Here is a 144,179-nt window from a genome sequence, read left to right on the forward strand (position 1 = left end):
AAACGTTCTTTTTTAGGCACACAAAGCTTTCTAAACTACGACATTATATTAGTCTACGCTGCTACGCGCTACGCCGTAGCACTGTATTATGTGCGTAGAAGAATATAAGGACGACTTCAATGTTTTTGAAAGCGTCATTTTTCGGCTGGTAGTTTATTTTTTAAAATATTTGTATATGTATATTTAACAGTGAGCTAATTACTAAAATGGTAAAAAAAAACATTCTGTCCTTAGTTTGTGTTATTCGTTAACATACAAAACTTTTCTTTGTAGATTGCACAAAAACAATATATCCAAAACTTTAATACTAAAACATTTATCAATATTAAATAAACACAAAAAACAAAATGATCAAGAGAAAAAGAAATCGTTCTGCAAAACTTTCCGACAATTTATATTAACTTTCTTTGTACAAACATTGTTTTTTAGGCACACAAAGCTTTCAAAACTACTACATTATATTACTCTACGCTGCTACGCGTTACGCCGTAGCGGTGTATTATGTGCGTAGAAGAATATAAGGACGACTTCAACGTTTTAGTTTTTTACAATTAATTTTGAAATAGCAATAATAGTTTCGTAGGATTTAATTTTTGCATGTATTTTAGATATAAAATGTGTATATAAATAATAGTGGTGAATTGTATATAAGACACTGAAGGGCTTCCTTATGGTGCTATATCTTAGCTTGCTATGGTATTATTAAATTATAGTCGCTAAAAAACAATTCCACTCCTGTCCAACGCTTATTATAAAATTTACTCTTCAAGGTATTATATAAACATCAATTATTGTAGAATTGGTAAGATAAAAAAAAAATATGAACGAGTTTAGAAGTAAAATCCAACCAATACAACCGCTATTAAATGCGCATTAATTCTTATAATAACATGCGTAATAGTGAAATAACATAAAACAAAACAATATTTTAAGTTCAAACAAGGTGTTAGGTTCAAAAATATAACTTTATCAGTACCAAAAAGTCATCTTAAGATTAATATGCTCATATTGAATAGTGGTGTTATATATGTTAACGTAAAATTGTAAAAACCGTTAGATTGTAATCTATCGGTTATCGGTTATCGGTATTCGGTAGATTGTACTACACTAACTTAGTTATCATTCAAACTTCTTTGGTCAATTACAGATTAATTTTACTTCCCAACAATTTCATATAATTACCGAATAATAATACGTTAAATTGCAAGCAGTATGTTGAGTTGACAATCTTTCGACAGTTTACAATCTCGCGAGATAGATTACAATCTAACGGTTTTTATAACGGCATTCGAATAAAAATTGTGATTTTAAAATTTAATTAATTAGATATCCAGTGATGAATTTATATATTAGTTTAAATAAGATTGGAGATTAATTAAGAAGATAAACCCACAGAAAAAAAAGAAAAAAAAACTAAACAAAAAAAAAATACAAAAACATAAAATACTAAACCAAAAACTCACTTGTAAATATTAGTATAATTTGCTCAGTTTTAAATAACAAGCATTGGAAATACAGTTGTTATTTTAAAATTTAATAAAAAAATATAGGTATCTATGTACCTATATTTTTGTTTTCTGCAAGTATTTGCAAGAAGCCTTAAGGCTATGAGCGAGTTTATTCTGTGGTGCTGTCATGTAGATAAGTATCGTAATAAGATTAAGGATTAATATAAAAGATAAACTCCCAGAAAATACAAAAAAAATATTAAAAAAACCAAAAAAAATAAAAAAAGCTCGCTTCGCTTAAATAAGGGAGTAGATTAAGTAAGTATTGAGGAGGACTCTTCGCAGTGCTTATGGATGGGGTTCACTGTGGGGGGCGAGGCTGGGGCTCTCTACCAAGTTTAATGAGAAATAAAGGCACAATTATTTTATTAAAATATATATTAAATACTACATTATTCAACGCTTTAACATTATATATATTTTTTTTTATTTTTATTTTTTTAATAAATATATATATATTTTAAAAAAGAATTTTCATGAAATTGGGTATTTGCTTTTCTTGATACACTTACTTTTATAATAATATATATCTTAATTTATTTCATCGTGTTTCTAATTCTCATTAAAATTGCTAATAGACATGTATATGAATAGATAGAATAACAGAGTAATGAATATATAGAATATACATATAAATACCATTCTTTGTAATTATAAAGGTTTTATTTATTATTCACTAGACTGCGAGTATAATATGTGTATGAATTAAGAAAAGTAGCTAAAAAGAAAAACTTGGGTAAATCTCACTGATCACTGTGTAATTGTATATATACATAAATAGATCAGTGTAGAAAAGGATTCATGATATGTTGGTTGGAATTCACTGTGGGGGGCGGAGGACGGGAAGGGGCCCCTCTTCACAACCAGTATAATACCCGTTATCATTTAAGTACCTAATGTGCAGTGTAAATAAAGTAAAGGGTTAACAGGGTTTAAAACTTTGTCATTCCTTAAAGTTAATTTAATTGTTGCTTTGCTTCTTTTTACGCTGAGTATGACTCATTTGTAGCGGTTGGCGAGGACCAAAAATTGTCTGCACTCTTGCGCTTACGCTTTAAAAGTCGTAACACAAAGTTAGTACAAGATCAATCGAATTTGTTTTAAGATTTAAATCGTAAACAATCATCTTGATACGACCAGTTTTAGTTAGTTAGTTTCCGACCAATTTGCTGGTTAAACATATATACACTTACGAAATTGGTTCGTGCTTAACGCCAGGAGAACAATTCAAAGCATTTAAACCAAACTATATAAAGATCTATTATCAATAGCAGCCTTAGGCCTTACGCGGGTTACGCGGTTAGATCAGTAACGAAGCATCTGGAATGGACTATCGGTTTACACCGGTTTCTGTCCAGCGCCTCTCTTATAACAGCGTACAGATTTGAGGTAGATGAGTTTTTCACTTGATCGGTCCATCTGCTTGGTGAACGGCCACGTGCCTTTCCTTTGCCTTTTGTGCTACCAACCACGATCAGTTTCTTCAAGTTCTCATCGCCCCTGCGCATTGTATGGCCGAAATAAGATTCGTCTCTCTATATTAACCTCTGTCTCTGTATGAAGTTGTCTAAAACGCAGTCTATCCGTCAGCCGTAGATAGTATGTTGGCACATGAAAAAATACTTGTAGATATTTGTAAATCGTAAAATGTCTCATAACTAAAATAAAAAATGGTATCTAGAAATAAAATATTAATAATAATAAAAGCCTTTATTCAGATAGAAAATTTTACATAATTTTAAACTCAAACTATTATCACTAGTGAGTCGGTGACACCGACAACCCATCTGTTTGCCCAACTTTGGCAAAAACCTCCTCCATTTCTTTCCACTCTGCTCTGTTCTGAGCTTTCCTGGTCCAAATTTTCCCAGTTACGGATTTTATTTCATCTTCCCACCTTCGAAACTGTCTACCTCGTTTTCTTTTCTTATTTCTTGGTTACCAATATATGATCTTTTTGTTCCACTTTTCTATACCTCTTATTATATAACCAGCCCATTTCCATTTCAATCTTCGTATCCTCGTTGTGACGTCTTCAATCGTTGTGTGGTTTCGTATGATTTTATTGTTGATTCTATCGGACTTCCTGATATTTAGCATGCTTTTTTCCATCGCCGTCTGGCATGTCTTCAGTTGCCTGGTTTGCATTTTAGTGAGTGACCGTAGAAATAAAATAGGATATTTTAAATGACGACTAGCCAATCTCTTAAGCCTAGAACTATTAATTAAAATACTAGTTTTATCCCACTTTCTACGGTTCATTACGAGTAGTTCTAGATAAAAATAAAATGTCAAAGCAGCAAAAGTTGTATAATCTGTGATCTCTATAATCTATTCTGTAGACAAAAACAATAGTCAATTTGTTCAATTTCACAGATTCTGTATATTTTTCAAACTTAAAGCCATTCCTATTTATAGTCTCGTTACCTGAGGCTGCCGTTGGACACCTTATTTATAAAAACTATATGAGTCTATTTGCACTAAAGTATTTTATATCTAAAGTACTCATCTCTTTAGCGGCCTTCACACGTGCAGTTCGGAATGGCATTTCTAGAACTGCGCACCAATCTGCAGATAAATCTGTGCAGACTAGACCGCGCGCTGATCTGTGCTTCTACTTTACGCTTAAATTGTAATAACAGTTTGAACTGCAGTTCAAACTGTCTATTTCGCTTTCCTGCAGATAAAACTGTACGTATAAATGCTTTTCGAGAGTTTAGATCGCAGTATGGAATGGCGCGTGGAATGTCGACCAATTTTAAAAGTTTTCTTTCAGTTTTAACCGGTACAGTAGAAATGGATACACGTCTAGTGATCGCGTTAGCTGGTTTCGTGGTTGGTTTTAATAATCTAAAAAGGAGACGTGTATGGGTTAAGAAATATAGACGAAAATTTGGACATTTACCCATGTTAAAAGAAATACGAGAAAACTATCCAGAAGATTTTAAAAATTACCTAAGGATGGACGGCGATAATTTTGATTGCTTATTGGAACTTATCCGTCACAGAATTACTTAGCAAGATACAGTTATGAGAAAATGCATAACACCAGAAGAACGTCTTTCCGCAACATTAAGATATCTGACAACTGAACGTTCATTTGAAGATTTAAATTACGGTTTGTATAAGCCGACTTATTTTTAACTTGCTATAAACATGGATGTTCCCGATATATCCTTATAAAACCTGTCACTGCTTCCACGCTCCAAACTGCCATTTTGAAATAATTTGACAATTATGGATGACTCCACACGAGGTACCCGCATAAAACTGTACAAACGTTCGAACACACCAATGCGCCGCATCGAACTGTCAAACCACCACGCGGTTGTCGCGTCTACACGGACGGATTGGACGGCAGATCGGAATGGCGCGGGCAGTTTCCTACGGTTCGAACTGAACGTGTGAAGGCCGCTTTTCTATCTAATTGTGTTTAACTACAATGTTTCGGTTGAATAATTTATTTTTTTATCAATACGGTGGAAATTGTCAGATTCGTTATTTGATTTTTCCTTTTGCCTTTATAACTTATTCTTGTCAGTTCACATACATCAAATAATAATATAATAATATGTTTAAATATTCAGTTATCGGAGCCCCATAAAATTATCAATGCACAATTGAATTAGAAAATTTTAATTGAATTGGTTTTATATTAATTTTCAATACATACATTGTCTGAAATTATTTAGTTTTATAAATATTAAACATACAATTGATAATTTGTGAGATTAAAGAAAAATATAGTCCGTAGAAGTTATGAGCTATCTTGTGTATAATATTGCAAAAAAACCAACTGTACCTCCTAAGAGTGACCAATACTCCCGGGGGGCTTATTCTATGGTTGAAGCTTACGTTAGGAAGCGGGACGCGAGCTTCCTAAACCTTCTCATGAGCTGTTTACATTGAGTTCATGAGAAGGTGGTATATATGTATGTGTAATATAAGGTCACTTGTAAATATCAGTAGAATTTGCTCAGACTCAAATAATAAGCATTCTAACTAAAATTGTGATTTTTTTAAATTTAATTATATTTTTTTTAAATTGATATCCAAGAATGATAAGAAAGAACGAAGAATTTATATATTGGTTTAAATAAGATTAGTGATTAATTTACAAGATAAACCCATAGAAAATACAATAAAAAATTCAAAATAAAAAAAAATATACAAAAACATAAAATACTAAACCAAAAAAAAAAAAAATACAAAAACAAAATACTAAACCAAAAAAAAAAAACTTCATAAACTATCATACCTAATTCCAGCTTTGCATACATGGTTGAACAGCTGTAAATATTGCATGAGCTTAACACAGTTGCGACGTGAAGGACAAAAAACAATAAATAAAACTTACATTTTTTGCGTATTTGCCAGGCAATGGAGAACTCATGATAGTTATTTTGGTTGGAATTCACAGTAAACGAACGATGAAAAGTTTGGCTCATTACTACCGTCCCTCATATATCAATATGTCAATTAATGAAATTTTAACTATAGTAGAAGTTCACGTGTAAATAATCATCATCCATTCAATATTAATAATATGTATATAATAGGATTTAGCATAGCTTAAAAATTCATCTAAAGCTAGAAAAAACTGTGATACGCAATTTTAATCCGTTATAGTACTCGTAAATTGTATTTTTTTTGCCCCTATTGAGTTTGACCTGATTTAAATATATGTAGTTCAATTAATTTATAATATTTTGACGCCCAGTGTACATACGTTTTTATTTTTTTTTGTCTACAAAAGTGTAATATACTAAGTGCTTTAACAATTGTAGAAGATTAAGTTAGTATTGAGGAGGACTCTTCGCAGTGCTTATGGATGGGGTTCACTGTGGGGGGCGAGGCTGGGGCTCTCTACCAAGTTTAATGAGAATTAAATCCACAGTTATTTTATTAAAATATATATCATATACTAAATTATTCAATGTTTTCAACATAATATATATATATATTTAAAAATAATTTTAATGAATTTAGGTATTTGCATTTCTATGTATAGTGTATCAACATTTATAATAATATATGTATATCTTAATTTTTTTCATCGTGTTTTTAATTCTCATTAAAATTGCTAATATATAGAAATAGGGTAATGAATAGATGGAATGTTACTACACACAAAATTAATTAGATATATTAAAATAATCGTAAATAGGATTTAAATGATCACTGTGTATATACATAAATAGATTAGTGTAGAGGAGGATTCATGATATGTTGGTTGGAATTCACTGTGGGGGGCGGAGAACGGGGCCCCTTCACAACCAGTATAATACCAGTTATCATTTAAGTACCTAATGTGCAGTGTAAATATAGTAAAGGGTTAACAGGGTTTAATACTTTGTCATTCCTTAAAGTTAATTTAATTGTTGCTTTGCTTTTTTTTACGCTGAGTATGACTCATTTGTAGCGGTTCGCGAGGACCAAAATTTTTCTGCACTCTTGCGCTTACGCTTTAAAAGTCGTACGACAAAGTTAGTACATGATCTTTTTTGGAATTTGTTGAAAGTAAAGTTTAGGCCACCATCGACTTAAATTAAAAACTACTGAACCGAGCTTGATTATTGATTTAAATCATAAATAATCATCTTAATACGAATTTTAGTTTCCGATAAATTTGCTGATTAAACATGTATACACTTACGAAATTGGTTCGTGCATACCGCCAGGAGAACATTTCAAAGAATGCAAATCCAAAGTCCTTTATACAGATCTGTTATTTATCAATGGCAGTGTTAGGCGTCTCGCGGTCCCTCTTTCATCGGCAGCTCATGTCTGAGCGTCGTGGTCAGCAACGAAGCATCTGGAGCATCTATCTGTTTTCACCGGTTTCTGTCCAGCGCCTCTCTTATGACACTGTACAGTTATGAGGACGATGAGTTTTCACTTGTTCGGTCCATCTGGTTGGTGAACGGCACGTGATCTTTTGCTTTATGTGTTACCAACCATGATCAGTTTCTCCAAGTTCTCATCACCTCTGCGCATTGTATGACCGAAATAAGATACGTCTCGCGGTACCTGAATCCTTTAAATCAGAGTGCGATGATTCAAAATGATTCAAACAATTACAATTAATTTATTCGATGAGATGTGTACTAACTTTTGGAGTACCTCTGTCTCTGATTGTAGTTGTCCAAAACGCAGTCTATCGTATATCGTCAGCCGTAGATCGTATGTTGGCACATATAAAAATGCTTGTAGATATTTGTAAAATGATTAGCGTAGTATCTAAAAATAAAATAGGATATTTTAAATAACAATTAGCCAATCTCTCAAGCTCTGTCTACAATTTTTAATTAAAATACAAATTTTAGCCCACTTTCTATGGTCCATTTGGAGTAGCTCTAGGTACCTAGTAATTCTGTAAAAATTACAGCAGTATTCTGTTAAATAGCACGAGAGGTAGCGCGGGTAGCGCCGGGCAGCGGGCCCCGACTCGCCCATAAATATTATGATAATATTTCCGGAGTAGTTGTCACCCAGGCCCGGCGGGAGACGCCAACCCTTTAAGATAATGTCCCTTTTTAAGAAAGGGGAGATTTCGACACTCCCCTGCTGCTAAGCCACTCGGTCACATATCTGCTTGATTGCGTGTCTGATGATGATGTAGCCTGTATATATATAAAAAAAATCCATTCTGTAGTCAAAAAGCGATAGTAATTTTTTTTGTTAAGTTCCATAGATTATCTATATTTTATTAATTAAAAAATTCTTTTTCATTTATATTCTCGTTACCTTTGGCTGCCGTTGGACATCTTATTCATAAAAACTGTATCAGTCTAATTGCACTTATGTGTTTTTAACTAAAGTACTCATCTCTTTCTATGTATTTATGTTTACGCTGCAATTAAAATGCAAATGAAAAGAGACAGATGCGATATTAAAGTACAACGTTTCAGTTGATCTATTTATTTTTTATCAATACGGTGGAAATTGTCGGATTGGCTAATTGATTTTTTTTGTCTGCATTTATTCTTATCAGTTCTCACACATCAAATAATTATATAATATGATGTGTATTTTAAAGCAATAAAAATATTTGAATAATTTTATACAATAATAAAAATTATTTTAATAAATTTAATAATACAATTATTTAGGGAAGTTTATGCTATTAAACACCAGTTATATTGATTGTGCTTATCCACTTACACCGTACCATATAAAAAAATAGTCAAGAACAGCAAATTAATCGGCAGATATAATTAAAGGTAAATAAAAATCAAGGTTGGCAGACAAAAAAGATATAAAAAAAGGGCAATTCAAGGAATATTTAAGATTTATGGTCAAATTTATTTAAATAGTTAATGTCCTTAAGTGATCGCCGTAATCGGTAACTTTACATCCTCGATAATTTAGCAAATGTAAATAATTTATTATAAGTATATTTTATGGTATTTACAATAAATAATATGGGAAATACGGGAGCTATAATAGAGGCTCTGGCATTTGGCTGTGATTCGCTATAATAAAATTATTATGTACCGCGGTACAACTATTCTTTAGGATAAGGCTTTGTATAAATGCGTGCCAGTACATTGTAACTTCCAATAGCGACTTGATTTCTTGCATTCTATTTACGTAGCGCTGTTACCGTTAACAAATATCGTGGTACAAAATTCAAGTTGGAATTTGGTGTTACTATTAGGAATTATACCGGCGTACTTCTACTTATATATATATATATATATACTTAGGAATGTTATTTATATAATTATTTTTTTAGCTTCTCAAGGTTTTTTTGGAACAACTACCGAATTTTAAACCCATGAAAAATAGGCACAAGGTCAAAATATTTAAAGAAATCACTTTTTTACCGCATTTAAAATTATATAAATTAATTATAAATTTATAATAATACATAACTTCCATCCGGTAAAAAAAGTGTTTCATTTAAATGTGCAAAAGTTATGTCGATAAAAGACAGTACTCTGAGGTCAAAATAATTCAAACTAATTGATTTCTTTATTTAGATCCAATTAACAGCTAGTACATTATTGATAACCTTTTTTCGATGAATGATGAAACGCACACGCATATACATTATAAGCAAATTAAATTTTTATAACTTTTATATTGTTGATTGAAAAGGGGAAAAGCTGCTTTGAATATACGCTTTAAGATCTAATAAAATTTCTATCATGACGAATTCACCCTTATTACGTCACTGTCAGACGTTCCACAGTTGTTCTTTAATTGACCGCCTCGCAACGTTTGATTGTATCGTTGCGAAACGTAACGACTGGCCGTGTCGCGTGATTGGGGGATGATTGACAAGTCACAATGCAGTAAAATTCAAAGTTTACCTTTTTTAAAAAATCCGCGTTAAATCTGCGTTCTCGCAATAACTTTGTGCCAAGATGTAAATACGATGTTCAATAACATACCACATTAATAAAAGAAATGGGTTAAAGTCAAATTTTTAAAATCTTATGTATTGTAATGTTATTTTAAATAACAATAATTAATGTTGTAAATGTAAATAAAAATTAAAATGGCCAAGCTTGAATTTTGTTTAGGTATCTTATAATAACTTGATTTAGAGCATCTAAAGTAAGTAAGTAAGTAAGTTAAAATAGATTTGTAAAAAGAATATAATACTTGATACTAGTTAAATGTAAGATTACCAGATGTGTTCACTACATTAAATAAAAAACAAAATAAAAATTACAAAAACATAATAAAAATACAAAAAAAATATTGGCTCATTACTACCGTCCCTCATATATCAATTAATGCAATTTTAACTATAGTAGAAGGTCACGTGTAAATAATCATCATGCATTCATGTACATAAGAGGATTATAATATATAATAAATATAATATATATAAAATATAATAAATACTAAAAAAAAAATACAAAAACATTATAAAAATTACAAAAACCACCACCAAAAATTTAATAAAAAATGAGCAAATTTAATAAGAAATTTCTATAAAAAAATCTGATTATTCCTTTTAAGTTCATATGTTTAAATATTAAGTTATCGGAGCCCCGTATAAAATATCAATGCAAAATTAAACTTGAATTAGGAAATTTTAATTGAATTGGTTTTATTTTAATTTTCGATACGTTAGGTGATAATTTTGTGATAATTTGTGAGATTAAAGAAAAATATAGTCCGTAGAGTTATGAGCTATCTTGTATATATATATTGCAAAAAAACAACAGTACCTCCTAAGAGTGACTAGTGACCAATACTCCTGGGGGGCTTATTCTATGGTTGAAGCTCATGTTAGGAAGCGGGACGGGAGCTTCCTAAACCTTCTCATGAGCTGTTTACATTGAGTTCATGAGAAGGTGGTATGTATATATAAGATCACTTGTAAATATCAGTAAAATTTGCTCAGTCTAAATAATAAGCATTGGAATTAAAATTGTGATTTTAAAATTTAATTAATTAAATATTTAGTGAAGAATTTATATACTAGTTTAAATAAGATTGGTGATTAATTTAGAAGATAAACTCACAGAAAAAAACAAAAAAAATATATAAAAATACTAAATAAAATAAAAAAATACAAAAACATAAAATACTAAACCAAAAAAAATTTAAAAAACTTCATAAACTATAGACTAAATATCAGACCTAATTCCAGCTTTGCATACATTTTTTAACAGCTGTAAATATTGCATGAGCTTAACACAGTTGCGACGTGAAGGACAAAAAAACAATAAATGAAATTTAAATTTTTTGCGTATTTGCCAGGCAATGGAGAACTCATGATACTTATGTATATAAAATAAACGAACGATGAAAAGTTTTGCTCATTACTACCGTCCCTCATATATCAATTAATGACATTTTAACTATAGTAGAAATTCACGTGTAAATTAACATCATACATTCAATCATAATAATTTGTACATAATAGGATTTAGCATAGCTTAAAAATTTATCTTAAGTTAAAAAAACTGTGATACGCAATTTTAATCCGTTATAGTAAACTGAGTTTGACCTGTTTTAAATATAATTCAATTAATTTATAATATTTTGACGCCCAGTGTACATACGTTTTTATTTTTTTTGTCTACAGAAGTGTAATATACTTACAGTGTTTTAACAATTTTACATAAAAAACATTCAAATTTTTCAAGCATTTTTAAGGTCAAAGATTAAGTTAGTATGAGATGAATAGATGATAATTGAATCCATAGAATGAGAATTAAATCCACAGTTATTTTATTAAAATATATATGATATACTAAATTATTTCAACATGATATATATTTAAAAATAATTTTAATGAATTTAGGTATTTGCATTTCTATGTATAGTGTATCAACATTTATAATAATATATGTATATCTTAATTTTTTTCATCGTGTTTTTAATTCTCATTAAAATTGCTAATATATAGAAATAGGGTAATGAATAGATGGAATGTTACTACACACAAAATTAATTAGATATATTAAAATAATCGTAAATAGGATTTAAATGATCACTGTGTATATACATAAATAGATTAGTGTAGAGGAGGATTCATGATATGTTGGTTGGAATTCACTGTGGGGGGCGGAGAACGGGGCCCCTTCACAACCAGTATAATACCAGTTATCATTTAAGTACCTAATGTGCAGTGTAAATAAAGTAAAGGGTTAAGAGGGTTTAAAACTTTGTCATTCCTTAAAGTTAATTTAATTGTTGCTTTGCTTTTTTTTACGCTGAGTATGACTCATTTGTAGCGGTTCGCGAGGACCAAAATTTTTCTGCACTCTTGCGCTTACGCTTTAAAAGTCGTACGACAAAGTTAGTACATGTTCTTTTTTGGAATTTGTTGGAAGTAAAGTTTAGGCCACCATCGACTTAAATTAAAAACTACTGAACCGAGCTTGATTATTGATTTAAATCATAAATAATCATCTTGATACGAATTTTAGTTTCCGACAAATTTGCTGATTAAACATGTATACACTTACGAAATTGGTTCGTGCATACTGCCAGGAGAACATTTCAAAGAATACAAATCCAAAGTCCTTTATACAGATCCATTATTTATCAATGGCAGTGTTAGGCAGCTCATGTCTGAGTGTCGTGGTCAGCAACGAAGCATCTGGAGTGGACTATCTGTTTTCACCGGTTTCTGTCCAGCGCCTCTCTTATGACACTGTACATTTATGAGGACGATGAGTTTTCACTTGTTCGGTCCATCTGGTTGGTGAACGGCACGTGATCTTTTGCTTTATGTGTTACCAACCACGATCAGTTTCTCCAAGTTTTCATCACCTCTGCGCATTGTATGACCGAAATAAGATACGTCTCGCGGTACCTGAATCCATAAAATCAGAGTGCGATGATTCAAAATGATTCAAACATTTACAATTAATTTATCCGATGAAATGTGTACTAACTTTTGGAGTACCACTGGCTCTGTATGTAGTTGTCCAAAACGCAGTCTATCGTATATCGTCAGCCGTAGATAGTATGTTGGCACACATAAAAATACTTGTAGATATTTGTAAAATGATTAGCGAAGTATCTAAAAATAAAATAGGATATTTTAAATAACAATTAGCCAATCTCTCAAGCTCTGTCTACAATTTTTAATTAAAATACAAATTTTAGCCCACTTTCTATGGTCCATTTGGAGTAGCTCTAGGTACCTAGTAATTCTGTAAAAATTACAGCAGTATTCTGTTAAATAGCACGAGAGGTAGCGCGGGTAGCGCCGGGCAGCGGGCCCCGACTCGCCCATATATATTATGATAATATTTCCGGAGTAGTTGTCACCCAGGCCCGGCGGGAGACGCCAACCCCTTAAGATAATGTCCCTTTTTAAGAAAGGGGAGATTTCGACACTCCCCTGCTGCTAAGCCACTCGGTCACATATCTGCTTGATTGCGTGTCTGATGATGATGTAGCCTGTATATATATAAAAAAAAATCCATTCTGTAGTCAAAAAGCGATAGTAATTTTTTTTGTTAAGTTCCATAGATTATCTATATTTTATTAATTAAAAAAATCTTTTTCATTTATATTCTCGTTACCTTTGGCTGCCGTTGGACATCTTATTCATAAAAACTGTATCAGTCTGATTGCACTTATGTGTTTTTAACTAAAGTACTCATCTCTTTCTATGTATTTATGTTTACGCTGCAATTAAAATGCAAATGAAAAGAGACAGATGTGTTATTAAAGTACAACGTTTCAGTTGATTGATTTATTTTTTATCAATACGGTGGAAATTGTCGGATTGGCAAATTGATTTTTTTGTCTGCATTTATATCTTATTCTTATCAGTTCTCATACATCAAATAATATGATGTATATTTTAAAGCAATAAAAATATTTGAATAATTTTATACAATAACAAAAATTCTTTAAATAAATTTAATAATACAATTATTTAGGACAGTTTATGCTATTAATTACCAGTTATATTGATTGTGCTTATCCACTAACACTGTACCATGTTAAAAAAATAGTCAAGAAAAGCATATTAATCGGCAGATATAATTTAAGGTCAATAAAAATCAAGGTTGGCAGACAAAAAAGATATAAAATAAAAGGGCAATTCAAGGCATATTTCAGATTTATGGTCAATTTTTTTTTTTGGTTTATGTCCTCAAGTGATCGCCGTCATCGGTAACTTTACGTTCTCGATAATTTAGGAAATGTAAATAATTTATTAAATCAAATTAACCGCTAGTACATTATTGATAACCTTTTTTCGATGAATGATGAATGATTTAGATGCTGTAAGTTACAATAGATTTGTAAAAAGAATATAATAATTAATACTAGTTAAATGTAAGATGATTACTAGTTGTGTTCACTACATTAAATAAAAAACAAAATAAAAATTACAAAAATATAATTAAAACTAAAAAAAATATAAAATTACATAAACATAATAAAAATTACAAAAACCATCACCAAAAATGTAAAAAAAAAATGAACAAATTTAATTAGAAATTTCTTTAAAAAAAAAACTGTTTATTCATTTTAAGAACATATGTTTAAATATTCAGTTATCGGAGCCCCATAAAAATATCAATGCAAAATTAAACTTGAATTAGGAAATTTTAATTGAATTGGTTTTATTTTAATTTTCAATACATACATTGTCTGAAATGATTTAGATTTATAAATATTAAACATACAATTGATATTAATGAATATTGAGTTTTGTACTAATGTTATCATTTTGGGTTTATATTGGTAAATAAAGTTTTATTTCAAAATAAGTATCTTTCAACCAATAAAACATAAGAAATAAAAATGCGCATAAATACTGTAAACGCTGAACTAATAATTTAGCAAACAGAAGATGATGTCAGGATTAACTTACGTAATAAACCTCCTGTGTTTGCACTCGTAGGCTATAGGTTGTGAATGTAGCTGTGATTAGCTATAGTACAATTATTATGTACCTCGGTACAACTATTCTTTAACATTAGGCTTTGTATAAATGCGTGCCAGTACATTGTAATTTCCAATAGCCACTTTAGTGGAATTTGGTGTTACTATTGGGAATTATACCGGTGTACTTATACTTATATATATACTTAGGAACGTTATTTATTTAATTATTTTTTTAGCTTCTCAAGGTTTTTTTGGAACAACTACCGAATTTTAAACCCATGTAAATAGGCACAAGGTCAAAATATTTAAAGAAAACACTTTTTTACCGGATTTAACTTATCTATTATTATAAATTTACAATTATTTTACATAATTTTAAATGTTTCCGAGGACACGTTGAGCCATTTCTGCCAAAAAACTTTCTTTCCAACTCCTGGGAAATAAATACAGATAATACAATTTTTTCTACAGCTGTGATACTTTTTTATATTCAACACCTTTTGTCTTCAGTCACCGTGACCACGCACGCTGTAAAGCACACGAAACGTCGGAAAAATTTAAAATTATGTAAAATAATTGTAAATTTATAATAATACATAACTTCCATCCGGTAAAAAAAAGTGTTTCCTTTAAATGTGTAAAAGTTTTGTCAATAAAAGACGATACTCTGAGGTCAAAATAATTTAAACTAACTGAATTTTTTTATGTAGATCCAATTAACAGCTAGTACATTATTGATAACCTTTTTTCGATGAATGATGAAACGCACACGCACATACATTATAAGGAAAAGGGGAAAAGCTGCTTTGAATATACGCTTTAAGATCTAATAAAATTTCTATCATGACGAATTCACCCTTATTACGTCACTGTCAGACGTTCCACAGTTGTTCTTTAATTGACCGCCTCGCAACGTTTGATTGTATCGATGCGAAACGTAACGACTGACCGTGTCGCGTAATTGGGGGATGATTGACAAGTCACAATCCAGTAAAATTCAAAGTTTCCCTTTTTTTAAAATTCGCGTTCAATCTGCGTTCTTGCAATAACTGTGTGCTAAGAAGTAAATACGAGGTTTGATAACATACCACATTAATAAAAGAAATGGGTTAAAGTCAAATTTTTAAAATGTTATGTACTGTAATGTTATTTTGAGAATAATAATAGTTAATGTTGTAAATGTAAATAAAAATTAAAATGGTCAGGCTTTAATTTTGTTTAGGTATCATATAATAATTTGATTTAGATGCTGTAAGTTACAATATATTTGTAAAAATAATATAATACTTAATACTAGTTAAATCTAAGATGATTACCAGATGTGTTCACTACATTAAATAAAAAATAAAAATTACAAAAATATAATTAAAACTAAAGAAACTATGAAATTATAAAAACTTAATAAAAATTACAAAAACCAACACCAAAAATGTAATAAAAAAATGAGCAAATTTAATAAGAAATTTCTTTAAAAAATTCTGATTTTTCATTTTAAGTATATATGTTTAAATATTTAGTTATCGGAACACCATAAAAATATCAATACACAATTAAACTTGAATTGGGAAATTTTATTTTAATTTTCATTAAATAGTCTGAAATGATTTAGTTTTATAAATATTACACATACAATTGATAATTTTGTGATAATTTGTGAGATTAAAGAAAAATATAGTCCGTAGAGTTATGAGCTATCTTGTATATTTATTGCAAAAAAACAACAGTACCTCCTAAGAGTGACCAATACTCCCGGGGGGCTTATTCTATGGTTGAAGCTCATGTTAGGTAGCGGGACGGGAGCTTCCTAAACCTTCTCATGAGCTGTTTACATTGAGTTCATGAGAAGGTGGTATGTATATATAAGATCACTCGTAAATATCAGTAAAATTTGCTCAGTCTTAAATAATAAGCATTGGAATTAAAATTGTGATTTTAAAATTTAATTAATTACATATCTAGTGAAGAATTTATATACTAGTTTAAATAAGATTGCTAATTAATTTAGAAGATAAACTCACAGAAAAAAAATACTAAACCAAAAAAAAAAAATACTAAAACATAAAATACTAAACCAAAAAAAAGTACAAAAACATAAAGTAATAAACCAAAAAAAAACTACCTAAACTACAGACCAAATATCTTACCTAATTCTAGCTTTGTATACATGGTTTAACAGCTGTAAATATTGCATGAGCTTAACACAGTTGCGACGTGAAGGACAAAAAAACAATAAACAAAACTTAAATTTTTTGCGTATTTGCAAGGAAATGGAGAACTCATGATAGTTATTTTGGTTGGAGTTCACAGTAAACGAACGATGAAAAGTTTGACTCATTACTACCGTCCCTCATATATCAATTAATGAAATTTTAACTATAGTAGAAATTCACGTGTAAATAATCATCACACATTCTTGTACATAATAGGATTATAATATATAATAAATATATATATAATAAATATATATATAATAAATACTAAAAAAAAAATTACAAAAACCACCACCAAAAATGTAATAAAAAAATGAGCAAATTTAATAAGAAATTTCTTTAAAAAAATCTGATTATTCCTTTTAAGTAGGTACATATGTTTAAATATTCAGTTATCAGAGCCCCATAAAAATATCAATGCAAAATTAAACTTGAATTAGGAAATTTTAATTGAATTGCTTTTATTTTAATTTTCAATACATACATTGTCTGAAATGATTTAGTTTTATAAATATTAAACATACAATTGATAATTTTGTGATAATTTGTGAGATTAAAGAAAAATATAGTCCGTAGAAGTTATGAGCTATCTTGTGTATAATATTGCAAAAAAACCAACTGTACCTCCTAAGAGTGACCAATACTCCAGGGGGGCTTATTCTATGGTTGAAGCTTACGTTAGGAAGCGGGACGCGAGCTTCCTAAACCTTCTCATGAGCTGTTTACATAGAGTTCATGAGAAGGTGGTATGTATATAAAGACACTTGTAAATATCAGTAGAATTTGCTCGGTCTTAAATAATAAGCATTGGAATTAAAATTGTGATTTTAAAATTCAATTAATTAGATATTTAGTGAAGAAATAATATACAAGTTTAAATAAGATTAGTGATTAATTTACAAGATAAACCCACAGAAAATACAAATAATAAAAACAAAAATAAATAATACAAAAACATAAAATACTAAACCAAAAAAAAAAGTACAAAAACATAAAGTAATAAACCAAAAAAAAACTACCTAAACTACAGACCAAATATCTTACCTAATTCTAGCTTTGTATACATGGTTTAACAGCTGTAAATATTGCATGAGTTTAACACAGTTGCGACGTGAAGGACAAAAAAACAATAAATAAAACTTAATTTTTTTGCGTATTTTGCGTATTGAGGAGGACTCTTCGTAGTGTTTATGGATGGGGTTCACTGTGGGGGGCGAGGCTGGGGCTCTCTACCAAATTTAATGGGAATTAAATCCACAGTTAATTTAATTAAAATATATATCATATACTAAATTATTCAACGTTTTCAACATGATATATACAATATATATTTAAAAATAATTTTCGTTTCTTGATACACATACATTTATATCAATATATATCTGCATTTTTTTCATCGTGTTTCTAATTCTCATTAAAATTGCTAATAGATAGAAATAGGGTAATAAATAGATAGAATGTACATACACATAACATAGTTGTGGAACCAGCTGCCCACTGAAGTATTTCCGAACCAATTCGACTTAGGGTCCTTCAAGAAAAGAGCGTACCAATTCTTAAAAGGCCGGCAACGCACTCGCGAGCCCTCTGGCATTGAGAGTGTCCATGGGCGGCGGTATCACTTAACATCAGGTGAGCCTCCTGCCCGTTTGCCCCCCGTTTTATAAAAAAAAACAGTTTGTAATTATAAAAAGGTTTTATTTATGCACAAGTCTATAATATGTGTATGGATTGAATAAGTAGCTAAAAAAAACTTAGGAATTAAATGATCACTGTGTATATACTACATACATAGATTAGTGGGGAGGATTCATGATATGTTGGTTGGAATTCACTTTGGGGGGTGGAGAACGGGCCCTGCACAACCTGTATAGTACCAGTTATCATTTAAGTAATGTGCAGTGAAAATAAAGTAAAGGGTTAACAGGGTTTAAGTATTTTAACTTAAGTACTCGTCTCTATCTAGCTACAACGTTTCGGTTGATTTATTTATTTTTTTTATCAATATGGTGGAAATTGTCAGATTGGCTATTTGGTTTTTTCTTTTTGCCTTTATAACTTATTCTTGTCACTTTTCATACATCAAATAATAATATGATACTATTTTAAAGCAATTATAGAAAAAAGTGTGTGTGTACAAAGTACACATGTCAGAAGTGAAACTTCAGTGGCAAACTAATCTTGAAGTTCATATTTATACAAATCTAAAAGTTTATATTTCCGATACTTAGAGGGACGGAAAAAGGAAGATATGTTAGGAATTTAATGAATTTAATTGTCATTAAAATATTAAGTGTCGAATAATAAATAATGTGACGGTAAAATTTTTTCCAACGCCGATTAAGAAGTTTGACTTCAAAAAGGAATATGGCGCGTAACCGAAAAACGTGACGCGTAACGAAAAAATGTTACACTAAATTTTTTTCCAACCCCGATAAAGAAGTTTCACTTCAATAATGTAAATTTCGTAGATCATAATTAAAAATATTTGAATAATTTTATACAAAAACAAATAATCTTTAAATAAATTTAATGATACAATTATTTAGAAAAGTTTTTGTCATTAAATACCAGTTGTATTGATTGTGCTTATCCACTGTACCATGTTAAAAAAATTGTTATGCTGTTCTTGACTATTTTTAAATAATTAACAGGCAGATATTTTAATTCAAGTCAATAAAAATCAAGGTTGGCAGAAAAGAAATTGTCTATATATTCTTAAGTATTCGTCATAATCGGTATTCTTCAGAATGATGAAATTAGGTAAATTGTTAAACTATTCTATTAAAAAAAAGATATTTCTTTGTTTCAACAGGCTCTGATTGGTATTTTATAATAAAAGTTATTGTAATTAATGTGTAATACTCTTATAATATGTTAACGAAATTAATAACTACATTCTCCTTTATTATTTTGTATAATTAATAAACCTATTGTGTTAGTTCTAAGTTATAAAAGGGAAAAAGGTCTTTAAAGTTCGTTAAAGTTTTGCGTTACCTACATCTAGTCTAGAATGTAATTTGGAGTTAGTGTCGTCATAATGACATTAAAAGAAGTTGAATCGCCATTTAAAATATCTCAAAGACCGAAGACTATTTTCAATTTTTGATGTTACTTAAATTATTGTCAGAAAATGTACGGACATTGTAGTCTGTGACAGGAATAATTAATGTTGTTGTGCTATCACTTAAATGTATGTTATATATTGTGATTTTCATAATCATGTATGTGTTTCTAGAATAAAAACCTGTAACCCTTTAAAGAAAACACTTTTTTACCGGATTGAATTATGTATTATTATAAATTTACAATTATTTTACATAATTTTATTTTTTTCCGACGTTTCGCGTGCTTTACAGCGTGCGTGGTCATACGATAACTTCAATCGTTAGTTAATAGTTCAATCCGAAAGTTATGTCAATAAAAGACAATACAACCTGTAATCCTGTCATTTTAACAGCACGGATAAAATACTTTTTACTCTTGTTTTAATCTGTTTTTATTGTTGTAAATAAATAAATGTTGTGTTGTAATAAATAGATGTCACCAAAAATTGTTTTATTTAATATATTTTATTGCACCCATTATTTTTAACAATTTTCTGTTTTTAAAAAAAATCTCCCATTAAAAATCTTCTGCAGAGTCCAAGAATTTTTAAAATGTTAGTTCAGCCATCTTTGAGTTTTGTGCTTAGCAATAGATGCCATGCCAATAAAATCTAAGTATTGGATAAAGAAAGGTATGCTGGATGTTTTAATTAAATATTTTTGCTCTTTGAATCCATACTAACATTAAATAAAATAAAATATGTTTATTATGGAACATAAGATACACGTATCACTTATTTCACGTCATTAAATTTGAATTTGTAGGCATCCCTACTCATCGACAAAGAAGACAGAGGGTGTAGGCCGAGAGAAAAAGCCGGCGCAAAAAACTGTCGGTACTCTTTTAAAATAGCAATGTACTATTATAAAGAGATATGAATTTTCGTATGTTGGTGTAAAGAATAAAACAGTACCGATTAAAGAAAAAAGCTAAACCCTACCTTTTCTATTGTTGCATTATTTTACAGACGCTAGAACATTCACAATAATATAACAAAATCTTAGTACTTAAAAATATACAGTAAAAGAAAAGCAATGTTAGCAAAAATATAAATGCTTTTTTGCCCCGTCTTACCTCCCTCGGATAACGGACCTCGGCCGCAGAGCAGGAGGAAAATAATAAACGGCTCAAATATAAGAGTCCTCTAACTTCGATTTTGTTCCCTTTGGAGTAGAGATTCTTGGGCCGTGAGTTTCAAGTGCACAGGCTAATTAAGTAGTACCGGTGACCCCAGAGCTGGTGCTTTCCTCGCTTATCGAATAAGTATCGCAATACAGTGAGGAAATGCTGCTGGCGTTAAAAGTATACTGCCACGAAATCAAACTTTTTAAATTTTAAATTATTTTTATTGTTACTATGTAGGTTAAGAAAATATTAGGTTTGAATAAACATTTACTATTACATTAATATAAAAACATAACATACATAAATCTGTGTGAAATTCAAATGATGTGTATACAAGTGTGTGCGTGGATGATCGTATGATCGGCTTCCGTCTGGACTGTACCCCAAACCACCACAACAACGAGTAGTAATTTATCAGTACCTACTACCTCAGTATAACTCAGTATCTATCGAGGTCTGAGGGCAAGCAGTATTTCCAGTATTTTGTATCTCCATAATTGAACACCTTGGATACCAATAAGCCCAATTTAAAATTTTGTTAAAAAGGGGACTGTATGAAGTGGATAATGAGTCAAAAACAGCTGACTAATTAAACACCAATCATCAAGACTACGCCTTGGTTAGTACGCCGATAAGCTATCATTTTGGTACCTAATTATAAAGTCGTAAAAATTTAATATATATATATATATTAAATTTCAATTTGAACGGTCGTGTCCCCTTACCATACCAAGATGGGGGGGGAGACATAACTGGTGGTGCCCGAACTGGAGAGACACCGACGGAAGGTCAGGAAGCTGTTCAATAGAGCAGTGAACACACGGTTACCCACCGACTGGGACAAGTACACGGTCGCGAGAAGGCGATACAAAAAAACTTTTACGTACTAGGAAGCTCGAGTGTTGGAGACACTTCTGCACCAGTATTGAAAACAACAACCAGGCAACCAGGGTGAAATCATGCCTCTCCAGAGAGCCCAATAACTCGATCGGTTGTCTTAAAAAACCTGACAACACATTTACAAAAACTGATTCAGGAACATGTGAACTACTACTGGCAACACACTTTCCGGGTTGCATAATAGCCAACGAACAGGCCTGGCAACCATACTCAGAGAGAGCCACCGACAGCTCAGACTGGGAAGTAGCTCACAAAATAATCACTAATGAAAAAGTAACGTGGGCAATCAACTCCTTCCTTCCATTCAAAGCGGCTGGTTTGGACGGCATCTTCCCAGGCCTCCTAAGATGGAGTGGGAACTTAATAGTAGACTATCTTGTCTCTGTCTTCCGAGCCTGTATAGCCCACCAATACATACCCTTGAAATGGAGAGAAGTAAAAATCATATTCATCCCAAAACCAGGTAAAGAGGACTATACCCAAGCGAAGTCCTTCAGGCCTATTAGAATTACTTCATTCCTCTTAAAAACGATGGAGAGGCTGGGAGACCTGGAGATACGCAGCCGGGTATCGCTATCCAAATTCCTACACCCTAATCAACATGCCTATAGCTCGGGCAAATCAACGGACTCATCACTCCACAACGTCGTGTCTCGCATTGGCAACTCCCTGAAGTTAAAGCAGTCAACCCTTGGTGCATTTATTGACATCGAAGGTGCTTTTGACAAAACAAACTTCACGAGTATAACCAGAGCACTAAGGTCATGTGGAGTACCATCAACCCTTATAGAATGGATAAACAACATGCTAAAACAACGAGCTATACAGTTCACGGTAAACTCCACAACACGAGGCATTGTCAGCAGAGGATGTCCGCAGGGAGGTGTTCTTTCGCCTCTACTGTGGAACCTTGTGGTTAATGAACTTATCACAGAACTCAACGCTGACAATCTCTACACTGTGGGTTATGCTGATGACATAGCTATCTTGATATCTGGGAACTTTGAAAGCACCTTATGTGACCTCATTGTAGTGTATGAGTGAAGCGCGTGTGTGCGTGCGCACACATTGAGATACCTAAATGTATGGTACATTATGGTGTAGTGTGCTGTGCGTCAGTCACCAATAAACCTTGATTCATATTACACGTTGTTCTTATTTATCTCAGTGGCGACGAGGATTGGTTTTCGTAAAAAGTTAATTGTTTCTAGACAAAATGCCGATCGGGAAATTGACGGAATTTAATGTAAGGACTGGAAATTGGACTTTGTATATCGAAAGAGCGGAGATGTTCTTCAAAGTAAATGAGGTGAAAACAGATTTGTGGCTACCCACTTTAATCGCGGCTATGGGAGATGAGTCTTATGAATTATTAAGTAATTTGACTAGTCCAGATTTACCAAGCTCAAAAACCTACACAGAAGTCGTAAGCGTGATTAAAAACCATTTACAACCGAAACCATCATTTATATCGCAAAGGTATCATTTTCGACAGAGGCGACAAAATGCGGGTGAGTCGATATCGAAATATCTCTCGGAGTTGACGAAAATGGCCAAATATTGCGAATTTAAAACTGCTTTAGAAGATAACCTAAGAGATCAGCTGATTTGTGGGTTGCGGAGTGAATTAATCAGACAAAGGTTATTCGCGGAAGAGAATCTGGTGTATGGTAAAGCAGTAACCATAGCCTGTGCAATGGAAGCAGCAGAAAAAGATGCAGCGGCGGTGGAACAAAAGACGACGGGTGGCGTGACCGACCCGAGTGGCGGCAGCGCGGCTAGTGCGCTGAACGCCGTGAACGCGCACTCCGCGCGGCGGAGCGGACCGGGCCACCGGGGGCGAGGGGGCGCACGCGCACCGGCAGCGTCGTCGGGGCCGGATCAGAAAGGACAGGGTGACTCAAGATACAATTGTGATGCGTGCGGAGCCGCGGGACACGGCAGCGATGAGTGTCGCTACCGACGCTTTATCTGCGGGAGATGTAAGCAGCGCGGGCATTTACGTCGTGTGTGCCCATTGAATAATGGGGGGCCACGAGGATCGCGAGGAGGAATACACAGCAACATGGTAGCCCATGTACGAACCATGGACGAAGCATCGTCGGAGGGGATGGTTTTTCCTGAGTGGTCGGGAGATGATGAACCTCCATCAACCTCAGACGAGGAGGACTGGCAAGTGGAGGAGCTACATCAGCTAAGTTTAAATAGTTATAAGCCGGTAAGTGTTGTAGTGATAATTGATAATAAGTCGTTATCAATGGAAATTGATACAGGGTCCTTGGTGTCTTGTATAAGTAAGGAGAAATACGACAAATACTTTTGGAACAGACCTATAGAAAAAACTAATTTTGTTTTTAAATTTATTGATGGTTCTTTAATTAAACCGTTAGGTGTAATAAAACCATTAGTTAGTGTGGGGGACAAAAGTAAAAATATGGAATTGTTTATAATCAATGGCGGTACGACTTCGATTTTGGGCCGTCAATGGTTATCAGAATTGGTAATTAAAGTTACCTATGTATAAACAAAATATTATAACAGCCGGTTTAGAGCAGAAAATTTCAAGGAATGGGAATAACTTGTCACAATTACTTTCCAGGCATAGCGAGTTGTTTTCGGAGGGATTGGGCTGGTTCACGGGAGGGGTAGCCAGGCTGCGGGTGCGCGAGGGGGCGGTGCTGGTGTTCTGCGGCGCGCGGCCGGTGCCCTACGCGCTGCGCGAGCGGCTCGACGACGAGCTGGAGGGCATGCTGCGCGCCGGCGTCATCGAGCCGGTGGAGAGCGCGGACTGGGCGACTCCCCTCGTTCTTGTGCGTAAGGCTGACAATGAACTCCGTATCTGTGCCGATTATAAAGTAACACTAAATCCGGTTCTGGAAGTTGATAGGTTCCCGTTGCCGCGCATCGATGATCTATTGGTGAGATTAAACGGTGCTAGGATTTTCTCAAAAATCGATTTATCGCAGACTTACAACCAGATTGAACTCAACGACCCTGATAACTTAACAGTCATCAACACACACAAGGGTTTATATAAGTACAAAAGATTAGTATACGGGTTATCCTCCAGCCCCGGTATTTTTCAACGGATAATGACAAATCTTTTCAACGATATTCCCAACACAGGGGTATTTTTAGATGATGTAATCATCGGAACGTCTAATACACAAGAACATTTAGCAATTCTAGAAAGAGTGTTACAACGCTTATTAAATAATGGAATGAGGCTTAAGAAAAGTAAATGTTCATTTATGATGAGTGAGGTAAAATATTTAGGATACTTAATATCGGCAGATGGAATAGGAGTCGATCCCGAGAAAATTACGGGAATAATAAATATTCCCCGTCCCAATAACGTAACGGATCTGAGGGCATTCTTAGGCACAATTAATTTTTATGCCAAGTTCATTAATAATTTGAGCGCTACACTCGCCCCACTGTACACCCTGTAAAAACAGGCACGGAGTGGCACTGGGATAGAGAGTGCGAAAAAGCGTTCAAAAACATTAAGAATATTTTAATTAGCGCAGACGTACTGGCCCACTATGATCCGCATAAACCATTGTTCTTAACTTGTGACGCAAGCGCTCGTGGTATAGGCGGCGTGCTCACGCAGTGGTGTGAGGGGGATAGCAGTAGTGGCGATTCAGGTAGGCGAGAACGGCCCGTAGTGTATGTATCCCGCGCACTCACCGCGGCGGAAAAACATTACTCACAAATAGAGCGAGTAGCTTTAGCTATTGTTTACTGTTTCGAAAAATTGCACCAGTATCTGTATGGAAGGTCCTTTACGCTACGCACCGACCATACGCCTTTAGTGACAATTTTCGGTCCCAAACAAGGTATTCCATCGATGACCGCTAGCCGGTTGCAGCGGTGGGCGATTAAGCTCTCCGCATATATAGGGTGTCTCAGTAAGAGTGCACTTTTTAAAATTGTAATATTTTTGTTTTCCTGCAAGTGGCAACTCTGAAATTTGACAGGTGCCACCTCTGTTTGTTCCGATTATTAAAAATGGAGCACTTTTTGAAAGAACAACTCGTTATAATTGTGAAAACTCATCACAAAAGTAACGCTGAAAACGCTCGCAAACTTACCAAATTTTCAGCCGAGAAAGTGCACCTAATGTGTCAACCAATCGAAGAATGGCCAAAAAATTTGAAGAAACTGGGTCAATTATGGATTATAAGAATCCTTTGCGTCAACGTACCGGTCGGTCCCATGAAAACATTGCTGCTGTAAACGAGAGTGTCGCCGAATACCCGAAAACATTAATTCGACGCAGCAAATTTTGACTAAAGACCTCCACCTTCATGCGTACAAGATTCAGTTAACTCAGGAGCTCAAACCAGCAGACCAAGGAAAGTACCGGCAATTTGCTCAATGAGTAATGGAGAAAAGGGAAGTCGATGCCAATTTTTCGAAAAAAGTCTTTTTCTCCGATGAACAGAACACATTAACTCACGAAATTTTGATGTCAACTAGCCACCAAGATCGTGCAATTTAACGCCGTGTAATTTTTTTTTTTGGGGTTTTGTGAAATCTCGAGTTATATGCGAATAAACCCGAAACCATTCCTGAGCTCCAATCGGAAATCCAACGCGTCATCGGTGAGATACAGCCACATCTCTGTGCAAAAATCATGGAAAATTTCATGAAAAGTGTAATGGCCTGTCATCAGAGCCGTGGAGGTCATTTGCTGGATATTTTATTCCATACTTAATCGGACCATGTCTTCTTTACAATACAATAAAAATATCAGAACTCTGTCATAAAATACTTGTTTTTATTTAAAAATGAAAAAGTGCACTCTTACTGAGACACCCTATACCTACACGATAGAATACATCCCATCAAAACAGAATGGAGCGGACGGGTTGTCACGTTGGCCCGCGGCGAGCACAGTAGACAAACAAACAAGGCAGGTACCGGAGCAAACTTTTTTGCATTTCGCACAAAACGCTGTTTTATTAGATTATAATGAAATTAAAAAACAAACGGGTCGGACCACTTGTTAGGCAGAATAATAAGGTATATACGTACGGAGTGGCCAACTGATTGTGAAATCAAGACATTACAACCTTATTATAATCGTAAGCAGGAATTATATGAGGAACTGGGGTGCATCTTATGGGGACATAGGGTGGTAATTCCGGAGTCTTGTAGGGAAAAGGTACTTACAGTGTTACATGAGGCTCATATGGGGATCGTAAAAACCAAAGCTTTTGCGAGAAGCTATGTGTGGTGGCCAGGGATGGACGAGGCCATAGAAGTTATGTGCCGGGGGTGCGGGGTATGCGCAGCGGAGGCGGATATGCCACCGCGACATGCGCCGTGTCCTTGGCCATGGCCGGATAAGCCTTGGTCACGTATACACATGGACTTTTTAGGACCGATAGCAGGGAAACTTTTCCTCGTCATAGTAGATGCCAGAAGTAAGTGGATTGAGGTTAGCCAAGTGCCAAGTACAGCAGCGGGTTATACGGTTAAAGTACTTAGTGACGTCTTCGCAAGATACGGTTTGCCTAAACAAATCGTCTCTGACAATGGGCCACCATATACAAGTCAGGAATTTGCACAATTTTTAAATAGTAACGGTATCGAGCACATTTTTTCAGCGCCATACCACCCGGCATCGAATGGGGCGGCAGAGAATGCAGTTCGTACTGTTAAAAGGGTAATTAAAAAGCCATAAGAGATAACAAAGACGTAACATTATCGTTAAATAGTTATTTACTATATTATAGGAACACGGAACATTGCACGACGGGCGAAACGCCAGCAGTGTTGATGGTAGGTCGTAGGCTGCGTACCAAGCTCGATGCACTCACACCGAGCCGGGAGGACGTGGTTAAAAAGGCACAAAGTCGCCAAAGGGACCAGGGGCCGAAGGGGACACGTCAGCTAGGCAAGGGGGAAGAGGTTTGGTTACGTCAAGGCGGGGGAAGAGAAAGATGGGTGCCGGGAACAGTAGAGGAAAGGATAGGTATTACGGATTATAGGATAGTAGATGCTTTAGGCAGGGTAACACATAAACACATCGATCAACTAAAGAGACGGATACGGAGTTCATTGATCGGCCCTTCTATTCCGACACAGCCAAGTGGGCACGATGAAGCGCCAACCGCGGAGCCTGGAGAACCCAGTCCAAGCAATAGGTCAAGGGGCGATTCATCGAGAACCCCCGAGACGCCAGTGACGCCGATGACGCCCGCGACAGTTTCCGTTTCTCCTAACAGCGGTGGGCAGGATGAATTCTTTGAGAGTAGGGAGCACCAGAGCCCGGGTACCTTTCAGGCTTCAACACCTACCCCTGAACCGGTTCAACCTCGTTGTTTTCGACAATGTCGATTAAACAATCCACCTAATTATAAGTTTTGATTTACTAGTAGTCATTTATAATTTACCTAAGTTTAGTAATAAGTATGGTGTTGGTTTATATAATTGTTAGACAATAAGATAGGCTTACCTGTAATAGATCTAAGTAAGTAATTAGTTAATGTAAGTTTATTTTTTTAGTAACAGTTGTGTCAAATAAGGGTGGAGATTATGTAGTGTATGAGTGAAGCGCGTGTGTGCGTGCGCACACATTGAGATACCTAAATGTACCATTGTAGTGTGCTGTGCGTCAGTCACCAATAAACCTTGATTCATATTACACGTTGTTCTTATTTATCTCACTCATGAGAAGAGCTTTCAAAGTGATTGAGAGATGGTGCAATGAGCACGAGTTATCTGTCAACCCATCAAAAACAGAACTAATACTTTTTACCAACCGAAGAGTTCTTGGACCATACAGACTTCCGAAACTCTTCAACACTGAACTCATACTCAAGAATGAAATCAAGTACCTAGGTGTGATTCTGGACAGTAAACTGCTCTGGAACAAACATCTAGAACACAAACTAAACAAAGCAACGATCGCCTTTTATCAATGCAAAAAGATGCTAGGCGTGAAATGGGGCTTATCGCCTAAGATAACATTATGGATATACACTGCCATAATTAAGCCAATGCTAGCCTACGGAGCCCTTGTTTGGTGGCCCATAACAGAACTTCAAACGGCAATTACCAAACTCGGACGCTTCCAGAGGCTTGCTTTGTCCGCTGCTAGCGGTTGCATGAAAACAACACCAACTGCAGCAATGGAGATGGCCCTGCAGATCTTACCCCTGGACCTACACATACAGCAGGAGGCAGCCCTGGCTGCTATCAGGCTTATGGTACTGGATCTTTGGGGAAAAAATCACTACAGTGCACACACAGCGATTCTCAACAGGGCAAAAGAGTATCAACCTCTTATTGCTGCGCCCTGTGATAGAATCACTAACCAATTAATATTTAACAGAAAATATCAAATACAACTGAGAGAAGAGGAACATGATCGGTCGACCGTGAATGAGCTACGTATATATACAGATGGATCCAAAACAGGGTCTGGCTCAGGCGCTGGCATATTCTCTCTTGATCTCAACATCAACATACACCTACCCTTGGGCGCACAGAGCACGATCTTTCAATGTGAATGTGTCGCCTTAACCGAAGCAGCCAGAGCCGTGCAACGGCTAGGGATTAATGACTTTTGCATTAAATTCGTATCCGACAGTGCATCCGTGCTGATGGCGCTCGGAAACAAAAAAACCAACAGCAAACTAATACTGGAGTGTCATGAAGCACTGGAGGTCATAACCCGAACCAATAGGGTTACCTTGCAGTGGATAAAGGGACACAGTGGATCTCTCGGCAATGATGCTGCAGACGAGCTTGCGAGAAGAGGCTCCGGAATGATGCCTGCTGGCCCGTATCCGCTCCTTCCTTTGCCCTTCTCGCTGGTGCGAACCTGGATTCGCCAGAGATCCGCTGAACTCCAGCAACAACGATGGTCGCATGGTGCGGCCTGAAGACAGTCCAAAGTGGCTCTGCCAGCAGTAAACCCGCAACTGACAAAGCGACTACTAAACCTAAATAGAACCAACCTTAAAATAATGATAGGGACAATAACGGGTCATTGCCTCCTAAATAAACATCTTTTTGTCCTAGGCGCGACAGACAGCCCCCTGTGCAGAGGCTGTTTCAGCGCAGAGGAAACAGTCACCCACGTAGTCCTGGAATGCGAGGCTGTGGCTAATCAACGTGAAAAAATCCTCGGAACGGTGAGGTCGCTCCGGGAAGCCTGTGAAGTGCCCAGGAGACTTCTGTGCTTCTGGATGGAGCTAGGCTGGCTAAATTAGCCAGGACTCGTACGCACAACGGACCAACCACGAGTCTAATTGCGGAGAAAGGAGTCCTACTACCCTAACCCTATATATTAAATTTTTATTTAAATTGGTTGTATATATATATATAGGGGAACACACATTCATACAGTCAAAATAAAACTTGAACGAAATAAAGTACAGTCTTGCTTTTGTATGTGTGCATGAGTCGAGGTACCAACTATACATCAACGACGTTTCGTGAAATTCGCATCGATGAGAGTGAAGTTACAGGCATAGACGTGTTTTCGCGCTCGGTAAGTAATTTTTTGATCTATGTTTTTATCTCTTGTTATCGTAGATAAAAAAGTTTTCGTGTAGAGTATTCTATCAGTAACTAGCAAAATATACTTAAGATACGTCTCCAATACTTAATTTATGACGTTTTCCTATTAATATTAAAATAAGTTATATTTTGTTGTTATTCAGTTAGTGGGGTACATTCGGACAGCACTAGATGGGGCACATTTGAACGAATTGTACAACTAAATTTGTACAAAAATTTGTCGACGCGAACTGTCTTTTTCATACAAATTAAGTTTTCGACTTTCTACATATTACACTACTGTTAAGGCATCTTGACTAAGGTTGATTTTGATGCTTGTGAACCAGATGCTGTGAATAATTTACCAATCCATCAAATAGTAGTTCCTTCGAAGTCAGTTTTGACACCAGAGGCATTTCGACCCTATTCGCATTCTGTAAGAAGTGATAAAACAAGCAAAATGACGATGACGGCCAGGAAAACCACGAATTTATACTGCCACACCCGAAAATAAGAAGTTGTAATCCACACCAAAGAGTAAAAAAATTAATTCTAAATTTAAGATACCTAACTAATTAAATTTTGTTTTACATAAGAAAAGTATTTTATTTTTGTTTAATAGAAGTTAAATCTTTATTTTTGTGTTTAATTTCATTGCTAATAAATGAATTTTGAACTACCCCACAGCGTAAGAAGGTACCCCCAACACTGTACGAAGGTGCCCCGTTGATGGGGCAGATTCGTACGTTTTCCAGATTTAGTTTAAATCATAATTATGGTTGAAACATCGGATGAAATCATTTGTCATTTTTTTATTTGAATCTCAGATAGTTAGACTATAAATTTAAGCTATCAGGTGATTGATTCATGGAAAAATAAAAAAAAATAAAAATAAAATGTGAAAACCGTACGAAGGGTCCCCACCTTCCCCTATATATAATAACATACATAACATATAATAAAAAAGAATTATTTTTAAGAAAACAATTATTTTTTAACAAACCAATTATTTTTTAAGACAACAAATATCCATATATATTATAATCATATAATTTTTAGTAAGTCTATTTTGTGATAAAATAACACGTTTAGGGAACAATAACTGTCCTAAAATATTAATAAACGTTTATATAGATTTAATGATATATACGTCATCCTACGTGGACCTGAATTCCCGTAACCTTTATTATTTAGATATTAATAAAAATAGGGCAGAAATTCTAGAACTCTAATTATCCCCAGTTGCTTTGAGCACAGGATGTTTATTATTACAGGATATGATTCACTTTTGCAGTGCAGCCTCCAAGCTTTAAAAACATTTTACCAGCCGTCAAAACATTTCAAGTAGCCGTACTATACCGACAAGCCACCCTGGGGGCGGAAGGGTGGCGAATGGCACCTGTTGATATAAACTTTGCCAGGAAATTCAGGGCAAGACGTACTTATATTTAAGCTTGGATTTTAGTATGGCTTCTTCCCTTCGTTCGTTGCATTTTCTTAGTTAATTTTAATAGTTTGATTGTAGAAATGTATATCTTTTTACACGACTTTTAAACAACTACTATTTCGATTTTGTTTGATACAACCCGATATAATGATCGTGTTAGCATAGTCTTGAAGATATCTTTATTGTTACGTACTGCAAGGAAACCTTCCAGCATTAGGGAGACTCGTTTATTGATAATTTTTACTTTAAGAATATAGTAAAAATAATTTTTATATACATCTTTCCTTAAGGTTCTCTTGTGCTAATGCTTATAAAATTAAAACAAAATATGGGATGAAAGGGAAGAGAATATCATAGGGAATCCACGAGATAAGTCCGTAAGTCTCTCATTCGTGCGTTTTTGTACATTCATTCATTGTTCTCATTTATCCATTTGTACTTGGTCTGTAGAAAAAGTAAATATTTTACAACCATTTTATATAATTTATGCTATATTTCGTTTGCACTTTGTTTTGAAATTGGAGGTAATTTGAAGTTTGGAATTTGTAATTTGCAATTTGAGGTATTTTGTTTTGTGATCCTATAGTAATGTTTGTCTGTATGGACTCATTGATTGTGAACATTGGTACGCTGTCCGCATCTGTTATCGAGAACATACAATGGTTGCAAAATTTATAATTTCTATCCTGTGTTTTGGTGTGTGGCGTTATTAGCACGGCTATTTGTAGATAAATTAATGTACAATGGCCTTAATTATTACGCTTTCCTGGACTTGATTTTAATTTATGCATAGAAAAAATATTCTGCGACAAAGTTACAAAGAAGACGTTGCCTGCAGGATGCGGCGTCTTCCTGTAAGGAAAAGAAATAATTAGAAAAAAGATAGCTAATTGAATAAAAAATATTGACTGCGTTCGAGTCCATTTTTTTCACAGCCCTATACTTCTACGTACAAGCATCCTTCCGTGTATTATTTGAAAACGTATTTCACACTTTTGTTTTGGTTGAACGCGCTGATTTCATGAATAGATTTATTGGAACGAAGTTCCTTATCGCGCGTTGTGAAAGGGGGCTAGACGGAAAAAATTCTTATGAAAAGTTGTGACGACACTTTTTTGCTATTTGCTATTGTTATCGTCCGATCACCGAAGTTAAACAACGTCGGGCGAGGTCAGTACTTGGATGGGTGACCGCGGCCTGAGAACACCTCGTGATGTTACCTTTTTTGTAGGGATAAGAAATGAAAATTTTTGGAATCACTTAACTATATTAGTCTTGTTGGAACGAATTTATCGAGCGTTGCGAAAGGGGGCTAGACGGAATAAATTAAGACCAAAAGTTGTAACGACACTTTTTGCTATAGTTGTTATATTTTACATTTTCGATTTAGCTATCGCCAACGTCCATACCACGTTGAATACACCGGTTCTCGTCCGATCACCGAAGTTAAGCAACGTCGGGCGAGGTCAGTACTTGGATGGGTGACCGCCTGGGAACACCTCGTGATGTTGGCTTTTATTTTTCGTCGTAAGATTGGTGTCGAGAAAATCTATCATACTGTTATGATACCAGTTAACATATAAATTAATCGAAAGGAATTTCGTTCCATCCGGGTGTCCCTTGACACCTCTAAAGTTTTTTTATTAATTATTTCGACTATGTGTTTGCGTGTTGTTCCTACGAGAACGTAAGTGTGTGCTCCTCTTTCACCATGCCTCCTGCGGATAGAGGACAAATCTTTGTTTTTAATTTATGTTATTATTAATAAGTACTTAAAATGTCACATGGGACATGGTGTAATGGTTGCAGCTCCTTACAAACATTTTGTAAAACAAAAAAAAAATGGCGATTAAAAAGAGTGGCGGAGAGTTTGTTGCCAGTTCTTCACTCCCGTTCTACGCCCTCGATTTGAGAACTGGCAGTAAATGTAAAATTAGAAGTATTAATATGTATTTCTTTACTGACAAGTCATAAGTGTACATTATGTTACCTATGTGATGAAATGATTTTTTACTTTTTAGTTTTACTAGAGAAACCTGCCATCACACACAGAGGGCTACTAAAAAAACCTATCTCCTCACGTCAGTTATTCATCAAGTCAAGTCAAGAATCATTTATTGCAATAAGACCACCTAAAATGGCACATTTGAAGGTCAAATAAAATATAAAGAAGATTCTAGTAGCCCCTTCCAAAAGGTAGTTTCGTGTGGAGAAGAATGGGCAAAAAACTCCACACTTACTCTTTTAAAATATGTTTACAATATTTTGTTTACATTAGTTAAATAATTATATGTGAAGATAATGTACTCTTAGAATAAGCAAAAAAGTTAGTATACATGTTCCTCACATAGTTACAAATACCGAAACCGTAGAATATTATGCATTAATAAAAATAATATAAAAAAACACAATAAAGCAGTGTGTGAGATAATTAAATAATTACATTTTGTAGTATTATAAATTAAAAAAAATTACAAAAATATGAATTGTATGTATTCATCGTACAAGAATATTTTCATAAACCTATACATATATATATTATTATTTATATACATATATATATATAACGTGCAATAAATTTATTTAAATTGGTTGTCTATGTTATTTTCGTAATTCCAATTCCTATCTATTAACAGATAAAACTGCCTCGGAGCTTTGTGGTTTATATTTTCGTCATTTTGGCAAAATCAATTTTTCTAAGATTAATTTTCACAGCTTAGAAGTTTGATCCACGGTTCTCGTGATACAGTAACATCTCTACCATACGGACTATGAAGTTATTAAATATAGAGAGCATTTTTATTGCTACGCACTTAAATATCATTGTATTTAAAGGCCGGCAACGTACTTGCGGCATGCAATGGCTTATAGCAGTGTGAGTGTCCATGGGCGGCGCTATCACTTAAGGTCAGGTAAGTCTCCTGCCCGTTTGCCTCCTATTACATAAAAAAATAGCCCTGCGTTCTCTACGTCTAGTCTCAAGTGAAATAAGCGTTTGGTCAAGTGCGTAATTCAAAACTAGGAGCTACAACCTTCTAGGTCTGGGCCTCAGATTTCTGTATCCGTTTTGTGACTGACGCAAGTTAAGTGCCTGACACACGCCGTCGACTTTTTTATACACACTACTGTCAATACGGTCTAAGCATGTCGAATTAATCACGATTTTTCCTACCATACTAGCGAGTGTTGAATGCTCATAGACCTAAATACCATTGGTGCTCCGCCGGGGTTTGAACCTAGAACTTCAGGGATGAGAGAGGCTGAACAACATCACTATTAACACATACAGACATCATAAGTAACTACACAATAAGTAACTAAAGGAACTCTATTATCTTTATTATAAATTCAAACACAGGGTATATAGAGAATACTAAAATATTAAGAACGTATCTAAAAAATGTATAAAGAGAAACAAGAAAGGTAAATTACTGTCTGGCTTGTACTACGACGCATTGAGGATGTGTGCGTTTATATCTCAAGATCGCATTACGCTATCAAATTTACAGGAAACTTGTTCGAACAATTTCACGTAGTTTCCAGCATTTGCAATGCCAGCGAGTTAAGGACGTCTTATTTCAATGAGCACTGTTTATTTCATATTCCTACAGATAACTGTATGAAACAAAAAAAAATTATACTAAAGATGTAATACATAATACGAAAAGGTTCAAAATTTACAAAACTTAGGAAATAATCAATATTTTACTTGAAACTGGCATAAAGTTAAAGCCATAACATTAAAAAAAAAAATCAATAGGGGCCTCATAGCCTAGCGGTCTTATTAAGTGGCAGCTAGGTGAGCGGTACCGGGTTCGATTCCCGGTTCGAGGGCAAGTTTTAATTTAATTAAATTTGTTCTCGGCCTTTGGGAGGGTTGTACGGTACCGGGCGAGTGCCTAAACCGTACATGGAGGACACGGTCGAATTTCTAAAGACAAGCACGAATTATAAAAAATCCTATACTTGACGCTGCCTAATGCACAAATCGTACCAGAGCCATAAAAAAAAATAATAATAATAATAATCAATAAATATTATAAAATACATTCAACTAAGTATCGCTATAGCAAATCTAAATGCGGTTATTGTAATTGCAATGTAACCACAAAATTTTGATTCAATATCTAACTGAACGTTTAAACTATTTCAAGTGAGGGAGATTATTACAGTACTAATAAAAAGCGGGGTTGGCGGTTAAGGTAAAAGTTTAGGATTTACAGTCAAAACCGTTTAGGACGACATCGTTTAGAACAACATACCGGTTATGTTGACCAAAATCAAAGGTCCCGACTGAACTCTATTGTATTAGGTACTTAATAACACGTCATCGGCTGTTACGACTATCGGTTTTAACGACCAAATATGAGTAGTCCCTTCGATGTCGTTATAATAGATTTTGACTGGATTTATTTAAGCCAAACCATAAAGAACATTGTCTAAAAAAATCGAGGTGAGCCTTTTAAAGATCTTCCTACTAGAGATTTTAAAAATCAATAGGATAAACAGATATACATTTAAATTTAGCATAAAGGTAAGTACTTAGAAGCAAAGTCGATTTTATGGCTTTGATGCCAGCTTTCCAACTAATTTTTTCTTCGCTAAACGAAGCATACTAATTATTGTTATATGCATATAGCAATATATCGTTGCATATCTGCCCTGCGATTCTGTAACTCACTTCACGAACTCACACAGCGGTTTTCGCATCGGCGGTCGCTCTCAAATCAGTCGTGAAGCAGTCATTTTATGATTTAGCAATCTGAAAAGGTGGGAGCTTGTAGTTTATTGCTTATCAGAATGCAGTCATTTTATGATTTGGCATTCTGATAGCGATACTTAGTTGAATGTATTTTATAATATTTATTGATTATTATTATTATTATTTTTTTTTATGGCTCTGGTACGATTTGTGCATTAGGCAGCGTCAAGTATAGGATTTTTTATAATTCGTGCTTGTCTTTAGAAATTCGACCGTGTCCTCCATGTACGGTTTAGGCACTCGCCCGGTACCGTACAACCCTCCCAAAGGCCGAGAACAAATTTAATTAAATTAAAACTTGCCCTCGAACCGGGAATCGAACCCGGTACCGCTCACCTAGCTGCCACTTAATAAGACCGCTAGGCTATGAGGCCCCTATTGATTTTTTTTTTTAATGTTATGGCTTTAACTTTATGCCAGTTTCAAGTAAAATATTGATTATTTCCTAAGTTTTGTAAATTTTGAACCTTTTCGTATTATGTATTACATCTTTAGTATATTTTTTTTTTGTTTCATACAGTTATCTGTAGGAATACGAAATAAACAGTGCTCATTGAAATAAGACGTCCTTAACTCGCTGGCATTGCAAATGCTGGAAACTACGTGAAATTGTTCGAACAAGTTTCCTGTAAATTTGATAGCGTAATGCGATCTTGAGATATAAACGCACACATCCTCAATGCGTCGTAGTACAAGCCAGACAGTAATTTACCTTTCTTGTTTCTCTTTATACATTTTTTAGATACGTTCTTAATATTTTAGTATTCTCTATATACCCTGTGTTTGAATTTATAATAAAGATAATAGAGTTCCTTTAGTTACTTATTGTGTAGTTACTTATGATGTCTGTATGTGTTAATAGTGATGTTGTTCAGCCTCTCTCATCCCTGAAGTTCTAGGTTCAAACCCCGGCGGAGCACCAATGGTATTTAGGTCTATGAGCATTCAACACTCGCTAGTATGGTAGGAAAAATCATACTAATTATTGTTATATGCATATAGCAATATATCGTTGCATATCTGCCCTGCGATTCTGTAACTCACTTCACGAACTCACACAGCGGTTTTCGCATCGGCGGTCGCTCTCAAATCAGTCGTGAAGCAGTCATTTTATGATTTGGCATTCTGATAAGCAATAAACTACAAGCTCCCACCTTTTCAGAATGCCAAATCATAAAATGACTGCTTCACGACTGATTTGAGAGCGACCGCCGACGCGAAAACCGCTGTGTGAGTTCGTGAAGTGAGTTACAGAATCGCAGGGCAGGTGCGAGAAATAATTGAATAGGGCATGTCCCTAATACGCCTGCAATAGTTTTTGTTAGTTAGACTTTGATGATGTAATTGTAATGTGTACATTAAGTTCACCGTTCGAGCAAATGTTAAACGCGCACATAGAAAGAAAGTCCATTGGTGCACAGCCGGGGAATGAACCTACGACAGGTATGAGAGTCGCACGCTGAAGCCACTAGGCCAACACTGCTCATATGTAAATGATACGAGTACTTTAATCAAAATATCAATACTTTACCTCATATAAGTTGTACGCACAACGGACCAACCACGAGTCTAATTGCGGAGAAAGGAGTCCTACTACCCTAACCCTCATATAAGTTATTTTACAAATGCATTGAAGCGGAAACGTACGATGAAAATATTGGAAATATTTTCCCTTAAATATCGGACAAAATTCATATTCAATAATGGAGTGTAAAATTTTATTAATAGACTGAGCTCACCCTCTCACAAGGTCCGGGCTGTTACCATGGCAACTCCAGGCTACGAGCGTATCTACCTCCCTCATTCTAGGAACCCTGAATGTAGTTCAGTGCACAACCGTAATCCTTCATTACAACATTGCTTACATGCCAGTCTCGCTTTTATTTTATACGCTTTAAGACTGGTTTCCTATGCGGGTATTCGAGTTACAAATTTCACGTATATCAGGACTGTCCAATATTGTATTTGATGAATACCTTTGTATAGCTTAATATTTGCACTGGAGTTTCGGGGTATGTCAATGACGTTATTAAAGTTTACCTGAACTGATAAATTCATTTTAGAGTGTTGGGAAAATTAAACATTTCATTAATGTTAGCTATCAATTTAATATTCCAAACAAAGGATTGTCTAAACACGAGTCTTTGTGTTTATAATATTAGTCTGAAACTACTCAAGGTAACATTTAATTCCATCTATTATATTGAAGATCTCAAGTCTCGCTCTTTATTTATAGATCCTTATAACAATAATGAAGACAAACGAATTTATCCAATGGTAAGTGCGTTCTCATTTTAGCAATTAATTTCTAGTAGTACAATTTACAAATAAAAGTAAAAAAAACGTTGTATAAACCTAATATATAAAATTCTCGTGTCGCTGTGTTTGTGGTTAAACTCCTCCGAAACGGCTCGACCGATTCTCATGAAATTTTGTGTGTATATTGGGTATGTCTGAGAATCGGACAACATCTATTTTTCATCCCCCTAAATGTTAAGGGTACCCTAAATATTTTTTTTTTATTTTTCTGTTTTTATTTTTTTATGATACTACATTTAAAAATACATACAACCCCTAACTTTCACCCCTCTAAAATCAACCCCTATTTTTTATTATAAATGATATACATGGCTAAACGACGTTTGCCAGGTCAGCTAGTATAATATAAAAGTTGACAAAAAGGTCAATTTAGTCGCCACATTCATAAATGTTCAGAAGTGTGATGCAAAAATGTGTCCAAACGTAGAACGAGCCAGTACCAATTTATTTATACATTTATCAAACAAGACGCAAGCAGTTTATTTGTTAATTAATTGACATATGCATTTAATATGACAAAACTTTAATTCTATGAAAACAAAGCTTTGTTATTACGGCTTGTTGGTGTGGAGCTTAAATACAAAGTTTGTTTGATGTACTCGGCTAAAACTCAACGAATCAAATAAACTAGATATGTGGTAGTTATGTAAACATATGGAACACGGAATGCGGTGAGCGAATACTAAATCAATATTGCGTGCTATACGATGTAATTTTTTTGTGAATGTTAATGAAAACTCCAGTGAGGGGATTTTCTTTTAATTAGAATTGATTTGGTTCGATGTTCACTGCTATAGCTTCGGCCGGCGTGGGTTTTGTGTACTTCAAGGTAATTTGCGACCTCTTTGATAATTTTGAATTCCTAAATCAGCTTTATTAGTGAACCCCGTACGAATATCATTCGCATCATATCATTTTGTATTGTGTAGCACTTGCGTAGCTGTGTGTTAATTAGGGTCGGAAATTATTTAGATACTATAATGTAAACTAAATTGATACATCTATCCAATATCTTTTACTAATCCTATCTCTTCATACTTGACCTCAAATTCATCCGTGATAATTTATTTATAGGTTAGTAGATCAATGCCAGACATGCGTCGCCCATTTTTTGATGTGCGATCAGCAGGTCTTTTCACGGCATATGGGCATTTTCTTTGTCTTGTGAAAAATCTATTGATGGTGGTGGTGGAATATTTTCGAATTTTACATATAATTCTATAAACTTGTACCCATTAGACGTCCGAATAAAGCGAGTTGGAATTTAAATACCGGCCCAATAATTCCATTAACACGTTCGTTGCATTACGAGATCTATTAGATCTCTTGCAGGACTTTTGTATTGTGCGTTGAACATAATCGTGTTTAAAGAAAAACGCTTTTTACCGGATAAAAGTTATGTATTATTATAAATTTACAACTATTTGACATAATTTTAAATTTATCCGACGTTTCGCGTGCTTTACAGCGTGCGTGGTCACGGTGACTGAAGACAAAAGATGTTGAATGTCAAAAAGTATCACAGCTGCAGAGAAAGTTGCGTTATCTGTATTTGTTTCCCCGGAGTTGGTATCGACTAAAAGATGGAGGGTTTTGGCAAAAATGGCTTACGGTGTCCTCTGTTTTCGCGGATTTTTCTTTTTGAGATTTTAATTTGGATATTATTGGACATATTCCCAGGTGTTTGACAATTTTAGGCCGTCTTCTCTATTGAAATTGGGGTGTTTTTTTGATTTCAATGGCTTCGCGTACCAATCTTGGGAAGAATCATTTCTCTTTCGCAAGTACTTACGGTTGGTCAAAGCGTATGTAGTGATTAGGCCTATCTAGTATGTGTTCACAGACTGCTGATTTTGTGTGTCGTCTATGTCTTATGTCTGCAATGTGTATATATATATATATGTATCCGGTAAAAAGCGTTTTTCTTTAAATGTGTAAGGGTTATGTTAATCAAAGACAATACTATAATCGTGTTTTTTCACTCCTTGCGGGGGGATCTAACATGACTAGGATGAGCAGGACAAATATACATATTTGATTCCTACTTAAAGCTGAATTAAAGGACATTAAAAAATAAATTAGAGATGGATTAGGTCCCTAACGCACAGTACTGTAATTGTTTTAATCCCTTGGGTTAGGAGATATGTCGGTACTCGTGAAATCGTACGCCTCGTAGACGCAAGAGAAGGAGGATGGGATTTTTAGTGTTGTCCTAGAATCGACATGGGAAGTCGATAAAAATGTTGGAAAATGTCCAAATTTGCCCCCCATTGGCTAATAATGACAGAGATTCTGATTATGAAATATTTGACGTACCTACAAAGAAAACGATAAACCTTTTTCGTTGGAGCACACGCAGTTAAACAGCACTGACGCTTCTAAAAAAACTAAACGAATTGTAACGATTTGCGCGTAATGTGCAAGCAATCAATGTGCTTACCATGTTTTAATGAAAAACACTTTGCATAATTAATAAAACTTTTAGAATCGATAACTGAGATATTATTTTATTCCCATCACTACTTACTACACATATTGAACTATCTTCTGTTGCGGTACGAGATACAATCGATATCTAATTTTTTTTTGGTATTTGTAGTTTTTTCAAATGTCGTAACTGCGTGCGAACCTAGCAAAATATAAAGCAATTAGCTATCTTTCACCCACAAAAACTTCAAAATATTTGTCATTGTTTTTTGGAAGATATAAATTATTTTCAAAAGTGTATTTTTAGGAGACTGATTAGGCCTCAAACGCACCAAAGGCTTGTTACGAGATCTTTTAGGTCTCCAAAGCACCAGCTGAAAGTTCTTTAAAAATGATGGCGCAGTGAACGTGTTAAACAACTTAATGTACTTATAATAAAAAAGCGGATGAAATATAGTTTTAGTTCGGAATATTAAGGATTTATAAAATATCATTCCCATCACAGGCTTTTGCTAGGATATTGCACAAAGAAATTTAATTATGGCTTGTATTAACAGGAGCTAAGTCATATTGCAAAGGGAAGGTATTTTTGATTAACTACAAGATTGTTCGCGTCAAAACTTAAGAATCTCTTATATATTACAGCGAAAAAAATATTTGTTTATGTATTAAATAACATAAATGGTACTGATTTTTAAAGAAATTATTGTAAAAATTGAAACGTCAAAGTTTGTGATCGTCTTTTGTCTGTCTTTAAAACGCGTGACTAAAAACTAATATATATAATGTATAATAATTACGATTAGTGTGCGACACAGAGCAGTGTTGGCCTAGTGGCTTCAGCGTGCGACACTCATACCTGAGGTCGTAGGTTCGATCCCCGGCTGTGCACCAATGGACTTTTTTTCTATGTGCGCATTTAACATTTGCTCGAACGGTGAAGGAAAACATCGTGAGGAAACTGACATGTCTTAGACCCAAAAAGTTGACGGCGTGTGTCAGGCACTGGAGGCTGATCACTTACTTGCCTATTAGATTTAAAAATGATCATGAAACAGATTCAGAAATCTGAGTCCAAGACCTAAAGAGGTTGTAGCACCACTGATTTTTTTTGCGACAGAAATTAACGTGGAAAATAAGGAACTGCGGTAAATATACTGTATATTATCTACTATATAGTTCAAATAGCATACAAATGCAAATGTCCTTATGTTGTAACCTAATGTCACCCGTCATGATTCAATTCATAGTGTAACAGACTCTATAATAAGTATCTATATTTTCCCCATTAATTACACTGCTACGTACACTCAGATCACTAGCAACCTAAAGCCGACCAGGAAAAACCTAAATTAAAAATCGAATTTCACTTCCAATTAGCCGACATGATAAGTCAATAATTATTCTTTTCGCTCGCGGGTGTACCGCGCAGAGTCCATTTAGATTATACCCCATGGTGGTCTCGTCAGCTTCAGCTAAAATCCAGTCAAGTAATTAAGTCATGGCTCATACACAGTATCGCATATTTGCATCGTGTATATTATTAATGCAAATCCTCAAAATAAGTGTAATATTTAGATATTTTTGTACGCTCGAATATAAAGAAATTGTCAAATGTAATAAAAACTATATATTCCTTTGTATTCTTAGAAGATAATATATAATTACTAGCTGACACGGCAAACGTCGTTTTGCCATGTATATTATCATTTATAATAAAAAGTAGGGGTTGATCGTAGAGGGGTAAAACTTAGGGGTTGTATGTATTTTCTAATGCTGTAACATAAAAAAATTAAAATTTATCTAAAAATTAAAAAAATAATAATTTAGGGGTGGACTACCCTTGACATTTAGGGGGATGAAAAATTGATGTTGTCCGATTCTCAGACATACCCAATATGCACACAAAATTTCATGAGAATCGGTCAAGCCGTTTCGGAGGAGTTTAACTACAAACACCGCGACACGAGAATTTTATATATTAGATAGATTGGCAACTAGGAGGTTATAATACTATAGAAAATAATAATTTTATTTCGGTATAATGTTATGTTTTAAATTAATTTGAGTAAGTAAAAAGTTATCAGTGAATCAAATACGGCACGCTAAGGAGATAACGGCTGGTATTTGACAAAGGAGACCGGAAAACGAATGATTTTTAATAAAACGGATTTGGAATCCTACTAAGTTTAATAAGTTCTTTACTGCGTCCCTGCTGTCTATGCGCCTTTTGATATCATATTTGACGTATTTCACGTTGGCGTTACATGCTCGGTGTAACCTAATACCAGCTTTAATGATTGACTTACTAATTAGTTAATGGCCGAGTGTCAATCACAGTAACAATGAACCTTAACAATGGCGATATAGTTCTTCTAATGTTAGTAGATGTCGCTTGAAAATATGCGGTACAAAATCTTGACAGTAAATTCAGAATCGCAACGGAAGTTATGGAGCTGGCTGGTAAATACAAAAAAAAAGAAATATCAGATAAAGGAGAATGTATGTTGTAGAAACTTTTTACAAAAGCACATGTATTCTGTGCAAGCGTTCCTACACGTAACAAACAGTTTTATCCTTATTAGAGTCGCATAATTTGAGTTCAAATATTGCATTCGCGAGAGCGAATTGAAACTCACTTTATAAAGGCACAAAGGGTGGGGTGGAATTACAGGAAAGGGTAGCTGATATCTCAATTATGAAATGAAATATCAAAAGCTGGTCCAGTTCAACGCGGCAACACCCCGACAAAGCTATGGAGCGAGCGATTTAGCATTTTTGAAGTTATAGCTGGAGAGCTAGTGAACCCTGGGAGTAACGGTCTCCCTGTAAGGTTAGAAATTTGTATACTTACGATTTATGACCTGCTAAGAGCAATAGCCATGACCTGGCAGGCGTCAGCCCTGCACGTCATCAGCCCCTTTATTTTTTGGACTGTTAAGTAAATTGAGTTTCAAAACTTGTTTCTGTAAATTTGAAAATTTAATAGGATATAGTTTATTTATTGTACATCTTAAAAAAAAATTGACAGGCGATTACAATAAGCAGAAGTATATGACAGATCAATTAGAAAACGTAAAGTTGATGAGGTAAAATAAACTTTATCCTGTATACTTAAAATTTTTATATGTTTTCAAGTAAACGTCTCAGAGTAAATATGTACAATGCCAGGCGGTTTTGAACAGCATAAGACCTTGACAGGCGTCAGGCGTTAAGGGCGTGCGAGTGAGAGGTGTTGCGTGAATGCCTATAGTGCGAGTGAGACCGTTTATCTAATACGAAGGGACGTATACCTGCTCTCGAGCAACAATGTACAGAGAAGAATTTCGTCAGTTGTGCCAATGATTTTTACTTGTGAAGATGCTTTGAGCTATAACATTCTTATGTTGAGTGATTTCGAATTTTTAAAAAATCAAACTAAAGTTTTTTTTTTTTTAAATTAAATATTATTATCAATTGTACAGTGATATTGTGTATTGTTGTACTTAATATTAACATTTCAGTAAATAGTGAACAAGATGGAATTGGAACACGTGGTTTGTGTGATTTGTAACGAAGACACTGACGAAAAAACTGTACGATTTACAGAGACTACGTTGAATAAAAGTAAATCAAAGTAGTGAGCTATGATTCATCGAATTTACCACCCTGCAAACGTGAACTACATCAACAATTATTGAGAACTGCCTACATTACAAATATATGGCGAAATTGTAATTTAAAAGAACCAACAATTCTTACACCTGAAAATAACGGTTGGAACTTAATTGATAGTCGTTACGAATTTAATTGGTTTGAGGGGAATACGGTTCCATCTTCTATATACGACATACTTTTACAAGGACCTGCTGATACTGCCACAGCACAATCGACTGAAACTGAGGAATGCATTTCAGGTAACATACAACTGTAATTGAGCTTGATATTTAATTCTTAACAACCTTATTGATTCATTAAAATATTTTTTTTACTATTTTCAGATGAGGAGAACATTGTTAAAGAATCAGATGATGATGAAAACAGTGATAGCGAAATTTCGGATGATGCTGAAGAAAATGAATGTTAAAAATAATGTAGATTGCATAAAACCCAATAAAATACATTGCATTTACTGTATGCGTTCATGTAACATTTCTTATTTGCACGCCCTTAGCAGCTGTCCCCTCGCCTGTCAAGGTCTTATGCTGTTCAAAACCGCCTGGCATTGTACATATTTACTCTGAGACGTTTACATGAAAACATATAAAAATTTTAAGTATCCAGGATAAAGTTTATTTTACCTCATCAACTTTACGTTTTCTAATTGATCTGTCATATACTTCTGCTTATTGTAATCGCCTGTCAATTTTTTTTAAAGATGTACAATAAATAAACTTTATCCTATTAAATTTTCAAATTTACAGAAACAAGTTTTGAAACTCAATTTACTTAACAGTCCAAAAAATAAAGGGGCTGATGACGTGCAGGGCTGACGCCTGCCAGGTCATGGCTATTGCTCTTAGCATGTCATAAATCGTAAGTATACAAATTTCTAACCTTACAGGGAGACCGTTACTCCCAGGGTTCACTACCTCTTGGACCACTACATACTGTGCTATTTTGTATTCTTGAATTATTAAATTATCATTATTAGGTCCTTGTTTACAGTTTTAGTTGTATGTTATGAAAGTAGCTTAAAGCCTTTATAGTAAAATATATAAACGTTGAAACATTTTTATATAAACAATAAAATAAGGGATTTTTGACGTTATTTAAATAACTAAACGTACCTATAGTGCTTTTCATGAAAGAAGTCCCGCGGTGATTTTTGGAACTAAATTTGACAGGTCGGCAATGTTGTCATTCGTCGATGTTATTAAGTTCGTTTGTTGTGGTAGATTTTTGTGAATTTTTAACTAGCTTAGTGCATTTTAAAGATTGATTACAGTGCCAAAAGTTGTAAAAAGTTCGGCTCGAGAAATGATATTAAAGGTGAAAGAGTTCTGTGAAGCGGAACATAAGAATCAAGGTGTTTTAATACCACTAAACAATGTTCGGAAGAGAGTTGCCGCCATAACAGGTACTTTTTAGAGTTGCCATTTAATAATTTTTTGCTGTATTGATGGGACTTTTATGATATAAATTCGTTTTTGCGACAAAGTTGAATAAATACATAACGTGATGAAACTAGGTAACTGAAATTAAAAAATATATTACATATTACATAAGCATTATAAACTTAAAGTTACTATTATTTTTAATTGTTCATTATTTAATTGCAGCTGTCAGTCAGAGAAAACTGTAACAAGAATTACAAACGAAAGTATAATAGCGGCGTGTTCTTCGAAAAAAATTGTAACCCAACAATTATGCAACAAAACTGAATAAAAAATTGTATTGCTTTTCTTTACCCTATTTTCTCATCCTGTAAGTAGTTGGTACACCGCTAATATGAGTAAATAAAAATATACTTTTTACATAATAGAAATATTGTTTCATCGTAGTATGCAGAAAATAATATTATATTTTGATAAATTACATCTGCTAAATGTAAATAAAATTGGTAATTTTTTTACTCATAAATGGCAACATTACGTTATGCGATAAAATAGAAAAGGACTATAGTAAGCGAAATAATGACACATCAAGTTCACAGACTATATCTTTATGGCAATAGTTTTAACTTTATGCCAGTTTCAAGTAAAAGGTAGGGAAATTACACGCGACAAAAAATAAACAAAGACATCAAAAGGAAATAAAGGGATAAGCTATCAAAATATGTACATAAACATATTAAATCCAATCATTATTACTGATTATGAAAGAAGATAATACATTATAATTCAATAAAGGATAAAGCAAAAGGCAGGATTTTAGTTGGAAAGAAGTATACATGAACGTTCCTTATAAAATGCGCTACCTTCTAGTGTATTTTTGTCAAAATCCATTGGTTAGTTTTTAGAAAATTACGTTTATTTACATATTTCAGCCAATTATCGTTACAAATATAAGAAATATACATGAAAACGTTCCTTATAAAATGCGCTATCTTTTGGTGTAATTTTAATTATTATTATTAAAATTTAAAAAAAATACGTTTATGTACATATTTCAGTCAGTTATCCTACAAATATAAGAAGTATACATGAAAACGTTCCTTATAAAATGCGCTATCTTTTGGTGTAATTTTAATTATTATTATATTATTATTAAAATTTTAAAAAATTATGTTTATGTACATATTTAAGTCAGTTATCGTTACAAATATAAGAAGTATACATTGAAACGTTCCTTATAAAATGCGCTATCTTTTGGTGTAATTTTAATTATTATTATATTATTATTAAAATTTAAAAAAAATACGTTTATGTACATATGTTGGAACATGTAGTTATTGATCGATTCAGAAAGGAGGTGCGGTGCGGTCATATTGGGAACAAGAAAAGAAAATATGGTCGATGTCACCAATATCTTCTCAACAATCACACTCAACAAATCGAAGCCTTGCTAAATGATGAGGTGTTCATACATGTCCTAAAGTTCACAGACTATTCGGCAATATGATTAGAGCTTGTTAAAATATAGCCAAATTGTAAAATTGCATTGCAACCCTGCGGCAATAGATTGCGTTATGCCGACGGACTTGTATCCATGTAAAAAAGACAATATCACTTTCGTTATTAGTGTAGTAAAATCGCTACATAATATATTATATAGCCAATCCTTCCAGTAACACTGTGTGTCTGTGACGGTTATGAAAAATAAGGTTTTTAAAGAAAATACCTCTAAAAGGTACCTTCCGCTCTTGACGCTCTGGAAAATGTGGCCGGAGATTAAAACTATTCCTACAAATCTATTGACAAATAAGATTTCATATCAGACATACATTTAACTAGATTCCGCCGTAGCTTTCATGTAATCGTTTATTTTAGCATAATATATTTTTTTGTAATATGTTTTTTTTCTGCAACCTCTTCAACAAAAGTTTTAAAATTCAGTCAATTTACATAAGTATATTGAATTATATGTTACCCGTTCTCAGAAATCACACTATCTATGGTGAAACTATACTAAATCCGTTCAATAGTGTTGGATTATATCGCGTTTATAGCCAGGCGCTAATGAGGGACTTATTTTCCAATTTGTAAGGATAATTTAAGGTAATAACTCCTATTTTTATCAATTCAAAGAATCTTATACATCGATCGGGCACCTACGCGCCAATTATAAGAGGATTTGAAAATACTTTTATGTCTTCGTCTGTAAAAATGATCTCCCGTCGACGTTAATTAATTCACGATTCTATTTTGTTTTCTAAACAAATATTTTTTTCAGTAATTTGATTACACAAAAACATTTTCTTGAACTAAAACCGTCGGCACAAAGGGTTATTAAAATGTTATACCTGGGTCCTATGGAAGAATTTTTGCGCTTCCTCAGACCTAACGGTATGATCCTCGATCAGCCTACCTGACTCAGGCCTCCGTAACTAAGGATCCATAGCGGTCGGAGTAACTTTGTAAGCGCGTTTCAGGGTCTAACATTATACAAGTGTAGCCGTAGATTCAGTAGATGTCGCTTAAGTTTTAACTACACCTATTTTTAGTGCAGGAAATGCATACCCACTGAGACCCCAAGGAGCTACCAACATTCGCTCTAGGCAGGATGCGCTATCCATATCCGCTTTTATTAAACGCCCTTCATAGACTTAGACAAAATATGTACATAAACATCTCTATGTTTGTATCTACAGATAAGTGTAAGTTTCACTAATGACGCCAGTATGGACAACACAATGAAAATTTGTTGTCGATAGATCACCATGTAATTTGAGAAATTTCAAAAACCGAATACGCTTTTATTAAAACCCTAGATCACAGAATTCCCAACAAATACTAATTCAATATTCCTCTTTGTAAACGGATTTCCAGGAAATCTGTCCTTTGTGTTTTATGCAGTTTCCGCTTCGTGGAAATTCACGTGAAACTCGCATCAATTTTGCTTTGTATGATTTTAATAAGTTCGACGAACGCCTAGATTAATTTACCAGTCGCCATCCCCAAACAATTACACTGGATGTCACCCACACTGTCCATTTAATAATTTGATTTTGACGTTACTAAAACAGATCAGACGGAAAATGAAAATTAAATAGTAAAAATAGATGAATTTTAAGTAATGTTCAGATTTCATCATTTGAACATCAACAAACTGCTGACATGGATCCGGTGTTTGCTAAATATTAGCAGCTGAATAGCAATTTTAATTATATTTTATTTAAATATTGATCAGCTGCTGACACGGCTCATATGTGTTCCAAATTATAATAGCTGAGGTTGCGCGATACACCAACAGCTCACTAGAAAAATATCATGTATGTGTGAATAGGTGTAATTAGTATTTAAGATAATGTTTTATAACAATAAATCAGATTTGAATATTACTCTGTCTTACGTCTCACCCTCTCATATATTTAGTCATCTAGTGCAGCTTGCTCATACATACATTACATATACTATTCAGATACTCCTGACATTGAACACATATAAATTTTAAACACACTTTTCACAGTCCACTAACTAGCAAGCTGTTCAAGTAATATAATAAAACAAGTTCGTATCAGAAATATATTTATCCCATAAAATTAGGGCGTCCGGAACGAAATTCGCTTATAAATCTAAAGTTTTTCATTTTTAACAGGAATTTCCCCTTCTTCTTCAGTCGACCCATGCGTTGGAGAGTACATATTGCTGGTAAGAATCTGTATAAGGCATTCATTTCGTCTCCCATACAGAATAGGAAGGAGGATTCGATGTAGGCTGAAAACAATTGCTATCTATACTAATATTATAAAGAGGAAAGGTTTGATTTTTTGTTTGTTTGAAATAAATAGGCTCCGAAACTACTGGACCGATTTCAAAAATTCTTTCACCGTTGTCAAGCTACACTATTCCTGAGTGGCATAGGCTATGATTCATTTTCAAAAAAATTTGGGATGCTAACTAAAACTTGAATAATCTAACCCAAGGTGTAAAAAAAATAAATAAAAAACTTCCTTTAATCGTGTGCGCTGCGAAAACTATTAATGACAGAATAAAATGACGTATTACAATTTTTCAGGACACATCACTATCTATAAAAAATGTCTCGACAGCATGTCTCTATCTTTTATAAGCGTCCTTTTATTATTATTATTTTATTACAAAAAACCACCGCTAGAAAAGGCTCTTTATTCGTACCTAGGTATTGATCCTTAATGGCATAACCACCAAAAAAGAATGGTGGATTGGTGTTCTCCTGCCTTTTCTCTTGAATATTTTACTACTATGTAATATAACAAAAATCTTAGCCACAGCAACGCTTGGCTAGTAGGTAGACTCGCTACTAGTCTACAATAATTTGTCTAAACCTTGCCATAGTCTTAATTTAACATGTCATTCATTTTCATATTATCCTTATATTATATTGTTAAATGGACTACCGAACGTCATAAAAGGCGTGCTATTGCGAGGGATATTTCATTACAGGCCGTCGGGTTGTGCAAAAAAATAGTTTCGGAAATCGTGTAAAATGTTCTGTAGGATAGATTTTTGTGCTAGCCGTAATAAAGATCATTTATCAAGTTTAAATGTTTGTGGTTGTAGTAACACTTAGCTACTGAGAGGTGAATATGACCGCTTGAGACAGCTTAATATAGGCTTAGAACAGATCGCTTAATTTCAATAAGAAAGTAAAGTAAAGTAAAAAATCATTTAATCATGTTGGTAACATAATGTACACTTATGACTCGTCAGTAAAGAAATACATATTAATGCTTCTAATTTTACATTTACTGCCAGTTCTCAAATCAAGGGCGTAGAACGGAAGAGAACTGTGGCAATAAACTCTCCGCCACTCTTTTTAATCGCCATATTTTTTTACACAACGTTTGTAAGGAGCTGCAACTATTACACCATGTTCCACATGAGATATCAAGTAATTAATAATAATAACATAAATTTAAAAATAAAAAACAAAGACTTGTCCTCTATCAGCAGGAGGCATGGTGAAATAGGAGCACGCAGTTACATTCTCGTTGAAAACCCGTTGAACCATGTAATTCAACAAGTGCTATGAGAAGAAACTAAAGAAAATTCTTGTTTCACAATGCCTCCGAAACGGCTCGATCGATTCTTATGAAACTTTTTATGCATATTCAGTAAGTCTGAGAATCGGCTACTATCTATCTTTGAAACCCCTAAATGTTAAGGCTGGTCCACCCCTAATTTTAATGTTTCATTTTGAAATACATTTTTTTGTTTTTATTTTCTTATAATATAGCATACAAAAATACATACAACCCTTAATTTTCATCCCTCTACGATCAACCTAATTTTTATTTGTTAATTAAAATCTTATGACTTGAATTCTGAGGTTTATATATAGACAATGCACAGAAAAGCCTAAAAAGTTTTCATTCCAAAAACCCGAACAGACTGGGGTAGCATAGCAAAATGTTCCATGTTGGTCTGTACTAAAAAGGTAGGCTAAGTAAAATGACATTAAGAAACGAAGTTCGCGGGGGCAGCTAGTCTGTGTATAGATAATTCTCGACAACAGTATTTCAACCAAACGTCTCAGCCATTACCTAACTCGATTCATTTCCTCTCTACCACTAACCATTTTAACAGTGATAGGTATTAGAAGTGTAATGCAATATGTACTGTATATGCCAAAAGAAAGTCAGTGGCGCTACAACCTCTTTTAGGTCTGGGCCTCAGATGTCTGAATCTGTTTCATGACCATTTTTAAATCTAATAGGCAAGTAGGTGATCAGCCTCCAGTGGACACGCCGTCGACTGTTTGGGTCTAAGACATGTCGGTTTCCTCACGATGTTTTCCTTCACCGTTCGATGCTGGTCCTGCTCCATAGGACAATCATAGAGCCTGGACAAAATCAAATTGGTTGCTGATTTTTTGCTTTAACATATTTTTGGTATTTTTTTTTAAATTTATAATGCTACAAATGTAATTATTTTATTGTATCTCACAAACTGTTTTGTTGTGTTTTTTTAATATTTTTATTACTCTTTAATGTTAATATTCTACGGTTTCGATATTTGTAAATATGTGAGGAACATGTATACTAACTTTTTTAGAATAGTAGTTTATTCTAAGAGTACATTGTCTTCACATATAATTATTTAACAAATGTAACAAAATATTGTAAACCTATTTTAAAAGAGTAAGCGTGGAGTTTCTTGCCCATTCTTCTCCACACGAAACTACCATTTGGAAGGGGCAACTAGAATCTTCTTTGCATTTTTTTTTGATGTTCAAAAGTGCCATTTTAGATGGTCTAATTCAGTGATGGGCAAAGTACGGCCCGCGGGCCAACTTAGGCCCACGAAAGTATTTAATCCGGCCCGCCGAGGGTCCATCGACATAGATAGTATACGGCGCGTTATAATTACGTTTTGACGATTCAGAAGAAAAAGTAGATTCTACTTGTAATGTTTTAATAATATCATGATTAAAAGCTTTAACACACAATGCATTTTCTATGATTCTGGCCCTCCTCTAGAATTTCTTAAACTTTGTGGCCCGCCATTAAAAAAGTTTGCACACCACTGGTCTAATTGAAATAAATGATTTGACTTTGACTTTGACTTTGAGCAAATGTTAAATGCGCACATAGAAAGAAAGTCCATTGGTGCACAGCCGGGGATCGAACCTACGACCTCAGGTATGAAAGACGCACTGAAGCCACTAGGCCGACACTGCTCTATATGCCAAGCCTATACTTAAATAACCAACAAACAACCATTTAATAATGTCGTAACAACAAAATAACCAGTCATTACACGTAGGGGTCAATAGCAGCTTATATTTGTTTTCGAAGCGTTTGATGTTACTATAGTTATCGATGTGTCAAATTAATATCCGATATTCTACCTTTGACGTTGACATGTTACAGGGAGCTGGGATGGAACGATGTGTCAACATGGTTTTGCCTTCAGGCACAGTATCGTGTAATAGCATGGGGGATATACAAATGGTATGAGGGTACTTAATATATACAATCAGCGAATAGAAAAACGTAATATATAATTTATGTTGAAAGTTTGTTGAATTAAACAATAAAATTGGAATAGTATGAAGCCTATATCACCAAGTTATTATTAATATTTAACATTTAATTTAATAAATATGACTTGTCTAAATTAATTAATCATCTAGGTTTGTAAATAGTGTCTTAATAACACGTTTTCTTAGTTTTTTTGAAATTTATTATATTATTTTTGCACTGTCCCTTAATTATAATACTAGCATACCATATATATCTCTTGTATCATACGGCTTTGAGATATAACATCATAACTATATGTTTGCACCACTGCATTTAGCCAAAAAAGAGTTGTGATGGAACTTTTATGTTTGTCCTTTTGTAGCTGCTGCCTAATAATCACCTTCATGATTCAGTGGTTTCACATTGCATTTTACCTGAGGTCCTGCGTTGCCGTAAAATTAGTTTAGGGTCGGTATAACTGCAAATAGGTCTACACTTGGCCATTGGGTAAATAATAATCATCTTATAAAATCACAAAGTGATGCCATTCACCTACAGATTAGACTACAGACTATTGATTTCTAAGAAACTTTGCGAAAGATTTTGACGTCTTGTTACTTACTCATTTTTCTTTTCAGACTTGAACCGCCTACGCTTTATTTCGACTTAATTACCACGTATTCTATTGTATTTATTTATAATCAGTGGCGCCACAACCTCTTTAGGTCTGGGCCTCAGATTTCTGAATCTGTTTCATGATCATTTTTCATTCGAATAGGCTAGTAGGTGATCAGCCTTCTGTGCCTGACACACGCCGTCGACTGTTGGGTCCAAGGCAGGCCGGTTTCCTCGCGATGTTTTCCTTCACCGTTCGAGCGAATGTTAAATGCGCACATAAACAGAAAGCCTATTAGTGCACAGCCGGGGATCGAACCTACGACCTCAGGGATGAGAGTCGCACGCTGAAGCCACAAGGCCAACACTGCTCATCCTATTGTATTATTATTATATATACGTATGTTAGCGGCAGTATTTTCCTAGTGGCTCGCAGCGACCCCTTAAACTGCGCGTCCGAACACGGCGTTGCACTAATCTAATTGTCTATATGCGCAATTAAAACTTGTCGGCGTATCTCAAAACCAAAAAATTTACAACATGTGTCAGGCTGATCACCTAATTAGCCAGCCAAATAGGGTTGTAACGCAACTGGGTTATTATTATAATGTTTTTAATTCTTTTGTAACTATTGTTCGTGATAAAGGTATAATTGTTTAAAGAACCTAATTACTGACTAACTGTTGAGACTAAAAAGTGACATTTATAGGTCTCCAACGCTTTAACTGAAGTAGATAAACATGTACGAGTTTTTAATTTACTCAGAGAAGCGTTATTTACGCGTGTCTTGCGCACACTGACTATTATTGTATGTGAGACGGATATATTTAGTTGCACTCTGGCTGAATTCACAAGAATTGCATTAATTATAATTACAAAAAAAGGTTTACATCTTGCCACAAAACTGGTTGCTAAAAAATTACTGTCATTTGTTATTTACATGTAAATAAAGGCTTCATTCATTTGTTTTTGTTACATGAAAATGTTTAGTCCTAAGTATAATTTTATCGGCATCGGTTAATAAGTACAGTACCACGATTTTTATAGCACCACGAAGCGCAAACTTCGCTTTGTTGTCGTCCTTTTAACCGACGAGCCTAGGCGTTAATTTAGAAAATAATTTCTAAATCAACGCCTAGGCTTGGTCAAATATAATGTAAAGTCATAATAATTACATTACTTATTTAGCATGAATTTTGTAAATAAGAAGGGTTAATTACAAAGAACTCTACTGATGTAAAATCACCAACTATCAAAATATAATTAAATATTATATTATTAAAGGACTATTCTTGTAAACTTAGTACAAAGAACTCCCCAGTAATGCAGCTTTGCCTTTGAAAAATTTAATCAGCGTTCCTTTGAAAGCGTTAAGAACAAGAATTATTTTTATAGAATTTATAATACATTAACGTCAGGTATATTTTGTCTACATCACTGAATCAAATTTAATTTTCTTTTACAGTTCCAAATCAATTTAATGTATTTTATCGCGAGTAATGCCTTTGTGTCTGCCAACACGATGTGGCTCGGACCACGACTGTAATCAAAACTTCGAGGTAAATAAATATTTGCGCTTAAATCCCTTAAATACATTTTTAATTTACCCTTCATAGCCTAGCGGTGTTATTAAGTGTCTAGGTGAGGGTATCGGGTTCGATTCCCGGTCTAAGCGCAAGTTTATTTTCATAAATTTATTGGTACCGCATTTCTAAGGCAAGCAGTGAGTACTTAAGAAAATAGACTGTGAGGTTTAGGTTGTATGTTCTAGGCCGAGGATGGAAATTGCAAGTGGTAATTCAACATTCCTTTTTTAGGTGCGAGCGACTACATGCCGGCGGCACTCTGCGCGGAAATGCAATCCCCTCAATAAAAATAAAACAAACGTACTGTATACGTAGTATAATAGCAGGTGAAATTGTTGGGCGATTATAAGATAGCTAGCTAACATATGGTGTTAGACAGTTTGGCAGTGTTAGAGATGCTTTTGAGACCTAGTATGTAGCTACACACTTTTTTCATTCACTGACTGACTCACTCACTCACTTACACATTTGCACCTACATTCCCTCATGCGCTCAGGCGTGTTGATAACAGTTGAAAGGTAAATTAAATGAATGATTATATATAAATATATTTTAAGGAATTTATATTTAAGTTTGTTATGGAAGAGCTGGGAACCCTGACACAGGTATTTCTTACTTAAAAGGGTTCCCAAATCTTACACTTTGTAATGCATATCTACTTAAAATGAATAAAGACTTTTTTATGTTAATTACATGATTTGATATATCTGATACTTACAAGAGCTATGCGAAGTACTACTTTTGTTCTCCCAAAACATCTTGCATTGTGCGACATCCATGAAACAGTGGTTTTTGAACATCAGGGCTGGTTCCCTCGCCATGATGCCGGCTACACCACACACGGGAGCATAGGTGTCTGGATATTTCTGGAACAGAAATCTTATTACTGAATTAATATTTATTATATTCAGATTATTAATCCATATTTTGTTATGGGGTCTTTTTGAAGTGAAACTTCTTTAGGCGCATGAGGGTAAATTTTTACGGATGAAACGCAATAATTATAATATTAGCGTCACGAAGATGTGCAGCGTTTTTGTCAAAGAAAAGGGAGAGACCGATTGAGAGAGAGGGAGAAGGGCGAATTACAATGCAACGTGTTTTAAGTATCGAAGAATTAAATATAAAAAAAAATATATTTTCGACACTTAATATTTTAATGACAATTAATTTCCCTGCCTCTATGTCTCGAAAATTTAAAGTTTTAGATTTGTATAAGGCTTAAAAATTTGTTGGCCAAAGAAGTTTCACTTCTGACATGTGTACTTTGTACGCAGCACTTTTTTATGTAATAGGCGGCACATGGGCAGGAGGCTCACCTGATGTAAAGTAATACCGCCGCCCATGGACCCTAACACTCCCAGAATTCTCGCACGTGCGTTGCTGGCCTTTTAAGAATAACAATTAGGTCTGAGTAACGTAATGGCTAGGAAACAAAAGAACTTATGTTGGAGCATGTATTATAATAGAGTTGTATGAATTGTCGCGTCTAAAAGGTGTATACGTAGGAGAATATCAAGTCTCATTTCTATATTTAGAATTTAATATGATAACTTCGGAATCTTTTGACGAAGAATATACTTTTTGAAGCTGAGGTAATTAAGAAATGGACGATTCAATCGTGATTTCTAAGAAGATTGAAGTTTTTTTTAGTATAGATTGTGACTTTTGAATTTGAAATTATTAACTTGAGTTATTGATATGTGAGTCATGATTCTGAGACAGGAAATACTTAATGTACGTGTTTTTGTTCAATAAATAATATCCAAAATAATAATCCCACCGAGAGTGTTCAGAGGAGATATTCAGTTGACCTGCAGCTGAGTTTTATCATCGGACATCGAGGCAGAAAGCCAAATTCCACCCGTATCACCTCGACGTCCGCCGTTCCACAACCGACCGTTCTTTAAGGCAGTTTCTGAACCAGCTACCCACTGAACCAATTCGACTTAGGGTCCTTCAAGAAAAGAACGTAATAATTCTTAAAATGCCGGCAACGCACTCGCGAGTTCTCTGGCATTGAAGTTGTCCATGGACGGCGGTATCACTTAACATTTGGTGATCCTTCTGCCCGTTTGCCCCTGTTCTATAGAAAACCGCCTTCGAGGTTAAGATGGTTTTAATACATCAATATTTAAATTATAATCATCCCTATTAAATTTTGAAGTGAAACTTCTTTATCGGGGTTGGAAAAAAATTTAGTGTAACATTTTTTCGTTACGCGTCACATTTTTCGGTTACGCGCCATGTTGCTTTTTGAAGTCAAACTTCTTTATCGGCGTTAGAATGAATTTTTTATCGACGTATGGGAGAAATTTTGTAGCAAAATAACGATAACAATGATAGTAATAATTCTATTACAATTAATGAAATTCTGTAATAATCTTAGTAGTAATAAGGTAAAATGAAATATTTGTATTTGTATTCATGTCTATGATAATAAAAGCCTTTTGTTAAACTTTATTTAACCAATTTCGTTAAGTTGCATATAGTAGATCATTTTTCGAAAAAAAAGGTCATAAAGAAGTTTCACTTCTTACGTGTGTACACCTAGTACACGCACACATTTTTTTTTATTTACCAAACGATGTGGTTGTGTGGTTTGTGGTATGGTTTTGCCTTATAATTCAAAACGTCGAGTTAAATACTTTTTCAGCGTTATAGACATTTATAATTATGTCTTATTGATTTACTTACAGTAGGACAAGTATGATAGCACGTAGAAAGTGTTGGGCGATGGTATGTATCATTTTTCTTCTCCTTCGGTATCATGATCAATGGTACGAAGATTTTTACTGGGCCTGCGTTCTTTATTAAACGTCTCCTTGTGTTAAGCGGATCCATTTCTTTCACAGGCAAATCAAATACATGGGTAGCAGCGAAGAAGCTATCTATACTTTCATTGACATTATCTGTACCTAACATACCACCATTGATGATAACTAAGTTCTTTATATTATTAATTTGGTTTTGTCTATTATCAATATCGTTAATTTGGCTTTCTCTATTATCAATATCATAAATTTGGTTTTCTATATGTGCTGAGTCACAAATGAATAGTTCTGTCTTTGTGTATTATATATTCGTGTTGCAGTTGTGTTTATGCATCTCGCATCTATTTGGAAATCTTTTTACTCTGTACCCTTCTCCTTCTTCCCGTATTGCGCAAATTTCTGTATTATTACATATTAAATTTACATCGCATTGGTGATTGTCGACAGTCAATTGTTTTATATGCAATTCGTTCAGCGTGTTATTTGGTAAGGCATTAGAACAATATTCCATATTTATTACTCCATATGCTGTAAAATATTAATATTATAATATAATAATCTAGATTTAAAGTTTACTGTTCATGTCCAATCCAACCAATCATTCTAGTAATACAATATAAGATGCATTATCGTATGTGTATTGTGTAAATATCGTAGATCGGAGATCTCTAGCCGGTGTTATGTTCTTATACAAATTGTAAAATGGTCAAATAAAAACAAACAATAAAATAAAGGGTGCGTGTACTTATGTACGCGCGTAAGAACTTCTTTGGCATTATTAAAAATAGTTTTTGATTGCATGCAAATAATTAATTACAATTAAATAATCAAAGACTGGAAAAGGAGTCATTATAGTCAATAAAGTTCAGTTTACATTTGAAAAATTAATTAAATAAATATTTATTATTATTCTCTTACTTTAAGTGTATCATAAATTCTATTATTATTCGAATGTTGTTTTTAAATTATGTCCAATGCCGTAGCATCTTCCGTGGGCAACTTCATTCTGTTAATTTTGTGTCACGAAGCGCGCGCATCGTAAAATTTCACTCTCATCAATTTTTCATAACGCGCCTAAAGAAGTATAACTTCAAAAATAATTGTTAAATGCCTATCTGATACCTAATCCGCTGTTGGTTATGTTAGCAATGTAGCTAGTATAAGCAAAAAAATACTAGTAAAATCTAAAACTAGATGTTGAATGTTTTTATTGTATTTTTATTATTTTAATTTTTTGTAACATTAAGTTTACCACAAATAATAAACTCTCCAAGTTTTTTGTTTTACACAGCCTTTGTTAGAAGCTGCAACCATTACACCATGTTCCACATGACATCTTAAGTAATAAATAATAAAAAAATCAATTAAAAACAAAGATAGCTTAGGTTTCCTTACAACGCTTACCGTTACAGCACGTCTCAATAGCGCACATAAAATAATATTTATTGGTTAAAAGCTAAGGTTTAAACGCACGAACTTATGGGATCTCAGACCTCCTTATAATCTATATAATAATTATATACCTATATATAATAATAAAAGGCCTTTATTTACAGACAGATATTACATTACAATTATATGTTTTTTCCTTTTTACACTTGACAATACAATACAATGTAAATAGGTTGTTACCGTCGCCTACCCGTCGCTTTCAAAGGATTCCGACGGGATTGTATAAACGCCAAATCAATAATGATGCTCATATATGGACAAAATCAATAAAAATGCTATTCCTTTTTTATTTACGAATATTTGAAGTTGTTTTAATAAAACTATGTTAAAAAAAATTAAGTAGTAACTACATACGATTTATATTAATTTTAATCGACAAAATATCTTTTTTCCTTTCGAAATGAAACCATAAACAGTTAAGATAAATTAAACAATAGACTAAAAAAAATTGTTTGAAACTGAGTGTCAACTGGTTTTAGTCGTTTATACATGAACTTATAACTAACATAAAATTAGGGGTATTGGGGTTGCGACGCTGGCTTAACAAAAAACTAACTTGACTTATTTAAGGGTTCGTAAATCTAAGTGACACTTATATTATTGGACATTATCGGGAACAAGTATACAATATTACAATTTATAAACCTACTAAACTAACGTATTACAATTTATTGGCAACAAGTGTAAGATTGCTAACGTTTGGTTTGCGCTTCTAATTATTAAAATAAATAAATCAGTGGCGCTACAACCTTTCTTTTTAGGTCTGGCCCTCAGATTTCTTTATTCCCCACGTTTTCCTTCACCGTTCGAGTGAATGTTAAATGCGCACATAGAAAGAAGTTCCATTGGTGTATAGGCGCGGACCGAACCCACGACCTCAGGGAAAAGAGTCGCACGCTGAAGCCTCTAGGCCAACACTGCTCTTCTAATTATTAACTAAAATATATATGTGTAACTTAATATTGGGTTACATAATTTCTGACACATTTCTTTATATAGAACAGGGGGCGGTAGGAGGCTCACCTGGTGTTAAGTGATATATGTATATATATATACAAGAGGATTCGCGAGTGCGTTGCCGACCTTCTAAGCCGACATTTCTTCTTAAGGATGTTAAGTTACATCTATAAATAAAATAAAATATATATATATATATATTTATCTGCTCCACTACGATCTGTGCCCGCAGTTACCCATGTTTTTTTCGTAGTGTTATAGTGATTGTTCGATAAATGGACAACACAAAAATAATTTGAATATTCATCTCAAAAGTTCTTGAAATCTGAACAAACAATCGCAGATAGTTTTTGCTTATTGATAGCGCTAAAGACGATTTTCGTGTGTCCAAAATCCGGATTTGTCAAATCACTTAGCGGTAAGTCTAGACTCTCGAGATGTTTATTCAAATAAAATCTAATATTTCACTGCATAACGGTTCAGAGATTTTCCTTGAGTATTTATTAGATTACCTGGAGCTTCGACAAGGGATCACAATTAATAATTGAAGTGCTTGAAGCGTTATAATGTACTAGTAGACTCGGCCAAGCGTTGTTGTGGATAAGATTTTTGTTATATTACATAGTAATAAACTATTCAAGAGAAACGGCAGGAGAACACCAATCCACCATGCTTTTTTGGTGGTTATGCCATTAAATTGTAGCTTATGTGAAACGTTGGTAATTATTTTGATAAGGATCAATACCTAGGTACGAATAAAGAGCCTTTTCTAGCGGTGGTATTTTAATTAAAAAAAATAATAAAAGGACGCTTATTGTGACGTAACTATAAAAGATAGAGACATACTGTCGCGACAATTTTTATAGATAGTGGTGTGTCCTAAAAAATTTTAATACATCATTAATAGTTTTCGCAGCGCACGCGATTGAAGGAAGTTTTTTTTGTTTATTTTTTTACACCTTGGGTTAGATTTTTCAAGTTTTAGTAAGCATCCCTAATTTTTGAAAATGAATGTATGTCACTCGGAAATAGTGTAGCTTGCCAACGGTAAAGAATTTTTGAAATCGGTACAGTAGTTTCGGAGCCTATTCATTTCAAACAAACAAAAAATCAAATCTTTCCTCTTTATAATATTAGTATAGATAATATTATGGCGTAATGTCTATCATTTTCTGAAATAGATTTAAAAACTCCTACACACGTGTACATCCTTTGATAACAAATAATATTTCTATAATAAAAGTCTAGAAGCCGTGGGTAGATTTAATACGGCGTAAGTAAGTATTTTATTAGATATTCAGGTTGCTTGTGGAACATATCTATTTCTGTTACATTCATTTTGAGGCAAGTGAACAGCGTTCCGATAAATCCGAAACTATTTTATTTATAAACGGACCAAGTATACGCCATGTTTAGTATTTAGCTGTAAAGGTTTTTAAGTAAATAATAAACAATAGTAACAGAATAAGCGAGTAAAATTATTAATTTATTTTAATATTAATTATGGTATAGACCTAGCTTCGAGCAGTGTTGGAATAGGGGCTTCAGCGTGCGACTCTTATCCCTGAGGTTGTAGGTTCGATCCCCGGCTGCGCGCCAATGGACTTTATGTCTATGCGAGCATTGAACATCAGTGAACGGTGAAGGAAATCATCGTGAGGAAAACGGCTTGCCTTAGACCCAAAAAAGTCGACGGCGTGCGTTAGGCCGTCGGCCTAAACAATAATAATTATGGCAAATTAGTAATATTATGTTGACTTAATTTTCTACAATACCAATAAATAGCTTAAACTAAGGTAATGATCATTAACAGTCTTAGTGTTCTATAATGATTAGACACTATGTTTGTGTGTCCGAGATACCGCACTTGCACTTTTATTCTCTACACAAGGTTTTTTAACACAAAAGGTTCAGTTCTCTTTACGCGTTCTATTCCTGTTGTATCAAGAAGTTTAATGCAGTATTCACATGGCTAGAGTCTGGCTAATGAAAGAAGATAATTGAATTATTTGAAAACTTACAACTCTATGTAGCCTGTTTAAGTGAGCAAAATATTAAATATATTTAATTAGGCCATTATATATACATAATATTTATATAAATCAAAATACAAATTATTCTGAAGACTTGTTGCTCCAAAGCTTCTTATCTCGATAACATTAGCCGTTAGAAGCTTTTGTTATTCGAAGAAATCTTCAATATTGTTTTTCTCGTTTATGATTTCTAAGAGCCGCTCTAATTAGTCTGAGTGTCTACGTTTATTTTACAAGATTTATATACTATGTATTATTATGTTTTATTGTATAAAAGATTTTTTAAATATATTATATATATAAACTCAAATGTGTTGCAAAAATATTTATTTTATGAAACAACATTTAAAGTTTGCTATTTCAGTTGAAAATCACTTCCATCCTATCTCTCTTATAATAATAATAATAATATAGCCTTTAGATTCCGAAACTCTGTCACTTTATATATCTAAACTTTAATATATTTTCACTCCAGTATATCTCGGAGTTCGGTTTGCCTCTTGGCAAAGGCCTCCTCTAATAATCAATTAAAAATTTACTAACAACAAACACTTCACTTTATTTATAATGGCGACTTCTGTGTAAATAACAATTCCGCCAATGTCGCGTTCTTAGTCTTCACACGGTGAGGATAGATTTGATAGATTGAATTTAATCTAAGCAGAGTTACCCAAAACAAAAATGACGTCACAATAAAGACAACACACATAATATGGAGGGGAGAATCTTATTTATAATTGTAATTTATTAACAGAAATAAATTTCCCTAAAATTTTGACGATCGGGCTGGATGGGAAGTAGGGAGTTAAGGTTACATGGACGAGGGAAATCTGGAGAAAGATGGTCAAATAACGAGTCATTAATTAAAGAGAAACAAACACTTCGTATTCAAATTAAAAATGACACATACATAGACAAACAAAACTAATGTCTTTTCCACAGACTTACAAACAAAACTAAATGAACATTTATAAAAAAAAAATAGATAATGAATAATCTAATTTAAGAAATATAATTATTTCTTTACATATACATCTAATAATTAGTGCGCAAAAGTTTACTGTCTACTTAAATATAAAAATAAAAATTTTGTTGTTAAAGTAGAGTAGTAGTGGCGCTACAACCTCTTTTAGGTCTGGGCCTCAGATTTATGAATCTGTTTCATGATCATTTTTCATTCGAACAGGCAGTAGGTGATCAGCCTCCAGTGCCTGACACACGCCGTCGACTTTTTGGGTCTAAGACATGTCGGTTTCCTCACGATGTTTTCCTTCACCGTTCGAGCGAATGTTAAATGCGCACATAGAATGAAAGTCCATTGGTGCACAGCCGGGGACCGACCCTACGACCTCAGGGATGAGAGTCGCACACTGAAGCCACTAGGCCAACACTGCTCTACTACTTTAACACTATAAAAAAAACATACGTGCAGATTTTTTGGTAAAATAATTACTTTTTTCACCATATTTGTAATATGCATAATATTTAAAAGTAATTCGCAAGATATGCTTTGACTAAGTTTTCTGAAGTATTTCCACGGAGACAAAGTTCTATGCTAAAGCTCTAGCTCCAGCTTAAAGTTTACAAAAGTTGGTAAGTCACCGAGCTAAATAATTCAGTCAATTCAGTTCGGTGTATAGGGAAGTATTCAAACCCTTCATATATGCGAACCCTTTGAAGATGAAAGATCCATCGCATGATCGCATGAGGGTAAATTTTTACGAAATCGTCACGAAGATTTGCAACGTTTTTGTCGAAGAAAAGGGAGAGATCGATTTAGACAAATGGAGAGAGAGTGAGAAGGGTAAATTTATAGAAATTCTATTTTTAAAATAAATATATCGTAAAGAGAATTTATGAAATATTAGTGTACGATTTACAACCGTACAGGTATTGCAATGTAAATGACACCATGCAATATGATTTGCTTGTGTGTTCATTTCCATTATATCTTATTATTTCACTTAAGTTAGTCGGCATTCAGACCTCGTACCGGGCGCGACTCTTATCTTAATCTCATCTCACCCCACTAGTTTAGTCCACTGCTCATAAAATAAATAATTATCCCTTTAAATATCTTAATAATTTATCCCAACCCCGAACATTGGTCCTTCGAGCCATTAGTAGTATTTTTGGCAGGATCAGGGCGCGTGTGCTTTAGCAATATTTTTGTGCTTAGTGTGTGTGTTATACTGATACCTGCGTATCAAAAGAATACAACTAGAACTACGATTTATGGATACACCTCTTTTATCCTAATCACATTGCCTTAGAAAGACAATATACCTCAACATTTGTACACCTCGTGACCTCGGTACCTTAGGAAGGCACTACATCTCTTCACCTCGTAACCTCGGTGCCCTAGGAAAGCACTAAATCTCTTCACCTCGTGACCTCGGTGCCTTAGGAAGGCACTACATCTCTTCACCTCGTGATCTCGGTGCCTTAGGAAGGCACTACATCTCTTTACCTCGTGACCTCGGTGCTTTAGAAAAGCACTACATCTCTTTACCTCGTGACTTCGGTGCCTTAGGAAGGCACACTACATCTCTTCACTTCGTGACCTCGGTGCCCTAGGAAGGCATACTACATCTCTTGACTTTTTGACCTCGGTGCCTTAGGAAGGCACACTACGTATCTTCGTTTCGTGACCTCGGTGCCTTAGGAAGGCACACTACATTTCGGATTTAGTACAACCTTGCAGGTATTGCGAGGATATCTTGAGCAACTTATCAGCTGAACAAGTAAGGTTATATTGTTATCTCTGATAATCATTAATTATGTCCTTACAACCTCCAACGTTTCAACCCCCTTCTACCTCAAACGCATCAACCTCTGATCTCATGAAAAAACAACTTACAAATTTTAAAGCTTTTCTGAGAACTGCCTCGAGTATAGAACTTGACCTTATCTCGGAAAAGTGGGAGTTAGAAGACATCCTAAAGACCTTGCAAGTCCGTTGGACTGCGATTGATAGCTTACATTGGGAGTTAGACAGTGAACTTTGTGGTTCCAACCGAGAATATGAAGATCAATTTACAAATTACGAAAAATATTACATTAAAGTCAAGAAGGATATCAATAAAAAGATGTGGTCGGTATCACACATCGAGAAAACAACCCCTAAAATGGAGTTACCAACCTTCGAGGGAAATTATAACCAATGGGTTTCCTTCAAAGATCTCTTTACGGAAACTATTCATAGTAACCCATTTCTTTCAAATGCGCAGAAATTACAATTTCTCAAAAGTAAGGTTAAGGGTGAACCTGAGAAGTTGATTCAACATCTCCAGGTAAGCTCAGATAATTATCTCATTAGCTGGAATATTCTCAGTCATCGCTATGATAATAAGCGCCTAATCTTTACATCTCACCTTAACAATCTCTTAAATATTCCTAATATTCAATACCAGTCGTATAATCATATCAAACGCATTCACGATGTTACAAACGAGAGTATAAATGCGATAGAAAATCTTGGAATTAATGTTTCTTCCTGGGATCCCTTCCTTGTATGTATATTGTCTCAGAAGTTAGACGCAGACACGTACAATGAATATATACAGTCTTTGAAATCGCCGAGAGAATTACCCGTATTACAAGATTTTTTGCAGTTTTTAGAAACTAAGTTTATGACCCTAGAAACTTCACGGAAGAAGCAAGAAAATCACACGCCAAAAGTATCATATCAAAACTTCAATCAATATAAACCTTCAAAAAACTTAAATAATCAATCATCACCTGCGAAAAATTTTAATCATAACTTTAGACAAAGTTATAATAATCCTAAGTATACTTATTCTACAAATCAGGTTATTTCGCAACCGACACATTCCAGTAATAAAGTTATTGAAAAACGCAAGCTGTGTCCGGTATGTAATTCAAGCGATCATCGTATACAGTTATGCCAGAAATTATTGAATATGCAGCCTATCGCACGAAGAAATGCTATTGCAAAATTGAACCTTTGTATCAACTGTTTACATTATCATGAAGGTAAAAAATGCCTTTCGCAATTAATGTGCAAAGAATGTAATAAAAATCATAATACAATATTACATGAATGTTTTACAAAAGATAATATGACACCGGACGTTTCACGATCAAGGTTACACGTGCCCCGGGTTGTGAAACATTTACCTCAACAACAAGAAATTAACACATTAGTTTCTCTTCCGAGTGACCCTGCCGAAATATTACTTGCCACTGTCATTATTAAAATACAGGCAGCGGATGGATCTTATAAAAATATGAGAGCTCTTTTAGATCAGGGCTCACAAATCTCAATTATCAGTGAAAATGCTGCTCAATTATTAAAAATACCTCGACAAAAATGTAATGGTTATATTTCTGGGATAGGAAATACAGAAAACAATTGCAAGGGCAAAATCTCTATCAAGTGTTTATCGACAGTCAATGATTATACCTTTAACACGGATGTATTTATTATGAAAAAACTTGTAAGGAATTTACCGAGCTATACCCTGCCAAAACCAAATTGGCCTGAGCTTAATCATATAATATTAGCTGATTCAGAATTTTATAAAAGTAGCCCTATTGATATATTATTCGGCGCTGATGTTTATTCTGATATTATCTTGAACGGTATTTGTAGATTTCAAGAAAGGTTTCCGATTGCGCAGCAAACGCAGTTGGGATGGATAATAACCGGTAATTATAAAACCTATCAGTGTAATATAATCCTTAATAACGATATCCAAAGGTTTTGGGAAGTGGAAGATATTCATGAACCCTTAAATATGTCACAGGAAGATCAAAATTGTATAGAGTTTTTTTCAGAATACAACCTCAAGACGTGACGACGGCAGTTACGTTGTGAAAACACCTTTTAAAGAAAATCTCGAGGAAAAATTGGGTGAATCGAAGTCAAAGTCTATCTCTCAATTTATTCAATTGGAAAATAAACTAATTAAAAAACCTTATTTAGCTCGTGATTATAAATTATTTATATCGGAGTATAGAGAGCTCGGACACATGATACCCGTTGTGTCACGCGCCGTCGTAGAGTCGAGTTGCTACTTATCGCACCATTGTGTACAACGAGCGGAATCATCAACTACGAAATTGCGAGTTGTTTTTAATGCCTCTTCGAAAACTTCGAGTGGATTTAGCCTCAATGATCTTATGTGTAGGGGGCCAAATCAACAACAAGACCTTCAGACACTAATCTTAAAATGGCGGCAATTTAAATATGGTTTTACAGCCGACATAGAGAAAATGTTTCGCAATATTTGGCTTCATTCAGAACATCAAAAATTCCAGAAGATTATTTGGAGAGATGATCAATCCCAACCCTTAGGTGAATTTCAGCTAGCCACTGTAACTTATGGAACTAAGGCCGCACCTTTCTTGGCCATGATGATCCTGAAAAGACTTGCAATCGATGAACGATCAAATTATCCTTCCAGTATCGCACCTGCTGTGTTAGAAAGCTCATTTTACATAGACGATCTGTTGCATGGGACTCACTCTGCACAAACAGCAATAGAGCTAAAGAACGATTTAATTAAACTACTTAAATCTGGAGGTTTCAATCTTAGAAAATGGCGTTCAAACTTACCTCTCCTTTTAGAAGACATAAACGATTCCGAAAAAGAATTCGACTTTAAGCACCAGGAGTCAACTAAAACTTTAGGCCTTCGTTGGAATCCCAATGCCGACGAATTTATCTTTTATCCTATTAATTATATCCCAAATATTACCCCTACTAAGCGACAATTATTGTCCGAAATCTCAAAACTTTATGACCCTTTGGGCTGGCTAGCACCAGTCACTACAAAACTTAAAATTGTATTTCAAGAAACTTGGAAGTCTGATCTAGGATGGGATCAGCCGATACCTCATAAATTAGCCTTAGAATGGACTAAAATAAAAGTCGACATATCCTATATATCGCAATTTAAAATACCTCGATGGTTACAAACACAGGAAAATGACATAGTGGAGCTTCATGGTTTTTGCGATGCTAGTACAAAAGCTTACGCATGTGTTGTTTATTGTAGAATACAAAGAAAAGATACAACACATGTCACCATTGTAGCGACAAAATCCAAAGTAGTTCCTATAAAAAAGACCTTATCCATACCCCGTTTGGAACTTTGCGGAGCTTTGTTGTTAGCTAAATTAATGAAAAATATTGTCGAATCCCTATCTAATTTCAGAGTGCATGTTTACGGTTGGGTTGATTCTATGGCAGTCCTAGGATGGATAAATGGCGAACCCGAAAAATGGAAACCCTTTGTTGCGAACCGTGTCAGAATGATTTGTGAAATAATCCCAAAAAATATGTGGAGATATATTAATTCCTCGGAAAACCCGGCTGATTGTGCTAGTCGTGGGTCGACAGCTCTTCACTTGACAAGTCTTTCGCTTTGGTGGCACGGGCCTGAATGGTTATCTCAATGTAATCTCAAAGAGTATTCTGAAAAGCCTACATATACTACAGATATAGATCTGAAAAAGAAAAACCTGGTTAATACAATTACCACCAATCCCAATTATATAATACAACAATTATTGGATAAATATAGCTCTTTTAGAAAACTTATAAGAATTTTAGCCTATATTATAAAATTTATCGACAAGATTATTTATAAAAAAACGTTTGAAAATAATTATCTTAGTTTTAAAGATTTGAGTAATGCGAGAGAAATGATAATTAGACATGTTCAGAAAGAATATTTTTTTCAGGAAATATCTGAACTTTCTGTCGCTAAGGTTTTAAATAAAAAGAGTCAAATACTAAATCATAACCCCGTTTTAGACTCAACTGGATTGATCCGAGTCGGTGGACGGCTAAAAAACTCAAACATCGATCCTGAAATGAAATATCCTATAATTATTCCATCACAATCGAAGTTAGCTGAGCTTATTATAGACGAAGCCCACGAACTTGTATTTCATGGTGGGGCAAAACTAACCGCAGGTTTTATACGACAAAAACACTGGATCCTTAGAGGAAATAGTGCTGTCAAAAAGAGATTACGATCATGTGTAAAATGTAAAAAAGTTGATCGTACATTACAACATCAACTTATGGGCGATTTACCCCCTTCTCGAGTTAAACCTAGCCGACCTATTCATAGTACGGGGATTGATTTTACGGGACATGTTTTAGTCAAGGCAAACAAAGGCCGTGGAATCAAAACAACAAAAGGATACGTAGCAGTCTTTATATGTATGGTCACAAAAGCTGTGCATTTAGAATTAGTATCAGATCTTACCGCGTCAGCTTTTATCTCTGCGTTGCAGCGAATGTCAGCTAGAAGAGGGGTTCCGCGACATATTTTTAGCGATCAAGGAACAAACTTCATAGGTGCCAACAATATACTACGACAAGAGTATACACAGATCTCAGAAATCCTATCAAGTCCTGAGTGTACCTCAGTTATATCAGAAATGAATATAGATTGGCATTTCAACGCCCCATCGTGGCCTTCAGCGGGTGGACTTTGGGAGGCTGCTGTAAAAAGCCTTAAACATCATCTTAAACGAGTGGTTGGCGAACAAAAACTCACCTTTGAAGAATATTCAACTCTTTTATCTCAGCTCGAGGCTTGTTTGAACTCTCGACCTCTTTGTCCTTTGACAGAAGACCCCGAGAACCTAGACGTTTTAACACCGGCCCATTTCCTAGCAAGCGGTCCTAACTTGACCATTTTTGAGACAGAAAATGATCTTAGAACTCGATGGCACTTAACTCAGAAAATCTATCATGATATTTGGGTCAAATGGAAGAATGAACATCTCTCACAATTATCTATTAGATCCAAGTGGAAACGACCTCAAAAAGATCTCAACTTGAACGATATAGTCATCATAAAAGATGAAAATCTTCCGCCCGGTAAATGGGCTTTAGGGCGTGTTGTAGAGCTACATCCCGGAAGTGACGGGCTGGTAAGAGTCGTCACTCTTAAAACCAAGAACGGTTTTATTAAACGCCCAGTCGTTAGGTTATCCCTTCCACCTACAAATAATAATAATCAATCTTTAAACCATGACAAGGTCGATGAAAAGAAGCCTAAAGCGAAGAATTTCAGCGGCATCTCTTTCTCTGCTATGGTTTTATCCTTATCATTATTTTTCATTTCAATACTAAGTTCGTGTCAAGCTCAGTATAGTTACACACCCCGTGAAAAGTGAAAGTGTTGTGAGTGAGTGTGAAGTTAGGGAAAAAAGGCATTCTTATCATAATAATACAAGTGTTTTCACTGTGTTGAGTGAGTAATTTAAATTCAAAAAGTCAATCCAGTGTAAGTGTAAATAAACAAGATCGACCTTCCTCGCCGATCTTTCGTGTGTTTTCCCTTCCGGAATTAAATATAAGTGAATCTTTGTAGCTAATATGATACATGTAATTCATTTTCTCACCCACAACTAATCATAACATATAGTGAACACTATATAAACATTTATATTAAAATTTGTGTATCACCTTGTTAGTCTTAAGTTCATCCTCCATTTTACTAACCCTCATCTTTTCCTCCCCCGGGAACATGTACGATTTACAATGGTCCAAGAGGTAGTGAACCCTGGGAGTAACGGTCTCCCTGTAAGGTTAGAAATTTGTATACTTACGATTTATGACATGCTAAGAGCAATAGCCATGACCTGGCAGGCGTCAGCCCTGCACGTCATCAGCCCCTTTATTTTTTGGACTGTTAAGTAAATTGAGTTTCAAAACTTGTTTCTGTAAATTTGAAAATTTAATAGGATAAAGTTTATTTATTGTACATCTTTAAAAAAAATTGACAGGCGATTACAATAAGCAGAAGTATATGACAGATCAATTAGAAAACGTAAAGTTGATGAGGTAAAATAAACTTTATCCTGGATACTTAAAATTTTTATATGTTTTCATGTAAACGTCTCAGAGTAAATATGTACAATGCCAGGCGGTTTTGAACAGCATAAGACCTTGACAGGCGAGGGGACAGCTGCTAAGGGCGTGCAAATAAGAAATGTTACATGAACGCATACAGTAAATGCAATGTATTTTATTGGGTTTTATGCAATCTACATTATTTTTAACATTCATTTTCTTCAGCATCATCCGAAATTTCGCTATCACTGTTTTCATCATCATCTGATTCTTTAACAATGTTCTCCTCATCTGAAAATAGTAAAAAAAATATTTTAATGAATCAATAAGGTTGTTAAGAATTAAATATCAAGCTCAATTACAGTTGTATGTTACCTGAAATGCATTCCTCAGTTTCAGTCGATTGTGCTGTGGCAGTATCAGCAGGTCCTTGTAAAAGTATGTCGTATATAGAAGATGGAACCGTATTCCCCTCAAACCAATTAAATTCGTAACGACTATCAATTAAGTTCCAACCGTTATTTTCAGGTGTAAGAATTGTTGGTTCTTTTAAATTACAATTTCGCCATATATTTGTAATGTAGGCAGTTCTCAATAATTGTTGATGTAGTTCACGTTTGCAGGGTGGTAAATTCGATGAATCATAGCTCACTACTTTGATTTACTTTTATTCAACGTAGTCTCTGTAAATCGTACAGTTTTTTCGTCAGTGTCTTCGTTACAAATCACACAAACCACGTGTTCCAATTCCATCTTGTTCACTATTTACTGAAATGTTAATATTAAGTACAACAATACACAATATCACTGTACAATTGATAATAATATTTAATTTAAAAAAAAAAAAACTTTAGTTTGATTTTTTAAAAATTCGAAATCACTCAACATAAGAATGTTATAGCTCAAAGCATCTTCACAAGTAAAAATCATTGGCACAACTGACGAAATTCTTCTCTGTACATTGTTGCTCGAGAGCAGGTATACGTCCCTTCGTATTAGATAAACGGTCTCACTCGCACTATAGGCATTCACGCAACACCTCTCACTCGCACGCCCTTAACGCCTGACGCCTGTCAAGGTCTTATGCTGTTCAAAACCGCCTGGCATTGTACATATTTACTCTGAGACGTTTACTTGAAAACATATAAAAATTTTAAGTATACAGGATAAAGTTTATTTTACCTCATCAACTTTACGTTTTCTAATTGATCTGTCATATACTTCTGCTTATTGTAATCGCCTGTCAATTTTTTTTTTAAGATGTACAATAAATAAACTATATCCTATTAAATTTTCAAATTTACAGAAACAAGTTTTGAAACTCAATTTACTTAACAGTCCAAAAAATAAAGGGGCTGATGACGTGCAGGGCTGACGCCTGCCAGGTCATGGCTATTGCTCTTAGCAGGTCATAAATCGTAAGTATACAAATTTCTAACCTTACAGGGAGACCGTTACTCCCAGGGTTCACTAGCTCTCCAGCTACAACCGTACAGGTATTGCAATGTAAATGACACCATGCAATATGATTTGCTTGTTTTTTTTATTTGATTTCATTTCCATTATATCTTATTATTTCACTTAAGTTAGTCGGCATTCAGACCTCGTACCGGGCGCGACTCTTAATCTCATCTCACCCCACTAGTTTAGTCCACCGCTCATAAAATAAATAATTATCCCTTTAAATATCTTAATAATTTATCCCAACCCCGAACAATTAGCATTTTACATTTTATGAAAAATAATTTATTGAATTCTCAAATGACGAATTGTAAATTAAAATGGCACGTGTTTTTATCAATGAAGAAATAAATTTATAAATTGTATTAATTTTCGACACTTAATGACAATTAAATTCCTTACATTAATCTTCCTTTTCCCTCCCTCTGAGTCTCGGAAATCTAAAGTTTTAGATTTGTATAAATATGAACAAGACAACAATTAGTATGCCAATGAAGTTTCACTTCTGACCTACCTATAGTGTACTTTTTTTTAATTTAATACAGATTAAAATTTGTACAACTAAGTATGAGTAACGTATGTGCGGTATAGCATTTTAATCTTCAAAGCGGTTCTAGTTAGCTAAGAGACATGAGTACGCCGTATGTTACAACGGAAACAGGAAGTTGTAGAGTTAATTTACCTAGTGCTACTAATTAGTCGTAGCTGGTTCATTGTATTTGTGATCCACCTCAATGGGATTAACGTTTCCATTATATTAAAATATGTCTGGAATACTGTTTTAATTAGATACGTATTTGTAATAATGATAAGTTAATAAAAACATTAACAAATATTTTTGAAGTTATACTTCTTTAGGCGCGTTATGAAAAATTTATGAGAGTGAAATTTTACGATGCGCGCGCACCGTGACACAAAATTCAGTATGGGCGCCGAGCGTGCGCGAGCGAGATGGGAATGAGACAATCTACAAGTAAAAAGAAATAGAATATGCGTGACGTAAGCAGCTATGCGAAGAATTTTGAATGACCATAATGACATTTGTAGTACCTTTTAAACAAATAAAGGAGTTTTAATTATTTTTTCAAAGAAATTTAGCAAAGCTTTTTCACAAAGACCTATTGTTACTTAGTTAAAAGGTTATGAAACATACCTAGTTATTAAATTGAATGAATAATATAATAAAATAATAAAAAATACTTATTTTTAATATTAATTAAATGATTAACGCTAAATATTTATTATTAATTATTTAATATTAAAAAAAAATAAAGAAAGCCAAAGAAGTATAATTGTCTCTGAGTAGAGAGAGAGAATCAAGCCGATCAGTAATACATAGGAGATTGGCAATTCGGCAAGCCCTTTGCTGAATTTGGTCAAAAGGAAGAAGCTGGTATTTGGGAGCACCAGCCCAGATATGTGAGCAGTATTCCATATGAGGTCGTACTTGAGCCTAATTAATCATCTAATATTTTATGATTTGAAAATGTATTTTACAATAAATGAAAACTATTTGAATATATTATAGAAATAAGATTTTATTTAGCGTATTTGATCACTTTTATGATTTTATAAGAATACAGTCGTCATAGTCGTAGAACAGTGACGGATCTGACAAATAGTAAACTTTACAGGGCAGCCATTTCAAAATAATATAATCATGTTAGTTTTTGTCATAACTATTTTAATTCATATTCTGTTATTATGAAAATTGGCACACAAGCTAACAAAAGGGTTTGTTTTGAAACAAAATAAAAATAATAACATTAAATTACACAATTTTCTATAAAAATCACATGTTTCTATAAATTCCTTCACTTTACCGACTGATTAATTCGAAATTTAAAACACATAGATTTTTTTTTAACGTAGCCGCTATATTCAGTCAATGTAGTATCCAAATATGATAAAAAGTGGATTTTGGATATTTTTCAAATCCGACATTGTTCTACGATCATGACGCAATGGTACCTCGACATACGAGTTCAATTCGTTCCGTAATGAAATTGAAATGTCATTAATCCGTTCCAGCACCCAAAACACCACCATTTGTTTTTAAGAGCTTTTGAATAAGAAAACAATTTCACGCTTTTAATCAATGGACATGTACTTCTTCGGAACCATGGTTATAAAAATACATGTAATAATGCTTTGTAAATTTACAAAAAAAAATGCTTCGAAAACGAGGGAAACAATTAAACAGATTGAGGTCTAGTCTAGTGGGAGAAACTCTTTGTGTAGTGTGCGATTCCCTGCATCTGAAATCTTGCTCTCATGTCAAAGCAAAATATCGTTCGATCGACCGCTCGTATCTCAAAACACTCGTATATTAGGGCACTCGTATATCTAGGTTTCACATTTCGAGTGCAAGTATGGTCAGCGACAGAACATATTATATTCCCTAATTGAACCCGAGACATTCAATATTAGGTTAAACCGAAAGAGTGATTACATCTGTATTAAACAATTAGCCATCAATATAAAAAAATGTTATTTATGAATGCGCTAATTACCTAAATGTTGGGGCGGCCGCAGAGCTGGCGGAAAATAATAAACGGCTCAAATATAAGAGTCTTTCTTTGATTTTGTTCCCTTTGGAAGTAATCTTGGGCCGTGGGGTTCAAGTGCACAGGCGCTAATTAAAGATTTAAGTTGGCGACTGGTAGACAGTACCGGTGACCTCAGAGCTGGTGCTTACCTCGCTCAACGAATAAGTATCGCAAAACAGGGATCAAACTTTTTAAATTTGTGTTAATTTTCATTATTACTATTAAAATATTTATTTTAAATTTTTATTATTACTATTAATATATTAAAATTGTGAATACTGTATATTTGATTGCTATGATTACTAATAAAGAAATATACTGTTGCATTGGTGTTAATTCGTTCGGGTTCCATGTGACATTTCTTTAAAGGAATAAGGTCGTAATATTATATCGTAGTATACATAATATGCCTGTACACTGTAAATTCGTATAATAAGGTGCTCAGTAAAAATCTAATATATAAAATTCTCGTGTCGCGGTGTTTGTGGTTAAACTCCTCCGAAACGGCTTACCCTATTCTCATGAAATTTTGTGTGCATATTGGGTAGGTCTGAGAATCGGACGCTATCAATTTTTCATCCCCCTTAATGTTAAGGGTAGTCAAACCCTAATTATTTTTTTTAATTTTCAGATTATTATTTTTTTTTTAAATTTTTAGATAAATTTTTATTTAAAAATTAAAAAAAAAATAATAATAATCTGATTAATTTTTATTTAAATTTTTATATAAATTTTTAATTTTTAATTTTTTTATGATACAGCATTAAAAAATACATACAACCCCAAATTTTCACCCCTCTACGATCAACCCCTATTTTTCATTATAAATGATAATATACATGGCAAAACAAATGTTTGCCGGGTCAGCTAGTATGAATATATTATCCTACCTTGGTCCTCGGTAACATTACATCCATAACGTAGTAAGCGGCACTCGTCTTCAAAGACCTTTAATCGGAAACCATCACCTTCCTCCCTAACCCCACAAACCCTTTCGCCTGTATATAAGCACTCGAGATTTCTGCAAAATAATATTTTCTCAGAATCATAGCTTGCAAGTGATGTGGATAGAAACAGAATAAAACGATACATGGAATTGAATTTTCTGCTTGAATGGCATTTACAATTTATGTTTGAATGCAATATTTAATTATAAAATGTTTACATCTCTGCGTAAAATTTAAATAATTTGTATTTATGTGTATGTATAAAATATAATGTATTTAAGTTTTACGCGAAATAATGTATTTCAATTCGAATATTATAGAACTGAACCCCATATATAATAAATGTAGTTTAATAGAAAAAATCTAAAAACAATTTACTCCAGGCTTTACTCTAAGCAATATTAATTTCTATTTACTTAATAATACATATTATATTTTTATTTATATAATTAAATGAAAAATACAATTCCTTTTAAATCTAGTTAAGATTTCATACTCCATAATTACTTTCAAAAATTTGGTCACGATAAATTTTCCCCATTGGATTTAAAACTCCCTCAATTTTAAGATAATTTCTTCTAGTCTGGCAACATTGCGCACAGACTTGACACTGGTTTTTGACGACTTGTCTGGAGAGGTTGTCAAATAAAAATCACATGATATTTAATTTAACGCCAACTGTCAATGTCAATGCTATTTGTCAATTTTTGTTGCAATTAATGTTGCTCAGCTACCGAGTCAGCTGTTAGTAGTCAGTGCCTCAGTGTTGCCTGATCAGAGGATTTCCTCCTAGATTTAGGGGGTTTTCAACCAAGTTAGGGGCAGTATAATTAGGGGGGGGGGGAATGAATATTTGGGGTTTTTTTTAGGGGAGATTTCAAAAAAACACGCTAGATACAGATTTTTTGCTATTGTTTATCACGTTCTTGACTTTGGAACTTAATTGAAGTACGAACACATCGTAAGAATAGGATCCGTGTGGCTAATCTTACTAATTGTAAATTCGTTTGGGCTGTCAAAGAACGATTTGATTTTAATTAAATACAAATTCAGAAATTATACGAAATTCAGTAATAACACTATACAAGAATTAATATTTTTTGTGTTTGAAGGCATCCTAAGATTCTAAGGGGATTTCTGGGGGGAAATCAAATTAGGGGTACGTCGCCGAGACCATCTGGGAACACTTTTATTAGTAGCGGAGGTTATGTTTTGGCCTTTGGGCAGGGGAAGGTGGTGTGTAAAAATTTAAGGAAATTATTTAACAATATTAAAAGACCTCAGCAGAAGACAGGAAATGTACATTACGACCTTGATTAATTAAATAACTGTGTGTTCAATTATATATATTATGCATAATATATTGTCCAAAATTTGATTTAAATTAAGTGATGTAAATATATGCAAATGTCTTCTAAAATAGATTCAATAAAACCAAAAACGGTCCGAGTCTTTGATTTAGACGATTACGAAAAGCTACTTAAAGGCATACAGATAGCATCATGCATGATAACGGAGTCACACCAAATTGGTAAGGGATAATCTTATAAGCACTTAATAGTCCATATGGTGAATGATTAACCTATTGAGTATTAATTATATATGGAGGGTGTATTGTTGATTATATATGTAACCATTGATTTTTATTTCATTTAAGTATACTTTCCCGAGAGACAGGGTATGATTCACAGTCAAGATTTATACTTAGTGTATAAGTCTGTCTAATCTGAGGGTCAAAGTTTGGTTTTGTATTCGTTTTTAGCGTAAGAAAGAAATATAACTAATAATATAACAATTGCGTAAATGATATTGGTCACAATTATGAGTCACCAGTGATAATATCAATTATTATTGATAAATGTTATGAAATTTTCAGTTGATGAACAGAGTGTTTTAAAGCGTCTCAATGCCTTAACTATTAATGGAGCTAGTGATGGGAACTAGTTGTGGTGTGGGGCCATTTGAGACAAGAGCCCAGCAGACTGCACATTATAAACATCACTGGCACACACATAACTTGAAAAGGAAGTTATTTGGAAAGTCTGCATTGTCACTCGGACAGTTTAATTCACGGCAAGGTAGAGTTACTGATTATCAAAACATAAATAAGTAGATACACATAATAATAATTTAAAAAAAAGTGTGTGCATACAAAGTACACATGTCATGATGTCAGAAGTAAAACTTCTTTGGCAAACTAATTTTTAAGTCTTGTTCATATTTATACAAATCTAAAACTTTAGATTTCCGAGACTTAGGGGAAAATAATAAGGAAAAAGGAAGATATTTTAGGAATTTAATGAATTTAACTGTCATGAAAATATTAAAAGTGTTGAATATTACTTCAAATTATAAATTTAATTTTTTTTCTTCGATAATAAAAACGTGGCATTTTAATTTACAATTCGTCATTTGAGATTTCAATAAATTATTTTGCATAAAATACTACAGTTTGATAGATACTTCATAAGAACATGTAATTCTATACTAATATTATATACCAAATAACACTGGACATTGTATTTAATAAGTTTATAAAATTTATTATAGATGACTCTAGTGTATCAGGCAGTGATTCCGAAACTGAAAGTACAAACTCAAAACCAGCTAGTGATCTGTTTGCAGCAGCAACAAGGCATTGTAAAGCATTTTTTACCAACAAAGCTGGTCAAGTTTACTGTGTATATCGATGTATATTGCATCATAAAAATGTTGGTCAACTTTACATTTAGTTTTTGCAAGCATTGGTCTACTTTAAATTGTCTTTAAAGCAAATATTCTTTTGGGATAGCAATTATTCAAGCCTGATCAACTGATGCTGTTTGAATGAGTCTGTGAAGTATAGACCAACATAATTTCAAAGTAAAACTATGTTGTGTCACACTCCGCATGGCTCTGCAATGAGACACTTCCAGCGCTCTCTGTGCCACCAGGATTACAACAGTATTGTATATACGAATTTTCTTGCTTCTGCTTAGAACCTTGGATACTAAGACCTGCCACAAGGTCTGAATCGGCACTGAATCGCATGGTATTTTGAATTCCGATGTCAATTTCGTCTTCTCTACTGTTGTCATCTTTTACGGTGCAACCCTAATACCAAAAGCAGTTCCTTTATATGTAATATTCATGTATCGTTTCCTGTGGAGATTCGGTTTTTTCTTGGTTGATCCTAGGTCCGACTTACTTCCAACACTCTAGCGATCTCCCGGTTTCTCCACCGTTATCTCTTAAAAGAGCTTGATCGTCAAGCAGACGATAACGAGAGCCCACCACCTTATGAACACCGCCTAGTTTTACTCCTCTTTCGTTATGACGTGTTCTAATACCAAGCTAAACAGCACCGGCGATAGTGCGTCCCCTTGGTAAAGTACTGGTGGTGACTGGTCATACTTGAATTCGTGTATGCGGTGATGTTGCTTATTTCGACTATGTGTTTGCGTCTTTTTCCACGAGAATGTAAGTGCGTTTCACCATTCCTCCTACTGATAGAGGACAAGTCTTTGTATTTTCTTTTTTAATTTATGTCAATATTATTAATAACTTGTCATGTGGAACATGGTGTAATGGTTGCAACTCCTTACAAACGTTGTGGAAAAAAAATGGCGATGAAAAAGAATGGCGGAGAGGTTATTGCCAGTTCTTCTCTTCCGTTCTACGCCCTTGATTTGAGAACTGGCAGTAAATGTAAAATTAGAAGCATTAATATGTATTTTTTTACTGACAAGTCATAAGTGTACATTATGTTACCTACATGATTAAATGATTTTTTACTTTACTTTAAAAGTCCAGAGCAATCAATTTGATAACACAATATTACACACTGGAATAATTAATTTTAGGAAGATTTGTCAACTGATGGCGAAGGCTATGCCTGGATAGAGCTGTGTCAACGTCTAACAATACCAGGATACCAGCGCTGGGCCGTATTGATGGTATCTGGTGGACATTTTGCTGGGGCTATCTTCTCTGCAGCTGTTCCAGTCGTCCATAAAACACACCATTCATATGTTACTAGACGTGGTCAGGGTCAAGCACAAAGTGCTAGAGATCAGCATGGGAATATGCCTAGATCTGCTGGAGCAAGTTTGAGGCGGTATAATCAAGCCCAGTTCTTGGAGGTATATTCTTTGTCTATTTTTTTTTTTATAGAACAGGGGGCAAACGGGCAGGAGGCTCACCTGATGTTAAGTGATACCGCCGCCCATGGACATTCTTAATGCCAGAGGGCTCGCGAGTGCGTTGCCGGCCTTTCAAGAATTGGTACGCTCTTCTTGAAGGACCCTAATTCGGAAATACTATAAATAAATAAAAATAAATAATTCTTATTTAAATTGTATGATAACATATCTTATTACCTACCTTATAATAATTTCTTTATCAGATGAAAGTTGATAATTGTAATATGATCCTAGCTTGTACATTTAGTTCTTTATACAGAACAAATGGATAAATTTGTTTTGTCTACTTGTATGAAGCTTTGATAAAACCTCACTCCCAAACAAATATATTGTGAAATTCATACATTTCGCATTTCAGCATGTACAAGAAATAATAGCGAGCTGGTCAGAAGACCTAATAGGTTGTTCTCTAGTCCTATACAGGGCTGTGGGCTCAACTAATCAAGCAGCATTATTTGGCAAGAACTCACCGCTTAAGCGAGAGGACTTAAGGGTTTGGGCTTTGCCCTTCCCAACTCGGAAACCAACATATAAAGAGGTCAAGAGAGTCCACGATACGGTTGCCAGTATTGAGGTGTATGGTAAGTTGTACTGTGTATAAATTGTTCTAAAGATGGCATGACACTGTTTAAATCTATTAATATAAAAAACAAAGTCGTGTTAGTTACACCACAACTCAAGATCGGCTGGACCGATGTTAGTTATCTCTTTTTTGGTGGATTCTTCTCCGCTCCGACAATAAATAAATTAATAAATTGCAAATATAATTACAAAATATGCAAATAGCATGTGGCAGCACCCGTACAAAACTACGCAACATTTTATGTCAAATTCGTGTCAGTTCAAGAAAATCCGATCTTGAGGTAAATGAGGAGATGCATAATCAGGCTTTGATCTTGATCGAAAATTACCTCATCAAAAAATGTTGTATATCAGAAAGTGCATTAACATAATCGCAATATTCGCGCTAGAGAGAAGAGGCCTAATGTGTAAAACTATTATTCTTCTTTCGCAATTGCAAAAACATTTCTGTATTTGCAAAAAAAGTTGTATTAATGTTATTACCTTAATGAAATCCTAAAATAAGTTTAACTAAAGTAACATCGATATTATTAGACTGTAAGGCGGAACGAAGTTATATGTTGTTGATTGATAATATCAAAGATAAAATACACAAGATATGAAGTTCTTTCCTAGTCTTAGTGCATCTTAATTGAAATATGTTAGCTAGTCTTGGGATCTAGGTTCTATTTATTAGACATAGAAAAGCTACAGAGAACCAAAAAAACAAAAATTTATTGATAAATTACCTTTAAAATAATAGTTAAGTAGAACTTCTACAACAATGTTATTTTAATGTGAATATAGGTATTGTTGTATTTATAAATAAAATACACTTTCCAAAACTTCAAAGACGACCGACTCGACAGTTACCAAAAAGCCGCAAAAAAGTCCAGGAAAGCCCATAGATAGGGCGAAATCGAGGGAACGAATTCCTCGGGAGCTTCCAACTCAGATGATGTCAAGTGAAGACGAAGGTCCGTGTTTCATTGATTCAGAAACTCCAGTAGGTATGAAATTTGCTTTTTTCATCGGTGATGGTGTGGTCTTGTTTTAATTGTTTTTTTTTTTAAATCACGTTAACAGATTATTGTTTCGTTAATTTATATTTAAAAAAAATATGCAGTATTTTTTTTTTGTTCATATTGCATGTATATATTTATGTGGCTTACGCATTTAATATAATTTAGGTTTATCCTTGATGAAAAAAATAATACTAAATGCCGAAAAATAATTGCTTTTTGTTAAAAAAAATTGCTTTTGGTAGCGACATCATAGATAATATAGTTTTCTTTGAGCTTCGTAGCAATTGTGTTTTTTTGTACTGTGTAATATAAAGTACCAATAAAAGTGGAACTAAGAAGGTTATCAATTCGACTATTACGAGATTAGATCAATGTCACATCGATTCATTTTTGTATAGGCTGGATAAAAGCGCTATCGGAACAAAGCTCGAAAGGTATTCTAACGAATTCTCGTAAGGACCTGCTTATTGACAACAATTCAATCAGTGCGCGCAGTTCCTGCAGCGAACAAGGCGTATTAGAAGAAAAGAAGACAAAGAAGAAGAAGAAAAAGAAACCAGAGGAGAAACAAGAGAAGCTGAAAAAAATTGAAGCTAAAATACCAGCGAATGTTAAAAAGGTTTGCACTAACTTACAAAATATATTCTTTACATTGCATACTTTTTCGAATATATATATAATACAAAGTTTGAAAGCGTTTAATTAATATTCGTAAAATTCAATCCATATATATCTTTTATTCATACAAAATTCCTTTAAATTTAGATTTACTCCAATCGAGGACGTAGAAAACATGACCATTTTTACAAAATATTTGTAAGAAACCATACACCATCATGCTCCTATTATATCTTAAAGTACTAATTAATTATGATGATAAAAAAATATATAAGAAAAGCAATTGTATCCCTATCAGCAATAGGCCTGGTATCTTGTACATAAATATTAGTGGGAATGACACGCAAATACATAGTTTTTTTCCGCTAAAAAAACACCCTTTGTCGCTACTCCTCTTTTCGAAAACACTCTTCTTAAAGCCACAGCCAGCATTGGAATACTTGGCGTTGACATATCGAACGACGTTCAGTTTCGCGGTCACTTGGAGGGAAAGGCTAAATTAGCCTCCAAAAAGCTTGGTGTGCTCAGCAAGGCGAGGCGGTACTTCACTCCGGGCCACCGCATGCAACTATATAAAGCGCAAATTCGGCCCCACATGGAGTACTGCTCTCACCTCTGGGCGGGGGCTCCCCAGTACCAGCTCCTTCCACTTGACCGTATACAACGCAGAGCGGTTCGAATCGTCGACGACCAATCCCTCACCGAGCGGCTTGATCCTTTGGCGTTGCGTAGAGATGTGGGGTCACTCTGCATCTTCTACCGCATTTACCATGGAGAGTGTTCAGAGGAGTTGTTCGGATTAATACCTGCAGCTGAATTTCATCATCGGACGTCGAGACAGAATACGAAATTCCACCCGTATCACCTCGACGTCCGCCGTTCCACAACTGAGCGTTTTTCAAGGCAGTTTTTGCCGCGCACCACCACTATGTGGAACCAGCTGCCCACTGAAGTATTTCCGAACCAATTCGACTTAGGGTCCTTCAAGAAAAGAGCGTACCAATTCTTAAAAGGCCGGCAACGCACTCGCGAGCCCTCTGGCATTGAGAGTGTCCATGGGCGGCGGTATCACTTAACATCAGGTGAGCCTCCTGCCCGTTTGCCCCCCGTTATATAAAAATAAAAAAAATAAAAAAATAGTATTAAGGTTAAAGCGGAAAATAGTTAATATATACTTGTATATACCCGGACTCAGGTCCAACCAGTAATAAGTAGTATGTTATTCTCATGTATGTATGATTGTTAGCCATTTTCCAATCCAATTCCAATTATTACCTGTATTTTGTCATATTGTCTGCCATCACTTAGAGGTGTCAAACAAAAAATATGGTTCTCTTTTTCTTTTCTTTTACTTAGTAAAACATGCACATCATTCTTAAACGAAAAAAACTTGATGGGGATTTAAAAAAAATTATTACATATTTTAATTTTAGATGTGGAAAGTAATATCTGGCAATGAACAGAATTCACTAGAGACAATAATTGAGACTTGGGAAGGTGATTTAGAAGAGGCTTGTAACACTCAAGATCCGACTGATGGCAACACAGCCCTTCATAAGGCTGCCATCGCTGCGAAACCGGTCTATTTTTGAGGCAAATTTTGTATTTTAATAAAAGGATATATTATTTTCTTTGTTATCAATTAACTGCTTTTCGTCGATGGACTACTGACGGGAAGAAATTTAATTTAATTATTTAAATGAAAGTAAAGAAAATAAAAGATTTTTTCTTATTTTTTTTACTGGCAACTTAATGAACACGTTTCTTTGTAAAATTTCCTTTTATAGACAAATTGATCACCTAGATCAACCTTCTGCAAATACATATATTGAAATTAATAATTGAAAAATGCATGAAAAATATACTTATGTATAGTACCTTTAGATTTTAATAGTAATATCTTTATAGATTATTTTGTATCAAAAATCTTTTAGTCAAATCTTGACAGCGGGTGGTGACCCGTGTATAAAGAACCATCAGCTTCAAACTCCATACGCGGCGACACCGCATCACGATACTCGAGTCGCATTCAGAATGCTCCAGGCTAATTATCCCGAGAAATATAATTATAATAAGGTATTTAATTATTTTTTTATTTTACGTTTAGGTATATAAAAATTGTTATATTTTCTTTGTTAATTAAATTTGTACTATTTTCATGGACAAGTATAAAAATGATGAATTGACTATTATTATTCCTGTGATTTTCAAGGGCGGCTCCAGGTACAAGATTTCTTTGATTTTTTTATTGTATATCTACTATTATGATAAAAAATCATACTTTGTGAGATTTCACCAATTATAGTTTGAAAAAATTCATAAATAATAAAGGAATAATGCTATTAGATAAAATTTTACTGATTGACCAAGTGTGAACGTCTGTTGCGGCTGTTGGTCTTTTCATCAGAGTCCAATCTTATCGAATTTTATAATTTGCTATTTTTTCTAGATAGCAGATGTGCTCTTATTCGTTATCTTATATATAAAATTCTCGTGTCGAAATGTTAGTTACCATACTCCTCCGAAACGGCTTGACCGATTTTTATCAAATTTTATACGCATATTCAGTTAGTCTGAGAATCGGCTACTATCTACTTTTCATACCCCTAAGTGATAAGGGTTGTCCACCCGTAACGAAATTTTTTTTAAAGAAAAAAAAAACAGTAAAGTTACGTATTATTATAAATTTACAATTATTTAACATAATTTTAAATTTATCCGACGTTTCGCGTGCTTTACAGCGTGCGTGGTCACCGTGACAAATTTAAAATTATGTGAAATAATTGTAAATTTATAATAATACATAACTTTAATCCAATAAAAAAACGTTTTTTCTTTAAATGTGTAAAGGTTATGTCAATCAAAGACGATTTTTTTTATAATGTGCCGCCATACAAAAATATATACAACCCTTAATTTTCACCCCTCTACGATCAATCCCTATTTTTATTATAGTTGATAGTTAATTTTATTGAACCTAAAAAAATGATTCCTATAAATAATACGTATTAAATACGTATAAAAACAACGTTTGCCGGGTCAGCTAGTGTAATATAAAAATATATCTTTCTTTATTTGCAGTCACAAATACCGGGTCCGTTATCACCTGAAATGTTAGAGATTGAGAAAGAGAAGAAGTTACAACAGAAACGCGCGAAAAGATTGAGGGAGAAAGAGAAACAAGTGGAGAAGAATAAGACTAATCACTTCTTACATTTAACGGACGCCCAGAAGGTATTTTGATAATTTGTTTAAATTATAAGTACAAAGCTATACATTTCTGCTTGCTTAGATTATCTGTATACAGTACGTTATGAAACTAAGAATACGAAGTACGAGAAATTAGAATTGTGTTTCACTGGAATTATTGAGTAAAATTTATATCATCTGTCAAATGTATACTACATTTCGGTCCTTCGATCCGGATTTGAACGAGTCGATCGATCCATATCTTGTGTCCTCAATGTCCTCTTATATATATATGTCGTAGCTGGATAGTTGAATTAATCACTTAATGATATGGCCAACTATTTCAAAGACCAGGCCAAAAATAGGGGAAAATAATTTGAAAACAAATTTATTTGGCATCTTGTATTTTTTTCGATTAAACGTGATTTTTAAGTATAATATTAATAATTTTCTTTTAGCGGTTTTCAATCTCTTAATAACTTATGTTTTTTCAATCGTAAACGGTATCAGTTATGATAAAACTATTACTGATGATTGCGCCATCTATGGTTAGCATTAGCTAACCTGGGACAAACACCGGCGACATCTGGTTTCGAAACTCAGCTTTGTATCGCGCAGCCCGGACATAAAACGACCAATATTTTAGCCTTGCCTTGTTTAAGATATCGCGGAATATGGTTTAAAGGAGTATTAAGAATATTCGCTGTAGAATGATAACCTCGTATGTCCAGAGAACCAAACATAAAAAGAAAAAAAAATCATTTCGTCAATGTTCCTTAAAATATTAATAAGTGATTTTGTCCATAGTTTTGGATGGTAAAAAGGACTTATTTATTAATAACATAAATAAGTCTTTACTTCATCATTATACCAGTTAAATGACATAGAATAAAAAAGAAATGTTTTTTTGGCATACAAGGTTATTATTCTACAGTGACGATATCTTGATCTTATATTATTATGTAAAATAATTAAATAAAAAGAATTTAATCCTAATTAATCATAATTATTTGTATATACCGTGAAAATACCTTAAGCAATTTTAGAGTATAACATATACAAAAAAAATATTTTTGGTCAAATGTATTAATGCGGTTTCTACTACTTTAGTATTGGTATTTTTTGTCTTATATATGATGATAGACTCAGGATTTTTAACAGGTCAAAGCTGAGGTGCCAAGATGTTTCCTCTGTGCCGTCTACCAAAAGTGCCGTTTGAGTATGACTCATACAAATTTTGTACAGTCAAGTGCCTTCAGAATCACAGAAATGAAAAGTGCTTGAAAATATATATTTTTTAGAGTTTTGTGTTTTATTTGTGGTTAGGCTAAAACGTTGCATGGAACTGTTGTAAGAAGTTAATAATCAAATAATAAAAATAGCTTGGATCATGTTAGTTTTTTTGTCATAACCTTTTTAATTCATATTCTGTAATTATGAAAATTGGCTTACAAAAAAAGGGTTTGTTTTGAAACAAAATAAAAATAATAACATTAAATTACAGTTTTCTAGAAAAATTACTTGCTTCTATGAGCGTCACTCGTCACTTTACCGACTGATTAATTTGAAATGTTTGAATGTAGATGAAGTATTTAGTCAATATTACTACATTTTTTTTAAAAGTGGATTTATGACATTGTTCTACGATCATGACGAATTGTTTGTGACGTAGAATGTAAAAAAATCGGAATTGTAATGTGACTTTTATTAATAAAATATGTGATTAAAAGTTTTAAAAAACGTAAATTTTCGGCGATATAATTTAAACGAAATCCCTACAGAAAAGAGTACCTACCTAAATTCTTAAGTTTAAAAGTGCGTTTTGGTCTTCCTAAAGCTATTGGTCATATCGACGTAGGAAAGCATATTTGCTGTAAGTAGACAAAATACCTAAAGTGACTTTTTACTGCCATTAGAATCAGAAAAAAAAACCGCATCGAATGTCCCGGGTCCTGTGTCTCTACGATGAAAAAAAAATTACATACGCGGTTGAAAACGCCCGTACTTATATTTTTTTTAGTAAGATTAAATGCTGTATGTAGACCAAAATCCAGTCATTTTAGACAATTTGTACTTACAGCAAAAGAACAACTGCATTTTTTTCTTTACAAATACTTACTTCTTCCCATTTAAAAACTTAACGCTACTTACAGCATTTCTGCGGCGTATGATTTTTACATTCGTTTACTTACAGCAAGCTTAGGGAACCTACAGTTTTAGTTTGTTTTTACCATTTACGACATTTTATTTCAACCAAACATTACATTACCAAATGACCCACTGCATTTCTAGATCTAATCATAATTATAAACTAATCTTACATCTTGAATTGCAATTGAAAGTACCCAAATACATAAATGCAGTAAGCATACAGCATATTTACCGCCTGTAAATTGATAATATTTCCGCGCGTACATTTTTCTTCCTTAGTTACAGCGTTTTAAAGGTTTGTGATTTAAAAAACTGTATGCTGTAACTAGCCAAACACGTACTTATAGTAACTTTGGATAAAAAGTTTACATTGCAAATAGTGACTGGCAGTTAAATAAATATATGTTTCAAAAATGGTAGCAATATCATGGATAGGTTCGACACTATAAATTTTTTTCCGAAATTAATTAAGTTTTTTGGCTCTGGTGAACAATTGCAATATGTCTACTTACAGCAAATATGCTTTCCTACGTCGATATATTGATACTTACTTACTTCGTACTAAATAAACGAAATAATATCGTATCGGGTACCCATCCAATTACTAGCCACATAATGTGTTACTTAACCTCGCTGATCTGTCGATGTACTGCACTAACCATTTAGTCCTTTTGATGAATGTTACTGATTTCACATTAATTACCACTATCCTGATGTTTTTAAATCGTAACCCGGGGCAATGGTGACGGTGTATAATTTAAAGGCATATTCTACACGAACAACATTATTTAAATTATAGTCATTATCTACTCATTATTGTTTATGCTACAATACGGAACATCACTTATTATACGTATACATATCTTAATATATATAAGTTACGTGTCACGTTGTTTGTCCGCTATGGACTCCTAAACTACCGAACCGATATCAATCAAATGTGCATACCGTGTGTAGTTTGATACAACTTAAAAGATAGGATAGCTTACATCTCAATTAATACCCGCAATATTATTTTATTGCAAAATATTTGTTTATTATTTGATAGTCACAATATGGCGCTGTGATGAAAGTACCAACGTTTTACATAAGCTACAATTTAATGGCATAACCACCAAAAAAGCATGGTGGTCCCCATGACTGGTGTTCTCCTACCGTTTCCCTTGAATAGTTTGCTACTATGTAATATAACAAAAACCTTAGCCACAGCAACGCTTCGCCGGTCTGCTAGTATATTATAAATAAATTCAATTTAAAACCAAGCGAAAATATAATGTATGTGTACCTACTATGGTGTGTTCTGAAGCATCCCTCTTGCCTCGTTTCAATACTGTACGAGCTGTATTCAAAACTTCATCAGCATCACCTTGATGGCTGGAAATCTTCCACAGTCCACTTTACAGGACACTTCTTTTGTGAACTAGCGAACTGTGGAATCGACTCCCGGTGGGCGTCTTCCCTGAGAGATACCTATGACCTTCAAAGTAAGAGTGTGCCTGAAAGGCCGGCAACGCACTCACAAATAATGGTTGTCCATAGGTAGCGTCGACTGTCTTATTTTTTGGGCGACCCCGTAGCCTTGTTTGCTCCTCTATTCTATAAAATAAATAAATAACAGACAAATATTTTCCTGTTTATAATGTTTATAAGTTATAACTAATTTTATAGTTAGTTTTTGAAATAAACAATTTAATTCTCCGTGCTTGGTAATTATTGTAATAGAAAATATAAATATGTACATATAGGCCTTTGATTTTTTAAACTTTAAATCTTTTTAAATGTATTCCTTCCTACAAAGAACTCAAACTAACGTGATTTATATCTTAAACATTCAAATTCCTTAGAACTGCGTAATCTTTATCTGTCCTTTTTTTACCGCACTCATTGTTTTTCCGATCACTAACAATACCAACAATAGAACGTGCTTTTCTATGCGCGTACGCTCTACAAAGCTACGAATTTACCACTAAAATAATCGCAAAACTTCTGAATTTATATTTTAGCCCGTATTGCGTTGTTATAGAGTTCAATAGGCCGCCAGGCGCCGGTAAGCGGTAAGTTGGGAAAGGCGCATTTCGGTGCGCTGCACATGGAGTCGGCAGTCGCGAGCCCATTGAGTGTGGTTCCGGTGGGGTCGATCACCACTGCGTCCTATACGCTATTTCAAACTTACTCGCGTGCTAATAGAACGCTTACGCGCGAACTAAATTTAAAAATATATAAAAACTTTTTCGAAATATGAGTGTGACATGACAAGTAAATTAGATGTCATTTATGGCGGCAATTTTTTTGTGTGAAGTGTTTTATTTATTTTATTTATTTTATTTATTTATTCTATACATCATCCTAAATAGAAAAAAGTTGGCGTGGTGGAAACACAAACTGGACACAGTTTATTGTGAATAAATTAATTGCAAAAATGAAGAATTTAAACTGCGAGGTTTTATATTTTTCGTGAGCGCATTTGGAGTTGGTATGTATTATTTAGATTTAAACATTAATTAACGTAAATTTAAATTAATTACAGAGAAATTGTCATATTTATGATCTTAAAATTAGGATCTTTTTACCAGCCATTATGTATACCATGAACTCATTATTTTCTGGTCAAAGATAAGTAATTATAAAATAAAATTCTGAAATTATTAATTTTAAATTCAACTAACGGAATTAAACATTTTTAATTAATTCCACACACAGTAGTATATCGAGCGTTAAGGTTCGCTTTAAAAGTGTTATGCTTATGCTTAAAAAATTCAAAAGTATGCATATTTGTGCCAATTTTATTTTCTAGAATATTTTCCTGTTTAATAACTTTTTCCGTTAAAATATTACGAATGTAGAATACACAATATGTTATAGTAAAATCGTAATTAAAATAAAGTTGTTTACTAGCTCCTATAATACAAATAATCATAAGATATATATATACATTTTCATAGATATTATTTAATGACAATATGCTGTTTCGTTACATTATGTCGAAGTTCACATCGGCTTTTGTTACGTTTCGGGCACATACTTGGCTTCTTAGACGGTAGGTACTATAATTATCCTTAATTTGACCAAATGATATTTTTTATATTTTTTTACTATAACGGAGCTACGGACTATTAAGCCGAAGTTCCGCCATACACATATGGTTCCGCTTAAACGAGCAAAAAATTTAACAAAAAACTGTGGACTGCCATTTGGCAAATACATCGAGTACCATTTTATGACTATACCGTTCCTTGTGTTTGAGGTACAGCCTCCCAATGGAATACAACTTTCAGTCTGTTTTGTTTATATGTATTTATGGTTACCCGCGATTTATACTAACCGAAAACAATTTTCATTTTCCTGGATTTTTTTTAATTACATCATCTGTTACATAACGAGTGCACTACATCGTTCACTGAGGAAATGAGTATATGGTTTTATTTAATACTAGCTGATCCGGCAAACGTCGTTTTGCCATGTTTATCATTTACAATAAAAAATATCGGTCGATCGTAGAGCGGTGAAAATTAGGGGTTGTATGTATTTTTAATTGCTGTATCATAAAAAAATAAAAAATATCGAAAAAAAATTAGGGTTGACTTAAGATTTAGGGGGATTAAAATTAGCTGTTGTCCGATTCTCAGTTATACCCAATATGCACACAAAATTTTGTGAGAATCGGTCAAGCCGTGTCGGAGGAGTTTAACCACAAACACCGCGACACTAGAATTTTATATATTAGATATATTTTAATAAGAAAATTATATGTAAGAAAATATAAAAGGAAAAAAGTCCCTAAGCACTATAGTAGACCGGAATATAAGAAAATAAAAAAACCCTTGAGGTGGAGTGATCGAATCGCGGCTGTGCACCAATGGACTCTTCTGTCTATGTGCGCATTGCTTGCACGGCGAAGGATAAATCGTGAGGAAACCGGCAAGCGTTAGACCAAAAATCGACGGTATGTGTCGGGCACAGACGGCTACATACTTATTATGAAATATAAATACAATTTACACAAAACAGATACAAAAATCTGAGGTCATAAGGGCCACTGTTTTGTGTATTCCATTATGAATGTTAGTAGGTATATAGATTGATATCAGTTAAATTTCTGCTCCCGTTAAAATTCTTTCCTAGCTTTTTCATTACAATTGCTGGAAACTTCAGCAGCTGCTGCTTCTGTCTAGAACGGAAAACCTTGACGTTTAGTGCAAGAAGATGGTTCTGGTGGACAGCAAAAGGCATACCTATTATACCCCACCACCCCAACACTAGACCCACCATACGTAATCGCCACCCGTAGATTGACCATAAACCAAATTATTCTCTAGACTTTTTTGTCGGCATGCGTCGACCCCTATCGTTAAACAAAACTATAGCTTGTTCTTGGGATTATATTAGTCGCCGAAACTGAAGCCTATTTTGAGGCTAAAGACAAATCGTACTACAAAAATGGTATCGTGGTATCACTCTCGAAGGCATTTATTGAATAATCAAATCAAATTCTATTGAAAAAAGTTTTTTTCTATGTTAGCCTACGACCTTACCTGTTATTAATACTAAACGTATTGAAAATATTTTTGTTTCAATAATTAAAAATAAATCAGTGGCGCCTAAACCTTTTTTTAGGCCAGGGCCTCAGATTTCTGTATCTGTTTCATATTTTGTAATGTATATTACAAAAAAGTAATTTTTAAATTTAGAATAACGTTTTAACGGCACACAATTTATCTATTCTTCCTAAACGTATTGCGAAAGACGTAATTCGCATAATTTCGTCTACAAATACGCAATTACTACGGTACATGGCCAAGCGGGGCGCGTGCACACCTATTGTTTTATCCTACGATTTGTTAGGGTCACCAAAATCACCATATATCAAAGAAAAATAAATATTTCGTAGATAGAAGAGCCCAGAAATGTGATTATAACAAAGTCATTTCATTGAGTAGACAGGGTGAGATTCAGTAGTGAGATTTAACACTACTTTTACGTTCTCACATAAAAAATGTATTGGATTTTGACATACTAGATATACTATAGTTCGCATATGTATGCGTCATAAGAGTGGGATATATGTACAAATTTTTTCACCCGAACCGCCAATAACCATAGTTACACAACTTTTAATTAACTACTGTATGACCTAATAACTCGCCTGCATAGATCAATCCCTGTAGCTTTATTTCTTTGTATTCGTTTTTAATAATTGTATTATAATGAGTCGTGGTGAAGATGTATTTTATAGTATAGAATTTTCCTATTAATTTGGTAGCCCTACATAACATCGTGGATTTGAAGCTCCAATGTGCAGTTATTTTTGAATTTTGGAACAATACACAATCGAATGATTGTTATCTATGCTTGAACCGGCTCTAGTGTCGATGCCTGATAGCATCATCGGATAAATAATTACGAAATATATTACCTGCGGAATATATGGAATATAAAAACACTTTTACGAGAGGAAATTTATTTCATAATATATTTATTGCTACGTTTCAAATGTAAAGCGATATATTGAAGAATTTTAATAATTTATTTATTTAAAAATACTTAATTAAAACTATTTATTTTTTATACTCAGATTTTATACTTATACTTATTACTTATATTTTTTACCAAATTCAGCGAAGGGCTTGTCGAATTGTCAATCTCCAACGTATTACTGATCGGCTTGATTCTCTGTCTACGCAGAGGCATTGCGGCTCTATGCGTGTTCTTCTATCACCTTGACGGCTGTCTTCCACGGTCCGCTTCATAAGACAGAACTAGCGAACTGTGGAATCGACTCCTCCCTTGAACCCCCCCGGGATATACGACCTCCAGTTGTTTAAAAAAAAATCTTCCCTCAAAGACCAGCAACGCACCCACTAACAGGGTTTCGTAGTCTGGTTTGCCTTCCTATTCTATAAAAAAAATTGATAAAGACAATACAAAGTTAAGCTAAACATAATGTCATGAATATTTGACTAAAAGAAACAAGAGAATATCGCACAATTTATATAACACGACCTTCAATTTGTTTTACCAGTTTCTTCGATATCTCGTCGAAATGCTATTTCAGATATTGAAGTTTACAGTTTCGAATTCGTTCGACCAAGTTCTTGTGATCCTTCTTCATTTTCGTGATTTGTTGACTTTTATTTATTGCCTTCTTAATATACTACTACCATACATATGGTCCCGTATAGTTTATACTTATACTTCAGCAAGAACTGACCTTGTTTAATCTCTTCAAACACGATTAAAAGATTTTCTAATTGGACTCATATGTGCACGTAGATTTCTAATTTAGATTTAATTTTAATTTCTTTAAGTTCAAGCGTACGAGAACATGCCGACAGCAAACCGGCATCACTTTAATGTAAAAATCCAATGTTTTTGACATACGTTGCGCTAAATCCCAACCCCTAAATACAATATTAAATTACGTGTATCAGGACATACACTTCTTGACTCTGAGAGTGTAAAAAACCATATCAAAATTGTATTACAAAAACGGTTAGTAATTAGTGTGTTTATAACCAATATAAATTATGATTATTCCGCGTATTAAGCAAAAACTTCCGGCCACATAATCATGAAAGCAAGCCAACATAATAAAGTTAAACTCTAATTAAAAAACATCGCACTATGATAATTTTATTCAAAGAACATTATCTGTTTAAAAAAGTCTAAAGAAAATTCTAATTATACAAATGTACTGAGGTGAGGTTTTATATTTCTCAATGTGACTTTCACACATGGAGCACGTATTTGCAGAGAAAATCTTTTGATAACCAGTCCGGTGAAGACTTTCCATGTCCGTTTCTGTATGGTTTAAATTATCGTAACGAGTTCTTTGAATTTTATTAACTATACTTATATTATAAAGAGGAAAGGTTTGATTGTTTGTTTGTTTGAAATGAATAGGCTCCGAAACTACTGGACCGATTTCAAAAATTCTTTCACCGTTGGCAAGCTACACTATTCCCGAGTGACTTAATAGTTCGTCACAATAAGCGTCCTTTTATTAATTTTTTTTTATTAAAATACCACCGCTAGAAAAGGCTCTTTATTCATACCTAGGTATTGATCCTTATCAAAATAATTACCAAAGTTTCACATAAGCTACAATTTAATGGCATAACCACCAAAAAAGCATGGTGGATTGATGTTCTCCTGCCGTTTCTCTTGAATAGTTTACTACTATGTACCTAATATAACAAAGATCTTAGCCACAGCAACGATTGGCCGAGTCTGCTAGTAAATAATAAAACTGTCTACTTTCTTCACTTGTAATACAATTTTCTCAAATATTATTCTAAACTAAAAGAGCAGTGTTTTCCATCTTCAGACTCTCATCCCTGAGGTTGTAAGTTCGAACCCCGGCTTGCCACTAATGGTCTAAGTGTATATTTAACACTCGCTCGTACGGTGATAAAGAACACGTGGGGATTGATATCCCGACCCAAAAAGTCGGCGGCGTGTGTCAGGTACAGAAGGCTGTTTACATACTTGCCTTTTAGAATATTATCACGAAACAGAGACAAAAACTCTGAGGCTTAGATCTAAAAAGATTTTAGCACCACTGGCTTTTCTAAGCTTACGCTATTTTCCAACAATTTTATCACAAACACAATTTAAGCAGTAGTATATTTACAAAAACACATAGTGTATTTTACAGGAAAATACATAGTGTATTTTGTTTGCTAACTGGCTGGCTCCATAATAATTATTTTCCGTAGCGAGATTTTTGATAAACAAAAGAATTGAGAATTTGGCTCGTCGTTGAAATCATTGTAACTACATTTGTTACTAAGTTGTAAGTAAGTTACTCAAGAATTTACCGAAAAAGATTCCATAAAAGTCGTTTTTAAAACCATTTTCCGAGTTATATCCACAGTGCTAACGAGGCAGTAGTCGTGTTCTTAATTTACTTAACTAACTACTACTAACTTTTTAATTTTCCCCAGTAATCATATAATTTTCAACGGTCTTTGCTATCCTTTTATGTAAGAGTCCTTACGAGCAGAGGATTTCTAGTCTTGGGTAAATATAAAGAGCTAGCAGGAAGGATTTTACTTAAACCTAGGACACTTTAAATAAAACACTAATTAATTATTAAAGAACACCTTAATTTCAAAAAACATGAGAAGCGTGTCCTTATTCGTTCACAAAACATAAATATTTTTAAGTCAACGAGAATGGACAACTGCCGAAGTAGACATGGGGTGAAATTGATATGCCAAAATTTAATGTATAGGAAAAACACTGTATGTATGGCAATCAAGGTTTATATTAATTTACCAAAAACATTATATTATTTTATTATTAATATTATTATTTGATTATTTCGTGCACCGAGTTTCGTACAAACGTCTCGATATTAACAAGAACTCGGTATTAAGCAGCGTCTGTTCTCAACAGTTAATTCTCGCATCCTTACATTTGTCGCGCACATATCACGGATTCGTCCATAGAACGCCTTGTCGTCTAAGGGAAGGTGGTAGGCAGGTGGTAGACCGTGCGGAAGGTCACCTACGCGATGGACTGAGCAGATCAAATCTGCCGTAGGAGGTTCACGCAATGAGTGCAGCAGGATGACCTCTAATAGGCAAAGATGGCGAAACAGAAAAGCAACATCACATCTGCCCCTTCTAATACCACTACATAGCGATCACGACCACTCTGTCAAGATTCTACCGGATAAATTGTGTGAAACATTATAATTAATAGTAATCTGATAATGTAATAACATATTTGAATAATGTAATAATAAAAACAATATATGAATTGAGTTTGATGATATGATTGATAATGTAATGTAATATGTAACTGCTATGTAAAATTCAAAATTTTAATTATGTATATAAGACAAATTTGCACGCCATTATGTGTGGCAGAAAATGTGAAGTTTAAATTGTGCCACCTTAAATTTTTGTGCCATATTCTTGCAAATAAATAATTATTATTATAAAATATATGTTTACGATAATGGGCTGGTTTTGATGATACACTATTGCATCACCATCAAGTGGCGATGAAACGGCACCTGTTTACAGTCTCTAGGCAATTTAAAATTAAAAAAATGGGCTGGGCAACCTTTGGGTTTAACTATTGACACAGCTAAAAACCTAATCTTTTATTATATAATCCTTACTTGATGTGCTCTTTCGATCGTGAGAAAGTTCAACAGGTCAAGGAGCGATGTTCGACTGTCGATAAAAGTCAAGGTGAGAATTGTACATTACCGTGATTACGTGTAATTGCTATTACTAAATGTTTAACTTTTATAGAGTTGCGAAATTGTGAGTAAATAACTTCTAGTAGAATGCCGTATTGCGTGCAAGAGCTATGTTGGTTCTCATCAAATTGTACTTACCGAAAATCACGTATTACAAAATGTTTCGATGACTCCAGAATCCCATCTTGATAATATAGCCTTAATAAGATCCAGAAAACATAGTTTTTGTAGTCGGCTAAAGTGTACACACTAAAACAACAGTTATTTGCATAGAATGCTAGCATGATTCATGTATTCCAATTGTATGGGATATATAATTCTAGGCACGTCAATATGTTATCAAGCATAGTAAAATGAAAAAGTTTCATAAATTTTTTATACGATAACTCTGTTGTGGCGATAAGGTTGCTTTTTGACTGGTGAACTATTAAGTATAATTTTAGTGCAATGAAACGTCTGCTTCGCGTTGAATCTACTTTATTACTAAATTTAAATTACAAACATAATATGACTGAACATATCCGCCCACCAAAGGACCTTTAATGTCCTTTCAAAAGATTACATGCAAACCCTTAATATATACTTTAACAATTTGGCACTTAAGCTTCATTAATTGGGAGATAGCAAAGATTAGATACAGATCGTTTTACAATATTATTTCCATTTTTAACACTATAAACTCTAGTTACACCATCTGATCCTGGATGTTTTTCAGTAATTCGTCCAAGGATCCATTTTCCAGGTGGTAAATTTTGTTGTTTTATCAGTACGATATCACCAATTTTAAATTCTTCTATTCTTTTAAACCATTTTGGCCGTTGTTGTAGATTGGTCAAGTATTCATTTTGCCAACGACACCAAAAATCGTTTAATAGCTTTTGTGTATATTGCCAACGGGCTAAATGCGAAATTTTGATATCGTTCAACTTTGGATGCGGTACAACTATTGGGGCTTCACCAATTAAAAAGTGTCCAGGTGTTAGTGGATCAAGAGTATCATCTGCTTGGCTTATATGGCAGAGTGGCCGTGAGTTAAGACAGGCTTCGATTTCACATAATACAGTGGACAACTCTTCGAAGGTAAGGTTGTTATTAAGAATTCGTTTTAAATGATACTTCATTGACTTAACTCCAGCCTCCCAGAGTCCTCCGAAGTTTGGTGAGTATGCAGGAATGAAGTGCCACTGAGTGCCATCATTTGCTAAGCTGTCTATGATTTCTTGGTCAAATTGCAATTTTGCTTCTTCCCATGCATTACATAACTCTTTGTTTGCTCCTACGAAGTTTTTTCCCTGATCACTCCAAAGATGTGCGCATTTGCCTCTTCTTGATGTAAATCGTCTGTATGCAGCTATGCATGAATTTGACGTCATGTCACCGACTAGTTCTTAGTGAATTGCTTTAGTAGACATACAGACAAAAATTGCAGTGTAGGCTTTGTTTGTTTTGATACCTCTTCCTTTGTTCATCAAAATTTGAAATGGACCAGCGAAATCTACACCTGCATTGATAAATGGTCGGGAAGGTGTAGTACGAACGGAAGGTAAATCACCCATTAATTGAGTTTTTACCTTTGCACTTTCCTTAGTGCAAATTAGACATCGATGGATATGCTTCTTTGTCATGTCTTTTGCACGCAATACCCAATATTTAGAGCGTAAATAACAAAGCATTAGCTGAATACCTCCATGTAATGTTGTTTTATGAGCGTCGGCGATAATAAGTGAGACAAGAGTGTTGTTATTTCCAATGATTATAGGATGTTTAGTATTTGTTTCTAAACTTGATTTTGCTAATCTTCCGCCCACCCTGAGCACTCCATTATTATCTAAAAATGGATTAAGCGTCTTCAATTTACTGTTCTTTTTAATATTGTTCTTTTTCCTTAACGAATCTATTTCAGTTTCGAATTCTTCATTTTGCACTATTTTGATACATGTTAGTAATGCTTCTTCTATATCTTCTGTTGCGATTGTTATATTTTTATTATCCTTTTTAAACTTGATAAACTTTTTACAAAAAGCTATGGTTCTTAATAGTTCATTTAAGGTAGTAAATCTTTCAAATTTTTCAGAAAATCTTTTTTCTTCTTTAATGTTTGTCAATATGAGAGTTTTAATTCTTTCCTTTTTCTTTTCTAGATCTGTTGTAAATATGTTCTCGTCTGTTAAGATGATTTCTCCTTTTTGTAACCAAGTAGGTCCTTTCCACCAAAGGTTGCAGTGTTTCAAATCGGAGATAAACATACCTCTAGATGCAATATCTGCTGGATTTTCTTGTGACTGGACATGATGCCATTGTTCTTTTTTATAATTTGCTAAAATTTCTACTACACGATTGGCCACAAATGGCTTCCATTTCGTGGGTTCGCCAGACAACCAAGCTATGACTATAGATGAATCTGTCCATGCGAAAACTCTTTCCATCGGTATTCTCATGGCCTGTGCTACTTGGTTCAATAGTCGGGATAAAAGCAAAGCTCCAGAAAGTTCTAATTTTGGCAACGAAATTGTCTTGAGGGGAGCCACTCTAGTTCTGGCTGCAATTAATGATGTTCTATATGAACCGTCCGTTTTCTTGACTAGGCAATACACCACGGCGGCGTAAGCTAAAATAGAAGCATCACAATAACCATGAATTTGAATTGTATCCATGTTAGAGCATGAAGTACTTAACCATCGATCGATAGAAATGTTATTCACATTCATAAGATCTCGGCGAATCTTCAATCATTCTTCTTTCAGAAAAATGTTTAGATCCTCATCCCAATCAACCTTCTCAAGCCATAGTTTTTGAATTAATATTTTAGCTTGAACAATACTAGGTGCGATCCAACCTAAAGGGTCGAACAACTTTTGTATATCTGAGAGGATATTCCGCTTCGTGATAATGTTTTCTTCATCGACTTCAGGTAAGTCTAAGTTGTATTCAAATCGATCATTCCCTAAATTCCATTGAACCCCTAGTGCTTTAATTATTCCATCTAGTTTTAAATCGAAATGAGCTTTAGTAGTTCTTTCGTCTGGTTTTAAACTTTGCATAAATTCAGTATTATTAGAGGACCATTTCTTCAACTCGAATCCTCCTCTACGTAACAATTCTTTTAAATCCTTGCTAATCTGAATTGCTTTTTGAACGTCATCACTTCCAGACATGCAATCATCAACATAGAAATCTTCATTTAATATTCTAGCTGCTTCAGGAAACTTATCCCCTTCATCAATCGCTAGTTGCTTCAAAGTTTTTACTGCAAGATACGGTGCTGAGGCTGTCCCGAACGTTACAGTAAGAAGGCGATAGTCACGTATCTCATCGGATGGATTTTCTCTCCATACTATACGCTGGTAATCAACATCATCTCTATGAATTTTTATCATTCTATACATCATTTGAATATCTGAGACGAAACAAATTGCATGAATACGCCATCTCATGATTAAATTTCTTAAATCTTCTTGCAAAACTGGACCTGACAGAAGCTCCTCGTTAAGTGAAATATTGTTGGAGCCTTTACAGGAAGCATCGAAAACAATTCGTGTCTTCGTAGTTTCTTTGTCTTGACGGACAACAGCGTGGTGAGGTAAGTAAACTGATTTTTTATGTAATTATTTTTCAGGTACTTCTTCAATATGATTTAATGTTTTATATTCGTTTATTACTTTCAGATATTCGTCTTTTAGTTCTGGATTTCTACTAAATCTTCTTTCAAGCTGCATTAATCTCTTAATTGCTGTTTATTTTGTATTTCCTTCAGATGACAATGGTGCTTCAGTTTTAAAGGGTAATCTAACTATATATCTTCCTTCGTTATTCCTAGCATGAGTTTCTTTATAAAATTCTTCACATCTCAATTCTTCTTTAGTTAAATTACGTTTTGTGTCTGTATCTATCTCCCAAATAGTTTTAATTAAATCATTAAAACTTGCATCAGTTGTGATATTCATTGCCATTATGGCTTTATGCTTTGGTTTCATGTTGACGTTTATTCCACCCATCACAATCCATCCCAGGCTGGTTTTCTGTGCGCATATTGTGCCTGATGGACCCTTGATTAATCCTTGTTTAAGAATTGCTGTATACTCTTGCACCCCTAATAGCAAATCCAATGCTCCGGAATCCATAAAATTTGGATCTGCTAGATTCAATTTCTCAAAATGACGCAGTTCCTGTTGCAAATATTCTGATGAAGGTATGTTAAACTTCAATGGCTGTGACATCACGTAGGCGTGTATTGGTAGCTCAAAGTTAGGTTCCCAGCGTGACAATAAATCAAAATTGACTTCTTGTTTGATGTTTACCTTCATATTATCCATACCCGTGACGACCAAATTTACAGGTTTGCGTTGCAATTTTAGTGCTTGAGTTGCCTTTTGAGTGATAAAGCATGACTGCGACCCCGAATCTATTAGCGCCCTAAGTACAGTTGTGTGCCCATAGTTTCCCTTTATAACCACAATTGCGGTTGCCAATAGATTGATATGTTCTGTAACATTATGTAAAGCTGTCATTGTAGCAAGAGTCTTCTCCTCTTCCTGAGGTTGCTTGAGTTCTAAAGATGCCGATGCATTTGCTTTAGTTGACTGATGAAGAAGAGAATGATGACGAGCCTTGCATATTCGACATGAAAGAGGTAAATTACATCTAAATGCCGAATGCCCTGGAGCCAAGCAGTTGAAGCAGAGTTTGTTGTGTTGTGCATAGTGACTTCTTTCTGCAGGTGACATTTTTGAGAATGTTTTACAACGACATAAGCTATGATTTTCCTTACACATAATACATGTCTTCTCTATAGACATGTGGAAAACACGTTCTCTTAACGGCTTGAGAGTTGGTTTAAAAGGTGGATTTAACAATTCTAACGTTCTAAATTTTCCTTCTAAAAACTTCTGTAATTCAAACCAGGTAGATAATTCTTCTTGACTCATATCATACGAAAATTGTTCCCATTCTTTGTGAGTATCTGGATCCAACCTTTGAACTACTAAAAATACAATTATAGGGTCCCATGACTCTGTGGATACCTTAAGATTTTGTAAGCTGTTTAAAACTTCATTTGTTGTATCTAATATTCCTTTTAATTGTAAAGCCGATTGTGACATGATTTTCTTTTGTGAAAATAATCGTTTAAATAATGAATTAATTATCATACGTTTATTCCCATATCTAAGTTTTAAAGTCTCCCAAGCAGATAAGTAATTCGACTCTGTGATTTGGATGTGTTTTAATAAGGATGCTGCTTCACCTGTGATGCTGCATTTCAAATAATGTAGTCGTTGAACATTAGACAGTGACGTGTTATCATGTACCAGTGCAACAAAAATATCTTTGTAAGAAGGCCATTCTTCATAATTACCCGAAAAAGTAGGTAATTCAATGCGCGGGAGTCGAACCTGTACGTTGTGTTCGACTGCAGTGGAACCGTTCCCCTGATTATAGGATTGTTGTCCTCTTTGAATTTCAAGACCTTCTAACATATCCTTGATGTCAGACACCATACATAAATATAAATCCTCGATGAAATAATAATCCTCATTGACAAAATATGGTAAAATTGACTTTTGTTAACGCGGCGTAATTTTTATTAAATCTAAATGTGCACTTTTATAAGTCTTCCAGTAACTTTCTATACACTCCATCCGTGTTTTTAGATAACCTTTCGTAAGTCTAGCCTTTGCACATTTTTTAATATTTATTTGAGTCTTTTTTAATAGTTCATTATTATTTTCAAGTACACTTAATAATTGTTCCACATTTGCCATTATTTGATCACTTTAAAGTCACTTGCACGTTCTATTTCAATATTATTCAAAAGTTATAAGTCTAAAAATTGCACAAAATAGTTGCTAAACGAGTTCCTTATCGCAATGGAATGCGTAGTCTATTGTTCCTTCGATGCAGCTCAGTAGACACAAGATCCGGCGAGATTGCGACCATATGTTGTGGCGATAAGGTTGCTTTTTGACTGGTGAACTATTAAGTATAATTTTAGTGCAATGAAACCTCTGCTTCGCGTTGAATCTACTTTATTACTAAATTTAAATTACAAACATAATATGACTGAACAAACTCTCCACTTTGAAACGGGTATTTGTGTTTCCCATATGGTATATTGATTTATTTCGATAGAAGTTAGGCAAATAATAAAAACGTTCAATGTTTTATAACTTCTGTATTGATGTCGGAATCAATTAAAATATGAACTACAGGAATAAATAATATTTTTCCGTTTTAAAAATTGCTAAATAACAATCATACATATATTTATACTGGTATTTGTACTGTCATAACAAATTTTTGTGTCATATCAACAGATATTATTTTACCAATTCTTACGGTACCGCACAGCCCTGCGATTCTGTAACTCACTTTTCGAACCGCCGATGCGGTGCGATGAGTTCGAAAAGTGAGTTACAGAATCGCAAGGCAGGCCTTATAAGTGTCCATGGGCGGTATTATCTAACATCATGTTAACCTCCAGCCCCTTTGCCCCCTGTTCTATAAACACAATACTTCTTTCCTTTTAGTTAGCGTAAATGCATCGCCAGCGAAACTGCAGGAATAAGATAGAAAAGAATTATTGCGTCTGGCCCATTATTCACTATTAGGAGCCCGACTTCGGTTTTCACACCTGCAATAAAATTTTATTAACACTTCCGACACTGTTGGTCTGTTCTCTACGGTCAATATTTCTCAATGAAATGAGGTCGAGAAAAGTAATTAGAGCTAAAAACAGTTTTGCTCGTATCTTAAGAATATTCTAATACAGTCAAAACACAGTTATATTGACCAAAATCAAAGGTCCCGGCTGAATTCTATTATATTACTTAATAACAACGTCACCGTCTCAAACTCAAACTCAAAATATATTTATTCATATAGGTAAATAAGTACACTATGAACGTCAAAAAAGAAGTCAAGTTAATTGTAAATTTACATTTACTACCAGTTCGCAAGACAAGGGCGTAGAGCGGGCAAGAAGAAAAGGCAAGATACTTTCCGCCACTATTTTTAATCGCTAAAATTTGTCATAGAAATTATTTGAACTGGAGCAAATCAATCCCAAGGATTAGAATCATTTAAGTATTCGTCAAATTAAAAAAAGCTTTATTGATTAATTTACGTTTAACGAGGGATTTGAATTTATTTGGTGATAATTCTCTAATTTCGCTTGGGAGTTACGACGATAGGGTGTTACGACTATCGATTTTTACGACCTTAATGAGTAATCCTTTCGATGTCGTTATAACAAATTTTGACTGTATATATGTCCAATTTCAAAAAGATTTGGCAACGATGAACTTATATTTAAGATATGATTTATTATCCGCAGGGGATCAGCCTTAATTTATTTCCTTTAGCTGAGAATCAAACCCACGTATTCGTTAGCGCAATGATTGACCTGTGAGTGCATTTACATGACTATGTACCTAAAACATGAGTTAAATGAGTGTCTAGGAATATCCAGTTCTCCTATCTTCTAAAAAATGTTCATAATAATACTTTTATAAACATAATCTGAATGGAGTGGCATATAATAACTTCAATTATATTTCGTCTCCCCACTCGTAAATGTCCTAATATTTTCATAGATTGCATTAAGTGCGCCCTCATGAAAATAAATCAAATTCCTCTAAATTATAAGGGACACTGCTATTTGGTGATGACATAATAGATAGGGTGCCATGCGAGCACAAAAAAGTACCTGACAATGTCGAAAAAGAAAATAATTGAACAATTTGTTCGACCCTAATATGTAATGGTGTTGCCATCAAAAAGAATCGGAACTGAAATATTTTTATGTTTATTTATTTATACAAAAGCTTGTCAATGTTAGCAATACTAATAAATTGACACATTATGAGAAAAAAATACAAGTTTTAATGTGGCAACTAACCGGCAAACAACATTCTCAAAGGGGAAAAAACAGAAATTACAAAAAGGAACATTGATCTTGATATCTTATACATATTATTCTAACCGATATGACTATAAATATACACAAATATAATATACAACACTGAGATATTGTATATTATATTTGTGTGTATTTCCTTAAAATTCTAAATACGTTGGCTCCAAATTCTCGCGATTATATCGCTTTAATAGTACGTCAATTTCAGATTATAAGCATCTTCACAGCGCCATTGCTTGTTTTTCATCGCCTTATAAGGCCACAATCCTTACTCGTGAGCTGCCAAAAACGACGAATTATAGAAATATGTAACTACTTTGAGGCAATTGATTTTAATTAACATTTTATATCTGAGAAAATTATAAATAAGAATAATTAGAAGAAGAGAATAATAAAATAAGAAGAAGCTTATTAATTATAAAAATTAATTAAATTTTCCTATCTCTTTGTTTCTTTTTAGCTTGAGTGTAATATAAATTCGTATCCTTTTAATTGACCTGTTTCATTAATTATTTAATAGAACGGTAATTTTATAAGCATGTTTTATTTTACTTCTAAAGTGATGAGTTTGAGAAATTAAAGATATAAATCTCCGAGCGATCATTAACGGGTCAAGTGGCGTCCTTAACGATAAAAAAACTCGAGTATCGGGTATGCTTCGGTTTAAAGATCGTTAATCATTTTATAATTACGATCACGGAAATATGTATAAATGATTTAATTATATCCTTATGATTTAATTTATAAGTTATGAGAAATAAAATTATTATATATGTCGGCGCAATGGCATTACTGTCAGCTGTTGTCATTATATGCCACAGAGCTAATAAATTACCACCGTCAAAGTCGTTAAAACTGTTAATTCTGGTGTTATATTTGATTTTCCAAAATTAATAGATCCCAGATATTTGATAGTAAATACTCCATAGACATCATTATTATTTAAAGTAATGTATTATGTCGAAGCAATGGCGTCACTGTCAGCTGCTATTGTCGTTGTGTCATAGAGCTCGTAAATTAACAATGTCAAAGTCAAATCAGTAAAAACCGTAAATACTTGTGGTTTATTCGATTTGCCAATATTATGAAAATTGAATATTAAATTGTTGTTAATTAGTAGATCCAGTATTGTTTAGATTGTTTACTGTCTCTATTTTATTTCTGTCTTATGTATATACAGAATAACAGAGGTAGGTACTATTAAATAATGTAAAAATTTGTATCTTTAAATAAATAAAAGGAAGCAAATATTTAGGGTGCGTCATACTGATAGTATAGTCATTTGTACAAGATAGCCTTAAGATCGCTTATCATTGGGGTTAGTGGGATAAGTGAACACTTAGTAAACGATTAGTCAGGTAAAAATACGGTCATTTTGACCATACAAGAGATGTAAATAATGTCTTTAAAAAATAAATCGGATGTCAAATAGATAATACTTTACAATCAATTAACTAATTAGTATGGGTTATTAAAAGTTAGATAGAGATATCATTGACTTTTAATTAAACTAAAGGATTTTGATTACTATATATAATTATCTAATCTATATATCGATATGTAGCAGTGTTGGTCCAGTGACTTCAGCGTGCGACTCTCATTCCTGAGGTCGAAAGTTCGATCCCCGGCTGTGCACCAATGAATTAATGAAAACAATTAGAAATCATACGCAAGAGTTTACAGAGCATCTATTGTACAAAGATGGATAAGAATATTTCAAACCGATTCAAACGTAGCCTACAATAATGAAGAATTTTTTACAATTAGTGTGACCCTAATATTGTAATTGTAATAAAATCGCTAGTAACAGCTCTCAGCCACATATACTCCTGCAAATATAGGCTCCATAATACTCGCCATGATTGAATAAAAACGAAATAAGACAAAAGTTAGAAGTGTTTGTATGTTTTTTTTTTGTTTTAATGATATTGTATTGTGTTTTTAATTAGTGTGAATCACCGAATTGAAGGTTTAATACATATTTATTTCAATAAATTATTAAGTTAGCCTGCACGACTTCACATTATTCCCTTTATAATGGTTAATTTTTATTTACTGGCAATACTAATATCCATAACAGCGACGCACGTTTCAACCAAGAAAAGTCTGTGGCACTGTACAGCCATTTTGTTTCTTCTTGTCAAAATTGTCATAAAAAACGGTACATCTTTCTGTATTTAAAAATACCGTCAAATATTTTAAATTAATTAAAACATGTGTGAAGTTGATAAACACTTCTATTGGAAGTGTCAATCTATTAATGGCTTTTTACGAGCTTTCCGTTTTAGGTAGCTAACGCCTGAACAAATGTTTATTTAGTTCCGGATTGTAAAGCTGTCGCAGTCAAGTTGTTGGTAAACTGGTGAATTGGACGAAAAATAAAATGTTTTGTATACGAAAGTCTTGGTTGAATCTTAAAATTTAGGAGAATGCGTTTTTCGAGGCAGTTTTTGCCGCGCACCACTTTGTAGAACCAGCTACCCACTGGAGTATTTCCGAACTAATTCGACTTAGGGTTCTTCAAGTAAAGAGCGTACCAATTCTTAAAAAGCCGGCAACGCACTCGCGAGCCCTCTGGCATTGAGTGTCCATGGGCGGCGGTATCACTTAACGTCAGATGAGCCTCCTGCCCGTTTGCCCCTGTTCTATAAAAAAAAATTAGACCATTGCCATTACGCTGTTTCCTTTTTGTGAAGGTTTGATGCTTGCCTAATTGTGTTGTTAAAATTAAAATAATTTTTCAGCTGAGTAACATTTTAGACTTATATACTCTTTTGTATTTATTGTCTGTCCAAATACCCAGATATTGTTTCCAAATTTTATTTTTATAAATAATCTTTGCACAAAGACACAATTTAACATTACGGATCTTGCCTTACTTAAGATTAATAAGTAATTTAAAACTAACCTAAATTACTAGAAAGGATATAACATAAGAAAGTGTCCAATAACACTACTTACAATCTCTATTACCACTTAAGACTAACGTGCACTAATAATAATGTTTGATTTGATTGACGTATTTCAATAATTTATTCATTAAATCGTTTTGAAATTTTGCAGCGTATTGTGAATGTTTAAACGATTATAGTTATATGTTCAATAAATAGATGTCGCCTGTGGTTGCTTGAATCGCGGTATGTTTAAATTATTATAGTTTTATGTTGAACCAATAGATGTCGCCTGTGGTTCCTTGAATCGCGGTATCGTTATGATTTAAACATAGTATAAGTATCTCAATTGTTTTTGTATTAAATTGTCTCAACCTTGGAATTGGTTTTATTTGTTCATGGTCATTCGTAGCCGGATACAGCAGTGATTGGAAACCCTAGTGTATAAAAAGTGTAAAATAAGTGATTGTGGTGTGTGTAAGTGTAAAGGTGACTAAAACTGTAAGTACTTTAAAACTTTGCCTAACAAATTGGAAGTCTAATAACGCAAGTAAAATAACTTAGAAAAATTAAGGCAAAAGTGGTTAACCACGGGGAATCCATGCCCGATTTTGCCTAAGTCGAAATTATTAGGTACACCAAACACTTAGAAAAATTTGCGATTTGGAACTTGGAAATTTTACAAGTGTAACTTAGAAAAATCACAATGGAATCACTTGTAAGAGTACAGAAAGATATTAACAAAACATTAAAAAGGGCTTATACAAATTTTAAGAAAACACCAAAAGATAGAATTACAGGAAGTTATTTGGAAACCAGATTGGAACAATTAGAAAAACAATGGTCAACATTTGAAGAGACACACAATAAATTAATATGTAACTATGGTGAGGAAGATTATGATGAATCGGAGTACAGTTTGAAAGATGTATATGGAGAGACGGAAGATTTATATAGTGAATACAAAATTGATATAAAGGAAAAACTTACTAAATTTAAAAATAGCCCTATAGTTACGAGTGATGTAGTAAGCAACATTAACAGTGAAGTAAAATTACCTAGAATAACAATACCTACTTTTTCTGGCCACTATTCACAATGGATCACGTTTCGTGACCTGTTTAAGTCATTGATACACAGCAACAAATCGTTGCAAGCAGTCCAAAAGTTGCATTACCTAAAAAGTTACCTGACCGGTGAAGCCGAGCAGTTACTACGACATTTGCCGGTTACAAGTGAAAATTATGAACTATGTTGGAGTATGTTAGAACAACGTTTTAATAATAAGAAATTTATTACAAATAGTATTTTAAAAAGATTTTTTTCTCAAAAGAATATTGTTTCCGAATCTTCAAATGCTGTTAAAGAATTACTAGACACCACAAATGAATGTTTAAATGCATTGAAAAATATAGGAATAGTAACTGACAATTGGGATGTTATTGTTTTATATATTTTAAGTTCAAAATTAGATACTAAGTCTAGAGAGTTATGGGAAACTAAAATTTGTAATTTAACAGATGAATTGCCAACATTAAATCAGTTTTTTGAATTTTTAGAGCAAAGGTTTAGGTCACTTGAATTTTTAATAAACAAACCAGTCAAAAGCACTCAATCTCATCATGTAACTTTTAAGGAAAAATCAAATTGTGTCTTTTGTTCAGATAGTACGCATAAAATAGGAAATTGTAAGAAATTTGCTAAGGGTAACCTTAAAACACGTCGTGAGTTTGTTCAAAGTTCCGCCTTATGCTTTAACTGTTTAGGTGCTAATCATTCGGTTGAGGCGTGTCGTTTGTCCACCAGGTGTAAGATTTGCAAACGAAAACACCATTCACTTTTGCATTACAACGCTAGTGTATCAACAGATAATGTATCAGCTAACAACCAATCACCAGAAGATATCAATGTTGTTGCAACGGCAACAACATCGAGACCAGACGAGACCAACATTGAAAATATTACCACTTGTTTTACTAATACCAGAAAACAAGTTCTATTGGCAACAGCCCTCGTAAGGGCCAACAATAATTCTGGATCAAGTATGACACTGCGAGCCTTATTAGATCAGGGCTCACAGGCTTCATTTATTACGGAGTCTGCAGTCCAGTTGCTGGGGCTAAAGAAAATCAAAAGCAACAGTGTCATATCTGGAGTTGGAGGTGACGGCAATGCCCCACTTGATTCCAAATATGTAGTGCAGATTAATCTGCAATCAATTCAAGATGAATCATTTACTATTTGTGTAACAGCTCATGTTCTTAAAAAACTAACTTCATTCCTCCCTGTAAAGGAATTCGTTGTCCATCTGTGGCCAAATCTACCAAGGATGAAGTTAGCAGATCCAAATTTTAACAAACCAAGTCATATTGATATGTTGCTTGGTGCTGATGTCTATTGTCAAATCATAGCTGAGGGTCTAATGAGAGGACCACCAGGAACACCAATAGCTCAGAACACTAGGCTAGGTTGGATCTTATCTGGAAAAATTGAGAACGATCATCACGACCAACATGGTTTGGGTTGCGAAAACATATTAACAATGCACACTCAAATTAACAATGATGATTTTAACCTTAAACAATTTTGGGAACTTGAGTCTGATAACTTTAACCTTAAAAGAACTCACCTCACTCATGAAGAACAAAGATGTGAAGACATCTATAAAGAAACCACGAAGCGAGATCCATCAGGAAGTTATATCGTTAAACTCCCATTCAGAGATGTCGATCCGAGCTGCAAATATGGTAATTCACGTGAGATAGCAATTAAACGATTCTTAATGTTAGAAAAGCGTTTATTGAAATCACCAGATTTAAAGAAATCATATACAGATGTAATATCAGAGTATTTGAAGTTGGGACATATGGAGTTAGTACCTATAGAAGAAATTGACAAAAAAGAAACGGTTTACTTACCTCATCACGCGGTCGTTAGAGCTGATAAATCGACGACTAAACTCAGAGTTGTTTTCGATGCATCCTGTCGAGACCAGAACGGTGTATCACTGAATAGTGATTTGATGGTCGGACCGGCGCTACAGCCTGACTTACGTCACATTGTTTTAAGATGGAGGCTACATCCTATTTGTCTGGTTGCCGACATAATCAAAATGTACCGTCAAGTTAGGGTAACAAGAGAAGATGTAGACTATCAACGTTTAGTGTGGCGCACAGACACTACAGAAGATTTACAGCATCTTCGCCTTTTACGTGTCACTTTTGGCACTGCGTCTGCTCCTTACCTTGCAGTTCGAACTCTGCAGCAGATAGCACACGATGAAGGAGGAGAGTATCCCGTCGCATCTGAAAAAATCTTAAAGGATTTTTACATGGATGATTTGCTTACTGGGTGTGAATCAGTTTCAGAAGGAAAGCAATTATTTAACGATATTACCAATCTACTAAAGACAGGCGGCTTCGAACTCCAAAAGTGGTCAAGCAATGATGAAAATCTGCTAAAGGAAATAAATAAAGAAGGTTTAGACTTAGATATTAATGTAGAACTGAAATCAAATGAAATAGTTAAAATTTTAGGACTTACCTGGAACCGACGAAATGACGACTTCGAATACTCCGTGCAACTACCTCCAATCAGCATACCTGTAACAAAAAGAAAGGTTATATCGGATATTGCAAGGCTATACGACCCAATGGGATGGATAGCTCCAGCAATTGTGAAAGCAAAAATATTAATACAAAAATTGTGGCTTTCAGGCATCGGATGGGATCAAGAATTACCAAATAATTTACTTGATTATTGGATTACTTACCGTGAGGAACTCCTGGAACTTACCAAATTTCGACTCCCACGCTGGATAAGTACTAAAGCAGATGTCACACTGGAGCTCCATGGGTTTAGCGATGCTTCAAATGAAGCTTATGCTGCTGTAATTTATGTTCGGGTAGTTGATGGCTCTGGAAATGTTCATGTCCATCTGATAACGTCTAAAACAAGGGTAGCACCAATCAAACAAGTTAGTATTCCAAGGCTCGAACTGTGTGGAGCTGTTTTACTGGCCAAGTTGTTACAAGAAGTTGCAGAAGTTCTGCACGTACCAAAGGATAAACTTCACGCTTGGACTGATTCCACGGTTGTGCTAGCTTGGTTAAGTAGCCATCCCAGTCGATGGAAAACTTTCATTGCTAATCGTGTTTCGGAGATTTTAGACATTTTAGACGCAACTCAGTGGTCACATGTTTCATCTACCGACAATCCAGCAGATTGTGCCTCTCGGGGAGTGACACCATCAGCTTTAGTAAACATGGAAATGTGGAGAACTGGTTCCCCCTGGCTACAAAATAAAGTTATCAATTACGAAAGGAAACCCATACCAGACACTAATTTAGAAGAAAAAGGTGTGAAGGCATGCCATGTGGTGGATAGTAGTCAAAACATTTTTTGGACAAATTTTTCGACTTTAAGGAAATCATTGAGAGTATTTGCTTACTGTAGAAGGTTTATAAACAAATTAAAGCGACCTGAAGAGAGTTTTCCTATATGTTTAACTAATAAAGAACTAAATCAAGCATTACATATTATTATAAAAGCATGTCAGAATGAGTACTTTTTTCTGGAAATCAATGATTTAAGAAATAATAAACCAATTTATAAGAAAAGTAAACTTACCGTATTGACTCCTTTTCTGGATCGTGAAAGTATCATGCGAGTTGGTGGTCGTCTTGAAAGAGCTGACTTCAACATAGACAAAAAACATCCAGTGATTTTGCCGTCAAAATCACATCTTACCGACTTGATCATAGCGGACGCCCATGAAAAAACTTTGCATGGCGGGCCGCAATTAATGATAAACTATATTCGGTCCAAATACTGGATTTTAGATATTAAAACTCGTACAAAGTTATTCGTTCGAAATTGTGTTCGATGTGTACGATACGCTGCACAAGCAAGAGACCAACTTATGGGACAGTTACCTCCTTCACGTGTAACTCCAATTCGTCCTTTTCATCGAAGCGGCCTGGATTATGCGGGTCCTATTTTAATAAGAACATCCAAAGGTAGAGGCCATCGAGCATACAAAGGATATGTATGTTTGTTTGTGTGTATGGCAACTAGAGCAGTACATTTGGAGGTTGCAAGCGACCTTACAGCGCAAGGATTTTTGGCCGCATTCAAGCGTTTCGTGGCCAGACGTGGGCATTGCGCTGACTTATACAGTGATAGTGGTACAAATTTTGTAGGTGCCGCACGCGAACTCAAAACATTGTGGTCCCAAGAAAAGTCATCATTGGCAATAGAAATTGCTGAGAGTTTGGCAACAAATGGAACAACATGGCATTTTATTCCACCTCATGCTCCACATTTCGGTGGATTATGGGAGGCTGGAATAAAATCCACCAAACACCACCTAAAACGAGTGATAGGTACTCAGACGTTGACCTTTGAAGAGATGAGCACTCTTCTGTACCAAATAGAAGCCTGTCTCAATTCCAGACCATTGTCACAATTAAGTGTGAACTCACAAGATCCTACACCTCTTACTCCAGGACATTTTCTTGTCGGCGAGCCATTGGTTTTGGTGCCGGACAGCAATTATGAAACCTCATCGGTTTCATCACTAAAGCGCTGGCAGCTAACGCAACAGTTGCTGCAGTATTTTTGGCGTAGGTGGTCAAATGAATATCTCACGCAGTTCATGCAACGTTACAAATGGGCACATCAAAAACCAGAACCGAATGTTGGTGATATTGTTTTAGTTCCAGAGGATAATCTTCCTCCAGCAAAATGGTTATTAGGGATTATAACGGATAAACATGCAGGTTCGGACAATATTACGAGGGTTGTTAGTCTTAAATGTAAGGATGTTATCGTTAAGCGTCCTATAACCAAATTATGTATATTGCCTGTGACGAAGTAAGATATTTGGGTAAATCTGATGTTGTTGTTTTTTATTTTTTATTTTTTCTGTTGTTGTATAATATAATAGGTATGTTGTCGCTTCTAGCTACTGTGAAAGGCTTGTACGAACTTTTTAAACTCTATTACAGTCCACTACGATTACTTGTTTACAGTTTATTCACGGTGGGCGGAAGTGATGTACATTCTGTCCATGGTGGGCGGTATGTTTAAACGATTATAGTTATATGTTCAATAAATAGATGTCGCCTGTGGTTGCTTGAATCGCGGTATGTTTAAATTATTATAGTTTTATGTTGAACCAATAGATGTCGCCTGTGGTTCCTTGAATCGCGGTATCGTTATGATTTAAACATAGTATAAGTATCTCAATTGTTTTTGTATTAAATTGTCTCAACCCTGGGATTGGTTTTATTTGTTCAGTGAATAAATAATGATTGCTCTAAAACTACGCAGGAAACATATACCTGAACAATCCATATTTAACATTGACTTGTTAAAACGACCAAATAACATAGCAACGATATTTATCATTTGTGCTCTGATGCGCGTACGCAACGGAAATCGACACCCCTCGAAAGGTAGTTTGATAAAAAAATATTGTTTGTAGTTTATTTTATTTTTATTTATTCACACTTATTAAAAAAGCAAATAACATAATACATAAAAATTATAAGGGATGCAACTGATAGTTGATATAAATTAATTTCAATTAACTACAGTGACTCCATATCATTCTGTTTTCTAATACAAGGACTATAAACCATAATTATAGTTAATTAAGCTATGTTATAAAATATTGTTAAAACTTATATGTTCGAATTTTAAAAATTGTGTTTACCGTCAAAATAAAAATTTATTTATATTTTGATTATACTTTGCCGGAGCTGGTCACCATACAAAAAGCTTTGACAAGTTAAATATGAATGCTTTTAAAGCTAGAATGCGTAACTTTTTTTCAAAAAAATAAATAAAATTTAAAAATGGAACTCGATAAAAAATTTACAATAGCATATTCCTCATAACGCATTCCTTTTATCGCGCCAGAATCGTTGATCAAAGCGGTGCCTTCGAATCATAGGCTGCCCTGTAATTATGCGAGGTACGCCGAAGGGTTAAGGGTGTGGACAAACAATTATCGTCCGCCCCCGCACTGTTCCCACGGGATGGTAAATTGTTGGGTACATAGTGATGTGTGACTTTACACCTCGTGTTGCAGCTGATTTTCCAATGTCGAATTTTACCTGTCATTGATGAAAAGTTTGCAGTTTTAATTAAAATTTACCTTGCTGAATTTCATAGTAAATAGTGAGTTTAAAAGGGACGGTGTCATCTACTAACAGTATTTGATATTTTGCTTATACGGCGTCATTATTTTGTTTCTTCTGTTCCAATTTCAAATTTTACCTGTCAGAAGGTGTTAAAGTTTAGATATTATTACCTCGAATTTCACGCCTAAAATTCTCGCAAATCGAATTTTGCAAAAACTTATAATACATAATTTTGCTTTTAACCTTTTGAGATTTATCACGATAACGATAATTTAAATACCCATTGTATGGAGCTATAAGAAAAATCATTAATTATTTAAATAATAATTTATGTTTTATATTTTCCTTTTTAAATTAAGCATTAATTTATAAGTGATTTTATATGGAGTAAAGGATGTATCAAATATATTTTTAGCACAACTAAATTGTATAGAATTATGTAAATGTAATTTTCGAATCTAACAAGAAACGACAAAGACACAATCTCTGTTTTGCAATATAGTTACTGACATCTCAATGTAATGGAGCGCTACCGAATGATACGAAAATATCATTTACCAATACAACGAGTATTCCCAAACGTATATACATTGCCGGCAAACGGCACGTCCAATATCCTATCGCCACTAAGACCCGGTAATGGTTCTTGAGAAGCGATAAACGATCTTTTAGTATCATCTTACGTAGCGTGGTACAGGGTTTTATTTGTTCAGACCGTGAGAAACTACGACCTGCATGAGCGTGACATTGGATGCTTTTTCTAGTGATTTTTTACAAAGCCAAGATGCGCTCCGTGATCGTGACAATGCAGTTTCGATTATTTGCTTGAAGTATGTAAATACTACGACGACCCTAGCAATTTAACGCGTTTAAAATTGTACTGGTTAATATAGCGTTCTTACGTCGGATTTTTATGGTAAAGTAGATGCAACAGGTTCATTATTGTATTTAAAAAAAAATATGTTTATTATGGAATATAAGATACAGGTATCACTTATTGTACGTCATTAAACATGTATCGGTAGACATTCCTACTCATCGCCAAAGAAGACAGAGGGTGTAGGCCGAGAGAAAAAGCCGGCGTAAAAAACTATCGGTACTCTTTGCTTTGGACGATATCATAAATTTGTTTGTATATTTATTTTAATCATCACACTTTTTTCTTCTGATTAAGCAGATACCATGGATCTCCACTTGCTACGGTCCCGGCATACCTCTCTCTCGCTTTATCCACTTTCATGACATTCACCATGCATGCTCGTGGGTGACTTTTTACTTGTCCCTTCTCATTAAAAAGTTACAGCGATTTTTTTGATTAAAGAATTCCGAAATATTATTACATAGGAAATCAAATTTAATTATCTTTATTTAAGCATAACATACACAGACAGTAACAAATATTAAAATTATATTTATCATTTCGTCTATTGCTAAAATTTAAATGTCTTATATATATATACTAGCGACCCGCCCCGGCTTCGCACGGGTGCAATGCTGATACTAAATACACTACAGAAAAACTGTGAACGTTGTATATAAAAACATAGCGGCCCGCTCCGGCTTCGCACGGGTATAAAATATATAGCCTATGTGATTAAAATCGATCCGTTATAGATCGAGTAGTTTTGATTTATTCATTACTGCTCGTGGCCCGCACGCGTTAAATTTGGAGTAAAACAATCCCCCTTTCCCTATACCATGAAGATTTTCTGCTATCTTTGGAATATCTAAATTCATAAACTAAATTTTTACTTATTTACTTTTTAGATTTTTAACTATTTATTTTATTTTTACAACATATTACAGAATGTCTTTATAAACAACGTTCACAGCTTTCTTGTCATTAGACAATACAAACATGTTTTCTCTGGAGGTCACTCTTGAAAGAGCGACATACAGTTGTCCATGTGAAAAACAGTCAACGCTCAAATCTAAGCCGTTGAAGGTTTGACCCTGCGATTTATTAATGGTCATTGCAAAAGATGTCTTTACCGGAAACTGTAAACGTTTAAATTGGAAGGGTAAATCCGATGGTATCAGAGGGATTCGGGGAATCAATACATCTTCTCCGGTACCACATCCTGTGAGTATTGTGCACTCTATTATGAAAGTTTTCAATGATTTTACCAGCAAACGCGTGCCATTGCAAAGTTTAGGTGGATTCAGGTTTCTTAATAAAATAACAGGACAACCTACTTTCAACACCATTTTGTGAGGAGGGAGTCCAGACGGGTTCAAAGAATTTAGAAATTCTGTAGGAAAATGAACAGCTTCTTCCAAATCGAGAACAGTATCGACCGAGTTGTATATTTTCGTCGGCGCATCAATCTTTGAAAGAATCAAGTTATTTACTTTATCTACTTGTTCGTTAGTTGGTGACAGAATCGCTCTTTCTTTAAACCAAGATATTGTCTTATAACTTATGTTATCAATGTCAGGATAGACATTGTTGACTAACTATTGGATGTTGTCTATCAAAGGTTTTCTAGGTCAATCCTTCCCTCACTTTGTGTTAACTCTCCATTGCCAACTTTTAGCAGCATCTCTGGAAATAGCCTGTTCTCACGTGAAGATGACGAAACCCTCATATTAGTTTTAAGCTCTAATTTATTGACATGTGGCCAAAGGTTGAATCTTTTTAGTCAAGCATACATTTCGTCAGCACGTGTTCCTCGAGTCACAACTGGTAGGATTTGACGGGAATCTCCTGAGAATAGAATTGTACATCCACCCATAGGTGAATTTTTGTTGCACAAATCGCGCATTGTCCTATCCAGTGCTTCCACAGACGTCTTGTTTGACATGGTAGCTTCGTCCCAGACTATTAATGAGCAGTCACGCATCAATTTTCCTGTATTGCTCTGTTTAGAAACACTACAGACTCTGTTATTATCATCGGTGGCGTTTTTCAGCGGGAGCTTGAATGTGGAGTGTGCGGTTCGGCCTCCTTCCAAAAGCGTAGCGGCAATGCCGGATGACGCAACAGCTAACGCAATTTTTGCGATAGATCTCACTTTTTTTAAAAGCAGATTGATTAAAAATGTTTTTCCTGTACCTCCTGGGGCATCAAGGAAAAACAATTTCCCTTCATTGTTATCAATTGTTGATAGTAATGCAGTGAATACTTTTTTCTGATCGATGTTTAATCGTGGCTCATCTTGAGCTATATTTTGTAAAAGTCTCGTTTGATCGTATGATGTTTCTCACGCTCTACTGAAGATTCTCTCTCTCTCTCAGCTCTATATCTATCCCGAGCCTGACTGAGGCGAGCCTCACGTTCCGTTGACGATTCTTCATCTCTTGCTGAACGTACTCTTCTGGCATTCACTGTACTACGACCTATGTTCGAACGACGACGTCTTCCAGACATGACTTTATAATTTCTGTACAAAATTTACTCAGTTCTATATGTATGATTACCTATGCACAAATTGCCATATTATTAGTATGTGCCGCAGTAAAAAATATCTAAATTATTACCATTTAGAAACAAAAGATAATCAACAATCATAAAAAGAAAAGATACCTATTCTATTCAGTTCTTTTTTTTTACTGAAATACCTCAACTTAAACAACGATTTTAATTAAATTAAAAGTACTTAAAAAATAATTTACTATTCGTGCGACTGAAAACAAAAGATAATCACCAATCATCAACAACAAAAGAGTTGTAGTAAGTACTTTTTCTGAACTTACATATCTCACCTTAAATCACGATTTTTGAAAATAATTTCCCTAATATTAAATTGATCTAACTGTAAATTTTAATCAAGATCTTAATAGAAAATTGCAATCCATAAATTATGGTTTTATTTAATCTAATATTATCTCACCTTATGTAGGTACTTATAATTACTATAAGTGCGATTTAAAAATTAACCTTAGAATAGAATATAATTTATATTTTAAAACTACTATCATACAATTATTTATCGTAACTTACTTATACTTATTACTGATACGTTGTCGCGCTGAAAAGCACGTTTTTATAATAAACGCGTCCGATCGCTGCTAAATTCAAAGTGCTATAGGGCAAAGGCCTCAGACGCGCTATTTATAGGCACGCTCTTGCCGCACCGGGCGGCCTGCCGGTACCGCCGCAAACGCTACGTCCCGCAATTTTTAAATCTGTAATATCTTCGAAAATATTCACTTAAATCATACGGTGTAAAGGGCCATATAGATCTATATTAAATGAACAATGTTTTCAAGGTATTTAATTGGTTAAGAATTAATGCTGTATTGGTTAAAATCGCTTCGAAAATTAGGGTGCTTACATAAAGAAACAGGTTTCCGGTACAGACAAATCTGTACGGGTCGGTACCGATCGGTACAGTGTTGACTCGCATAAAGAAACAGGTGAATCTGTCCTTAGTGACAATCATGGCCTCCAGTTCGTCGGACGAAGATTTTTTACTTTTAGAAAGTACTTACGTCAAATATAGAAAGAGAAGAACAGTTAGTGTATCTGATATTAACAGAAAAAGAACTAAATATGGAACATATTATCATTTATTCTTAAAAGATATAAAGGACGATGAAAAGGAGTTTTATGATTATACAAGGATGACTCAAGAAACATTTTACTACATATTAAATTTAATCGAACATCGCTTAATTAAGAAATGGTGTAACTGGCATGTTCAACCAATTTCACCTGAAGAAAGACTCGTTATCACTATTAGGTAAGTAATGAATAATATTTATTAGTATAAAAATATGCGTAATATAGGTACTGGGTGGTATAATTTCAAAATGAAATGTCTTCTATACCGCTTATAATCGGGGTGTCCACAGCCAATGTTCAAAAAAATTCCTTGACCTTTATTCATTCAGTAGGCTAGTATGTTTTATTTGTAAGTAGTTTTAATCACAATGAAAAATATATTCTTCTGTGGCTAATTGGTTGCTTATAACAGCAATATTGTCACTCGAAGTTTGTGGAAGAGTTATTTCGTTGCAGGTCTCTGGAGTACTATTACGGGAAACATTACTTAAATGAGAGTAGTTTGACATCGAACTAGGGTTACCATATTGCAAAGATTGGTACGCGAACTCGTCGACGACGCTTTGAATGCGGTTTCTAAAAGAAAGTAGCATGTGCTGTGGAATTTTTTCAATGTGTGGTATGAGGCTTTTAAAAAATAAAATATGTTCGTTGTCTGCATCTGTTGTTCTATTCTGTCGGGATTTTTCCTTATCTTGTAAAAATTTAAGTTTTTGATGCTCAATGTCCAATAATTTGTCATTGATTGTTCTCTTCGGCCTTTTCAAAGCGATTTTTGAAACAGGCATCGCAGGAGACACTGTTGGTTGGTCACTCGCATCATTATCTTCCATGTTGCTTGGTCCAGGTGAAAGAGAACAATCATGGTCATTTGTAGTTTGGGTGTATTCTGTTTCACTATCAAGGCTCACAGCACTATTTGAATGAGATCTTTGTCGCGTCAAACTTCCAGTGGTTAGCCGCGCCTTCACCATAGGTTTGAGAAAAAGTAAGGGTTTAAAATATGGCCATTTGGGATATACTGTAGTTGCCTCATCTCCAGAGCGAGAAGGTGAAATTTTTCCTAACTATACCGCAAATTGATCCCTTAGATATCTCCATCTTTTTCTTATTTTACTTTCTGAAACAAAAAAGTACTGATATGTAAAAACTTTTTCCTACAGAGGTCAAATACAATTTTATTGTTGTAAATATCAAGGTAAATAAATTTAAAAATACTTATTTCTTTCCAGTTCAATCAATTTAAAAATAATTATTTATTTAAATCCCAATTATCAGGTTGGGTCTTATACATATAGAACCCTGGCAAGAAATAAGTATTTTTAAATTAATTTAACCCGATGTTTACAACAACAAAATTATATTTGACCTCTGACTGTCTCATAAAATAATGAGCAGAATCATCCCTCCCACGATTTAGCGTTAATTTTTGCTTTTTTTACATCCTGTATTCAGGGTGTAATAGTTAAATGTGTTTTTATTTTCAGATATCTTGCAACTGGAGAATCATTCAAATCGCTTTAAAAAAATTTTCGTATAGGAGTAACAACATTAACAAAAATTATAGAAGAGACGGTTCTAGCAATATGGGAGGAACTGTATACCATACATATGCCTACACCCACCAGAGATATATTTTATTCAATATCTAATGATTTCAATAATATTTGGAATTTCCCTCACGTCATAGGTTGTATAGACGGTAAACATGTGCGCGTAATGTGCCCAAAAAAATCTGGATCTATGTTTTACAACTATAAAAAATATTTTTCTGTGGTACTGCAAGCAGTAGCCGATGCCAATTATAAATTTGTAATGGTAGAAGTCGGGGGCTATGGTAAACAGAGTGATGGCGGTACCTTTAGAGCATCAGATTTGTATCAGTTTCTAAATGAAAGAGAATTAGATATTCCATCGCCCGCTTATTTGCCTAATACCCAAGTCTCTGTTCCTTACGTATTTTTAGCTGATGAAGCGTATCCTTTAAAAACATATTTAATGAAACCCTTTGGGGGACGTGATTTAACAGTGGACCAACAAAATTTTAAGAGTCGCTTGTCCCGAGCGAGAAAAACAGTGGAATGTGCATTTGGTAGATTATACTCAAAGTGGCGTTTGTTATCTAAAAGCATCGAAACGGATATTCAACTAGCTGATAAGATCGTAAAAACTATGTGTTTGTTGCACAATATAATTATTGATAAAGAGGGTTTTGAGCGAAACTTGACTTCGGTAAATATTGTTAGACGAAGATGGCACAATCAAAGACTGAGTCCGCCTAGTAATGTTGCTACAAACGTCAGAAATAATTTTGTGCAATATTTCAAACATAATCACTTATTATATAATTAAATTGGGTAATACTTTATTATTAATATTTTATAACTACAAAAGTAAAATAAATCGAACTGATCATTGAATGTACTCACCATCCTGTTTCATTTCCAAACTGATCTCTTTCCAACACTTATCTGTAACATTTCTGTTGCTGTGGAACTTATGAGTTTTGTCCCATAAACATTGTTTATCAAACACTAAGGCTATCAAAACTTCGTTATCCAAATCCATTTTTAATATTATTAAACACACCCTACACCAGTAAATGCTTAAACCCGTATGGCACGGTCCAGGTAGTCGGCACCGACAAGTTACAACCTGTTTCTTTATAAGTGAGTGAATAGGATTATATTGAAATATTATACCTGCGCTGATCGGTACCGACCCGTACAGATTTGTCTGTACCGGAAACCTGTTTCTTTATGTAAGCACCCTTAGCCATTATTTGTCGTAAAAAGTAAATGACAAAAAAACGTTATTGTGGGTTATCCATAAGAGATAGACATATACCATCATGGACTTTTCTGTAGACCTTTTCAATGTGTACAATACTTAGTACATTATTTTGATAAAACTCGTAGGGTTTAGCCTGCGTTTGCAATGTAAGCGGAAAAAATGTAATTATTTACGACATCACATTAGAAACCTCAAAAATAACAATACTTCTCCAATATTTAATGGATGTTATTATACATATAAACCTTCCTCTTGAATCACTCTATCTATTAAAAAAAACCGCATCAAAATACGTTGTGTAGTTTCAAAGATTTAAGCGTACAAAGGGAAATAGGGACAGAGAAAGCGACTTTGTTTTATACTATGTAGTGATATTTACTAGCCGTTTCCCGCCAACTTCGCTGGGCGAATTAAAATAGGAAATAAATAAAATTTTATGTTTCATTATTTTATTTTTTTTCATATTTTTATTATTCTTCTTTTTAACTTCCCGCTAAGAAAATTGAAATATTTCGAAAATCGAGTTTTTAACAGATTCTTCAGACGGTTCTAGGAAGCCTCCCCGAATGTATCCGCGGTGAAGTCCGTATGTATAAATTTTCATAAAAGTAAAACAGCAAAAAAAACGTTAGAATTCGCAAAATAAATAGCCATAAACCATCTAGGAAAAATTTCGCATCGAATGGTGGTAGTTTCATGTCGATACGATCAGTATTATTATTTAGGCGTGATTGAGCCTCAAACGAAGACCATTTTCATTATATATATATATAGATTACACTTTCTCTATTACATAGGCTTATAGGGGCGCCCAATAGTTAAGGAATTGTTCCCCTATGATTTTTTCCGCATCCCTATTGTAATATGTCCTGTAATCCTGACGTAATAGGGAAGGAATAAAGAATGAATGATTGAACATTGGTATAATAGAGGCTTAGTAGGTCCTCAATTCCATATCCGGTTAGGTTTAAGGACAAATGTCTATTTAAGGCTTCAAAAATCGGGGTTTCACATCATCTTTTATACCTAAAACATATATGGTACCCGATTACTAGACTATGTCTGGACTATGCTTTATTGGGTGATAAGTATTCCTAATGGTTCTATTACTCGCCTTTTCTGACTAATTCCCTGATCTTCTGTGATTCTCTGATTTCCGATCTTCTGATTCTGGAGAACAAAAATTAGACTCATATGATTCTTGTTTTCCATATCCACTTACAAAATTAATTTTAATACATTATTTTCCAGCATATTTAGTATAATGACTTGTCTGCGTACTCGCCTCTGTCTCAGTTGTAAAACATTTAAAGTCGGATAATTAAAACAAATATATTTTCCAATAACAATACAATAGATATGAAAAATAATTGTAGACTATTTTAAAACTATCTTTATTTGACGCGTGTCAGTCGAGCCTCACATCCAACCTATAATTTGTGCCGCTATTAAAATTTCAAAGTTAACAACTTTTTGTTTTACGAGGCTATTTTCCCCGGGGCGTCTCATGAGGAATAATTTCCCAAGGTACCCTATTACGAACAAGACAGCTGCTAAAATCGTACAATTCTAATGCGATCGCAGTTCCTATAATCATATGTTTAAATTAAAATAATAAACAAATGAATAAAATTGATCCAGTCAATTTCATACTTTATTCTTTCATGAATTGGGAATTAAAACTCTTTTTTCAAGGTCACGTTTGTCGTACGTTAATAACCAAAGAACAACACAATTAAGGCAAACTTTACAGTATAATCAACTTATTGATTACACTGTTTTAAATAAAGTCATCATTCATCTTCCAGGCTATTATGAAACGCTCTGGGCACATACTTAGTTAGTAGGAAAGTACTATTATACTACTGCCAATAGCTGTCAGATATTTATAAGTCTAGACTTACTTGTTAAAAAAAATCTCAAAAAATCCTTAACGAATTTATTTATATAATATACATATAAGGTTGTATAAAAACTAAACGGTAAACAGAGTGCAATTGGATGATTTAGTTATGAATATATATATTTAGTTATGAATATTCACAAATATTATCCATAAACGTAAACACGTACAAAATTGAGCTCCGTAATTAAATAGTGAAAAGTGACAAAATACTGAACATACAACTACAATTCACCAATAAAGTTATAAGAAAAGTGCAAAGATAAGAAATACAGTTATAAAAACAGTGCGATTAAAAACTATATCGTAAAACAATCCCGAAACAACTTCTGATATCCCAGTAAAGTGAAAGTTCATAGTCCGCCATTACACAATTCAATCGTAATTCGCGTCTGACAACTGACATCTCATCTAGTACCAACCTACGCAGCAGTGCCGGGCAGTGTTGCAAGATTTAAAAAAATTACTAAAAGGTGTTACAATTTATTAATTCCACTTTTCCCTAAAATGGATAAAAATATCGAAATGCTTTGGGAAAAATTAGAGGAAAAATTAAACCAACAAACTCTAACTATAACATCAGCTGTAACCACAAACGTTATGGAAGCGATAAATGATAAGATGGATTCAATTATTCAAGAAAACAAAAAATTAAAAACTCAGATTGCAAAACTTGAACAAAAACTAGATCAAATGGAAATAGATAAAAGAAAAAAGAATTTGGTATTTTTTGGAGTTGAAGAAAAGGGAAAAAGGGAATCTGAACTGGTAGACTATATCAAAGAAATTATAACAGATACAGGTTTACATCTAGACAGCCAAGAAATAAGCAATGTTTACAGAATTGGAGCACAAACTAACAAGAATCGGCCAGTTGTCGTTTCCTTGTCGACAAATTGGAAAAAACATTTGATACTTAAAAATAAATCCAGCCTTCCATCTGGGATCTATGTAAAAGAAGACTACCCGAAACACATATTAGAAACCCGAAAGCAACTGCAACCAAAAGTAGAGGAAGAAAGAAACAAGGGTAACTTTGCATATATCAAATATGATAAGCTAATCGTTAAGAAACCAAATGATCCAGGCCGTGAAAAAAGGAAGCGGGAACAGAGTGGCTCGCCGATATCACCTACACAAAAGAGGTCAAACCCTAACAAAGCAACGATGCCAACTGCAACGAATACAAAGGATGTAATAAAACCTAATTTATTAAATTATATAGCAAGGGGAAGGTCTAGCTCACTTTCAGAGGTATCAAAAAACAACTAACTGCCCCCGACAACCGGAACAAAAACAATGCTAACTGTAGATCAACACCAACAAAGGACAACGAAAGAAAACATGCACCAACCACCCCAAGCCGGCTGGTCACCGTGGGGCTCAGCGACTACTACCCTCCAAATTCACGATTCTTAACAAATACAATCAATTTCAACAGATCTCACCCACCACATCACATCTCTCCCGCAACAGAAAATTCCCATATATTTATTTGTACATTTAACGCGAGATCCCTATCATCAGACGAAAAACTCCTAGAATTTAAAGAAAGTGTTGCTTCAATAAGGTATGACATTATTGGCTTATCAGAAATAAGAAGAGAAGGATATAACATTGAACAGGATAGTGAACATATATTTTGTTACTTCGGTGAAAGAAAGGGACACTTAGGCGTAGGGTTCCTCTTAAAGAAAAGACTCAAGCAATACATTGAGAGTTTTATTGGTGTATCAGAACGAATCTGCATTTTAAATTTAAGAATAATAAATTTAGATATGTCCATTATCCAAGTCCATGCACCCACTTCCGAAGCAAGCGACAATGAGTTAGAAAAATTCTATGAACAAGTACGTAATGCTATGAAGCACTGCAACAAGCAGTTTATATTAGCAGGTGACTTTAATGCTAGAATAGGAAAAAGGTTGCCTGGTGAAGAAAGAGTAATGGGTGCAAATTGCTTTGGTAAACGGGATCAAAGAGGAGATCTGCTCCTGCAATTTTGCCGTGAAAACGACTTAAAGATAATAAACACCCAATTTACAAAGAAGATAAAAAACCTATGGACCTGGCTTTCCCCCAAAAAGCGAAGAAGTCAAATCGACTATATATTAACAAATGACATGCGACATATACAAAACATTGAAGTGGTGCACAATCTATCTTTTGCCAGCGATCACAGTCTTGTAAGATGCACATATATAGTAAAAGACCTAAAAAAGAGTCGAGTAAAATATAAAAATAGTGCATACTCTTATCTTAAATCCCCAGAAGACGAAGAGTCATATTTAAAAGCCTTAGAAACCAAAATAAAAGACATAAAAGATATTGATGAAGGCAACGTAAACAAATATTATGACCAAATTAAGACGTCACTAACGGGAAGCATAAGAGCCGTTACATTAAAAACTAAAAATAGATATAATCGAAAAGGCTATATTATCTCAAATCACATAAAGGATCTGATATCCAGAAGAAACGAGTTGACACATAAAACACATTTAAGCAGCGTAGAAAAGAAGGAACGAACATATCTGTATAAAAATATACATAAAATGATTAAACAAGACAATAAAAAACATAGATTACAAGTACTAGAGAAATTTCTAACAGAATCAAGGAGTATAAAAAAAGGTTTTAGAGCACTTAACAGAACCAAACAATGGATACCTCGAATAAAAACCAGTTCATCATCGACAACATACTCTAGATCCAAAATAATTGAGGTAGCTTCTAAATTCTACAAGGAGTTATATGGCCCTAATAATAATATAAATAATAATACAGAAAATTTCAAAATCCATCACAACAACTTATCGACTGAAAGATTTTCAACTTATGAAGTTATCAAAGCTATGGAACAATTAAAGAAAGACAAAAGCTGTGGACCAGATGGCATAACAAATGAAGCTATAAAAGTTGGAAGATTTTTGTTAGCAACCCCCATAACAAGGCTTTTTAATATGGTTATGGATTCACGAAAAATACCCAGAGAATGGGCACGGTCTGACATAATTTTACTATATAAAAAAGGGGACCCGACTGATGTGGGCAACTACCGCCCGATAAGCTTGCAACCAAGTATGTACAAATTGTTCGCTTCCTGTCTAGAACGACGCTTGTCAAATTATACCGAAGAATATCAACCAGTAGAACAAGCTGGTTTTAGAAGAGGCTTCTCTACCATAGATCATATTCATACCTTAGACATGATTATAGAAAAATATATCGACCAAAACTGTCCCCTATACCTAGGTTTCGTTGATTACGCCAAAGCTTTTGACACCATATCTCACAAAAGCATGTGGCAAGCTCTTGGCGAATGTAATGTTCCTTATGAAATAATAGAACTCATACAAAATATATACCAGCAAAGCGTAAGCCGCGTGAAGTTAGACAGAATTGGCCCAGAAATAAAAATATGCAGAGGCGTAAGACAAGGCGATCCTTTGTCACCTAGAATATTTGTAACGGTTCTACAGAGCGTAATGAAAACCCTTCAATGGGAGAAAAAAGGGTTAGAAATAAATGGTCAGTATCTAAGCAACTTGAGATTCGCCGACGATATAGTTATCTTCTCAAACAGTGCGACGCAGCTACAAGACATGCTTAACGAATTAGTCTGCGCAAGTAAAAACATTGGCCTAGAAATGAATACCTCCAAAACTAAAGTTATGACTAACAGCAAAGAACGACCAATTTTTGTCAACGCCACGTCTCTTGAATATGTACAAAACTACATTTACCTAGGAAAACAAATATCGTTTAGTCAAAACCGACATGTGGATGAAACAAACAGACGTGTAAACCTAGCATGGAACAAATATTGGGCTTTAAAAGAAGTACTGAAATCCAACCATAACTTAACTATAAAAAGAACAGTCATGGATACATGCATACTTCCATGTTTGTCATACGGATGCCAAACCTGGATTTTTAACAAGGCGTTAATAAGGAAGATTGGAGTATGCCAAAGGGCTATGGAGCGCTCCATTCTAAACTTGAAGCTTAGAGACAAAATAAAGAACAAGATGATACGAAGTCGTACAAAAATAAAGGATGTTGTAACTTATACAAAAAGGCTAAAATGGAAATGGGCCGGTCACATTGGCCGCCTTTGTGATGGCAGATGGGTCAAAAAGACCCTTACTTGGAAAGGCCCAGTGGGAAGAAGAAAGAGAGGATGCCCACCGAAAACTTGGGAAGATGATATAAAAGGGATAGCGGGAAAAAACTGGAAAACTGTCGCATCAGATAGGGATAAGTGGAAGAATCTGGAGGAGGCCTTCACTCCATCAGAGGTCGAGTACTAGTGTAAAACTTAAAAGATATGGACTTACTGTAGTTATAGTGTACTCGAATAAAGGCTATTTTTATTTTATTTTATTTTATTTATATATAGCTATAGTATCACAGAAATCAAAAATAAATCAGTGGCGCTACAACCTCTTTAGGTCTGGCCTCAGATTTCCGAATCTGTTTCAAGGTCATTTGTCCATTAATAGGCAAATAGGTGATCATCCTCCTGTGCCTGACACACGCCGTCGACTATTATATCGGCTGGCCCTTAGACTCATCTAAGGGCCAGCCGATATACTCACAATGTTTTCCTTCACCGTTCGAGCGAATGTTAAATACGCACATAGGAAGAAAGTCCATTGGTGTACAGCCGGAAATTGAACTTACGACCTCAGGGATGAGAGTCGCACGCTGAAGCCACTAGGCCAACACTGCCCTAGCATCATAGTGTTAGGGCTAGTTGATCTAGTTCTTAGGGTAGGAAATTAAACACTCCAATGATGACTTGATTAACTATATTTCACACACTGACCCTACGTAAAATGTATAAACTCCAATTTGAACAAAGGAATTGCCTGTGCGCATGTGTTACAAGCTCTTTTATCATCTAGTCCCCACTCTGACTCGACCTTCCCACTTCGGGCAGTTATTCGAGTAAAATCGTAACAATTCGTAAATAACCGAACGAGTCAAATGAGTAATTATTGCACATGCGCACTTGTAGCAAAAGAATATGTTTCATAAATTATTTAGAATATAATTAAATAAATAATAAAAGCTAACAGTCGGCCTTTCCTGACAATGTTTGCGTCTCGCAAAAAAGAAAAAAAACAAAAACAAAAACAATGCTTTGTAAATTACAACTCCAAACAGAAACAAAATTAATTCTATGTATCTTTTAACTTTCATTCTTGAATTACATCTCTTTAGTTAAATTGAACCTTAATTCATTTTGATCTCACACATTGTTTATGTCTATTTATAATGGAATAAAATATACAGGTATCACCTATTTCACGTCATTAAATATGTATCGGTAGAAATCCCTATTCATCGGCAAAGAAGACATGGGGTGTAGGCCGAGAGAAAAAGCCGGCGTAAAAAACTCTCGGTACTCTTTTTAAATATCAAGTCATCAATAATTAACAATAGTCTTACATATCCAAATCTACTGTGACCTCTTCACATTCACAATAGTCTTACATATCCAAATCTACTGTGACCTCTTTACATTCACAATAGTCCTACATATCCAAATCTACTGTGACCTCTTCATATTCACAATAGTCTTACATATCCAAATCTACTGTGACCTCTTCACATTCACAATAGTCTTACATATCCAAACCTACTGTGACCTCTTTAAATTCACAATAGTCTTACATACATACATAACTAAATCTTTTGAGATCTCTTTATATTCACAACATATTTTACATAACTAAATCTGTTTTATCTCTTTATAAAATAAAGTTCACATAACTAAATGCATTGTGGTTTCTTTAAATTCACCATAAAGTTTACATAACTAAATCTGTTTTATCTCTTTATATTTAAAATGAAGTTTACATAACTAAATCTGTTTTATCTCTTTACATTTAAAATAAAGTTTACATAACTAAATGTATTATGATCTCTTTATATTCACAATTAAGTTTACATAACTAAATGCATTGTGATCTCTTTAAATTCACATTAAAGTTTACATAAGTAAATCTGTTTTATCTCTTTATATTTAAAATAAAGTTTACATAACTAAATGCATTGTGATCTCTTTAAATTCACAATAAAGTTTACATAAGTAAACCTGTTTTATATCTTTAAGTTAACATAACTGAATGCATTGTGATCTCTTAATATTCACAATAAAGTTTATATAACTAAATCTATTGTGATCTCTTTATATTTACAATAAAGTTTACATTACTATATCTATTGTGATCTCTTAATATTCACAATAAAGTTTATATAACTATATCTATTGTGATATTTTCATTTTCAAAATAAAGTTTACATAACTAAATGCATTGTGATATTAGATTTAGTTACCTATATAAACTACCCATATTCACAATATAGTTTACATAACTAAATTCTTTGAGATATCTTTATATTCACAATAAAGTCCAACATAACTAAAACTACTGTGATCTCTTTAAGATTACAATAAAGTTTTACCAAACTAAGTCCATTGTGATCTCTTTATATTTACAATAGTGAATTTATCATGTGAAATTAATATTCGTATATGTTTTAATTGTACTTTATACTTTATATATATATTTTTTTGTAAACTTATGTTTACATTAACTGTCACACATTTAAGATGTAAGATTTTGTAAAATAATTAGTAGATTTAGTACTGTGTGTGATGTCGCAAGCTTGTTACGTAGCCCTATACCATAGAATCTACATTTCGCAATATATAAAGAATAACATGTCCCTAACGTTACATGGTGTCAGCGGAATTCGTATGTCGCAACTTACACGAGTTACACGAGCCTCACGTTGCATAGTGTCAGCAATTGGTGCCTCTTCGAGCCTTGTTATTTCCATATTTTAAGTGCATTCAATTTCCTTACTTCGGGTTGTTTAGCCGTATTTTAATTATAGTTTAAATTGTAATTTTATTTTTAATAAATTAGTTTAAAACATTTGGTTTTTTTTGAAACCTTCGGCTGTGGCCTTCGTAATTGGCGCAGTCGGTAGGATTTGTTCATTAGAGTCAGTGAATCGATCATAGACCGAGCAAATCCAGAAACCTACAAGAGCCTGCAGCCAGAGGGAAATCCAGATATCGATTTATCAAAGAGACCAGATGTGGTGAGTACCTAGTTTTTATCTAGACTTGCCAAATTATCCTATAATTTTTTTTTATAATCCCATACCAAGATTTTCCATCCTAGAGAATCACGGACCCCTAGGTTAGGTATTATACGTAGGAATTTAGATTTTGATTTAGGTAGAGATTTAACAGGAAATATGTCGGAGCAATTAGTTGACAACATTTTTAAAGCCTTACGTTTAGTTCCCGAGTTTGATGGTAACCCGAATGTCCTCACTAGGTTCATTAATTTATGTGATCAATTGGTGGCAAAATTTATTACAGCGGAACCGGGTTATGAATTAAGTAATCTATCATTAATTAATGGCATTCTCAATAAGGTAACTGGGCCCGCCGCGCGGACCCTAAGCTCTAATGGAATCTCTGAAAATTGGATCAGTATACGCAATTCTTTAATCAACAATTTTGCAGACCACCGTGATGAGACCTCTCTTTATAATGATTTATCTCTTATAAGTCAAGATTCAGGGACACCTCAAGAGTTTTATGAGCGTTGCCAAAATCTTTTCAGTATAATAATGACTTATGTTAGTTTGCATGATTCGGTACAGAGTACAATCGAGGCCAAAAGAGCGCTATATAAAAAGTTAACTTTACAAGCATACTTGCGTGGCCTTCGTGATCCACTTGGGTCTCGAATTCGATGTATGCGACCCGAATCAATAGAACAAGCCCTCGAATTTGTACATGAGGAACAAAATACCTTATACATTCAGCAGCGTAATCAAAACTGTCCTGATAGAAAATTAAATAATAACGGTAATAATCAACATAATATGACCAATGCTCAACGTAATTTTAATTTTATGCCTAATTTTAATCCAGGCCCTTCTAGATTTTTAAACCCACAACCTAATAGGCCTATGCCTATGCCTATGGCCGTTTGGAAGCCTCAATTGCCTTTAAATCGTGGCCTTTCAAGAACACAACAGATGTTTGGTGCTCCTCCACCAAATTATCGTCCACAAAGTAATGTATTTAGAGTGCCTCAACAGAGACCGGTTAATAATGGTCCTCAACCGATGAGTGGCGTTAGTCACTTTGTCAGTAAGACCTCTCCACCTAAACCCGTCTTTACCGGGCATGATTGGTCAAGACATGGGAACCCACCGCCTTCAAACTATTTCAAATTTAAGGATGTAAATTTTAATGAGGTCCAAGACCAATCTGACTATGACTATTATTCCTATAACGACTATTACTATGACCCATATTACCAGGAACATAACTATTCTGAGCCAGTTTATGACATGACAGAGTATCAAGACGCTAACGAATACTCACCTCCTAGTGTTGAAGAGACACAAGAGAGTTCAACTTCAAATCAGGATTTTCAGACAACACACAAATCAGACAAGCAAAAATAGAAATAAATTTACAAACTCAAAGACAACTTCCGTACATACAGATTACAAATCCACCCTTAAAATTATTGGTTGACACAGGGGCGAATCAATCATTTATAAGCCCCGAGGCAGTAGAAAAATTCTATCCCAATACTTAGTGTAATTACGACCCTTTTGAGGTTACTAATATTCATGCGACCACTCGAAATAATTACTCCATAACTATACCATGTTTTCGCGAATTTAGTGAAGGTTGTGATATAACCTTATTCATTTATAAATTTCACAATTATTTCGATGGTTTAATTGGACTAGATTTGCTGGAAAAACTGGAATCTAGCATTGACTTAAAAAATAAGGTCCTAGTTACACGGAGCTCTACAAACCCCCTGCGAATGTATGATTCACGGAATTGTAATCTTTATGAGGAAATAATACCGGCCAATACATCTAAAATAATTCGAGTTCCAATTAACTTTCATGACGGTGACGCATTTGTGACTGAACAGACTATATCTAACTGCACTATTCATGACTGTCTTACTACTGTAAAGGACAACCGAGGTTTTATTGAAATTACCAACCCGACTATACATGATGTAGTATTTTCGATGGACCGACCAGTTAGTGCGGAGCTATTTAATACCCAGTGCACGCGCACTCAACAACATACCGATCGCACATCCGAAGTACTTTCGCGATTCCGTACAGACCATCTGAATCCTGAAGAACGAGCCAATCTAGAGTCACTCTGTTCTCGATACGCTGACGTGTTCTATCTTGATGGCGAGCCATTAACTTTCACCAATAAAATAAAACATAGTATTCGTACTTCAGATGAATTACCTGTTTATACCAAAAGCTACAGATACCCCTTCGTTCACAGACAGGAAGTTCAAGATCAAATCTCGAAAATGCTCGATCAGGGAATTATCCGTCCTTCTCAGTCAGCATGGAGTTCTCCCATATGGGTTGTCCCCAAGAAGGCTGATGCTTCTGGCAAAGTCAAATGGCGAATTGTTATCGATTTTAGGAAAGTTAATGAAAATACTATTGATGATAAATATCCTATTCCTAATATAAATGATGTATTAGATAAATTAGGTAACTGTCATTATTTCACCACTTTAGATTTGGCCAGTGGATTTTACCAGGTCGAAATGGACCCTCAGGATATCCAGAAGACAGCTTTTAATGTAGGACATGGGCACTTTGAATTTTTAAGAATGCCCATGGGTTTAAAGAATAGCCCTTCAACTTTTCAGAGGGTTATGGATAATGTTCTTAGAGATCTTCAAAATGTAGTGTGTTTAGTGTACCTTGATGATATAATTGTTTTTAGTGTTTCATTGCAGGAACATATGGTAAATTTAGAAAAAGTATTTAAAAGGTTAAGAGAATCGAATTTCAAGATACAAATGGATAAGTCCGAATTTTAAAAACTAGAAACTTCATATTTAGGGCATATAATAAGTAAAGATGGTATTAAGCCTAATTCTGATAAGATAAAAGCTATTCAAAAATTTCCTTTGCCTAAAACCGCCACTGAAATAAAACGTTTCCTTGGTTTAGTAGGTTATTATCGAAAATTTATTCCTGATTTCGCTCGTATAACGAAACCAATGACGCAGTGTTTGAAAAAAGGTTCTAAAATAACTTTTAATGATTCTAATTATGTTAATTGCTTTGAGAAATGTAAATTATTATTAATTAATGATCCTATCTTGCAGTATCCTGATTTTAATAAAGATTTTGTTCTTACAACCGATGCATCTAATTTTGCTATTGGCGCCGTACTTTCTCAAGGGACTATAGGTAGTGATAAACCTATAGCATATGCATCGAGAACACTTAATTCGAGTGAAATTAATTATAGTACTATTGAAAAGGAGCTTTTAGCAATAGTGTGGGCTACTAAATATTTTAGACCATATCTATTCGGTAGAAAATTTAAGATCGTAACAGATCATAGGCCACTTCAGTGGGTAATGAATCTTAAAGAACCAGGTTCAAGGTTGACGCGTTGGAGGCTAAAACTAAGCGAATATAACTTTACCACCGAATATAAGCAAGGAAAAATGAATACCAATGCCGATGCTTTATCTCGCGTCGAAATCAATAACGAGGACGTGAGTTCCATCGCTGTAAATACATCAGAAAAATCTCCATCTCAGTCTGGTTCTGCCACTGAAACAATTCATACCAGTGATGAGAACCCGATTTTAGAAGTACCTATATCTGACGACCCACTTAATAGATTTAGTCGACAAATTTGTTTCGTTTTAGTAGGCGACATAAAAAAACGACCGACAGTGACAAAACCTTTCGAAACTCATACCAGAACGACTGTACAACTCTCTGAATCTAACTTGACCAATGACGTTATTAACGCAATTAAAGAATATGTTAACCCCAAGGTTAAAACCGGAATTATAATTCATCCCCCTCTTGCAATGTATAAGATTATCCCGATTATACAAGACAATTTTAAAAGTTCGACTATGAATCTTGTTTTAACAAAGACTGAATTAGAAAACGTTAAAGAATACCTACGACAGCAGGAAATTATAAAAAAATATCACGAAGGTAAAACAAACCACCGCGGTATCACTGAATGTTATCTCTCTTTATCCTCAAGATACTACTGGCCTAAAATGAAAGAAAGCATCGCGAAATATATAAATGAATGCAGTATTTGCGGCCAAGCCAAATATGACCGAAATCCGATTAAACAGAGATTTTCAATTGTACCTCCACCTTCAAGGCCTTTCCAAATAGTTCATCTTGATCTTTTTACAGCGCAAAACGAAAAATATCTTACAATAGTAGATGCCTTTTCAAAGTATTCGCAAGCATATCACTTAAGAGGTAGTACTGCTTTGAGTGTCGTACAAGCTTTCCTTGTATTCTGTACTCATCATGGCGTCCCTTTGACTATTGTCACCGATGGAGGCCCCGAATTCACAAATCAGATCTTTGCAGAATTTTCTCGAATTCATAAAATTCAACATCATAAAATATTGGCTCATTCTCCAAATGATAATGGTATTGTAGAGAGATTTCATTCCACTATCCTCGAACATCTTAGAATACTAAAGCTCGAGAAGCGAAGTGAACCAGCAATTAATCTAATGCCCTATGCAATTTTAGCTTATAATAGTTCAATTCATAGTTTCACTAAGTGTAGACCTTTAGACTTGATAACTGGACATTTTGACCCACGTGACCCAATAGATATCGACATATCAGAGCATTTACTCCAGCAATATTCACAGGATCACAAGAAACGTATGAACCAAGTATATGACTTAATAAATGAGACTTCTTTACATGACCGAACCCAATTAACTGAAAATAGGAATAAAGATCGTGAGCCTGAAAAAGAATATTGTCCTGACGAGCAAGTGTTTATTCGTAATCCTCTAGCATCCCGACAAAAATTAGCTCCTCGTTTTACCCAGGACACTGTCCTTGCTGACCTTCCTATCCATATTTATACAAAGAAAAAACGAAATCCTATTGCAAAGTCACGCCTTAAGCGAAGCCCTAAAGATCCCACCTTGTTACAGGATTCCAATTTTGTTGACCATCCTTCTACATAAGACTCAAGGACAAGATGTGACAATTGAATCATTGGACAATGGACCCGGACTACTTCCATTCAAACTAGGACCCGCTAAGATTATTTCTCACTATCATTCCTTTTTGAATTACACAAATTTAGATAATTTACAATCTCAGATAGAATTAGTTGAAATTCAAATTGGCAATTTGAGTACGCAGTTAAGTAATAAGACGTTATCTATGTTTAATCCTCATATAGAACATTTAAAAGGTAAACTTATGAAAATACATGACCAGCTTCGTACTTTTCAATTTCATCGCAGTAAAAGGGGACTCATTAACGGCCTTGGATCTATAATTAAATCTATATCTGGTAATTTAGATTATACTGATGCAATTAAATATGAAAATGCTATTAATTTGTTACAAGAAAACGATGCAACGTTAGAGTCTGAAATTAATACCCGAATAAGTTTAAATAAAGAGTGGATTACGCAAAGTTCCAAAGTTATAGAAGACATTATATTGAATCAAGAATCAATTGATAAATATGTAAAATTAATTTTAGATAAAAATAATCAGTTAGAAGCTGATTTAATTGAGTATGCTCATCTAGCTCAGCATCTCTTTATTCTATCGGATAATATAGAAGATTTATCTGAGGAATTATTTAGCTTAGGAAATACATTATCGTTTATACGTGCATCGAGCACTCCTTATTCGTTAATCGATTTAGAAGAGGTTAAGCATATATTAGATAAGTTAAGGGTTTTATATTCAAAAGATGAAATCCTTGATATAGATTTTAGGAATTTTTATGAAATAATTAAGTTAGGATATTTTTATTTAGACAGGCAAATAGTAATTGTAATAAAAGTCCCAATTATTGTATCCTACACCTATGACCTTTATAAATTAGCCGTTGTCCCAAATAAGAACCATAAAGTCCTTATTCCCACCTCTCCATATTTGGCAATTTCTGGAAAAGACTCTAGGTACATAGAGACAGAATGTCCGAAGTTAAATTCATGGTTTCTCTGCAACTCAAAACCAGATTATAAGAAAGATAAATACGATTGTATCCAGCAGCTGATCACCCAACAGGAGCTCAACCAGTCCTGTCCCTTAACTTCAGTCGTCCTACAAAATGAAGCATTAGAACAACTTGATGATAAGCATTATACAATGAGCTTTCCAACTTTAACGAAAGTTAAATTATTCTGTGGACAAGAACAATATAGGACACTACAAGGCAGCTATGTAGCAGTCATTCCACTTAACTGTTACCTCAAGGCACCAGGATTTACCATTACTAATATGAATAATCGTATAAAAGGTCACATTGTCAAGATATTGGAAATACCGCAATATATCGAATCCAAGAATATTGAACAGCCAACATTAAACCTGGCCTCTACAGACCTCAACAGCTTTCATAGTCTTAACACGAAGATGTCTATGCAGCCTCCAGTACATCTTAATCAAGACAAGGATATAAGTCTATATCATACTACTATACCTTTATATGTAGCATTGATAGTAATGATTATTTTAATTGGCATCGTGACATATAGACGAATGGGAATTAAACCTGAAACAAAAGGACATCCTGAAAAAGAACAAGTTCCTGAAAACCCCAGTCAAGTAAAAGTGAATCCCGGACATATTTCATCAGCAACTCTCTCACACAAAGTTCTCGAATAGTTGCTGATTTTAGGAGGGAGGTGTTACGTAGCCCTATACCATAGAATCTACATTTCGCAATATATAAAGAATAACATGTCCCTAACGTTACATGGTGTCAGCGGAATTCGTATGTCGCAACTTACACGAGTTACACGAGCCTCACGTTGCATAGTGTCAGCAATTGGTGCCTCTTCGAGCCTTGTTATTTCCATATTTTAAGTGCATTCAATTTCCTTACTTCGGGTTGTTTAGCCGTATTTTAATTATAGTTTAAATTGTAATTTTATTTTTAATAAATTAGTTTAAAACATTTGGTTTTTTTTGAAACCTTCGGCTGTGGCCTTCGTAATTAGCTCAATAACTAAATAAATAAACAAATATTCTAGTCTGTGTCAATTATACGAATAAATAGTGCGTGAGTACAAAGTACACATGTCAAAAGTGAAACTTCTTTGTAAATTAAATTTTGAGTAAGTAAGCTGTCCAAATCCCATAATTTAATTTTCCCAGTCTTTCTATATTATTAAATGATACCAAGGCTAATTAAAAACCAGAGCTAAAATTAGTTAAATAATATAAGAAATTACTATAATAATTGCTAACTAATGTTCACATTTTATAAAATAGCCAACTGGGTCTTAGCAAAAAGGTCAAAACCAACAAAAAATAAATAAAAATGGTAATTTATTTCCATATAAAATACTAATGATATTGATATGTATTAAAAACATCATCAAGTGTTCAAGTCTCAATCGCTCTCTCCCTCTTTTCTTTGACAAAAACGCTGCACATTTTCGTGCAGTTTTGTAAAAATTTTACCCTGATGCGCTTCACTTCAGAAAAAAATACTTATCGTAAGCACAACAATTACTTGAACTACTACTACTACAACCCTACTTGTTCTGAGTATTATTTTTCATCAACATATTTCAACGCACTCAAAACTTACTTATTATATTAAGCCATCGCTTTTATTGGGATACTATCACTTCAATTGATAAACAATTGATATGAATTAAATGTGAAATTACTTTATCAAATAATTTGACATTACTTTGTCAAATACAACCTCATTGGTAACCGATCAAGATGATACAATAATTTTCTTACATTATTAAATTTCATTACAACATTTAATCAATTCTGTTTTATGCTGTATCAAAAAGCAACCCTTTGTAATATACCCAAAGAGAAATACCGCAAAAGAAATGTCATGAAGGACTAGGCTCTGCCGTATGTTAACATTCAGCAGAGTCTTACTCATTTGAAGTTAATCAAACTTCTTTATCAGCAATGCCAACTTTGAATGCTCTCATTTAACATGATGCATGTAAAATTAACTACGGGAGGATTACTAATTCCTCCTTAAAACCTAAACTTGCGAATGCTTGCTTCTTATATATTTTAAATCTCTAAGCAGCAAAAAAATATAATAATATTAATACCTCTAAATATACAGTCTTACTGTGTCGTTGTCCTATTGAGTCATCTTACCAGGTCATCTTTATCATCTTTGCAACCCTTGCTCTCACCTAAGACCAGAAATACCATCACCTATCTAATAGTACCCAGATGCGAGGCCCAGTGTAATACAACACCCATGACTGAAATATTATCCAATTGATTATTATCGATTCGCGGTAGAGGACTCGTTTGTTGTTCTCATATTAAGATCTAGAAAAATCAAAGCAAAATCAATTATATTTTAACGGGAAAAATGCACAGCCTAGGACAGTACACAAATTACCAGTCCTTCAGTTCTGGTTTTTTATTTTACCGTTCCCAGTTTGATACTCTGTAAGGCCGTATTACGGGTAATATAATTGTCGCTTAGCTTTATCTTAATTTCTGTACATGTTTTAAAACCAATCCCTAAAAATTATTTGAAGAATCCCTCAACAAATAAGTATCTATATTTTCATTCCATTTCCTTATTAACGTTAATCATTAATATATTAACAAATTAACGACTATTCAACAGTAATAGTGATTTCACTGTTATCATTATTATTAAATTCATTTCACCATGTCAAAGCGCCAAATGGCGCCAATGTCGGCTGCCATTATCACCATATCGCATTAAGCAATCAACATCAAATTCATAACTATTAATACCTGCGGTATAAACGAAAGGTAGAGGTAAGAAAAAATAGACCTAAGCATTTTATTACTACTTCAATACCCATGAAACTGAAAGACAATCAATGTTAAACTCATCATATGACACTCAAAACATTTTCGTTTTCCTCTTGAGATTCTAGACATCAACTATGTTCTGAATCTTTCTTTGAAGTAACGCTACATTTGTCCAATCGATTTTAAGAAATATGTATGTATGTGCTCGTGTAACTCGTGTAAGTTGCGACATACGAATTCCGCTGACACCATGTAACGTTAGGGACATGTTATTCTTTATATATTGCGAAATGTAGATTCTATGGTATAGGGCTACGTAACACCTCCCTCCTAAAATCAGCAACTATTCGAGAACTTTGTGTGAGAGAGTTGCTGATGAAATATGTCCGGGATTCACTTTTACTTGACTGGGGTTTTCAGGAACTTGTTCTTTTTCAGGATGTCCTTTTGTTTCAGGTTTAATTCCCATTCGTCTATATGTCACGATGCCAATTAAAATAATCATTACTATCAATGCTACATATAAAGGTATAGTAGTATGATATAGACTTATATCCTTGTCTTGATTAAGATGTACTGGAGGCTGCATAGACATCTTCGTGTTAAGACTATGAAAGCTGTTGAGGTCTGTAGAGGCCAGGTTTAATGTTGGCTGTTCAATATTCTTGGATTCGATATATTGCGGTATTTCCAATATCTTGACAATGTGACCTTTTATACGATTATTCATATTAGTAATGGTAAATCCTGGTGCCTTGAGGTAACAGTTAAGTGGAATGACTGCTACATAGCTGCCTTGTAGTGTCCTATATTGTTCTTGTCCACAGAATAATTTAACTTTCGTTAAAGTTGGAAAGCTCATTGTATAATGCTTATCATCAAGTTGTTCTAATGCTTCATTTTGTAGGACGACTGAAGTTAAGGGACAGGACTGGTTGAGCTCCTGTTGGGTGATCAGCTGCTGGATACAATCGTATTTATCTTTCTTATAATCTGGTTTTGAGTTGCAGAGAAACCATGAATTTAACTTCGGACATTCTGTCTCTATGTACCTAGAGTCTTTTCCAGAAATTGCCAAATATGGAGAGGTGGGAATAAGGACTTTATGGTTCTTATTTGGGACAACGGCTAATTTATAAAGGTCATAGGTGTAGGATACAATAATTGGGACTTTTATTACAATTACTATTTGCCTGTCTAAATAAAAATATCCTAACTTAATTATTTCATAAAAATTCCTAAAATCTATATCAAGGATTTCATCTTTTGAATATAAAACCCTTAACTTATCTAATATATGCTTAACCTCTTCTAAATCGATTAACGAATAAGGAGTGCTCGATGCACGTATAAACGATAATGTATTTCCTAAGCTAAATAATTCCTCAGATAAATCTTCTATATTATCCGATAGAATAAAGAGATGCTGAGCTAGATGAGCATACTCAATTAAATCAGCTTCTAACTGATTATTTTTATCTAAAATTAATTTTACATATTTATCAATTGATTCTTGATTCAATATAATGTCTTCTATAACTTTGGAACTTTGCGTAATCCACTCTTTATTTAAACTTATTCGGGTATTAATTTCAGACTCTAACGTTGCATCGTTTTCTTGTAACAAATTAATAGCATTTTCATATTTAATTGCATCAGTATAATCTAAATTACCAGATATAGATTTAATTATAGATCCAAGGCCGTTAATGAGTCCCCTTTTACTGCGATGAAATTGAAAAGTACGAAGCTGGTCATGTATTTTCATAAGTTTACCTTTTAAATGTTCTATATGAGGATTAAACATAGATAACGTCTTATTACTTAACTGCGTACTCAAATTGCCAATTTGAATTTCAACTAATTCTATCTGAGATTGTAAATTATCTAAATTTATGTAATTCAAAAAGGAATGATAGTGAGAAATAATCTTAGCGGGTCCTAGTTTGAATGGAAGTAGTCCGGGTCCATTGTCCAATGATTCAATTGTCACATCTTGTCCTTGAGTCTTATGTAGAAGGATGGTCAACAAAATTGGAATCCTGTAACAAGGTGGGATCTTTAGGGCTTCGCTTAAGGCGTGACTTTGCAATAGGATTTCGTTTTTTCTTTGTATAAATATGGATAGGAAGGTCAGCAAGGACAGTGTCCTGGGTAAAACGAGGAGCTAATTTTTGTCGGGATGCTAGAGGATTACGAATAAACACTTGCTCGTCAGGACAATATTCTTTTTCAGGCTCACGATCTTTATTCCTATTTTCAGTTAATTGGGTTCGGTCATGTAAAGAAGTCTCATTTATTAAGTCATATACTTGGTTCATACGTTTCTTGTGATCCTGTGAATATTGCTGGAGTAAATGCTCTGATATGTCGATATCTATTGGGTCACGTGGGTCAAAATGTCCAGTTATCAAGTCTAAAGGTCTACACTTAGTGAAACTATGAATTGAACTATTATAAGCTAAAATTGCATAGGGCATTAGATTAATTGCTGGTTCACTTCGCTTCTCGAGCTTTAGTATTCTAAGATGTTCGAGGATAGTGGAATGAAATCTCTCTACAATACCATTATCATTTGGAGAATGAGCCAATATTTTATGATGTTGAATTTTATGAATTCGAGAAAATTCTGCAAAGATCTGATTTGTGAATTCGGGGCCTCCATCGGTGACAATAGTCAAAGGGACGCCATGATGAGTACAGAATACAAGGAAAGCTTGTACGACACTCAAAGCAGTACTACCTCTTAAGTGATATGCTTGCGAATACTTTGAAAAGGCATCTACTATTGTAAGATATTTTTCGTTTTGCGCTGTAAAAAGATCAAGATGAACTATTTGGAAAGGCCTTGAAGGTGGAGGTACAATTGAAAATCTCTGTTTAATCGGATTTCGGTCATATTTGGCTTGGCCGCAAATACTGCATTCATTTATATATTTCGCGATGCTTTCTTTCATTTTAGGCCAGTAGTATCTTGAGGATAAAGAGAGATAACATTCAGTGATACCGCGGTGATCGTACTGTTATACGAGTTCTTGGATTCAAATAAAAAAAAAATACGTGTGGCAATCGGGGACTGCCGCGGTAAAGTTTTTATAAACGTATGCAATATAATTATTTATTTTTTGCAGTATTTTTTTTCTTTGATATTAACTCAATCTACCATTCTACCAGACTCAGACTAACACGCCTATCCGATCACGCTAAACCGATGTGAGATGCAGTATGCGTTCTGTCCCGCTCTAACGCGTATTGGCCGCACCTATGTTACGTCATCGTGTGTTAGGTTTATTTCGTTACGGAATTTCTTGATTCGG

At 34.1% G+C, this 144,179-nt stretch overlaps 1 protein-coding gene, 4 long non-coding RNA genes, 1 other non-coding gene and 1 pseudogene across 6 annotated transcripts; 4 read left to right on the top strand and 3 right to left on the bottom strand.

Annotated features, from left to right (window-relative positions):
- The first annotated feature begins 11,620 nt into the window (after positions 1-11,620).
- On the top strand, positions 11,621-30,064 carry LOC125062922. The gene is made up of 3 exons (XR_007119369.1): positions 11,621-11,630; positions 25,478-25,479; positions 29,720-30,064. It is a non-coding gene; the product is annotated as an uncharacterized LOC125062922 (long non-coding RNA).
- A 3,472-nt stretch (positions 30,065-33,536) lies between these two features.
- On the top strand, positions 33,537-33,655 carry LOC125062945. The gene has a single exon (XR_007119433.1). It is a non-coding gene; the product is annotated as a 5S ribosomal RNA (ribosomal RNA).
- A 10,790-nt stretch (positions 33,656-44,445) lies between these two features.
- On the top strand, positions 44,446-45,765 carry LOC125062919. Its single transcript, XR_007119366.1, has 2 exons — positions 44,446-45,545; positions 45,630-45,765. It is a non-coding gene; the product is annotated as an uncharacterized LOC125062919 (long non-coding RNA).
- Positions 45,766-50,259: 4,494 nt separating this feature from the next.
- LOC125062912 lies at positions 50,260-59,177 on the bottom strand. The gene is made up of 4 exons (XM_047669122.1): positions 59,173-59,177; positions 58,576-58,852; positions 56,597-56,744; positions 50,260-50,447 (listed from the first exon to the last, which is right to left on the bottom strand). The coding sequence occupies exons 1-4, from the start codon at positions 59,175-59,177 to the stop codon at positions 50,260-50,262; spliced, it is 618 nt and encodes a 205-aa protein (XP_047525078.1).
- A 12,914-nt stretch (positions 59,178-72,091) lies between these two features.
- LOC125062920 lies at positions 72,092-73,410 on the bottom strand. The gene is made up of 2 exons (XR_007119367.1): positions 72,312-73,410; positions 72,092-72,227 (listed from the first exon to the last, which is right to left on the bottom strand). It is a non-coding gene; the product is annotated as an uncharacterized LOC125062920 (long non-coding RNA).
- A 4,875-nt stretch (positions 73,411-78,285) lies between these two features.
- Positions 78,286-87,859, top strand: LOC125062937 (annotated as a pseudogene).
- A 32,741-nt stretch (positions 87,860-120,600) lies between these two features.
- Positions 120,601-123,058, bottom strand: LOC125062941. Its single transcript, XR_007119429.1, has 2 exons — positions 122,720-123,058; positions 120,601-121,410 (listed from the first exon to the last, which is right to left on the bottom strand). It is a non-coding gene; the product is annotated as an uncharacterized LOC125062941 (long non-coding RNA).
- Positions 123,059-144,179: the final 21,121 nt, after the last annotated feature.

This window comes from Pieris napi (assembly GCF_905475465.1).
Source record: "Pieris napi chromosome W unlocalized genomic scaffold, ilPieNapi1.2 SUPER_W_unloc_1, whole genome shotgun sequence".
Lineage (NCBI taxonomy): Eukaryota > Metazoa > Arthropoda > Insecta > Lepidoptera > Pieridae > Pieris > Pieris napi.

Excerpts from the sequence above, each read along its gene's own strand:
- LOC125062912 (XM_047669122.1), bottom strand. Across the intron at positions 56,745-58,575 it reads GCTATCATACTTGTCCTACT|AAATATCCAGACACCTATGC; the intron begins GTAAGTAAATCA and ends TTTCTGTTCCAG. Across the intron at positions 50,448-56,596 it reads TAGTACTTCGCATAGCTCTT|CCTACATCGAATCCTCCTTC; the intron begins GTAAGTATCAGA and ends AATTGTTTTCAG.